The sequence below is a fragment of the Dermatophagoides farinae genome, chromosome 1 (assembly GCF_024713945.1).
Source record: "Dermatophagoides farinae isolate YC_2012a chromosome 1, ASM2471394v1, whole genome shotgun sequence".
Lineage (NCBI taxonomy): Eukaryota > Metazoa > Arthropoda > Arachnida > Sarcoptiformes > Pyroglyphidae > Dermatophagoides > Dermatophagoides farinae.
The window spans coordinates 2398562-2538075 of NC_134677.1; the positions used below are offsets into that span (position 1 = coordinate 2398562).

At 29.0% G+C, this 139514-nt stretch overlaps 31 protein-coding genes across 52 annotated transcripts in view; 16 read left to right on the forward strand and 15 right to left on the reverse strand.

Annotated features, from left to right (window-relative positions):
- The first annotated feature begins 5634 nt into the window (after positions 1-5634).
- LOC124491566 (uncharacterized) lies at positions 5635-16075 on the forward strand. 2 transcript variants are annotated; one of them, XM_047054235.2, is made up of 4 exons: positions 5635-8018; positions 14110-14432; positions 14513-14570; positions 14701-16075. In XM_047054235.2, the coding sequence occupies exons 1-4, from the start codon at positions 7201-7203 to the stop codon at positions 15224-15226; spliced, it is 1725 nt and encodes a 574-aa protein (XP_046910191.2). In that variant the 5' UTR covers positions 5635-7200; the 3' UTR covers positions 15227-16075. The 2 variants fall into 2 exon arrangements, with proteins under 2 accessions (XP_046910191.2, XP_046910192.2); XM_047054236.2 differs by having other exon boundaries at positions 5636-8018; positions 14704-16075.
- Positions 16076-31653: 15578 nt separating this feature from the next.
- Positions 31654-33576, reverse strand: LOC124491719 (uncharacterized). Its single transcript, XM_047054414.2, has 4 exons — positions 33504-33576; positions 33321-33404; positions 31831-33238; positions 31654-31753 (listed from the first exon to the last, which is right to left on the reverse strand). Exons 1-4 carry the CDS (start codon positions 33522-33524, stop codon positions 31713-31715), a joined length of 1554 nt encoding a protein of 517 aa, XP_046910370.2. The 5' UTR covers positions 33525-33576; the 3' UTR covers positions 31654-31712.
- Positions 33577-37520: 3944 nt separating this feature from the next.
- Positions 37521-40337, forward strand: LOC124491720 (uncharacterized). Of its 2 annotated transcripts, XM_075735146.1 has the most exons (3): positions 37521-37992; positions 38107-39011; positions 39182-40337. In XM_075735146.1, exons 1-3 carry the CDS (start codon positions 37838-37840, stop codon positions 39556-39558), a joined length of 1437 nt encoding a protein of 478 aa, XP_075591261.1. In that variant the 5' UTR covers positions 37521-37837; the 3' UTR covers positions 39559-40337. The 2 variants fall into 2 exon arrangements, with proteins under 2 accessions (XP_075591261.1, XP_075591260.1); XM_075735145.1 differs by having other exon boundaries at positions 37521-39011.
- A 3057-nt stretch (positions 40338-43394) lies between these two features.
- LOC124491554 (uncharacterized) lies at positions 43395-44470 on the forward strand. The gene is made up of 2 exons (XM_047054216.2): positions 43395-43611; positions 43700-44470. The coding sequence occupies exons 1-2, from the start codon at positions 43593-43595 to the stop codon at positions 44242-44244; spliced, it is 564 nt and encodes a 187-aa protein (XP_046910172.1). The 5' UTR covers positions 43395-43592; the 3' UTR covers positions 44245-44470.
- Positions 44471-44493: 23 nt separating this feature from the next.
- On the reverse strand, positions 44494-45927 carry LOC124491553 (uncharacterized). The gene has a single exon (XM_047054215.2). The coding sequence runs from the start codon at positions 45836-45838 to the stop codon at positions 44528-44530; it is 1311 nt and encodes a 436-aa protein (XP_046910171.2). The 5' UTR covers positions 45839-45927; the 3' UTR covers positions 44494-44527.
- Positions 45928-46033: 106 nt separating this feature from the next.
- LOC124491552 (cysteine-rich motor neuron 1 protein-like) lies at positions 46034-53616 on the reverse strand. Of its 8 annotated transcripts, XM_075735148.1 has the most exons (8): positions 53396-53616; positions 52595-53335; positions 48315-49069; positions 47372-47958; positions 47174-47292; positions 46901-47101; positions 46523-46843; positions 46034-46454 (listed from the first exon to the last, which is right to left on the reverse strand). In XM_075735148.1, the coding sequence occupies exons 4-8, from the start codon at positions 47860-47862 to the stop codon at positions 46204-46206; spliced, it is 1383 nt and encodes a 460-aa protein (XP_075591263.1). In that variant the 5' UTR covers positions 47863-47958; positions 48315-49069; positions 52595-53335; positions 53396-53616; the 3' UTR covers positions 46034-46203. The 8 variants fall into 8 exon arrangements, with proteins under 8 accessions (XP_075591263.1, XP_075591264.1, XP_046910166.2 ...); XM_075735149.1 differs by lacking the exons at positions 52595-53335; positions 53396-53616 and adding an exon at positions 48028-48271 and having other exon boundaries at positions 48652-50583; XM_047054210.2 differs by lacking the exons at positions 48315-49069; positions 52595-53335.
- A 1278-nt stretch (positions 53617-54894) lies between these two features.
- alph (protein phosphatase alphabet) lies at positions 54895-59486 on the reverse strand. Of its 2 annotated transcripts, XM_047056016.2 has the most exons (8): positions 58612-59200; positions 57998-58234; positions 56930-57224; positions 56189-56853; positions 55898-56119; positions 55717-55834; positions 55521-55629; positions 54895-55417 (listed from the first exon to the last, which is right to left on the reverse strand). In XM_047056016.2, the coding sequence occupies exons 3-8, from the start codon at positions 57096-57098 to the stop codon at positions 55345-55347; spliced, it is 1356 nt and encodes a 451-aa protein (XP_046911972.1). In that variant the 5' UTR covers positions 57099-57224; positions 57998-58234; positions 58612-59200; the 3' UTR covers positions 54895-55344. The 2 variants fall into 2 exon arrangements, with proteins under 2 accessions (XP_046911972.1, XP_046911973.1); XM_047056017.2 differs by lacking the exon at positions 57998-58234 and having other exon boundaries at positions 58612-59486.
- A 341-nt stretch (positions 59487-59827) lies between these two features.
- LOC124492936 (ADP-dependent glucokinase) lies at positions 59828-62005 on the reverse strand. The gene is made up of 4 exons (XM_047055965.2): positions 61330-62005; positions 60398-61271; positions 60094-60331; positions 59828-60009 (listed from the first exon to the last, which is right to left on the reverse strand). Exons 1-4 carry the CDS (start codon positions 61818-61820, stop codon positions 59984-59986), a joined length of 1629 nt encoding a protein of 542 aa, XP_046911921.2. The 5' UTR covers positions 61821-62005; the 3' UTR covers positions 59828-59983.
- A 93-nt stretch (positions 62006-62098) lies between these two features.
- Positions 62099-63388, forward strand: Rtc1 (RNA terminal phosphate cyclase 1). Its single transcript, XM_075735446.1, has 2 exons — positions 62099-62711; positions 62756-63388. Exons 1-2 carry the CDS (start codon positions 62099-62101, stop codon positions 63298-63300), a joined length of 1158 nt encoding a protein of 385 aa, XP_075591561.1. The 3' UTR covers positions 63301-63388.
- Positions 63389-63459: 71 nt separating this feature from the next.
- Positions 63460-68042, forward strand: g (adaptor-related protein complex 3, delta 1 subunit-like garnet). 2 transcript variants are annotated; one of them, XM_047054027.2, is made up of 8 exons: positions 63460-64126; positions 64184-64279; positions 64346-64885; positions 65323-65396; positions 65495-65941; positions 66002-66131; positions 66185-66279; positions 66356-68042. In XM_047054027.2, the coding sequence occupies exons 1-8, from the start codon at positions 64031-64033 to the stop codon at positions 67755-67757; spliced, it is 2880 nt and encodes a 959-aa protein (XP_046909983.2). In that variant the 5' UTR covers positions 63460-64030; the 3' UTR covers positions 67758-68042. The 2 variants fall into 2 exon arrangements, with proteins under 2 accessions (XP_046909983.2, XP_075591560.1); XM_075735445.1 differs by lacking the exon at positions 65323-65396 and adding an exon at positions 65030-65103 and having other exon boundaries at positions 63674-64126.
- On the reverse strand, positions 67771-73122 carry Nna1 (Nna1 carboxypeptidase). The gene is made up of 7 exons (XM_075735444.1): positions 72999-73122; positions 71574-72906; positions 71299-71511; positions 70973-71239; positions 68836-70903; positions 68059-68775; positions 67771-67982 (listed from the first exon to the last, which is right to left on the reverse strand). The coding sequence occupies exons 2-7, from the start codon at positions 72274-72276 to the stop codon at positions 67844-67846; spliced, it is 4107 nt and encodes a 1368-aa protein (XP_075591559.1). The 5' UTR covers positions 72277-72906; positions 72999-73122; the 3' UTR covers positions 67771-67843.
- A 213-nt stretch (positions 73123-73335) lies between these two features.
- Positions 73336-75223, forward strand: BckdhA (Branched chain keto acid dehydrogenase E1 subunit alpha). Its single transcript, XM_047054078.2, has 3 exons — positions 73336-74197; positions 74252-74558; positions 74614-75223. Exons 1-3 carry the CDS (start codon positions 73615-73617, stop codon positions 75161-75163), a joined length of 1440 nt encoding a protein of 479 aa, XP_046910034.1. The 5' UTR covers positions 73336-73614; the 3' UTR covers positions 75164-75223.
- Positions 75167-77129, reverse strand: Pgk (phosphoglycerate kinase). Its single transcript, XM_047054079.2, has 4 exons — positions 76875-77129; positions 76684-76783; positions 75674-76621; positions 75167-75606 (listed from the first exon to the last, which is right to left on the reverse strand). Exons 2-4 carry the CDS (start codon positions 76758-76760, stop codon positions 75363-75365), a joined length of 1269 nt encoding a protein of 422 aa, XP_046910035.1. The 5' UTR covers positions 76761-76783; positions 76875-77129; the 3' UTR covers positions 75167-75362.
- A 5150-nt stretch (positions 77130-82279) lies between these two features.
- Positions 82280-86734, forward strand: LOC124493093 (platelet glycoprotein 4). 2 transcript variants are annotated; one of them, XM_075735447.1, is made up of 9 exons: positions 82381-82582; positions 82761-83572; positions 83658-83802; positions 83896-84257; positions 84336-84455; positions 84703-85015; positions 85077-85205; positions 85292-85444; positions 85537-86734. In XM_075735447.1, the coding sequence occupies exons 2-9, from the start codon at positions 83109-83111 to the stop codon at positions 85756-85758; spliced, it is 1908 nt and encodes a 635-aa protein (XP_075591562.1). In that variant the 5' UTR covers positions 82381-82582; positions 82761-83108; the 3' UTR covers positions 85759-86734. The 2 variants fall into 2 exon arrangements, with proteins under 2 accessions (XP_046912112.2, XP_075591562.1); XM_047056156.2 differs by having other exon boundaries at positions 82280-83572.
- A 2212-nt stretch (positions 86735-88946) lies between these two features.
- Positions 88947-92842, forward strand: LOC124493071 (Golgi-associated plant pathogenesis-related protein 1). Its single transcript, XM_047056129.2, has 4 exons — positions 88947-89228; positions 89380-89531; positions 91058-91276; positions 91394-92842. Exons 1-4 carry the CDS (start codon positions 89171-89173, stop codon positions 91817-91819), a joined length of 855 nt encoding a protein of 284 aa, XP_046912085.1. The 5' UTR covers positions 88947-89170; the 3' UTR covers positions 91820-92842.
- A 4803-nt stretch (positions 92843-97645) lies between these two features.
- LOC124493039 (tumor protein D52) lies at positions 97646-100274 on the forward strand. Of its 4 annotated transcripts, none has more exons than XM_047056086.2 (6): positions 97646-97986; positions 98978-99057; positions 99130-99278; positions 99465-99500; positions 99727-99877; positions 99939-100274. In XM_047056086.2, exons 1-6 carry the CDS (start codon positions 97944-97946, stop codon positions 100059-100061), a joined length of 582 nt encoding a protein of 193 aa, XP_046912042.2. In that variant the 5' UTR covers positions 97646-97943; the 3' UTR covers positions 100062-100274. The 4 variants fall into 4 exon arrangements, with proteins under 4 accessions (XP_046912042.2, XP_046912043.2, XP_046912040.2 ...); XM_047056084.2 differs by lacking the exon at positions 97646-97986 and adding an exon at positions 98391-98894; XM_047056087.2 differs by lacking the exon at positions 99465-99500 and having other exon boundaries at positions 97649-97986.
- CRIF (growth arrest and DNA damage-inducible proteins-interacting protein CRIF) lies at positions 100246-101153 on the reverse strand. The gene is made up of 2 exons (XM_047056089.2): positions 100889-101153; positions 100246-100827 (listed from the first exon to the last, which is right to left on the reverse strand). The coding sequence occupies exons 1-2, from the start codon at positions 101067-101069 to the stop codon at positions 100310-100312; spliced, it is 699 nt and encodes a 232-aa protein (XP_046912045.1). The 5' UTR covers positions 101070-101153; the 3' UTR covers positions 100246-100309.
- Positions 101154-101167: 14 nt separating this feature from the next.
- RpL7 (ribosomal protein L7) lies at positions 101168-102252 on the forward strand. The gene is made up of 3 exons (XM_047056083.2): positions 101168-101271; positions 101340-101627; positions 101690-102252. The coding sequence occupies exons 1-3, from the start codon at positions 101261-101263 to the stop codon at positions 102144-102146; spliced, it is 756 nt and encodes a 251-aa protein (XP_046912039.1). The 5' UTR covers positions 101168-101260; the 3' UTR covers positions 102147-102252.
- Positions 102192-103649, reverse strand: mTerf3 (mitochondrial transcription termination factor 3). The gene is made up of 4 exons (XM_047056082.2): positions 103373-103649; positions 103014-103311; positions 102700-102933; positions 102192-102637 (listed from the first exon to the last, which is right to left on the reverse strand). The coding sequence occupies exons 1-4, from the start codon at positions 103627-103629 to the stop codon at positions 102257-102259; spliced, it is 1170 nt and encodes a 389-aa protein (XP_046912038.1). The 5' UTR covers positions 103630-103649; the 3' UTR covers positions 102192-102256.
- A 22-nt stretch (positions 103650-103671) lies between these two features.
- Pss (phosphatidylserine synthase 1 homolog l(3)77CDf) lies at positions 103672-105705 on the reverse strand. The gene is made up of 4 exons (XM_047056088.2): positions 104857-105705; positions 104487-104797; positions 104004-104424; positions 103672-103926 (listed from the first exon to the last, which is right to left on the reverse strand). The coding sequence occupies exons 1-4, from the start codon at positions 105313-105315 to the stop codon at positions 103756-103758; spliced, it is 1362 nt and encodes a 453-aa protein (XP_046912044.2). The 5' UTR covers positions 105316-105705; the 3' UTR covers positions 103672-103755.
- Positions 105706-105812: 107 nt separating this feature from the next.
- Positions 105813-106834, forward strand: LOC124491741 (uncharacterized). Of its 2 annotated transcripts, none has more exons than XM_075735449.1 (3): positions 105813-105912; positions 106155-106439; positions 106505-106834. In XM_075735449.1, the coding sequence occupies exons 2-3, from the start codon at positions 106386-106388 to the stop codon at positions 106781-106783; spliced, it is 333 nt and encodes a 110-aa protein (XP_075591564.1). In that variant the 5' UTR covers positions 105813-105912; positions 106155-106385; the 3' UTR covers positions 106784-106834. The 2 variants fall into 2 exon arrangements, with proteins under 2 accessions (XP_075591564.1, XP_046910394.1); XM_047054438.2 differs by having other exon boundaries at positions 105848-105912; positions 106152-106439.
- A 641-nt stretch (positions 106835-107475) lies between these two features.
- Positions 107476-109053, forward strand: LOC124491935 (band 7 protein AGAP004871). Its single transcript, XM_047054663.2, has 5 exons — positions 107476-107773; positions 107912-108060; positions 108127-108447; positions 108510-108565; positions 108624-109053. The coding sequence occupies exons 1-5, from the start codon at positions 107734-107736 to the stop codon at positions 108895-108897; spliced, it is 840 nt and encodes a 279-aa protein (XP_046910619.1). The 5' UTR covers positions 107476-107733; the 3' UTR covers positions 108898-109053.
- Positions 109054-109164: 111 nt separating this feature from the next.
- On the forward strand, positions 109165-110257 carry LOC124491934 (ribosomal RNA small subunit methyltransferase NEP1). The gene has a single exon (XM_047054662.2). It carries the CDS (start codon positions 109277-109279, stop codon positions 110141-110143), a length of 867 nt encoding a protein of 288 aa, XP_046910618.2. The 5' UTR covers positions 109165-109276; the 3' UTR covers positions 110144-110257.
- Positions 110258-112644: 2387 nt separating this feature from the next.
- On the forward strand, positions 112645-117717 carry lbk (leucine-rich repeats and immunoglobulin-like domains protein lambik). Its single transcript, XM_047054653.2, has 2 exons — positions 112645-116786; positions 116862-117717. The coding sequence occupies exons 1-2, from the start codon at positions 114033-114035 to the stop codon at positions 117264-117266; spliced, it is 3159 nt and encodes a 1052-aa protein (XP_046910609.2). The 5' UTR covers positions 112645-114032; the 3' UTR covers positions 117267-117717.
- Positions 117289-120130, reverse strand: LOC142598197 (uncharacterized). The gene is made up of 3 exons (XM_075735450.1): positions 119874-120130; positions 118999-119716; positions 117289-118930 (listed from the first exon to the last, which is right to left on the reverse strand). Exon 3 carries the CDS (start codon positions 118885-118887, stop codon positions 117709-117711), a length of 1179 nt encoding a protein of 392 aa, XP_075591565.1. The 5' UTR covers positions 118888-118930; positions 118999-119716; positions 119874-120130; the 3' UTR covers positions 117289-117708.
- A 297-nt stretch (positions 120131-120427) lies between these two features.
- Positions 120428-122161, reverse strand: LOC124491937 (protein obstructor-E). Its single transcript, XM_047054665.2, has 5 exons — positions 121822-122161; positions 121503-121748; positions 121253-121441; positions 121015-121177; positions 120428-120912 (listed from the first exon to the last, which is right to left on the reverse strand). Exons 1-5 carry the CDS (start codon positions 121868-121870, stop codon positions 120819-120821), a joined length of 741 nt encoding a protein of 246 aa, XP_046910621.1. The 5' UTR covers positions 121871-122161; the 3' UTR covers positions 120428-120818.
- A 504-nt stretch (positions 122162-122665) lies between these two features.
- LOC124491932 (DEAH-box helicase 16 lethal (2) 37Cb) lies at positions 122666-125909 on the forward strand. Its single transcript, XM_047054660.2, is given in 2 exon segments — positions 122666-124148; positions 124150-125909. Coding segments are annotated over 2 exon segments (2703 nt in total). The 5' UTR covers positions 122666-122999; the 3' UTR covers positions 125704-125909.
- Positions 125724-127865, reverse strand: TyrRS (Tyrosyl-tRNA synthetase). The gene is given in 6 exon segments (XM_047054661.2): positions 125724-125995; positions 125997-126418; positions 126483-126872; positions 126936-127068; positions 127136-127588; positions 127652-127865. Coding segments are annotated over 6 exon segments (1569 nt in total). The 5' UTR covers positions 127709-127865; the 3' UTR covers positions 125724-125881.
- An 87-nt stretch (positions 127866-127952) lies between these two features.
- LOC124491938 (uncharacterized) lies at positions 127953-128648 on the reverse strand. Its single transcript, XM_047054666.2, has one exon. The coding sequence runs from the start codon at positions 128646-128648 to the stop codon at positions 128142-128144; it is 507 nt and encodes a 168-aa protein (XP_046910622.1). The 3' UTR covers positions 127953-128141.
- On the reverse strand, positions 127953-137728 carry LOC124491931 (calpain-B). Of its 6 annotated transcripts, XM_047054654.2 has the most exons (15): positions 135580-137728; positions 135202-135504; positions 132389-132662; positions 132237-132320; positions 132018-132168; positions 131600-131959; positions 131380-131534; positions 131052-131322; positions 130873-130991; positions 130648-130814; positions 130121-130390; positions 129758-129905; positions 129622-129693; positions 129057-129547; positions 127953-128996 (listed from the first exon to the last, which is right to left on the reverse strand). In XM_047054654.2, exons 1-15 carry the CDS (start codon positions 135646-135648, stop codon positions 128970-128972), a joined length of 2961 nt encoding a protein of 986 aa, XP_046910610.1. In that variant the 5' UTR covers positions 135649-137728; the 3' UTR covers positions 127953-128969. The 6 variants fall into 6 exon arrangements, with proteins under 6 accessions (XP_046910610.1, XP_046910612.1, XP_046910614.1 ...); XM_047054656.2 differs by lacking the exon at positions 130121-130390; XM_047054658.2 differs by lacking the exons at positions 135202-135504; positions 135580-137728 and adding an exon at positions 133518-134993.
- Positions 137729-138587: 859 nt separating this feature from the next.
- Positions 138588-139514, forward strand: part of LOC124491551 (uncharacterized) — a 969-nt gene continuing 42 nt past the window's right edge. The window contains exon 1 of the mRNA XM_047054207.2: positions 138588-139514. This exon is cut by the window's right edge and continues 42 nt beyond it. Coding sequence (XP_046910163.2) covers positions 138781-139371 — 591 coding nt within the window. The 5' untranslated portion in view covers positions 138588-138780 and the 3' untranslated portion in view covers positions 139372-139514.

Below are 139514 nucleotides of genomic sequence, written 5' to 3' on the forward strand. Positions count from 1 at the left end.
ATTAAAGAAAGATCAAAGAAAAAGAAAAGAAAGAGCAAAGGATCATGATGATGATGATGATGACAAAAAAAAATTTTATTTACCATGACAAATTTCCAAAATATCGGTATGTAAATGAAGATTAGGTTACCATCATCATCATCATCATCGTTGACATCGTATTAATTATCAGAACGACATAATTTTTTTTCTTGGTTAAATAATGATGATGATGATAATAATGATGGTTAAGATATCTGTAAGTTGAATTTTTTTTCTCTATTTACTTTTTTTTTGAGTTTATTTGTTGACAAGTCACATAGAGAAAGAGATAGAAAATGATATCATTTTGGTTATAAGAAATGAATGGATAAAATTTTTTCCCCTTTTTTTCACTATTATATTTAGAAATGATTTTTTGTCGTCGTCGTTGTTGTTGTTGTTGTTTTAGTCGTCAACAACATAAAAATGTAATCGACAGTCGTATCGAATATCGAGTTTTTATTCATATGATGATGAAAGCGATACCGAAATCGGAGAATTAGAACAAAACATGACGCGAAAATCCATGAATACACTCAATGATGATGATGACAACAAATATTTCCTGGGTCATATTAGTTGGAAAATGATTAACCATTCGTACAACAACAACGACAACAACAACAAGTTGGATCAAATTTGTACTATTCCAAGGGTAATTGTATACGAGTACACACAAATTAATGATATGAACCAATTATCACTGGAGATTTATTTTATTTTTTTTTTCATCATCATCATCGTTCAAATCAAACTCATCATCATTATGTAAATCAATATGTGTATGTGTGTGTGTGTATCAAATTTGTAAAGTTATAGAGTTACCTGAGAAAAATCTACGCATAATAGAAAAAATGGAATATGAGAAGTATGTATATGTATTATATTTAGGGTTACAAGCTAACCAAACAATTGAACTATTAGAAGAAAAAAAAATTTGTCATTCATGCCATGTCAAAATCAATCATTAGTTTCTAATAATAGTTTAATGTCAAACAAACAAATTTCCAATGATGATGTTTCGTGATGATAAACCGATGATGACAAAATCCAAAAAAAAACATGCACACACACAGTAGACTTTATTCACTCATAAAAAAATATTCAACCATGAAAAACTGTCGACATTGTATTTCTTTTTATCCATTTTCAACGTAGTAAAATATAACTGTCAAATGTATATTTTTGTCACCAAAAAAAAAAAAAAATATATAAAGTGATGACAAAAAAAACCTAAAGAATTTAAAATGACAAATCAAAAAAAAAAAAAAAAAATTCGAAACCCAAAAGAACTTGATCATGATGATGATAATGATTTCTTTCTTTATATTCATATATTGTACACAACTCGACTATTGATTCAATCAAAAATGATGATTTTTTATTTCCATTGTTGTTGCCGTTTGAATGTGGCCAATATGTAACAAAAGATGTTGATCAATATGCATTGGTCTTAGAAATCTTGCGTACAGATCTTATAAAGATTGGATTTGAGAAATTGAAAAGAAACGTTTTTTTTTGTCAATAAAAAATATGTTTTTTTTCACAAAACAAAGATGATGGTGAAACAAAACAAAACAAAACGAGAAAAAAAAATGAAATCGAAAAAAAACAAACTGAAAAAAATGTTACAATTTTAAACTTTCTTTATTGATTGATCATATCGCAGTTAGATATTGGAACAAATCGGAACAATGAAAGATTGAAAATCGATTGTTCAAGAAGAGGGTATGGCCTGTGTGAATGGTAACAAACTAAATCGATCAATCTGTAAGAGTCAAAACACATACATAATAAGCTAATATTTTGTAAACGTCTTATAACTTCTCGGTTGTATTTTGTGAATGTCAACAAGCTAACGCATTGACCATAGAGAGCGTTGGTCATTTTTTTATGTCCCAAAGACATTTGTGACAGACATGTATGTGTGTGTGTGTGTGTGTACAAGAGTCAATCCATTATGGAAATGGTATTTGGATTCAGAGAAAGAGAGAAAAAAATGGACAACAAAATCTCTTAAGTGGTTAACAATCAGCAACAACAACAACAACAACAAAAACAGATTGTTTTTGTTAGTATAGATTTGAAATCAACTGAATAAAAACTATTGATTGTTCCAAATAAAGTAAAGCTTTATTCATTGTTGGAATACCATATGCAAACATTTCTATTATTATGGTATTTGATAATTCAACAACAACAACAACAACAACAACAATTGATGAAACATTTGTACAAAAAAAAAATTTTTATGTTATGTTTTCACATTGTCAATTCATATGCATACACAATCGATTGTATTATTGGTATTGGAAATGAAATCGTAAGGATGCCATCAACAATGATCATAAATTGTATGATGAATAAAAATTATGAATCAATTAAAATGGTCAAAAAAAAAAAAAAATTTCATCACTGGACATACACGCTGATTTTTTTTCACGCCTGATATAAGTCATGGAAGATCACAATTATCATTACATACACGCACAAAATGCTAAATACCAGTACCAGCAAAAAAAAAAAAAACAAGATGATGTGCCATGCAATGATAAATTAGTCATCCATCTTTTTTTTTGTTCTTCTTCGAGGAATACATCAAATTGAGCAATAATTTGATGCTCCAATTAGTTTTCAAACTCCTCACTTATCTATTTAGTCAGTCAGTCAGTTAGTTGTTACGCTCGAGCCTTCTAATTTGTTTCGGTTAGTTTTTTTTACACTAACAATGCGGAATAATATTTAAATATTTGGTTAATGAATTTTTTTTTTCGCCGTTGGTTTATATTCTTCAAAACATAGCACAAATTCTCACACAAAAACAAAGAGAATGAATTTTTATTTCTCACTAAACAAAATAAACTAACACAAGAAGTGTTTTTAATGGATAATAAGAAATAGATGTGTCGATGTGTGTGATCTTTTTTTTCAAAAATTTGTGAAAACAACAAACGAGAAAAGAAAAATTGAAATTGAAATTAATTGTTTATGAATAAAATGAGATCGGGTGTTTTTTTCTTCTTCATTTTGTTACTGGATTCTTCTTTTCGGTTTTTTTTCCACTCTCTTTCTCAGTGTCTGTGTGTGTGTGTGCGTTTGGATTCATTGGTACTCTTTATTCTCTTTACTTCAATTTTTTGTTATTTTAATCATACACACACACACACACATATTGTACAATATGAAGTTTTAAAAATAAACGGTATCATCTTATTGATTCTTAATTCACTAGAAATATAGGAAAGACCACCCAAATGTTGATCGTGTGTTTAGATTAACATAACATGTCTTTTTATTCAATTTGTCGATTTGATGTTGATGATGATTGTACCCAATTATATTTGATAATGATGATGATGATGATAGAACAAAGCGAATGAAATGAAAGGAAATGAAAATCTCATATGTCTTAAATACCACACACACACACACACACACACATATTAAACATACAGCATACATTATGCTTATTGTTATACGATCCAAGAAAAAAAAAAATGTGAGCATGATATCTAACAACCAAATCTAAAAATTGAAAATTCAAAATAAAACAAAACCGACCATACCGAATCGCTAGCATATATATATTGATGACCGTATCCCAAAAAAAAGAGATGAAAAATATTCCCAAGTTGTGTGACTAAAACAAACAAACAAAAAAAAAACAAGCCGACAAGTGTATTCATAATCATCGAAAGAAAAAAAAAATCCAACGGTTTACAACAACAACAACAGCTTTTAATCCATTAACTACAATGACCAGAAAAAAAACAAGCAAACAAACAAACAAACAAACAAAAAAAAAATCCAAAATATCAACCAAAACCAAATGGCCCATCTCTTTCGTTTGTTAATGTCCGGAAAAAAATTAAATGAATATAAAAGAAAGAAAGAAAAATGAAGAGGACACCAACACACACACTCACTCACACAAACATGACACATACAGTGCAACCAAAAAAAAAAAAAAAAAAATATTTGAATCTTTTTTTTCCCAATCTCAAACGGAAAAACCAAAAACTAATGTGTGCATGTGTGTTTGTGTTTGTTTACACAAGTGTTCATATTTCAAACCAATTCAACAATGATGATGATGATCATGACGAAGACGACGAATATCGGAAAACAAAAGATAACCCGTCAAGATGTAAAAATAACAACAAAAATATTTTTTTTTGTTTTGTTTTGAATTCTGGATTTGCCGACAATTGGATGGGTGGATGCGATATAAATTCTAACCAAGAATTCCGATTTGCTCTGTGGAATCATTATTATTTTCATAATTTTAAATAATAAATCAAATTGTTTTTTCTGTTTGTTTGTTTGTTTGTTTGTATGTTATAAACTTTTCCAAACATTTTTATTTTCTTTGAACCAATAAAAATTAAATATTTTGCATTGAAATGAAATTCATTGATGATAATTGAGATTTGAGCTTCAATTATCATCAATGATGTTGATGATGGTGATGGTGATATCAAATCAAGTTTCTGTTTTGTTCATTCCATTGCCATTTTTGTCGAATAAAAGAGCATAAATTTCATATTGATTAAACAACTGAGTATCGTTTTATTATTATTATTATAATCAATCAAAACGTTTTTTTTGATTAGATAAATTACCAATGAATGATAATCATTTGATTCGAGATTGTTCGATTTTTGGACAACGAAAGAAAAAAAAAATTTTTGTGAGAGAAAAACACAATCAAATGAATTTTTTTTTTTGACTACGAATCCAGTTGTTGTTGTTGCATAATAATATCAAAAATCAGTGATGTCCATTTTTTTTGGCCAGAAAAAAGTTCTTTTCGCACACAATACACCATATACATTGCTGATACATAATATTGAAAGATCCCGCCTCATTTATTGTAATATCCATTTGAGTTTTAGTTTTTTTTTTCATTCAAAAAAAAAAATATCTGTTTAGTGGCTAGTGAAATAGTTATGGTTAAATCAAATACAGCAGTATGTGTGTGTGTGAGTGTGTATCGAAACGAAATACGAAACAAGATCCATCCCACAATCATCATCAAACTGGTTAACGTAAAAAAAAATGTAACGTAAAATAGCAGCAGGCTTCATTATGACTATTGCTTCTGCTCCGATTTTTTTTTTGTTAATATTCAATCATCATTCTGAACAACAACAACAACAATAACATCATTTTCTGGTCGTCGTTGGAGATCATTTTGTTGTTGTAATTTTTTTTTTTGACGTTGTTATTTTTATTCCTAGAGCCGCCTAAAAAATGTGTATATGATATACTTGGTATATATCATATACTTCTATGCCAACTAATTTTTTCATGCTTTATATTATTCTGCTATATATGTGTGTGTATATCCAAGTGTAAAATGAAATATTGGATATAATAGAAAAAATTGAAGCGCGTGCGCGAAAAATGATCATCATCATCAACAGATTTATGCCGTAAATTTTTGAAATTGAAGCCAGTTTTTTTTTTTGCAAACTATTCATTACTTCCATTATTTCCACAAAATTCACCATTCATACACTACATATTCATTCATTCATTTTTATGAAAAAAAAGAAGAAAATTTGTTTGTAATCTGAATCTATTAAGTTGTGTGTGTGTGTGTATGTGATCATTGTCGTCGTTTTATATCGAATGATGATGATCATTATCATATAGACAGTGAATAGAGAGAGCAGAGAGAGAAATAGAAAGAAAGAGATAAAAAATATCAACAGCATCCATCGCATATTATCATCAACATCATATGGCTACATTCAAACAAAAAAAAAAATCTTCATCGGTGGCGGTGGCTTCTGTAATATGGTGATTGTGATAGCGGTGGTGGTGGTGATGGTGGTGGTGGTGGTAATAATATGAAATGTATCCTATGGTATATCTAAATAGCGCCACTTGATATATTGAATGTGTTAAAGAAAAAGGAGTGAATAAATTATTGAAAATAAGAAGAAGTAGAAGAAGAAAAGAAAATGTGAATATCATATCCGTTTCGATACATGTATAACCATCATTCACATCGAATAATATAATACATACACCCATACCTTAACTGAACGAAATGATCAGCTGTATTCTGGTGTTTGTGTATTGTGTAATATATAATGTTCATTTATCCATGGTTTTCAATTCTTTAAATGTTTTCCATCAAATTACAATTCACAATGTGTCAATTAGTGTTTTGATCATCATGTGTATGTGTTGATCTTCTAAATATTATAATTCTCAATAAAATCAAATTCATTATGATTGACATCTTCTAGCCATATTATTAGTGTTGACAAAAAATATTCGATACAATCATCAATCATCAATCAATGGTATATAAATCTATACCGATTGAATATCATCATATCCGATTTGTAATATATCCTTGTATGCGATTTGTTTTCTGGTGTATATATTAATTTAATCACCATCAACAACAAGTAACAATCATCAAATTACACAAATTTATTGATTTTGTTCGTTGTTGTTTAATGTCATCACACATATATATCACAATATAATAATAATCATCAACAGATACAACACGCATACATGATTCAATGATTTTTTTTGTTGTTGTTGTTGTTGTTCTGGGTTTAATTCCGTTTGATCTTTTGTTTCAATCAATCAATCAAGACGACTACAACAATAATTCGTCTTTCATTTCAGTTGTTGTTGATAAAATTTAAATTTCGAAAAAAGAGCATAACCAACAACTATAGAAATGTTTTCAATGTGAACATCTTTTTTTTTCTCCATTTTTATTAACGTGTTCAAATTTCAATTATCAATCATCAAATGATCAATATAATGATTATCATCATTTTCATCATTTTGAATCTGAAATGATAGTGTTGTTTCACTGTTTCAACTGTGGGATTTACCAAAACATATGCACACACACACACACACAAACACACTTGTGTAAGATTATATTTGTAAAACATGGATATATACAACATTTATACAAATAGCAAATGGATCTTGTTTTACATCGTCATTTACATTTTGTCAATATCATATTCGAATTGAATTGAATCATCATTTAATTTTCCAGTATATTCAATATTAGTGATTTTGATTCGTTCATCAAATAAAATTACTGGAAACAAAATTCTTCAGATTACGGATTGAATTAATTTATTTGGATTCTTTTTTCATTAAAGATAATAATAATAATATTATTTTTCTGTGATGATTGTTGGACATATGACGACGATTGCTGATGCTTCCTTACCATCAACAACAACAGCATTATCATCATCGATACAACAACAACAACAACAACAATTCACGGTCGGTTCATTATCATCAATGGCCGGTTTAGATCTAAGTGGTCATAATAATAATCATCATCATAATAATACAATACATCATGTTCATCATACACCATCTACATCGACTACAGCAGCAGCAGCAGCATCAACAACAACAACAACAACAACAATACATAATTTATCCTCATTATCACCATCATCATCTTCATCATCGAAATCATCATCACCATCATCATCAACATCATCAAAATCATTACCATCGACAATAATAACAGCAACAATAAAACAAAATACAATTTCACCAACATTAAAAACAACATTGACCAATAGTATCGGTTTAATTGGTGCAACAACATCATTTTCATCATTATCATCACCGCCATTATCAATAATAAACAATTCTACAGGAATAATTTCAGGATTAATCACCGGAAATAATCAAAATCATTTTGATCATCATCAACAACAATTACATCATTTAAATAATTCATTATCATTATCATCATCATCATCATCAGCAACAACAACAACAGCCATGCCTAGTTCATTATCACCAACAATATTATTACCAACATTAGGTTTTACACAGGAACAAGTTGCATGTGTTTGTGAAGTATTGCAACAATCAGGCAATATTGAACGTTTAGGACGATTCTTATGGTCATTACCTGCATGTGAACCATTACATAAGAATGAATCAGTTTTAAAAGCAAAAGCATTGGTTGCATTCCATAGGTAAGTGAACTTTTTTTTTTACCACTCCATACAAACAAACAAAACAGACAAATAAAAGAAAAAAAAACCCAACCAACCAAAAATCAAATAATAAAATATATATATCATTCATAAACATTTTTCTTACTATGCTATGGTCTATGTGTTTTAACACTTTGATCCTCGAATATATAAAAAAAACGAACGAAATGGAGAAAGAAACAAAAATTTATTGATTGAACTTTGTCCCCATTTTATTCGCATAAAAATAATATTTCCATTACTTTTACAATTAACAAATAACTGAGCAGCACTGAATTTCATTGAGTGTTTTTTTTTCTCGTTTTTCCAAGTCTCCAATTGTGTTGTTTGCATTCATTTAATATATGATGAATCTTGTGTGGATATTTACATTGCATCTTTGCTTACATTTTTTTTTCTCTCTCTCTCTCATTCGTTGTTATATATGAAGTGTCGGCGATCTTTTTATAATTCATCACAATATTTTGAAACCATGTTTTGTTTGAAAAATCATTTCATCTAACCGTTCAATTCATTCAATCCATTTTTTTTCTCTCATTTCTTGCATTAAGCCATGCGACCATTTTTTTCTGGCAAACTTCAAACCCTCTATGTCTATGTTTAATATTTCCAACAGCAACAACAACAACAACAACAAAAACCACATGAACAAACAAAATTTTTTTTTTGCTCTGACCAACATGGATCAACTTTTGACTTGAACTACATGATTCTGTACATTTATGGATTTAGAATTATTATTATTTGAGCGGCTGATGCTTTATAAATTTTTTTTTCTCTTGTTCAGTTTTGTTTGATTTAGTCGGTTGATTAGTTCAAATAAAGCGCGAATCTTAAAAGTTTACCAACCAATCAACCAAACAAAACAAAAAAAAAAATGAAAGAAAAATACGTACGCGTGTATACCACGTTTATTAGCTTAGATTCGTTATTTTATTCATTTTTGGTTTCGCCAGTGATCATCATACCAAATAAATTGTTTGATTTGTTTTTTTTCCAAAAAAACTAAAATTCATTCATTCCTTTCAATAAAATCAATACTGTCGATGGATTTGATCATTCATGTTGTTGTTGTTGTTGTTGATTATCATTATTGATGATAATCAATAATGATGTGATATGTATTTGAAACCGTTATCGATTTATATATCAAATTCAAATTTGTTTGGGTGTGTGTATATCAATCAAAATCATTACTATTTGATATGTTTGATAATATTTGGCCAAGATATGTTTTGGATCTGTTTTTTTTTGCCGGTTGTTGTTCTATTTGATCATGTTCATAATGACAACCACTACTATTTCCATCACACAATACAAAACAATTCAAAACACACATACACATTTGTCATTTGAGAATCATCATTATCATCATCAACATCAAAAAACCATCAAATCTGATCGTAGTTTTTTTGTTCATTCACAATTCTAACAGAAGAGAGAAAAATGCAATCAAATCTATTTGGATACACTGACCATGCTGTCTGTTGAAATGAGAACAACAAATTATCATTGATGATTTTGTTGATTATCATCATGATGATTATGATCAACAAATCATCAGACAATTTTTCGAAACAAAATTATCATGCCACAGAACATTTAATAGTCGGCATTTCGATATATCGGTAATCATTGTCGGTTTTTTTTCGATGAAATGAAATGTTTTCCATACACACAATTCTGTTTCATTTGATCATGTTTTTTCTATGATGTCTGAGTATTTTGTAAATGTTTTTTGTGTATATGTATGTGTGTGTGTGTGTGTGTAAATCTCTCGGATATCATCATCATCATCATCGGTATCTCGGTGATAAAAGTTTTGGTTTTTGATTTCTATTGCCATATCCAAATCAAATGAATATATCGAATATATTGCAATCAATTCATGGGAAATTGGACAAATTACATTATGTGTGTATTGTATATATGTGCTTTATTGTAAATATCAAAACAACCGATCAAAAACAACAACAACAACAACAACGAAAACAAAACGAATTATTAAATGATAAAGAAAGCGAAACAGAGAACAAAATTTAATATCCTAAACAACTAATTAGTATGTTTTTTTTATTGAATGACCTTTGTTGTTGTTGTTGTTGTTATTGTTGTTGTTTTTCGGTCTTTGGTTGCCATCAACAACAAAATTATTGGTTATTTCCGGTGTTTTAAATCCTTTCAGTTGTTTGTTGTCTATTATGAATGGCCACCTCATTGATGATGGAAAAAAAAGAAGAAGAAAAGAAAAATTGAGACATGATTTATTCGAACACAAATTCATTCATAATGATCAATGATTAATGATATGAATAGTGGTACCAAAAAGCAAAAAAAAAAAAATCATTGTAGATAAATGTTTAATGACAAATGATTCAAGAATCTCTTGGCTGATTTTTTTTCAAGATTTATTGATTCCAAATTCGTTCACATTCGAACACACACACACACACAACAGAAGCGTCAATGACTTTTTTTCAGTGTTGAACTATTTGTCACCGAACAAAAAAAAAACAAAAATCTCATTTAGCTCCAATTACAATCTGATCAGGTTTTCATCAGTATCCAAAGAAACCAAAAAAAAAAAAATTTTTTTCCTCGTTCTCATCACATATATTTGAGAAAAAAAATTGAATTTTGATTAATTATCACAAGTGTTAATATTTTTGTCCACATATTTCGTTCAGATTTGTAGATTTCAATTTCATCATGAATATCAATCTTTAAAATAATGAAAAAAGCAGAAAAAAATATACTGACTATGATAAGATAATGTCACATCAATTTTTTTTTCTTCAGTACAACAACAACAACAAAAAAAATGATGACAAATATCTTTAATAAATTTTTTTTCGCATTATTACTAGTATTCACATTGGTCTATGGCTTCAAGGGATATATGTATTCACATTCGTCATGACATGAATCTCTTATCAATTCAATTAGATTTATTTATTATGATTTTTTTTTCTCTCTCTCTCTCTCTTTCTCTATCGGCTAAACTTGTGATTATGATGATGATGATGATGAAATGAACATGGCAACATTCACGACTAAAATATAAATATTTTTTTTTTGATCTGTTTGTGAATGCATGTTCACCATATGTAATCATCATCATCATCGTTGAATACAACCCAACCAATCAAACGGTCTATATAGATTTTTTTTTATTTTTTTTTTTGTAAAAAAAATCCATTCAAATTCAGTAACATTTAGATTTTCCATCTGTTTTTTCTTGGGGAAGGGGGGGTTGTATTAGTATCCATGTTGTTGTTGTTCGAACTTGAAATGAAACTACCCCCCCCCCTCAAAAAAAATATGTGCGTGTGTGTGGTGTATTTGTATGAATCCTGAATAAGAATGATAGAGTGATTAATCAATGCTCATATCATAGTGGTGGTTATTGTGGTGGTATACGAGACCTTTGACCTTTTTGATTGCGATCATTCATTTTATTGCTGCATCTATACACAATCATGCTCACACTGTTATCCACCACCGTTAACCTTCGACCGACCAACCAACCAACCAACCAACCGATCGACCGATCAACAACATCATCATGCACTTAATAGCTTAGAAATAGCTCTCTTAAAAAAAAGAAAATCTCTTGATAGTCTAGTACCCTAGATTTTATCGGGTTGTTGTTGTTTTTAATGGCCAAAAAAAAAAATTCATTCATGTCGTTCTGGTTTTTTTTGCTCATAACTCATATTGACCAACAACGATTCAATAAATTTTAATAACATACGAGTTCAAAGTAAACAAAATATTCATTTTACCATTATTATCGATTTTTAATCGATATTATAAAATGTTAACTAATATTAGATGGTAACAACATCCATCTATATTAATAAATAAATGATCATTCATTGAATTTGATACTTTTTTATTGTTAAATGAGCAGAAAATTTTCAAAATTATTTTTACAATTATACTATCAAATCAATAATAATAATAATGATGATGATACCGAAATTGATTGATTGATTTTCAACATTTGGTGTTGTTGGTTCATTTTCGTATTTTTTATTTTATTTTGTTTTCATGATCATATCACAACAACAACAACCATAACAATAACAACGTGAAAAATGATTCGAATCGAATTGAAATGAAAAATTGTTTTTAATGAAATGAATGAGAATAAAAAAATGTAGAAGAAACGTGTTAAGTTCATAGATAGATGAATATCACGTTTTTTTTTGTTTTCAAATTCTCATTATTTTCATTCATTATCATCATCATTCATCAATCTAATAACGTAGAGTAGTAAAAAAAAACGACGAAAATTTCAATGTTTTTTGTTGTTGTAGTTGTTTTAAATTTGTTTTGCATTCGGCATTTTTTTTTTTTTTTTGAAAATGAAAACTGAAAAAATTTCCATGTCCAGTTTTTTTTACACTGTATCTTTTTTTGTTCTGTTGTTCATTTCATGTTTTACTAACAGACAAATTGCATTGAATATTAGTAGTGACCATGGCCAGTGAAATCAATCAGTTAATCGATGAATTACATGAATCTTATTCAGATTTATTTTGGTTTTTTAAATCTTTGATGCAAAAAGAAAAAAAAAATTTCTGGTCATGTGAAAATCAGCAATTGACCGTAAGAACAATTTTTCTTTTCTAAAAAAAAATGTAAACGTTTACGTTACTTATCATTAAACATTCTTTCATTGCAAATGCTTCAAATCAACAAAAACAACAGCAACAACAACAACAATGATGATGATGAGTTCCCGTTATTTTATTTTTGTGGTACAATTTTTTTTCTCTTTCTTTTGAAATTTAATACCCTTCTTTTTGTCTTTAGATGACGATGATGATGATGAACAAACAAACAAACATTTGGTTCACAATCAATGGCAAAAAAAAAAGAATTCTACAAGGTCTTTTTTTATAATGATAAAATATTCTTCCATCATCAACATTCTATATATATATAAATGATTCGTTTGTGTATGTGTGTGCATGTCAGTCGATCAATGTTGAATCTCAATCATTGAAGAATCCAATGTGTGTGTGTGTGTGTGTGGACATAGCCAAAGAACACAATGGATCATTTTTGTTCTCAACAGTTAAACTAATGGAAATTGTTGTTGTTGTTGTTGCTGATTGTTTTTTTTGTTGTTTTTGGTTGGGTAAAATATTTTCTCTCTGTCTCTTCTACTCTCTTTTTTCATCAATGTGAATCAAGAAAAAAAAAGTTTGTACTAGTCAGCAAAAAAACTCACACACACACACACAGACAGACACTAGCAATGAGAATATTTCAAAGAATGAAATGTATGATGTATATATTCTGTTCATCAATTCTACATATAAAATGATGATGATGATGACAACACATTGAAGAATTGAATGAGCAAAAGAAAAATATACAAAGAGAGCATATACAATATTCTAGATTAACAAAAACAAAATGAAAAGCAAACAATTATTAGCTAAAATGGAGAAAAAAAATAACAACGGTCCCGAGTGTTTGATGTATATGTGTGTGTGTTTTGGTCCTAGCTTCTTCTGTTGTTGTTGTCCATGTCTATCAACATCAATATTTTTTCTTCTTGTTGTTGGTTGAATTATATTGTATTTGTAGCAAATTAAGAAAAAGAACTGATTGTAAACACACACACACAAACACAAGCAGCCATCAACCATTACATACACACTTTTTCCAAATACAAATACAAATCATTTTTTGGTTTTGCCACAAAGTTTTTTTCCTTTTTGCTCTCTCTCTCTCTCTCTCTCTCTTGCTGATGTTCACATCATATACATTTTTATTTCAAAGAAAAAAAAATGTGAAGAATATATCAAATTTCACTAACTATACAAAAAAAACAAAATAAATAAATAAATAAAATTTTTGCATTTGGTCATGTATTTGTGGTTATTATCGTCATCATCATCATAATGACGATGATTACAATTGCCAGTCCATTTACAAGAATTGCGAAAAAAAATGTAGAATTTATTGTCTCATCTTGTCTATACAATGTTGAATCATTGTTTTTCATTTTTCATGCATTAATCTTTGTTTTTTTTTATTTTGTTTTTTTTAGAGGGAATTTTAAAGAATTGTATAAAATTCTTGAAAGTCATAATTATAGTCCTAATTCACATCCAAAATTGCAATCATTATGGTTAAAAGCTCATTATATTGAAGCTGAACGTGCACGTGGACGGCCATTAGGTGCTGTTGGTAAATATCGTATACGTAGAAAATTTCCATTACCAAGAACAATATGGGATGGTGAAGAAACATCATATTGTTTTAAGGAAAAATCACGTAATGTACTTAGAGAATGGTATTCACAAAATCCATATCCATCACCAAGAGAAAAAAGAGATTTATCTGATGCTACCGGTTTGACAACAACACAAGGTAAAATAGTGTTTTATATTTTCAAAATCATAATGTGTAAATATATAATGTTTAAAACTGTCTATATTTCGTCACAATAGTCAGCAATTGGTTCAAGAATCGTCGTCAACGTGATAGAGCAGCCGAAGCTAAAGATACGTAAGTTTACATTTTTTAAAATTTTTTTCTTTTGAAAAATTCCTTTATTTGTCAAATAAATTCTTTATCTAAAAAAAATTTCTTTTTTTCAATTTGATTTTTTATTATTGGAAAAAACCATCGCTCACAGTAGAGATTCAAATGATAAACATAATATTGGAAAAAATTCTGTAAAAGTTACGAATGATTCCTCACATTCAGGTGGTGATTCAACTGATGATGAATTTGAGGAAGGAAATTCTGAACGTACAAGCAGCAGCAATGAAATGAATTCGACGACAACAGCTACTGCCAATAATAATTTAACACCATCTACAACACTGTTAAACCTTAATGGAACAAATGGAACATCACCCGAATTATCTGCATTTTCTGCATTAGCTAATCATCTAAACAATACGGCAACAGTGAATATAGGAACTAATGGTCTTATTGATAGTGGTGGTGGTGGTGGTGGTGCTACTTTAATAACAGGAACAGGAGGAGGAGGAGTATCGAATAGTTTTAGTGCCAAATCTAGGAAGTCAATCAGCTCTTTCGGCAGTTACATCAATGTCATCTGCAATGGGCTATCCACATTCGGCATTCCGTTTTGGTTCCCATCATCATACACATCATCATCATCCACATCATCCAACAACTCAAAGTCATTTTAGCCATCATACATTACATCATGCAGCAGCAGCGGCAGCAGCAGCCGGATCTACTACTGGTCATCATCATCATTTAGCCGATGTTGCACCATCCGCTCTAGTCATGCATCATGCTGCAGCAGGTGCTGTAATCGAATGCGGAAACAATGTTTCAATTAAGTTCCGTATTATCATCATCAGCAGCTGCATCACTTGCGGCAAATCCATCAGCATTTGATAGTTATAGTAAATATGGTGCAAGTATGGCGGCTGCTGTTGCTGCATTTAGTGGTGCTGCTCGACCACAATTTTGATTCCTTGATTCTTATTCTGTTTTCCAACAATTAATAACACTATTTGAAAAATTTGGACTCATTCAATTGTCTACATTCGACATTTAATGTTATTTTCAATTTCATTAAGAAAAACATTCCACACACACACACACACACACAAACACTGAAGATTTGATTATGATATGAAAAAAAACCTGTACAAAATGAAAAAAAATGCCAACTTTTAACCTCAAATCAATTTATGAAACAAACAAACAAACAAACAAAAAACATTACATCCAAAACCACATGTATGTATGTAGAAACAAAAATCCAAACAAAACAAAACGAGAGTGATCCACAATACTACATCTCTCATCTCTCTAGCATTAAATATCAATTTTTTTTTCTCACAACTAGAAATTGCTCTTTGTTCTTACAACTTTATTGATTTGATTTTGATTTTACCTATTATTTTTTTTCTTCTCGTTTCCATCTATATAATCATCTATATTCTCAATTTCATTTGATCATATTGTATCATTCTGTTCGATCAAAACGAAAATTGTATGAATTCTGAAAAAAATAAAAATAAAAAGATTTCTGAATTTTTTTTTTTTTTTTGATGACCATAAAAATCAATTTTTTTTTCATTGAAAAAAAAATACCGAGAAACAGAAAAACTAATGGAATTCTAGTTTTAGGCTAATTAGACATTGGATACTAGTATAATAGAATAGTAAAATAAACTAACTATAAATACAAAACAAACAATACAAACAACAACAGTAACAAAAATTGACAAGTGCCAGCATCCAATCATCATGATCATCATTATCATTATCATTTATAGTTAATTATACAGTTGTCTATCATCATCATAACAACAACAAAAAATCAAGGATCACAATACAACTATGGATGTCTTGTTTTTACATTACACTCATTTAAATTTTACAACATTCATACAAACATCAGGAGAGAAAAAAAACTATGATTGATTTAATAGCCAATATATACAATTTATAATGGGGATCGGTTGCGGGATTTTTATGTAAAAAGAAAAAAAAAATGATTTTGATTGACATGCCATAGTCATACCAAAGAAAATGAACGTCATTTATATTTCATCATGTCATCAATTGTCGGTCAAATCTTGTTGTTGTTGATTGACTGTGCAAACATAAACAACAACAACAACAACGAAACGATTTGATGACAAGCAATTGTTATTATTATTGTTTTGTTGTTGTTGTTGATCATCATCGTCATTATCATCGATTTAAGGTTATATTTAAGGCGGTATTGAATATCCATTATTATTTCATTGATTATTATGAGACCATATTTGCCACACATACACACACACACACACACACCATATAAATAATATGATGATGATGATGAAAATAATAATGATGATGATGATGATGAGGGTAGAAAGATTATAGGTGTTGTATATGGCCAATGTTATGGAGTTTTTTTTTTCTTTCTCTCTCCAATTTCATGCTATAAACATACACACACACACATTGAAGGCCAATTATGTCAGTCAATATTTGACAAGAGGAAATCTGTTATTGTTATTTGTATTTTCATTTAAATGATGATGATGGTGGTGGTGGTGGTCAAGGTGAATTTATGTTGTTGCCGTTAAAAAAAAATTCCTATTGTGTATTCGTCTAATGTCTAGTGTGTCTATGATGTCGTCGACATGTAAAAAGAAAAAAAAAGACAAGTAGTTTACAATTACAGCCAGTAGCATTAAAATACAAAATCATTTCGAATGATTTCAGCACCCAATGGTATAGCCAGATTCAAAAAAAAAAAAAATTCATATGAAAATGATAATTTTTTCCTGATGAATTATAATTACTGCCATGCTGAATGAAAAATCCACAGCCAAAAAAAAAAAAAAATCAATTCATTGCTAAAGGGGAACCATGTTATGTGTAGTGACCATCATCAATGACATGTTTTGTGATTGAAAATTGAACAATGACTTAATGATAATAATAATGAAAACCAGCCAAAATGGATAGATGTATATAGTCTGACAACAAATAATTTGTGTTTCTTCAACAACAACAAAAAGAAAATTTTCAATCCAAAACAAATTCAAACAATTCAAATGTCTTGAAAATTGAATTTGTTTTGATTACGATTTTCGGGTTTTTTTTTATTGCTAAATACAAAAAAAAAACATAATTCAATCACATTTTTTTTCGGGAAATTCTAAACAAAAACAAAATCATAAATACACTAATAAATCATAACATTCAAATACATCGTTATATCATATAAAAAAAAAGATTTAATCGAGATAAACGATTTGTGTAAAAAAAATGGAAAAAAAACTCGGTAAATCCATATGACCATTATCATATACGTATAATGGCTATCATTCATATGTGAAAAAAAATAATAATTTTCATAACTTCCGAAGCTCGTCATTTTCGTACAAAATTTTGGAGTAATTCAAAAATTCAATTCAATTCTCATTCACTATGTCGGTCGATCGGTCGGTTTGTAATGATGATGATGTGGTAAAAATATGAATGAATAAGTGAATAATTTTTTTTTTCATTTTTTTGAATGACAGGTCTTCAGGCTTGTGCCGTAAAAACAACAACAGCAACAACAACAACATTTTACGTAAGAAAACACATATATGGAAAGAGGATTGAATCAAAAATCATTCGGAAAGAAAAGAAAAAAGGTAGTAATCCTCTCTCTCTCTCTCTCTCTATGAAGAATATGAGATTTTATTTTATTTTTCATTTTTTTTTCGTTTGCCACACGCAACGATCATCGAATACGACGTCGGCCAATCTGTTTTTATCATCATCATCATCATCATGATATTATCGTTATTTGGTGAAGTGAATGTGGATATTAAAAAAAAAAAAAAATGAAAAAAAACTAAGAATTTTTTTCCTCCACCATATTCAGAGGATAAAAAAAATCCATAGGAATCCAATTAGTTTGTTATAAGAGAATGAATGAGAAAGAAATTTTCGAAAAAGAAATGAAAAAAATTAAGAAAATTGTAGTACGTGTGTTTGTATATGAAGTATTATTATACCACACCTTGATCATATTTTTTGACGGATTCTTTTGGAATTTTTTTGTTTTGTTTTAATGCTTATTATGATTCATTTTTTTTGGTACATTTTTGTTGTTTCATTGTTTTCAAATCAAATTCCTGAATGATATTTTTAGCAACTTCGAGCAAAACACATACACACGGATAAATAAATAAATATATATTCATCGACAGAAAAATATGAACATGGAAAAAAATGTCAATCAAGTTCATAAATATTTTTTCAATATGAAAAAAAATAAATTGTCTCACTATAAGTGTGTTTTTTGTTCAATTTGAAAAATTTTTCAAGTTATTTTTAGTAGCAAAAAAAAGAAAGAAAATTTCAAGAGTAAAAAAAACTAACATCTCTTGTCAATTATCAGAATCTACAATCAAAGAATATAAATACCGGGAGAATCTGAATTGAAAAAAAGAAACAAATTCGTTACATCTGACTATGATGACAAAAAAAAATGAATAAATAAATTCCAGTGACGTAATAGAATAATATTTTTGGCCATGTCGTCGTCTTGCTATATATATATATGAATGATGATTGTCATTTTGGCTTATTTTTTATTTTCATTTTTGTTTTTGTTTTTATCAACAAACTTGATCATTATGGATTTATTTCTGCATATTTTGTTTTTCTCTTTTTAGGTCGAGTAAATTCAATTTATTCAACTTCAATTCATTATACGGAATTGGCGGAAAAATACATAAATTTTATGAATTTTTTTTTCATTGCTAACCATCTCCCATCATCATCCATTTGTCTATCGTTTATCGTATGATGAAAATCTCAACATGCAAAATAAAATGATGTGAAATTCCAATGAGAGAAAGAAAAAAAAAATGAATTTGTTTGAAATAAAATGGTTCGCAAAAAAATTTGCATGTTTGTGTGTGGTATATCCAAGAATGGATGAATTTTTTTTCCCATTCAAAGCGAATTGAATGTGATCGATGTGTTAACTAGATCTTGATCATCGATCATAATCAATCGAAAATGAAATTAGATTTTTTTTCTTTTTCTTTATTTTTAAAATCATCACTGTGTGATCATGATAAGTAGCATTATTGTTTGATCTTTTGCCGTGATAGAAATAGATTTTTCTATTGATCAAAATTTTTATTTTTAAAATATCAGAAAAAAATGTTAAATTTAATCGATTTTTTTTCTCGATAGAAATTCAAAATCGGATATTGTCTATCAATGTTTTTCTCCATCACTGATCCATTCATTCATTGCCAATACGAAAATTGATCATTTCAGATGATCAATTTCACACGAATATTTTTTTTTTTAATTTCAGAATTCCATTTCATAATTGTTGGTTGCCTCATCATACTGATTTGCTGTTTTTTTGGAAAAGTAAAAACTGATATCAATGTAATTTTTAATTAATTAATCTTTTACAAATGAACAAGATGGAATGGCAAAAATAAAAACAAATGTGAAAAACCAGCCAAACAAACGCACACACACATACAGACACAGGTCAAAAAAAAGTCAATTAACAACATTCGGCAATTCCTATGTGTGTTCATTTCGTTTATTTAGTTTTGTTTCATTACAGAAAAAAAAGTTTTGTTATCGTTATGTCAGACACATAGACACACACTCGGTTTTGGTCGGATATTGATGTTGTTGTTGATTTCATTTTTTTTACATGATAGATAAATTGTTCATTTCTAGTTTTCTCTTGCTCACAAACACACACACACACACAGACACAGAAAAAATTATTACAAATCTACCGACTTTTTTTCACCTGAAGAAAATGAAAATTTTCATTTTCAATCCATAGGAATGAATGAGAGAGTGAGAGAAAAAAAACAAGAAGCATGAGTAGCATTTCAAATGGAAATTGAATAGACCAATTTTTTTTGTTTTGGAATTTTTTTCAAATGCAAAAAAAAAACGCTGCTGCTGTTGTTTTTCATCATTGATGATGATGAGCTTCTGCCGCTCGTGTGAATACACACACTGGCCAGAAAAAGGTGGCTAAGTTAATTTATTTTTTTTTTTTGTTCACTGGATATTTATTTCAACTTGCTAGTTTTTTTTCTTGTCATTTTTTTTGCTCCATACGCTTTCTGAAATATCTAACTGAAATGAATGTGACAAGATGAATTATGATAGCACCATTGATGATGATTATTATTCCTTGCTGTTATTATAATGATTATTGTTGTCGGTGTTGTTATATCATTGTGATAAACATTTTCTTTCAATCTACATTCTGGTTGTTGTTGTTGTTGTTGCTGTTGGAATATGAACCTATGGAATGATTCTTTTTTGCATTCGAAATGTTTTCATATAACATCCAGAATAGAGAATAGTCTGGTCGTTTGTTCATGTGCGACAACGTGTCCATCGTGACGTTTTGGTTAATTAATTACTGTCTTGTCCAACATTGAATAAACTTAGGAATCAAATCAAAACTCTTTATACAGAAAAAAAAGAATTTGAATTGTTTTTTGTCGGTTTTTCTTTTCATTCATTAATTCATTTGTTTCAAGTTATAATTATAATTAGCTAGACACGCACACACACACACACACACATAATGAATGAATGAATGTGCAAATTATGTTTTGTAATGTAAATTTAGTATATTCATTCATTTGTCACTATTGTTATTTCAAATGAAATTGTCAAGTTCATTGTCACATACACTATTGCAGGCATTATTTATCATTATCATCATCATCATAATAATATAATTGTTAAATTGTAGGAAGGCTGAATACAATAAACATTTGCAAAAAAAAAAATCCACAGATCCTATATATCATTGAAATTGATGGCGATTTTTTTTTCGCTTTCAATTTCAATCCTGTTTCGATGATGTTAGTTAATGCTATGCGACTGTATTTCATTTTCATTGAAATCTAAATTTCAAAAATTGAGTAAGATGAGATACTTGAAGAAATTTGAAACATTGGATCTGATCATTTAATTCATCATTTAGTTGGCCTGCTATAATTTTTTTGGATACTTGTATGCATACACACACGCATAATAGTAAGATAATCGAATGTATGTGAAGTAAAATTCGTGTTGCTTTGCTTTTTGGCAGACAATTCATTCATTTTTTTTTATCTTATTCTCCAAATCAAATCATTATTGTATTGAAAATCAATGTAAAATGCATATGGAAAACATAAGAGAAAACGATGAACACGACAACAACAACAACAACAAATGGAAATACGAATAGCACGAAGAGAAAAAAATGATTAAAATAATCGAAAAATGATCACAAAAACAACAACATACGAAAAACAAAAAATGTGAAGAGGTGTGTGTGTAGATTTGCAGGTGTCGTAACTCTTGTTACTGTTGTTGTTGTAGTTATCATTACAAAAAACATACACACACACACTATCAATGGCTAAATTCAATTCAAATGAGCAAAAAAAAACAACAACAAATCGAAAAAACCTAAAAGCGGCTACAAAAATATTTATTTATTTATTATCATTATTATTTGCAGGTAAAAATAGTGTTGGTCACGAATGTGATTTATTAATCGCTTTAGGTTTCAAATATTCAGTTATGATTCAGTTCTTCAAACTGGAATCGCTATATCGACAACGCATACACACACACAAACACAAAAACAAATTTTGTATTTTTTTTTTCTTATTTCATATTGATGATGATTTTTTCTTTTGATAGAATCTAAATGAACGAATTTTTTGCTGTTGCTTTTCAATTCGATTAGTCGGTGTTTTTTTTTGTGTGTGTAAGTGTATGATATATATTCATTGAAAGATGATGATGATGATCGTTCATTCATTTTCGGCGTGATTTAATTGTGTTTCAAATAAATTGATCAGATCAATTTCGATTTTGTCCTAAGGAAGAACAAGGATTTTTTTTTTGCTCTGTTTCCTTCATCATTTTTTGTTTCTTCTTGACATATAACATAAATTGTTGATCAGAAAATGAAATAAATGAGAAAATGAAATAAATCTATGTGTGTTTCTGTTTCGTGAGTGAATACAGCAACAACAACAACAACAACACATCATTGTGATTGAGAAATTGAGAAATCGATCAGTGAAAGAAAAAAAAATGTTCAAATTACAAAAAAAATAATAGTAGTAATCTCCATCAGGTATAGGTTTTTTTTCTCGCACAGATTAATTAATGAGAAACAGATACGAATCTGCTTCTGCATCATTATTCATTTTTTTTTGTTTTGTTTCGAAATTGTCCAACAATCGAATTTCAGTTTTTTTTGTACCAATTTAATTCTTTGACAATTTTCTTGAATGCCAGAAAAATTTTTACCATTTTTTTGCATTAAATTAATTAGAACACTCCACACACACATGTGTGCAATGTTTTCGTTTTAATTTTGGTTTTTGGTTCGGTTCGGTTTGGTTCTTCTTCAATATTTTTTTTTTGTTTTTAGCCACCAAGTATCAAATTACCAATTTCGATATATGTAGTTGAAACAGTTGAAATGACTTAAGAATAAATGAAAAATGCTGTCCGTTTTTTTTTTTGCTATAATTTTCGGCTAAACACACTCACACACACAAATCAATGTAGTTCACTTTTTTTTTCTTTTTTTTCTCTAAACAACGTATGAAAGACAGCAACGAATAAATGTGCTAAAAAACCAAAGAAATGTGCTTGATTAGCTTGATTCTTTCTTGACACTTGGTAATTTTGTCATCTGACTTATGTGAGATCAGACAGACAATCAAAAAATAAAAATAAAAAAATCACATTTTCAGTTGTCCATTCATTCTCACATTGATGATGATTCGTTCATCATGTGTTTGTTTGTTGGCTTGTTTGTTTTTTTTCAAAAAGATTTTAAGCATTTTTTTTTTCGTTGTTGTTTCAACTGTTCAGCTCATGGGAACCATGTTAAAAATGTTGGCCAAAATTTATAGCCCATTGCCAAAAAAAAAAAAAAAAAAAAACGCTTCATTCGGTATTCATTTGTGAATTATCATCATCATCATCATCATCATTATTTTTTGTGACACTTGTAACATAAACATTTGATTGGTTTGGTCATTTTTTTGTTAGTCTTGATTGTTGTTCATTTCAAAATTCAAATGCACAATGATCCAAATTTAATTTTCATATTTTTCAAAACTATAAAAAAGATTACCAAAAAGATTTTTTTCTTCATCAATTTGAAGTCATAATATCAATATAACAATGGCAACAATAATGGAAACTATTAGAAAAAATTGAGAAGTTACATGTCGTGATGATAATAATCATCATCATAATCATTATGTATAACATGAAATTGATTGAAAATTGAATTGTGATTGAATCAAAACCATTACCACTACCGACAATGTGTAAAAACTTTTGTTGTTGTTGTTGATTGTCGCTAAACATTTTTTTTTGTTATATAACAGAAAAAATTACTGGAACGAAAATATATCTTGGCCATTTTAATGATCTCATTTGGGTGGAGCCAAAAACATAAAAAAAGAGAGAAAGAGAGAGAGAAACAATTTTCAAAAAAACGATTCGTTTCGATTCAATGATGATGATGATGATGATGATAATAGCGTGTGTGGCAATAATGCACTACAGAATATAGCATGGATTATAATCATTGTTATATTTTGTATAGAGTAATAGTGTATAGAAAAAAAACATCATCATCATCATCATCATCATTATGGTCAATCGTGTTGCAAAAGTGTTCTATATATATATATATTATATGAATAATCATCATTATTCAATATACGATAGTATATCTATATCTATATCAATCTACTATACATGAAATGATTATATTGTCGATCTATTGTTCATTATGAATATGAAATGTTCAAGAATTTATTCAAGATTGGTTTAGAATACATTTTTTTTCTATTGTATAGTAAAAACATCTACTATTTATGATTTGATGTTTTGATCAAAAATAAAATGTGTGTATACGATAACAATCAAGTATTTGATGGTTTGAAAAATGTGTTTAGTACCAGTGGTCTACAGAAGCAGATAAAGATGATGGTGATCATCATCATCATCATCATCATAATCATTTATTTTGCCATGAAATGCTCAATTTCATAGTTTGTCGATTAGATCAGCTTTTTATTATGCTCTATCTTTATCTTCTTTAGTTTCCTGATTGATATCTTATTGTTGTATAATAATATAAGTGGTGGCATTAAATAACTGAATAATGAATACACACATACACACACACACGATATTCAGTGAATTCATTTTTTTTAGTGAAAAGAATTATTGGCTGATATGGTCATCATTGGTGTGGATATTGGTATACAGAATACATTCACGAACAATGACCTCTTTCGGAAAATTGAATGCCAAATTTCATTTTTAATTTATGTGCAATTCTTACTAACAAGTAGTAGGAAGATGACAATAATATTTTTTCAAATGAAGAAAAAAGAATAACATCAAAAGGGTTGGTTTCTTGATTTTCGTCTTGGTCGTCGTCGTCATATTTCTAAACTCTATGATATAGTAAATAAGTAAAGGAAAAACAATTTTCAAGCGAAAAAATGATTTGCATAAAAAACGAGTCATAAGATTAACAGCTTTTGTTGTCTGACAGCTATCGTCGGTTATCTTGGAGAAAAAAAGTAAAATACAAAATACTATCACTCGGTAGTAATGATTACACACACACACACATTCAACTCTTTCATTCCACAAATAAGTTTTGTTGTTCATCAAAGTTTCGAATATTTTTCATTTCATATTATTTTAAATTCATTCAATTTTTTTTCTTAACCAATTCCGGTACATGAATTATCGGCATTTGTTACTTTGAAGATGTCGATATTATTGCTGAAATATCAAAGTTCAATCTGAATCCATAATGTGTATGGATATGAAACTCTAAACCACAATCGATCTTTTGATGATTTTTTCTTGAAAAAAATGGCAATAAAAAATCAATGTGGGATATTATGAATGAATGAAAAAACATTACTAACGATGATCATAGAATTTAAATTAGTTTAACATGATTTAAGTTTGTTTTTTTTTTTTGCTCAAAGATATTGATATCGATGATAATCGTAAAATATGTTGAATGGGATTTTTAGTATATTTTTTTTCGAATGATAGAGAATTGTTGGTGGCCATTGATAATGATTATTATTATTATGGCCATTGGTTGATCGCGCGTCTTGAGGATTATACCACCACCAGTGTGTATATGATTGGTCGTATATCAAATGCTTGTTCATTCATTCAATATTTTTGTTCTTCTATCATCGGCATTCTTCTTTGTAAAAATACATTTAAAAAAAAAATTTTGTTTCAAGAATCAATATTATTATTCAAATACCACGAATATGAAATGAAAAAAAAATTCAAAAGAAATATTCATAAAATAAAAATTTAAATTATGAATATAAAAAAAAAAATTCCAAAGAGTTTGATGATCATGATGATGATGATCTTTGACTTTAAATGATGATGATGTTGTTGTTGTTGTCGTTGTTGTTGTTTGTCGGTTAAATTATTCTTATGCTCACAGCAAGATATATCCACCAAAGAGTGTGTGTGTGTGTGTGTGTGTGTGTGGGTATATATCATCTACATCATAAGCTTAATCAATGGTCCATCCTTAACCTTATGTAATAAATGTTACAATAATAAATGCCTATGTGTGTGTGTGTGTGTGTGTGCGTCTATATGATCTGATCTGATACTAACTAGATTAGTTAGCGGTTAGTTTGATATATTCAATTGATGATGTTTTTACAAAAAAAAAATCTCTTTAGTATGTGTGTGTGTATATGAATAAAATATAAAATAAATTATCCAACCTCGTTAAATCGTATATAAAAGCAATATCACTATCTAAAAGCATAGCCTTTTTTTATTGATGATGATCATTATAATCAGATTGCGATTGAGATGATTATTATTATTATTATTGTGATGATGATGACATGATGGTTACTATCGGATATGATTATTCAACTACATTCAACATTGACCACCACCACCACCACCACCACCAACAACAACAACAACAACAAAACCGAAAAAACCAATGATAATTCATTGAAGATATTTTGTGGGGATTATATATAAGATCAACATGACATCTATACACACACACACAAACATACACAGAGAGAGTCAAGCCGACTTCTGAAAAATGAAATGAATTTGATTTAGATTCGAAATTAGATGAATGAATGAATGAATGAATGAAGATTGGATTAATGCTTTTTCTTTTTCGTAGAGATTCACGTACATTTATGGGGGGGAGAGGGAGAAAAAACTAACTAACTCCTCATTGATAATGAGATATCTTTTTCTTTTTTTTCGATTAGTATTATATCAAATACACGCGTAGTATATATATATATATTTAGTGAAACATTCATTCATTTTATTTTATTTGATAGAAATTTTCATCAAATAATGATGGACATTACAGTAGGGCGCCAATTTGTGTTTTTTTTTCTCCATGTCCAATGATTATATGGTATATAAATGTTGTCCGTGTGATCAATTTATCACACCATTGAGATAAGAGATATGAGATCATTTCTCATAACCATTGATGATGATGTGAAGAAATAATAGAGCCCAAATTTAAAATGAGATCCATTTCTTACTTGCTCTTGCTGTGTATTTGATTTGTTGGCTATTTGATTCGAATCTAATTAGACAGAAATTGATTATATTTTATTTGATGATGAATGTTTTCCGATATATGAATTGAATTGAAATCTGTCCAACAAAAAAAAAATTTTTTTCTTGTTCGTTCTGATTTTGGTTTTCTAGCCCATCTTCATTCATTTATTTTTTGTGCAAAAAAATCTTAGTGAAAAAAAAATTTAAAAACTTGATCAAATTTTTCACTCTGTTTTTCTTCTTCTTCTACCTGTGATTGGTTTTTTTTTCATCTCATTCATTTTGACTCATTGAAATGATCAAAAATCAAAAGTGATTTATCGATTTTATTGCCCATGTAGTGTGTTTGTGTGTGTGTGTGTGTGTGTGTGTCATCATCATGATTATTATTATTATTATTATCAAGTTCGTTGGCATCGATTTAATTCGTGTGAAAATTATAAAAATAAAATGGATTATTTTTTCTGTGATTCGAAAAAAAGGTGTGCATTGATTTGATTCGGGTAAAGAAAAGTAAAAGACACCATTACAAATGAGTTTTTTTCCACTGTTGTTAATTAGAATAATATAATAAATGCCGACAATTTGTTTGTGTGTGTGTGTGGCAAGGATGACATATATCGTTTATCGCAATTGATATTAATTGAAGATTGCTATGGTGAAAAAGAAAAATTCTTTCATCTTTGGTATGGTATTTAGAGAATTTTTTTTTCTCTCTTCAGAAACGATAAAATAATATGGTGGTATGGAACTTTATAATCAAATGAAATGATGATGATGAGCAAATTTCAGAACGAAAAAAAAAATCTTATTATTCCCATTCATTTTGATTCATCATCATTTGTCATGTCAAACACATACACACACACACACAGACACATTTGTTTCGATTCTCATCATCAACAAAATAAAGTGGATCAATTCTATGTGAATAAGTGTTTCCGATCTATCAAGTTTTTTTTTTAAAAATTTTGAAATTTTTCTTTTCATTCGCTATTCAGAAAGAAAAATTTTTTTTTATCATCAATAATCTCACATTTTCAAACATGATCAATATTACTCATATATTGATCATTCTGATGATAAATTGATTCTATTTTTGAAAACAAAAAATGAAAAAAAATTTTTTTTTTTTGACAGATTTCATCCATGTATAGTTTATGTTTTGTATCGAGTGATGATGTTAAATGATTTGTATTTTGAACAGGGAAAATATTTTGTTGTTACACAACAACAACAACAACAACATATATCATAACACAAAAAATCATATTTATAAGATGATGATTATGATGGCAAAGATCCAAATTGCCATTACAGTTGATATATATTAGTAACACCAAATGTGACACAACGAATATTGATTAATGTTTTTACAAGACGAAAAAAAAACTGTGTTCATAATGAATCGTCGATCAGAGTGAAAAAAATTACAATACAATGCTTCGATTATTGTGGTTCAAAAGAAAAAATGCACTAATCAATTGATGATTTAAAAATAGTTAACATTTTCTTTTTGGTTTGACTCGAGTTTTATTGATCGATATGTGTGTGTAGGCGTATTTGAAATGTTTTAAATCGTGGTCAAAAAAAAAAATAATGAAAATTTCCAACGGAAAACCAATGTAAAAATCATTCTAAACATCAGTGGTTATATCGTATTTGTATGGTGCGAAATTTGACTAATTTTCAAATCATTTCCGTAATATAATCTATATATGAGCAGTAGTAGTAGTTTGTGATAAACAAAAATTGATCTGAAGCAATACTTAACAAATGATCAAATTTTGATGTTTGAATCAAAATTAAAAAAAAAATATCATCGGATACAATCATTATGACAATTGTTAATAACCTAGAAATGCTCTGTTCATCTGTTTAGCATCATTGATTGTAATTGACACTTTACTTGAAGTTTTCAACAAAAAAAATGATGCGCATGTATTTTTTCCCTTTTTCTCATCATCATTTTCATGATGATGATGATGAAAAGACACTATATCCGGCATCATCATATTCTCCCCCGCGCACAGACAAGAAAAAAATAAAAAATTCTTCTTCAATTTGGTTGGCTGAATTTTTTTTTTCATGTGTTCGGCGTTATTAGTCAATGATAAATATGTGATGAGAAGTGACTCTATATATACCATCATCATCATCAAGGCGCGTTAGACAACAAAAACTTTAACTTCGACTTTGCCAATGTTAGCAGTGAGAAAAGATATTAATTTATTATAATAAATATATATACTTGAAGTATAATAATATGTACACTGAATTCCTACATGAAAAACATACAGCTTACAAATTACACACACACGCAAACTAAATGATGAGTGATTTTTTTTCCTTTCGCGAATGGGTTCTAATAATGATGATGATGATGATGATGATGGAGATGAGTTATATATGTGTTAAATGACCCGAAACGATTAGTAGTGAGAAACAAACAACACATTACACATATTATACAACAATTGGAAGAAAATAGTTCCAGAATCAAATTCTTGTTGGAAATATATAGGAAATCCGATTTGAATGAATGGTATTCGTTTTTGATTTTTTTTTAGGTTTTTTTTTCTGAGCACAACGACCATAATGAACAGGAAAAAAACGTTTGATCCATCTATGCTTGGAAGTTTATGCCAAATATGTCAGCAGTTCTATTCTCCATCGATTCATTCATATAAGAATCATACATTCACATTGCCATCCACTGGTGCTTGTGTTGTCATTTTTTTTTGTTCATCGTTTCTCATCCGTAACCAGTAAAAAAAATGGAAAGAAAAAAAATATTTTTTTCATCCAATTGTGAATAAATAAAGCTTTTTTAGATGTCAGAAAAAATTTTCATCTATCATAGTTGATGATGATGATGAAAATAAAAATAATGTAATGTAATGATGATCAAGATCCAAGAAAATTTAAACAATTTTTCAGTTTCCACAATAAGTCTGGAACCCAGATGATAATAATGATGATTGTCTGCATTTTTTGTTGTTGTTGTTGTTGTTAGGCTGGAATAAAAGCAACGCTTCGCCACATCTAACCAAATTGATTCTGGATCATTCTATTCAACAACAATTACCAGCCCAAATAATGATGATGATGATAATAATAATTGGCCACAACATGGATTGATCTTCATTTTAAAATACAACAACAACAGCAGAAAAAACAAATTCAAACGACAGCATGTACGATGCCACAGCAGGCATTCTAAATAAAATATCCTATCAATTGATCAAATTGAATTAACTGAATTGATCATAAATCATCATCATCATCAAGAAAACGTGTTCACACATAAAACATATATCAAATCAATATTATTGATCTGTGTGTTCCTTTTTTTTTTGTTCAAAATGAAAAACATTAAATTGCTTGTTCCACATTATTATCATCATGACAGAATTAATTCACATCAAATCAAAAATAATATAGATTGATTAGCTATTTTTTTTCATTTCATCTGAATTGCGTTTTTTTTTCTTGACAACTCAAACTCGAAAATCATTCACCCACACACATACAATTGTCATTGTGTGTGTACATACATACAGTCCAATTATCATTATTTACGATACCAATGACCACGGATATAATGATGATGATGATGATGATACTTTTGTTGGTGATAATCAATCATTTACCATGGTAAAATGGACCTATCATCAACCTGTGTGTGTGTGTGTGTGTGTGTGTTTGTGACGTTTATCACTATCATCATCACCAACAATTGTACCATCAAAGATAATTGAATGTCTAGTTAGATTTTTCTTTTTCTGAATGAAAAATACCAATATGATGATGATATCTTTGCGTGATTTTTTTTGTTGTTGTTGTTGTTGTTGTTGAACGAAATTGCTGAAGAATATTATGAAATTTTAAAATAATTTTATTTTTATCTCGTTATTTTTTTTTTGAAAATATCAATTTAAATTAGAAAGAAAATTATCATCAGATAATAATAGAAAATAATTAGATGTGTCAATTTATTATTATCATCAGAAAATATAATATTTTTACAAATAAAATTTTTTTTTAAAAAATACATGGTTCACTGCTGCCATCTATACGTAAGGAATAATAAATTAAAGAATAAAATGTTATGTGTGATATGAATGTCTCTCACAAAAAAAGCGATATTTTATTAATTAAAGGCAATTCTTCATTAACTTGCTGTCAATTTTTCAATACAATAAAAAATGATGAAAAAATATTGAAAAAAATTCTATCGCCCGAAAAAATATTGTTAAATATTGAAATTTATTCAGTATTTGTGGCCAATTTTTTTGAAAGTAACAACGAAAAAACAAAGATTACAATATTGTTGTATATTATACAAAAAATTAAACAGCAAATCATCAAGACTAAATTATTTCATCATTTCTATTTTAAAAAATAATTTTTTTTTATATATATCGAAAATACATTGAATAATTGTGAAAAATTTTAAAAAATTAAAATTATTTTTAAAAAAATGTTGAAATTCGTTGCAACAATATTTATTCATCCAATTCGATTGCGTCGATTTTTAAAAAATGTCGAAACTATTTATAATCATAAAGAAAAGTAATGAGACATTAAGCCAATCAATGGAAATTTTTTTTTGTTACAAATAACATACCTTGTTTAACCGTTAATCTAGTTTTTTCAGCCAATTTTTCTTTATCCAAAGGCGATGGATGTTTATTCACTTTATCATAATAATTGATTAACATCTTTTTAAATTTCAATGGTATACCATATTTAACTCGATCACCAATGGTAATTGTTTCTGGATACGGATTTCGTTGTTTCAAACGAAATCTTTGTACACAGGTCAATTTCAGGACACCTTTTCTCCGTATTTCCAATTGTTCACATGAATGGTCCCAAATTTGTTGTAATTTACGATGAAATTTTAATGGCATTTTTGTCATTCTACATAATTCAATAACATAATCATAATTTTGATCAAATTGAAATACAATGATGATAAAATAATACATAAGTCGTGGTGAATTTTGAATTAATTTCAATTTTAATTTGCTTAGACAGAATTTTATCTGTTTTAAACTTTCTCCACTGTTCATATCCAACAATTCTTGACAACGTTTTTCAAGTGGTGTCATCGTATTCAAATTCTCTATGTTTTCATTTTCATCATCATAATCATCGTAGTCATCAAAATCCAAATAATCATCATTTATTTCATTTTCTTCCTTTTTATAATAATTGTGATTTTCATCGATGATATATTCCATAAGTGATTCGGATTTTATTGATACGTTGCCATTGATTTGATTATTGTTTTCATCATGAACAAATTTGGTTTCAGTTTTTGTTTCCGAATCTTTTGGAATTTTGCAATTAGGAAGCACATTTTGAAATGAATTATCATCATTCTTCGTGGTGGAATTCATTTTATCAAATTCATTTGAAACTGATTTATAATCAGATATTTCCACTTGTTTACCAATCCAAATTTGTTCAGGTTTGATTTGCAATTGTTCATCATGATTGATGGATGATTGTTCATCGAAATTCTTTACAGGATCATGATTTTCAACGTCGAATATTGACATCATTTGTTCATCAGTTGATGGATTTGAATTCTTGGCAATAGTCGATAAATTAGTTCGGCAAATAGATTCATGCCATTTTGTGAGAAAATTCTTATTGTTTTCTTTAAATTTATCTTGAACACATTTTTCAACAACGAAAAATGGTTTCTTCACAATATCATTACGTTTTTGTTTATTTTCAATCGATTGCATCTTACGTAATAATTCATATTTTTCAAAACATTTTGCTTCTGATTTATCCACAAAAGCTTCTTCATTATTTTTACACAATGCATATTTATAAAGTTTGAGACGAAAATTAATAAACAATTGTTTACGATCATTGATTTGTTGTTGATTTTCAACAGATGACATTGGAGCTGAATTGGAAATGGTTGGATTTTTTTCCAAATTTTTTGTTGGACAAATTTTTTCATCATTTTGATCATCATCATCGTCATCACCATTATTAGAGCCAAAAATGTCCAACTTTGAAAAACAATTTGAAAAGTTTTATTCAGTTAGCAAAAGAAAAAACGAACAAACAAACAAAAGTCACAAAATTACTCACAAAATTATCGCTGAAATCATAGATTGATGCGTCATAAAGGTGTGGTAGGTAGTGATGGTTTGTTACGTCATCATCAAAATTTTCCTTTATTATTTATAAGATCAGAATCAAAAAAAAAAATTTTTATTTTTTGTGATTATATGATCGTAATTGAATCAGAATAGGCATAAAAATACTAATTACCAAAACTTGATTGGAATACATTTAGAGTGGCAAACGCTTATCTGATAACAGATCAATTGAAAATGGATTATCAATGGATAAAAACGGTAATCCTAAACAGATGAAACGATTAAAAAAAATTAATATTTCTCACTATTCACTGAAATCTGATCTTGATTTTAACAAACACTTTAAAATTCGATTAAATTCAAAGATGGTAATGATTATGATTATTCAATCAAATAAACGTCTAAACCGTATGACCAGGGAAAAACAAATGATCATCACAATCATTATGGATGTTGTTCATCGACCAAACACAAATACAACAACCCGATTTTAATTTTTAATTTTTATTTTTTTTTTTCGTTTGTTTTTTCTTTCTCTTTTTTTTCTCTGGTTTCATTATCATCATCATCATCTGGGATTTGAAATAATGATGATGATCATCATCATCATACTTGTTGCATTTTTTTATGGTGCACTTTTTTCAACCCAAAAAAAAAAAAAAAAAAAAAAAAAATACAACGATATCATCATCATCGTCGTCGTAACCATAGTAATGATTCGCGGTCGAAAAAAAAAATTAAATGGAAAAGAATATATATATGTATTGCATACACACACATTAGTGAATTTTTCAATTTTTTTTTCTTGTCCCCTCTCTCTCACCACTTATATGTTATCTAATTTGGTTAATGTTTTTTTTTTGTTTCAAACATCATATTTAATCGCACAATAAATGAAAGAGAAAATGTGTGAGTGAAGGAGAAAAATTGATTTTTTTTTGTCTATTTTGCTCATCTGGGCATAATACACCACATAATAATAATAATGATGCATATCATTGAACCATTCAACAGCGGAGAATCCGAATGGCCACGGATAACCTTGTTGAATATTACCAACAACAACAACAACAAAAATCATTTTACCACTTCTCAACATAAACATTAAATTTGATTTTTTTTTGTTTTACGAAACAACATTCATGGTGAAAAACTGTCATTGAAAGATTTATTTGCATGATTTAAACAACAACAACGAAAAAAAATCGCTACAGTATCAAATCCATTTAGCATCCATTTTTAGTTTCTGCCAATTATTCATCTCATCATTATTTTTTTGTGGAGTGAAACAAAAACCAATTTAAACGATATAGATTCAAATTTTTTTTTGTCCATTTCATTGTTTAATTATTATGCCCATTCTCAACTTTCCAATTTAGTTGATTTTTTTTTCCAAAACTAACAAAATAATTTGGCTAAAGTTCAGGACATTCACACAAGATGGACACACAAGCATCAAATCAATTATCACTTATGTAATTGGTGGTGGATGAATGAATAATTTCTCATTTCTTTTAACTCTATATATGTGTTTTGTGTTTTGTATTTGTCTCAAATTTCAAATCATCATGGCAAACAATTAATGGATTAGATTGAATGCAAAAATAAAAATCAGTATCGGATTTTAACACCTTTTCATTGAATATTACCGTTCAGCCGATAGATCAATCATTGTTTCGTTCGAAACGGTTGTTCATTTTGATGACAATAATAAGTAATTGGAGAAGTGAATTGAATACCGAATTCATAGCCAACATTGAATGTATGTAAAGGCAAGTATATTTTGTCTCTTTTTTTTCTGATCAATATATACAAAGTGTTGGCTATTCATTCATAAAATATTCGCGCGAGCATTAACACCGATTAAACACACACAAGCATACAAAGAGAGATTATAACACCGAATTTGATTTGAATAAAAACAAATGACGACCTTGTTTTTTTTTCATTGTCCTAGTATTCTTCTTTCTCATGATCAAAAGGGACAAGAACAACAACAACAACAAAAAGACCAACAGCAATCAGACGCCGTTATTGTCATTTTTTTTTCTAGTAGAAAAAAAATGTAATGAACAATGAAACAAATGAATGAATTTGTCCAAAAAATATTTCATGGTAAAAGGTGTCTGGACAATTCAACTCTGTGCATATAAGCCAGACAGCTAGATCCGACAGGAACAAAATAAAAGTGTCGCGACATTTTTGTTCCAGAAAAAAAAATAAAGAAGACCATTGGTTTCCAATTATCGTGTGGCCGCCGCTGTCGCCGAAAAAAACAACAACAAAATCTTACATCCCAAATTATTATCATTAATAATAATAATAATAGGAAACAATCGAACAAAAGAAAAAAAAATGGTCAAAACAAAAAAAAAACAATAGAAAAGGTGTTAAAAAGCACGCGGTAAATTTTTGAATAAATAACAATCGATTCTATGGCCATTTGTTGTTGTTGTTGTTGTTGATCTTCATTATATTTATTCATATTTATATAGCATATAAATTCAAGCGACAATGACAATATTTTTTATTGTTCATTTGATCATGTGTGTGTTGTCGTCGTATACGACAAAATAGTTAATGTTTCTATATGATTGCTCTACATTTAGTAAATCCATCTATTCATATTGTACAAACTATACAATGAAACACACACACACACACACAAATATATATGTAACGAGACTAGAGACAGACACAAATGCATGTTGTACACACCTCTTTTAACTGGGTTTCCTCCAATAAGAATTCTTGCAAGTCCTATCGATATTTTGTTTGTGTGTGTGTGTGTCTTTATGGTACCAAAAAAATTGTTTATCAAATGTTGGGATTTAAGAAAAAAAAACCATACCCATAACCAATTTTACCATATCATTATTTCAATTTGATTCAGCTCATTCACCTAAAATATGTAACCGTAGCCAAAAAAAAAAATTGACAAAATCAAAAAGCGAAAAAGATTCAATGATGATGATAACATTCATTTTTTTTTAGTTGTTTCATTTATCGAGTTTTTTATTTCGGGTTGAAATTGCAAACCAACAATTTTTTTTCTGTGTAAAGTTAGATCATAATCATCGACCGACCAAACCGAAACCAATATCATCAACATATGAAGAAGAAAAAAAAAATTGGAAGACAATACAATTGGATCAGATTTTTTTTCTCTTCATCATATCTGATCTTGTGATCAGAATCAACCAAAAAAAAGGATCGTATTTTACCGCCGCCGCCGCCACCACTGATTGTATGTGTTGTCCATGTGTGTGTGTAATGTGTGAATTTAATTAGCTTTCAAATACTGATCGAATAACCAAAAAAAATAAAAAATGATACAATTCTAATTTGATCCGTGGTCAATTTGATCGCTATCACTAATAAAATTTGATCTTTGATCATTGTGAATACAAGTTGACGACAACAACAACAACAATAATAATGGTAAACTAAGAAGAAAAAGAAAATCTTCAAGTTACTAATAGTTACCGAACACGAGCCAAATTTGAAAGATAACTCTTTTTTCATTGGATCATCATCATCATCATCTTTTGTTGTAATTCAATGCAACCATTGAAATGTTATCATGTACTTATTGAGATATTATTATTATTTCTTTCATTCTTATCATCAACATCATCATCATCATCATGAACAACAACATTCGAAATGAAACCAGAAAAATAATATTACATTCTACAGTTGCTTATTATTATTATTATTGTTGTTGTCGTTAATGTAATATTAGTACGGCTTCGATGAATAAATAGTAATTGAGAAGTGATAAGAAAACATAGACAAACACACGAAACGAAACCAAAGAACTTTTTTTTCAGATAATTCGATCCAACAGCAGATTTTTTTTTCGCAAACAAGAGTATCATGTTGTTGCTGATGTTATGTGTGTGTGTGTGTGTGTGTAATTTATTTAAATCAAATTTATAGATCATCAATTTACACAGGAAAGAAAAAAAAATTAATCATATTCTTTTTCCTGATTTTACTGTCTTAAATTATCAATTGATTGATAAAAAAAAACTATCATCATCCTACTATAAATGAAATATTAACAATAAATAAATAAATAAATAAACAATGAGAAGTGTTGTCGATAATTTGAGACCAATGTTGGGTGATCAATTTCATTCGCCTACATCATCCGCATCCGTATCACCAATAATGGCTAATATGTCGGTCCATCATCCTCATTCTCTTCATCATCATCATCACCCACATACACAAAGAATCACAAATCAACAACAACATCATACACATTCACATCCGCATCATTTGGATCATCATCATCATCATCAACAACAACAACAACAACAATCATATGGCCATAATTTTAATTCAATTAATGTACATCAATCACAGCAGCAGCAGCCAAATTCATTAGATCTTAGTTTGCGTAATACAACAGCAACAGCAGCAACAACAAATGATCTAATTATTTGTGGTCAATCATTATTATCATTGGATAATAATAATCGTTCAATAGCTAGATCTATGGCACCTATATCATCATCATCATCATCTTATAATAATCCTTTTATTTTGCATCAAGATGATGATAATAATAACATAACAAGATTTAATAATCATCAAAATAATCATGAAAATGAACATCAACAACGTGCAATACGATCCTATTATCAACCGTTACCACCATTATCATCATTAATGGAAACATATCATCAATCATTACAAATGATTAATATGGCACCAACAACAACAACTACAACAACAATACCATTAACAACAACATCAACAACAACATTATCATCATCACCATTATCAACACCATCAACATCACCATCGAATCCATATGAAAGTTTGAATCAAAAACGTGAAAGTGTTATCACATTTAGCCATACAAATTTAAGTCAAAATGATCAATCACAACTACTACTACAACCACAACAACAGCGATTAACATCAATTACAAAATTATATTCCAATGCAATTTTACATCATCAAAATAATGGTAATGATGATGATGTGGATTCAAATGAAGATCAACAAAACATTGTTGACGATGATGATGACAATAATAATCGAACAAAATCATCATCAAAATTCAATGGATTATTATTATCCAAGTTAGCCAGTATTGGTATGAGAGGTATAAACATCAGCAATAATAATAATAATAAATTGAATGATGAACAACAACAAGAACAAATTATACTTGTCAATAATATACCATTAACAATTGATCAAATAATCTGTATTTGTCAGGTATTACAAAAATGTGATCTACAAAAACTAGAAAAATTCATCTATGATCTTCCAAATGATTCTCTTTGTAATAAAAATGAATTAATTATACGTGCACGTGCTATTGCTGCATATCATTCAGGTAATTTTAAACAAGTTTATGATCTACTTGAAGCAAATTCATTTCCAGTTAAATATCATCAAGAATTACAATCATTATGGAATAATGCCCATTATAAAGAACATGAAATGAAACGTGGACATCCACCTGGTGCGGTGGAAAAATATCGTATACGGAAAAAATATCAATTTCCTCGTACAATCTGGGATGGTGAAGAATATGTTTATTGTTTTAAAGAGAAAAATCGCCGTATTTTAAAAGAATTTTACTTGAAATGTAATCTACCTACACAGGAAGATAAATTGAAACTTTCAAATGAAACACAGTTGACAGTTGTACAAAGTAAGTCGATAACGGTTTTTTTCTTTTTTTTTTGGACAGAAACATTTCCTACATATCAAATATTTTTGATCTGATCTTTTATTGATGATGGTGGGGGTATTTAACTTTGAATCAAAAAAAAAAAAAAATTAACTTGAATTTTTTTTCCAATCTTTTCATTTCTCACACAGTAAGCAACTGGTTTAAAAATCGACGTCAACGAGATCGACAGCCGCATCTTAATCATCATCATCACCACGATAATCACCACCACCACCACCATCATCAGCATCATCATCAACAACAACAACATCAACATCATAACATTCATGAGGATCAAGAATTACCATTACAGCATCATCATCAACAACAATGTCATGATGATGGTGATGATGATAATGATGACGATAGTGAACATGAAAAAAACGGTAGTAACCATCAACACCAACACCATCATCATCAACAACAACAACAACAACAAAATCAGCATTTAGTTCATGATAATAATAATGAGAAGTTAGTAGATGATACTTTATCTAATGAAATACCTAAATATTTTCTAAGATAGTTTGATAGATTCCAGTTATATATTAAATAGGATTAGCCTAAATTCTTAATGATTTTCATATAATCATCATATTAGCGTTTGCATAATAACACATTTGCCATTTAACTATAGTTAGCCGCACAAAAAAAATAATAATAAACAAATAGCATTATTATGTGACACAATTCTGAATTGACCTTAATACTTGTGACCTTGACAAGGTTACAAGTTATTATACGAACACTGTTTTTTTTTGTACATCTGTACCCATAAATTGAAAACAGGCTTGTTGGTTTGCGTGAATGTAAAATGTAGATTCACATTTACATTGATAATCGATTCGTAATACATATGAATTTCGATTTGGAAAAATAAACATTCGACAATATATATTCATTAGAAGGTTATGTCATAGGCAAAACAAAGAATAATTGTGAAAAACATAAACATTCGCACACATGTCCATCTGTTTTTGGTTCGATCATCAATCAATACTATTGGTTACAACAAAAAACAAAAAAAAAAAAAAACAAAAACCGAAACAAAAAATTGTCAATCCATACTGGACATTTATCCGATGGTCAAAACAATTTGACAAATGATGATTGTTTTTAGATTATAACGACAACAGCATCCTGGATCAAACAACATCGATTGCTATCGACTACCGCTGTGCTCACCAACACCATCATATTTTCTAATACATCAGCAACAACAACAATAATCATTATTATAATATCCAATCATGATCAATCATATTTGATTCTTTTGGTTTTTTTTATCTATCATCCTTATCCATTATTCTATCCCCTGTTTGTATAATAAACATTGTTTATCTAAAAAAAAAAAATAATAATAACAGCTATAAAATCTTATTATATTAATGATAATCAATTACTATGGTTGTTGATGCGAAGGCAACCAATAATTTTCTTTTTTTCACTTTGTCATTTATTCCGTTTTTTCTCTCTCTCTCTCTCATTCCCTTGATAATTATTGACATTATCCATGCACACACACACACACGATGTTTATAAAAACTGACTGCGCGTCAAAAGAGACTGTCATCATCATTGGTGGTTGCCTAGCGCCTATACGTAGAGATCCATTCTCTAATTCTATGAATTCAATTTTCAATCCATGAATCTAGGATACCCTCAGCCTGAACTTATTTGATGGTGATGAATATATGGTCGACATTATTATTCTGTTATATGTTTGTTTATAATTAGATCACACAGATTGACAGATGATATTGAATCCATCAATCATCACTATAATTGGCCCATCAACTATTATTATAACAATGATCTCGATTATTATCGTTGGTTGGTTAGTTGGTTGTTTGGTTGGTGAAGTGGTGAATCGAAAATAAGTGAAACAAAAACAAAACAAAAATCACAGCCTATTTGACTTTGGCCTGTTATTTTCCATTCCATTTTTGTTTGTTTTTCGAACATTCGTCGATCCAATTCATCATTTTTATTCTGTTACAGAAGCAAAAAAAAAAGAGCGAGAAAAAAAACCTAATTATTATTATTATCTTGATACTGTTAACAAATCTCTGTACACAAAAGCTATTTATTCTGGAGTTGATGATGGTGATTATGATGCAAAACTCATCATCGTCATCATCATCTTGGTTAGTATATGAAAAATTGATGGCAAAAACAACCAAGTAACGGACCTATCGACCATTGTTGCCATTTCGATTATTATGATTTGGACAAAATGCGAATCGTTTGTGGTGGAAAAAAAGTGGAATTTTTATCATTTTGACAAAATGGGATGCTGTTTTGTGATGATGAAATTTGATCATCCAAAATTTTTTCTTTTCTCAATTCATCCATATATTGTGAACAATAACAATAATAATAATGACAATAACAACAACAACAACAACAACAACAAATTCACAGTCTTGTTTTGTCATTTTGAAATCTACCATACTCTATAGATTCTTCTGTCTGTGTGAGTGTGTGTGTAGGACATATAATAATGATAATAATAAAAATTATAATTGAAAAAAATCGACGTTAAAGAGACAGACCAAGTAGATAGATAGATAGATAGATAGAGTAACCCAACACCATTCGAAAGACATTGGATCTCTTCTCTTTCTTTCTCTCTTTCTTTTTTTTTCTTTTATTCCTTTCTCCATCATCATTCAAAATGTTGTTCCGTTTTTTTTGTATGCATTTTTTTCATGGATATTTGAACAAACGGTAGCTGCTACAACAACAATAACAATAATAGTGGAAGGTACAATGAATAATAAATGATAAAAGAAGAAAGTGGATCTTCATTCACCAAATGGTGATAGTGTGTATGGATTGAATAGGAAAATTCTTCAAGTTTCATATTCTCTATTATTGTGTTTGTGTATGTATATGGGTGTGTGTGTGTGTGGAAATGGATGGATAAAATTAATGACTTTGTCATCACATCGTAATCATCATCATTTAAACATGAACATTATTATGGATTATGGACTGCGTCGAAGCCTGACGATAAATTTGGCACTATATATTAAATTCTAGAATGTTATAATTGAATTTTACTCTAAGTAAACTCTCATCTAACTGGCCGAATTCTTCAACAAAAAAAAACATCAACAACATTTTCAATCACATCACATTGACCTGTTTGTTCATTATCATTGAAATTCATTGGAAATTCAACCAGATAAAAATACCAATCGCAATATATTTGAATATGTATGAATTGTAAACTTGAATTTCATTTTGAATATTTGATATCACATTGATCTTTTCATTTAGGTAAAATGAGATGATGTTTGCAAGATGATCTTCATTTCAGGGGCGAGAAAAAATTTGATCTTGTACGATGAAGATGATATCGATCTGCATATATGTTAAAAAGTTGAAAATCAAACCCCGAAAATCTCAGTGACTAAATATTCAACGGCATGAATAACATTAACATTAAGTTTGAATTTTAATTATTACAATTTAAATGACCACTATCTTTACAAAATGGACAAAAAAATCTAATAAATTCTAGTTTATACTTTGATCAAAGTACAATTTCTTAATAAAAAAAATTCAATCCATTCAATCGTTGTTTGTTTTTTTTCAAAAAAACAAATTTTTTTTTGAATTTTTTTATATGCATATGCGTCACGGATGTATGAAATGAAAAAAAAAAGATTGAAAGAGTAAATGATAACTTCGGGAAGAAAAAACTCTATGAAGTTCGATGACCTAATCGGTTGATGATAAACCGAATAAGGGTGAACATGCTGATGATCGGATCGTCATCAAGGTTAGTGAGTTGAATAAGTTGAGTGATGGATGACATACCTACCCTTACTGGTAAGGTTTGTTATTAGCTGCTTTGCTGTTCAAATAAATATATTGAAAAAAATGATGGCAATTATACAGGAAAATGGTGATTATTTCTATCTTTCTTCGTTCCTGATCACAGGTATGATGTCTCTAACTAACCTAACTAAAAAAAGAAATAAAATGAGAAATTTGATCGAATAAAGCTAATCAGGCTGAACGTCTAATGTGTTGTTGTTCATCAATGTGAATGGCGATAATTATGATGTACTTCTTCTTCTTTGAATTTTCATATTTGATGATGATGTACATCGATTTGAACATGGCTAATCATTCAGGGTTGACCATCGACCGAATTCTTGTTCGACTGCTTAACGGTATTTAGGTTTGAAGAGAAACCGGCACTAAAATGGCGGCTATCTTTTGCAACTTTTTCAATGAAAAATAAACCTTAACCTTGAATGATTATAATCTGGATACCTGTTTGTTTGTTCGTTTCACTACTGCCTTAGTAAATAATTATTTTTGATCATATGGTTATAAAGTAAAAACTGGCAACCAGAATCATTTTGACTGTCTATCGACAAACAACATCAACGACGTTTTGTGTGTCAAAAAAAAAAAATTCAAAATCGGTTTGCAATCGATTTTTTTTTGCTGTATTTGTTCAATGATATACGCCATTATAATATAACTGTGTTCGTTGATCGTTTATTGTTCGTGTGTCTGCGTTATTTCGATGCATTAACCATGATGAAACCAGTACATTGTAAGTTTTTTTTTCAAACAAAAATTCTAATTGATTATAAATTCTATTTTCTTTTTTGTTTATGGAACCAAAAAAATTAAAATAAAAGTTATCCTGTTGGCGTCATTATTTTGTCCGCTAGTTACGGGAACTAAAACCGATGAACATCATCAACCATTATCATCACAAACACAACAGAATGATAATCAAAAACTTCGAGCACAAAGTAGAAATTCAGATTATGGAAAAAAATCCAATGATATGAAAGCGGTAGCAGATATGCATTCGGTTTATCAACAACATCTGGTTGGACCAAATGTAGCGTCAGCTATTGCACCACATGAATCGAATAAAAATGAAAAAAAAGATCTTTGGTCACGTTTCGGTGGTAAAGAAGCATCGAATTCAGCTACAAGTGAAAGCAGTAATGGTAAAAAAGGAAAATTACAAACAGTTGGATCGGTTATTGGTGATATAATCGGTGTATTAGTATCGGAAATTGCAAGATTTTTCGGCTCCATTGTCAGTGATGTTGCACGTGAAGTAACGGCACATGGTTTTGTTTCATTATTTAAACAGATTGCTGATATTACCGGGATTTCTCGAAATGGACATCAAGATCATGGAACAGCAATGGGCTCAACATTATCGTGAAACAGGAAAAAAAATCTTAAATCTCACAATCCAGCAAATTCCTTTCCTAATTTTTTTTCTTATTAATTGATAATCTCTCTTTTTTTCGCTATAAAAGACACGAATTTATTTTATTTATTTATTTATTTTTTATATTCGTAATACATTCATCAGTTTTTTTTTGTTATAAACATAAATAAATACACATACATTCTATTATAATCCGAATAAAGTAGAAAGAAATAAAGATGGTGCAAGTATTATCAAATTTTATTTACAAGAGAAAAAACCATTCAATAAATTTTCATTTTTTTCGACTAAATTTTCGTTTGGATTTTGATAAATCATTATTGCCATTATTGCAATCATCACTTTGACTTGTTGTTGAATCTTGCTCTTGTAGCTGTTCATTAATACTTAATGATTGTTGTAATGTTTGTATCATACGTAATAATTGAAGTAGATGATGTGCATTATTCAAATCGATCATTACTTTACCATCCTGCATAACTTGTGGTTGAAATTCTGGTGTTGATTGTTGTTGCTGCTGTTTTTGAATCATCATCTGTTGTGTTGACAGTTGTTGTTGTTGTTGTTGTGGCATGGACTGCTTTTTACCTTTTGAATAAATATGTTCATAATCATCAGGTGCAATGAGAGCTGTTGGTGCATCGGATGGAAATTCAAGAGCATTATTCTGTTGTTGTTGCTGTTGTGGCTGTTTGCGTGATAGAACTTTTTTCTGGAATAATGTTGTCTTTGATGGTTGATCTTTTTGTCGTTTATAAATGTGTTCATAATCTTCGGGTGCGATTAATGCTGTTGGAGCATCCGATGGAAATTCCAGAGCTTCCACTTTTTTCGGTTGTATTGTTGCTGCTTTTTTTGTTTGAATCTGTTGCCGTTTATAAATATGTTCATAATCTTCCGGTGCAATCAATACTGTCGGTGCGTTGGAATCGATTTGTAAATCTTTCACCACTTTTTTAGCAGCAGTATAAATATGTTCATAGTCTTCGGGTGCGATTAATGCTGTAGGTCCTGCCGATTCCAATAATGGCAATAGTGCTTTTGCCTGTACTTTTACCGATTGTTGTTGTTTCTTCATTAATTGTTCTTTTCTTTTAGAAAAAATATGTTCATAATCATCCGGAGCTATTAATGCGGTTGGCTCGTCTGAACGTATTTGTAATGGAGTTTTTGCTTTAGTCGTTATGATTTTCTTTTTATTTGAAAAAATATGTGCATAATCTTCAGGCGCTATCAATGCAGTCGGTTCGTCTGAACGTATTTTCAATGTTGTTTTATCTTCTTTAGCTTTTACTTTGTTTTTTGTTTGTGTTTTAGCTGAGTAAATATGTTCATAATCCTCTGGTGCAATAATAGCTGTCGGTGCATCCGATGGTATTCTTTGTGTTCGCTGTTCTTTGGGTCGTGTTCGATTTTGCTTAGACGTAAAAATATGTTCATAATCGTTTGGAGCAATCAATGCGGTTGGTGCATCCGACGGTATACGTGGCGAAATTGGTTTTCGTTTTTCTTTATCTTTTTCACTTCGACGGCCACCACCTCCTCCTCTACGAGCTTTCGATCTTCGTCGTTCACTATGAGCCATTTCAAACAAATCGATCCGAAATAATAATATTTATGGCATAATATTTATATTTTGAATGTAGTTAGTAACATATTGAATTTTTCATTATTTATTGTTAAAGTTTTAATTAATTTTAATTAATAACCAATAATTGAATTTCTTTCGGAAAAAAGAATCCCTTTTTTATACATTTGCCATTAATAATACTAGATGTCGTTAGTGTATCAGAAGAAAAAGTTTTATTCACAAAAAAGCGGTAAATTCAAATTTATAAATTTAATTGCTTATTTTACAAAAAAAAAATCAAATTTAAAGTGGTGTTAATGTTATAACATTGTTGTATGACTAGAGATGATTTCGGATAAACAAATAGTCAATAATCTTGTTTATGTTGTTTGGCCATTTGATTGTCCATTAATTTGGCTCAATTCATTATCAAGATCATTATCTTCATCGTCATGATTATTATTTGTAAATTTTTGATTAATATGTTCATAAATATGTGAATGATTTGTTTTCGATGTTTTTGAATGATTTTTTAGGTAAACACATGCCGTATAGGAACAAAATGAGCCGACAACAATCACGATAGCAAAGCCTAATAGAATCCATATTGAAGTTAGATTATTCTCATTGGCTAGTCGAGTAATTTGAAAAAAACAATTAATATTTCAATGAAAACATTAATCATAACTTTTTAAATACCTGGTCGTTGAGCACCATGATCAGATTCTATCAATTCAACTTTTGTTTTTGGAATTTCTTTACATTTACATAGCTGACTATGATTGTCAGTGGAATTGATTTGAAAACCAAATGGACATTTTAAATTACATTCACATTTATCACAGCATTTATCATTCTGCCATTCACGTCGTTCATTCTCTGTACATGGACGATCACAAAATTGTTGACCACCATATGGTGAATTACAGATGATTTTCTCATTTTTACATTCACAACGTCGACAATTATCGATCCATGCAGATGAATCATCATGTTTGATTCCTTTCTCATCGATACAAGCTAAGAAGAAAATTTTGTTTAAAAAAAATTACACCAAACTATTCGAACAAGCCATACCTTTGCAACGTGGACAACATTGTTCTGAATCAAGTTTTTCAGTGTGATTGACCGGTAAACATTTAAATGGACAATTTTTAATACTTTCACATTTTTGTACACCATCAATGCATTTACAACGATGACAATCATCTAATTTAAGCCATGAATCACCAGGATTATATTGTTCGCCATTTAAACCAATACATTTTTTCGGTATATCTATAAGGCCCAAAGAAATTTTTTAATAAATTTATTGAATTGAATAATTTTATTTAACATTTAAAAACTCACATGGATTACATTCAATTTGATCACAACATTTACTGGGAATTTTCATTGCTTTTTTCAACACTACCGGACGTGAACCGGGACATTTTTGTACAGTACATTTGGTTTCATCACAGTTACAACTGATGATCAATAATAAGTAAAGAAAAATGAACAGAATTAATCATGACCATTTCCTGATTGCAAAAATAAATAACTTACAAATGGAGACAACATTTTTTTCCATTAATTTCAATCATCTGTTGAACAATTTTACTATCAGTAGGACAAAAAATTTCATGATAATTTGTACAATTCATACTACAATCAACTTGAACACAAACACTAAATCGTTCATCATAATGTGGTAATGATCGACATTCAAAATTAGCAGGACAATTATATTCAGTCCCAAAAATACAACGATGAGTCAGATTCAATTGAATATCGAACATTGGATTATCATTATCGATCGTTATAATATCTTCATCGAGATTTGTTTGATTCGATTTTTTACGATTGAAAAATTGTGTTATATAACCTTCAGAATATTCACCTGGTTTCGGTATAGGAACCGGCAATGTTGATTTCCAATCACGTTTTGATCGATTCAATCGGTGACTATCGATAGTTGTTGAATGGATAATCACAAAACAGAATATAATAAAAGTGAATAATAAATTTTCGATCGATATATTGGACCACTTGATCATGATGATAATGATGATGATGATGATGATGATGATGATAGATGAATAATATAATGAAGTTTTCCTATACAATTAATGATGGTGTTTTATATCACAAAACTAAATGGAACAAGAAAAAAGAAAATTAATAAAAAAAAAATCAATCGTTAGAATTATTGTGAAAATTACAAAATATAATATATGAATGTGTTATGATTATGATGATGATGATGATGATGACGATGTGTAGAGTTAATGCAAAAAAAAAATTATTTTTTTTTTGATAGATCTTTGTTTGCGTAAGGATTGAATCGGATCTCTGATCTGATCTGATGATGACAAATGGTGAAATGAATTTGTTGTGTATATTTATATAGATTATCACTATGATGATGATAATGATATGATGTCTATACAAACAATATTTTCTTGTCTATAATATAAAAAAAGACCATATGAGAAAAAGGTGAAATTACCTAGGTCTTAGATTGTAGTTGTTGTTGTTGTTGATCTCATCTGAATCTCTCTATTCTCAAACTATATGATGTTATTATAAATTTTGGGAGATTAAAATTATAATAAAGTTTTGGATGTAAATAATAACAATTTTTTTCTGTGGAAAAGACGTTCGTTGACGAGAGAAAACAGAATTGAAATAAAAAACAGAGAAAGAGAAAGAAACACAAGAGAAGAAAAATATGTCAGTTTAACAGTGCATCACTCTTTTTCATTTTCTTGTCTTTTTTTCACTTGATGAAATGATTACTATAGTTTTTTTGGTGTTGACAAGATATGGCAAAAACAAATAATAACATTAATTCAAACGTTGTTAAATGGTACTGGTGATGGTGATCGATTATTGATAATGATTATGAAAGTTGCGAAGTTATTATTATTATTATTATTGATGTTTTAATTTAATGTGTCAATTGTGTTGGAATATAGATGAAAAAATCGATTACTAATCGATGATTAGAATCAATGATTGATTGATTCTAATTTATATATAAATTTGATCCAATAGTTTGTCGATGAACAACAACAGCAACAACAACAACAAACATACACATTAATCGGGTAGGTAAACATACTCGACGCAAAAAAAATGGAAAAAAATCTGTATGAAAAAAATTTCTTTTTTTTTGAAAGGATAAAAAGGGTGATGACGTTTGTTTTGCTGCTGAAACAATAATGATAATGTTGACAAATGGTATCCCAAACAACCGTTCGACTAAAAATCAAAATGAATGATCAAATCAATATTTATACATATAAATGTGTGTGTGTGTGTGTGTGGCATAAACATTCCCACCACCACCACCACCGTTTGAATCATATGAAAATTTTGTCATCATCATCATCATCTTTAATATAGAGACATAGTGTTTTAAGTATAAGAAAATAAAGGAAAAAAATGACTGATCATTGATCAATGATCATCGATCTATTTGTACAATTTGTCGCCAGAAACAAAATAAAACAAAAAAAAATTGAAGTGTTTATTTTGAATGAATCACTCACTCATTCGTACACATAAACACAGTTCAGGACCGGGGCGTCAATCAATCAATCAATCAATCATTTATCATTTAATTTGGTGATGAATCTAATATTAGAACATGTGCGTATTTGGTTGTATATGTTTTGGATGAATGTGATAATGTTTGATATCAAATTTCTAATCACAAACACACACACATACATGAATATGGTGAAAAAAAATTGTTGATGTTTTATCTATCGTAGTCGTTTTGAATGTCCAGTTTTGTCGTCATTGATCATCATCATGAATTTGTTGTTTTTTATCTTGTTGCGCAAATTCATTCATTCAATATTTAACATCATAACAAGAATTTTGTTGACATTGATACACATAAACCGGTTGATAAAGATGAGATATATAATCAAATCGGAACACACACACACACACACACATTCATCATAAATTTAGCATCATTCAATCAATATATGGTGTCAATGTTTTTCGTTTCAATCAACAAATATACATACATACACACACACACACACATATGGATCAATAACATTTACGGAATGGGGTAAAAGTTGATAATAATAATTTTGTTTGAAGGAAAAAAACGTTTGCTTTGCTCAAAATTTTTTTTTTGGCATCAATCGACATTTGTCGACTGTTTTTTACTCTTTTGATGATGATGATGATTATGATGAAATATTTCAATCAAATTAAAATCATAGGTTTTACACAAAAAAAAACACAATGAAGGAAAATTAGTTATTTTTTTTTAAATATCATGAATCGAATGATTTCTTTGTCTATTGAATTTCATCGTCTTCTACCAAATCTTGTCTCATCACAAAATATATAGGAATGTATTGTTGTTATGATAAAATGAAAATATTGCATTGGTGGCCACCACTACAATCAATGATAACTTGGAAGAAAAATATTTTTTTTTTTTGAAGTTTGAAGAGAGAAAGTGATATCATTGAAACACACAAACACACAGGATCAATATGGCTACCGTTGCTATGATGATCATCAACCTCAAGATAATGGTAATGGTGATGACGATTGATATATGATGATGGATTTAAATGTTTTCTATGGCAACACACACATACACACACACACATTAATCACAAACATCAAAATGTTATTTTTTTCAGGTCTATTCCATTTCAAATGTCGAAATTAATAATCATTTGATCCGATTTCGTTTAATATCAAAAGTTGTGTGTATGTGTGGTTTGTGTAATCGTAGAATCTGTATAACTCATTTATCGAATATTTATCATCACCACATTGTGTTTATTGTTGGATAATGGATTGGATTTTTTTTCTACAGGGAATTAAAAAAAACCAAATAAATAACCACCCACCTGTTAGTATTGTTTTCAATTTTGTTCTATTTGTTGTTGTAAGGTCATTTTTAATCATCAAAAATAACAACAATGAACGAACAAACATGGCAAGAATTAATGAGTGGCAAAGTCAGGAAAAAAAATTAGGTCAAAATTTAACATATTAAACAAGCTGAAAGAAAAATCATTAAAATATTTTTAGCCAAAGAAGAAAAAAAACGGAATAAATATTCAATTTGAAATGATGAAAAAAAAACAGCAGCAGCAGCAACAACAACAACAACAAATGGAAATTATGGAAATGAAGAGTTAAAGACACACATACACACGAACAGAGAACACAATAAAATGATAAATGGTGGATATGTACTAATAATAACCATATTCACGACTGATGGCTGATGGCATATTCAATAGAAAAAAAACAGGTAATTATTATGAACAGCTAATGGCAATATTTTTTTTTTGACGATATATTGTATTTAGTCTGAATCCCATGCATTCATGTTGAAACTCAAACAATTGTCATAATCACATAGACATTTGGCACAATAACAACAGAAAAAAATCCGATCATCATTGAAAACATTAATGTAGCCAAAATAATAATAATAATAAATTCTACAATCAACGGTAAATAAAAATAATAATAACGGGATAAATGATAATGTCTATGTCTAGTCTATTCATGTAGGCAATCAAGTGATGATGATGATGATGATTGTGAAATGCAATTGATGATTGACTTTTTTTTTTGGCGTTGCCAGTTTTTAAATATTATTTTAGACATAATGTTATCTATATTTCAAGATTGTTGTTGCTGTGTTTGTGTGTGTGTGTTTTTTTTAGATGCAAATGATTTAATTGGTTGGTTAGTTATCATTCAAGTTTTCAACAACAACAACAACAACAACTACAATAATAATACTTAATGACAAATAGGTAACTTTATAAAGTAAATATTTAATTTCAATTGTAATATATTGATGACGATTGATTGATTCTATTCGATACTGTATGTGTGCATGTGTGGTATAGACACAATACAATAGTGACTGATGATGATGATGATAATGATGATAAGTGGTGTATGAAACATTAACAGAATGATGATAATTCTTATGTGTTAAGTAATAAATACACACAATAGAAAGCTATAAAACAAAACAAAAAATAGAGTCACTACTAGCAGCAGCATAAGCTGTCAATTAGCATCTATCTATAGATTCTTCATATGAAGAATATGGCATTTTTTTTTTTGGTGAAACCAGATTTTTCACACAAGCAATATTTGTAAATGCAAATATTTGTCAACCCATGCACACACACACACACACACTATATTTTGATTTTGCCGTCGTTTGCGTATACGCATCTGGTACATGGTATAAAAAGTTTCAAACTATCAATATTTCATAGATAAATAGAATTTGAATAACAAATAAAAATTACAATTTTGGGACTTTTTTTTCAGTGTAGAAACAAAACAAAACAACAAAAAAAAAAACACTAAACATCGGAATAATGCGGAAGAAACAAGAGAAAAAAAACAATTTATATATTGACGATTTATATCTCGAATCATTTATATCAATTAAATTGCTGATGTTTTCAATGTGTGTGTTCCGGACAGAAAATGAACAAAATTTTTGTCTACGCTGCTGAATTGGATTCAAGTTATTATAACAACAGTCATCGGTTCTTGGCTTTTGATTTGAATTTCTATTTCTTCACTCATTCAATCAATTCATTTATTCTAATTGAAATTCACACTTCATAAGTGCAAGCATTTAAAAAAACAGAAACATTATTGAAACAGCATTCTTTATATTTGAGAAACAAAATCAATGAAAAAGAAAACAACATTCACATTTGGAGCTAAATAATTTTAAAGTTTTTGTGTGTGTGAGAGTACATTTTGTGTGTTGATGAAATCGAAAATCATTTTCTCGGCAAAATGCCATACTCAAAACAAAACAAAAAATCAATATAGAAAAACAAGGAGCAACTGATATTTGTGTGTAGGCGATTCATCAATGAATTTCGAAATCAATTGAATAATTTGATGAATCAAAAAAAAAATGACGATGTAGGAAAATCCAATACTTGTTGTTGTTGTTGTTGTGTTGTTAAATTTTCCAATTTCCATTTTATTGATTTGTTTGTTTGTTTGTTTACAATTTGCTGAGTGTATAATATTGTTCGATTGCACAAACGAAAATCTCAACAAAATCTTATTGTGAATCGGATGATGATGATGATGATGATGGATACAAATGACCGTTATTAATAATGATAAAACAAGTTGATGGTTGTTAACATGAACATATAACACTACCTATCCAATATAGCGGTACATTAAACAGTTTTTAAGACGTATCCAAGAAAAAAAAACAAGTTTCAAGAGATGAACAACACAGTCAGTTGTGGTTGAATATGTTAATGTTTGTTTCAAGAACATCAGTATCATTGACAGATTGAACATTCACATATTTTGACGTTTGAAAGTAAAAGACAAATGAAAAAGTTATTCAATTTAAAATCGTTTTGCCGTGGGCAAAAAAAACCACATTTCCGTCATTCAATGACAAAACTTTATTGTCTAATTGAAATTGATTGATGAAACTTTCATTAATGATTTGCGATATAAAAAACACTATATTTTTGATGATTGAAAAAAAATTATTCAATTTGATGATTTTTAATTAGAACTCACCTAATTTAGGATGACATTTGTTGAAAACATTATCGAAACAAATAAACGAATAACTTTTGATCAGAAACCACGCACAGATTCGAGTTGACATACTTATGGTCTGGAAACTTATGGAAATCAACAATGAAATTTGATTCGAAGAATTTTTTTGTCGTTTAATGCAGTATGAAATGTCAATTTTAAAATCTTTTTGAAAATTTTGTATAAATTTTTTAATTTTTTTTTCAAAATAAGATAAAAATAATAATGTAATAACATAACGATGACTGAAAATTGATGATCAATCGCAGATTCGAATAAATATGAACACACATATGTATTCAAAAATATTTTTTTTTTCATCATCAACGCCATCTAGTAAATTTAATTCGAATATATAACTTGAAATGATGGTAATATTTTCACAATGAATGAATGACAATGAATATAAGCAAAACAAAATGAGAAAAAAAAGAAGGAAATAAACAAGCAACAAATATACCAAAAATGAATGACAAAAATTTTTTTTTTGTTGATTGATTTGATTGACATATTGTGAATGTGAATTTCAATAATGAATTTGAATTGAAGAAAAAATTGTTCATTCATATCATATTCAATATACATCATACGTCATCTGTCAATTAATTTGTAACAATACAACAAAAATTCATTTTTAAACATTTTTTTTTGAACATGACATATTCTTGTTATTATTATAATTTCATATATCAGACTTTTTCAAATTATAAGATGTTTGAGTTTGTGTGCATGTGTGTGTGTGTGTGTGTTATACTTGTGTTTTTGATTCAAAATTCAATATCCAAAAAAGAACGAGAGAAAAAAAATTATTCACATTTTACAGAATTTTGAAAGGAAAAAAAATTCCAGTTTTTTTTTGCAAATATATTTTCATCATCATCATCATGATCATTAACACAGAATTAGACAGTGCACATCATCATCATTATTATTATTATAATAAAAAAAAGATTCTAAATTCACTTCTATACAATGTAATTCAAATTCTATATAACCAATCTCAATTCTCTCTCACACTGATTTTAGTTCTTTGAATTGTTTCTGGCAATAGTGTGTTTTAGGTTTTTTTTTAATATTAGAAAAAAAAAGAATAGAATATACATACAGTTCATAAGTAAATATAATGAATGAATGAATGAACGAATAATTTTAGTTTATGGATTTTCAACAACAACAACAGGAACAACAACAACAACAACAAAAAATGTGGCTGGAGTTTTTAATTTTTTTTTCAATCCAATTTCCAACACACACACACACACACGCATTCCACCCTTGTTTTTTAAAACTCTGATGATGATTGATTTTAAAGGAGAAAAAAAATCTTTTGTTTCTGAAAAAAATAACCTGAGCCTGGGTGTTGGTTGTGTGTTGTTTTTTTTTTGTAAAAAAAAAGAAATGAATCAATCATCGAAATTCATTTCATGTTTGTTACACAACTTTTTCAATCATCGAATTTATCAATCGAATAATAATAATTTCAGAATTGTTGTCGTTTCTTTTTTTTTCTGTTAAAATTATAATTATTAAGAACAAATGAAGCAATTATAATAATAAAAATTAATTTGAAATGTATATAGACACATCGACAATCGAAAGGGAAAGGGGCAGATAAAATTCAATTGAATTTTTTTTTGTGTCTGTGTTGTGTGATTCGTGTGTTTGTGTTTGATGTGTAATGTAACATTTTTTTTTTCTTTCTTTTTTTTCACTCTCAATTTTTTTTTCGTAGATTTATATATTTCATCGAAAATATAATTTTGTTTTTTTTTCTGAAGAAAAAATAATAAAAATTTGTTGGCATATTATATCCGTTATTATTATTATTGAATGTGTGTATGTATGTTTGTTGTATGTTGGGTGTGTGTGTGTGTTTAGTTTGCACATCGCTCAAAATCAATAAGGGGGCTGAAAAAAAATCGATTACGTCATTGGCCATTATTTACTCTGTTATTACGTTTTTCAACTTGTCGTCGTTGTATTTCTTCGATCAGTGTCCGTCTAAATTTTTTTTGTTTGTTGTTGTTATTAAAAAAAATATAGAAAAAATGTCAAAATTAAACGTCAATTAATCAAATAATATAATGTGTTTATCTTAGCTTACTTTGCATCTAAACCACCGCCAGGAGGTAGATTATCAAATTTAATATTTTTAAGCGATTGCATTAAAAGATATATTGAATTATACAATTCCATATTACGAAACAATTGACCTTATTCGATGGAAGGAAAAAGAAATTGATTTAGTTAGTTATATCTGTCGGTTGATAAAAAAAATGAAGAATTAACAACAAACATACAAACTACTTCATTTTTGATTTTTTCATTCAATTCTTCATCTTTACGTTTAGTTTCTTCACATATTGGTGGTGCTCCAGGAAATGTAACCAGAACTACACTCATATTATCTGTACTTCCCTATAATAATGATGATAAAAATCATTGATTATTTTGAATTGTTTTTTTGTTTTGTTTTCATACCTTATGAAGACATGTATCGACGATTGTGGAACAAACTTCACCAACATTTGAATGTATACGTATTTGATGACGAACAAAATCACAAAGATCATCATTGTTCATTACATCCCATATACCATCGCAAGCTAGAATTAAAAATTCATCGGCACTTGGATCACGTTCAACGATGGTTATTTCTGGTTCAGGTGAAACCAATTGTTCACATGGTCCACGACCAACAACCTGTAAAAAAAAACAAACATTCATTAACAATTTTTTTTCATAGAAATCCAAATAATAATAAAAACATACCTGTTTATATTGATAATCACCAAGTGCTCTGGACACGGCCAATGAACCATTGACACGTTGAATCATAACGCTACCACCAGCAGCTTGAATTCTTTCTCTTTCCTGTGGATTTACTGGCTTATGATCTTTTGTAGAGAATATAGCCTGGCCATTACGGGAAAGTACGGCACGTGAATCACCACAATTAGCAAAAAATAAGTGTGTTGGTGATATTAAACAGGCTACTGCCGTCGAACCAGATATATCTTCCCCGGATTCTACTTCTGGCAATGATTTCATTTTTTCATCAAGTTTCAAGAATGCTTCCCGTATGTTTGATTTGATACGTTCTAAATTATGATCACTGCCATCATCAGTGGCTTGTGAATTCATCATTGTTTCCAATTCATTTTCGGTTCGATCACATTCTTGATTTTGTTGTACTTGTTGATTGTTTTTGTTGCTATTTTCAATATTATTATCACCAACAATAGATGTTGTTGGTGTTGGCGATGATGATGATGATGTTGTTGTTTGTTGAACATCACCATTATTCGTATTGTTTTCTTTGGATAACTTTGATGCAGCAGCAGCATAATCAAGAAAACTATCCGTTTGTAATATTGTATTAAGAAGATTTTCAGCACAATGTGCCGATACATAGGCACCAGCGTGACCATCAAACACTTTTTATATAGTAAAGATAGAACAAAAAAATATAGATGAATTATAACCAAACATAAAAAAAATCTATCCACATACCGGCAAAAAAACTCCATTCAGGTAGACCAGGTAAACCAACTTTAGCACAATGAGCATCTTCCATTTCAACTCGCCATCCTTGCATTGAACATACACCATAACGTAGATCATTACCCGTACCGGTATCGGTCGTTTTCTCTGTGTGTGGTGTATCCAATATGGCTCCCATGTTTTTGTTTTTTATTATTATTATTTCGAGTCAATCAATTGTAGTTGGAAATATGAGAATAATAATAACAGCGATAAAAAAATGATAACCACGAAAATCAACGTTTTTTGGATGGAAAAATAGATTCTATATAAATGAAGAAAAATTGACATTAGAATTTTGTAGGAACAAACAAACAAACAAAACAGAAGAAAATTTAATTCATAACCAATAATTTAATTTTCTATTCCATACAAAAAAAAACAATTTTTTTTTGCCTCAACAATAATTGATTGAAAGCAAAGGCTCGTGATAATTTTCTAGTTTTCAGATATAATATAATATATATATTGAATTGAATATATTTCATCAATATCAAATATCGATGGTAATCGATTACTACACACATACACGCACACATACACACACATCATACAAAAAAATTACTATAACATAAAAACTTATGCAAAAAAAAAAGATAAGATTCCATTATCTAATATGGTGGCGCATTATAATTTTCTCATTATCAATCTTTTATATTGATGTTCAGTGATGATGAGATTAAATGAAATGGAATCAAATATGACACATCCATAACAAAAGACAATGATTGATGAATCGATATCTTTGGCGTCCTATCAACAACAACAACAACAACAAAACAAAAAATACCCAAGAATGACATCACAAACACTCATCACTAGCAGTCAAAACAAGGGACATATGAAGTGTTGTAGCTAATAATGATAATGATGATGCTTTTTGAAAAAAAATATGTTCAACAACAACAATGCCTAAATGCAATCTTTTTTCTCTGAATTCATTATCTATCGTAGAAAATATGAATATGAATCATCATCATTGGAACAAAAAAAAAACAACAAATAAAACATTGAATGTTAATTGTAGTAAAAATTTACCTAAATAATTTTGATGATGATGATGATGATGATGATGTTGATGATTTGTCAATGTAAATGTCTTCTTGGTGTTGTTGATGATAATGTTGTTAATATTAATGATATATAATGTAAAATTTATTAAGGCCACACAATTATGATGACGAATGATGATCAATGATTAAAATGATGATTTTTCACAGATGTTTGATATTGATTATTTTATATCCAATCCACAATGGAATTCTACGATAATCTCTATGATGTAAGAATGGTAAAATATTACTATAACCTTTCAATTGTTCTTAGTGATGATAATATCATCATCATTATTATTATGACTGGTTAAATTCAATGTCTTTAATGTTAGAAAACAAATGCTGCTAATACAATCATACACAAACACAAAGATTCTATTATAATCATTACAACTGTATACTTGTTATCATTCATCTTCATGTTCATTTGTTTGTTTTTTTAATAAATCAAAAATAATTATAGTTATGAAACATGAGTACTAATATAATGAGAGGGAAAATTGTATGATCGAATTCGTACATTCGAATTATTTTGTTCATCATCATCAAATAGGAATTAACAAAATATATAGAAACAAAAAAAAAAAAAAAACAAACCAGAATTCTTTGGTTGATATTCGAATCATTGAATGAAAATACCCAAATGAATGAATGATTATCATTCAAAAATAGTCGATGGTCGCGTATTGTCGTTGTTATTGTATATATTGATTTTATGTATGAAATGATAAACAGAAAAAAAGGAGATTCTCGATGATTATTGATGGTGGTATTATCTTGTTTTTAAGTTTTTCGTTTTTTATTGATCGTTGTCTTTTCACTTTATCTTTGCGTTCGTTGTCTTCGTAAAGAAACAAAAAAAAATTACGATGGATTTGGATGTTTTTTTCTCTTTCTCGTGTCTGTTTTTTGGTTTTTATGGATGATGTTGTTGTTATTGATGATGATGATGATGATGATGATGACGGTAATATTTGATGAATGTTGGATGGATGGCTCTTGTCGTCAATACTGCTGATGATGATGATCGTTGATTTGGTTGGTTGTATCGTTGTTTTTTTTTCTCGTTGGTGGTGGCAGGCTTTTTTACTTGATATTCAATGATTATGGTTTGTCTCTCTCTCTCTCTCTCTCTCTCTCTCACTGTGTGTGTGTATCTGTATGTATGTTATTGAGTTCTTCTTCGCAAATAGAAAAAAAAATTGAATGGCAAGAGCATTGCTTCTCCCCCATTTATTTTTGTGTCTTTCTTGTTCTTTTTTATTTTTATTTTTTTACCCAATTTATACGTTGCATGTATCTTCAACACATCTTGTTAATTTTTCAATCAAAAAAAAAAAAAAATTCTTAATGCACTTTTCTTAGGAAATTTTTTTTTTCACAAAAACAAATTCATCTCAAAAATAAAAAAAAAAATAATTGAATCAATGGAATATACCGGAATCTTTTCGTGGGCGATTCAGTGAAACAAAAAAAACATGATTTCTATTCTGTAAATTTTCCTAATTTATGGTTTTTTTTATAAAAAAAAATGATATCATAACATTACTTTTTTTTTAATTGAACACACTACACTAATTTTGATTCCATTACATATATAATTAAAAAATGACGTACAATGATGATGATGATGATGATAATGACATTAAAATTTTCATCAATGTTTGTAATATCAACGTTTTGCTTTCCAATTCCACCATTTTTTTCTTGCCATTGTATTTTACTTGATTGAATGGAAATGTAATTTTTTTTTATATATTCAATCTTTATAAAACATATGGTTAACCATATATATATTAGTTTTAAATGTGTATTGATTGATTGAGAATTTTTTTTTTATTTTTTGCACATCATAGAAACGAATAAAATTGAGCAAAAAAAAAAATTAATGAATGAATTTTTGTTTTTGTTTGGTCGATAAATATTATTGATTGATTGTGATTATCATCATTATTGGTCTTTAGTGTAATCATATTTGAAGCATCAATCCGGAAGCTATATTTATAAGAATAAAGTTGAAAAAAACATTGTTTTAATTGTATACAATAATGTTTTTAAATATCATCAAAAAAAACTTACCAGAAATATTATCACCAGCACCAACAGTTTGTACAACATCCGTACAAACCATACCGATTGCCAGACAAATTTGAACACGTGTTTTATTGAGAATTAATTCGGATTCAATATTTTCTTCCCAACATCTGATTGCTTGATCTAATTCAATTCTTTCAATATTTGTTTCATCCATAGTCATGGCAAATGAATCATCCAAAAGTATATTCACTCGTTTCAAATCAATTTCAGGCAAATTACACTTGAGAAAAATATTTGAAAAAAATGATTGAAATGTATGAAGAAAGAAAAAAGCCATTCAACTTACAGTGTAACGATAAGCTGTTAATGATGCTTTTGCCATGGCCGCTTTGTTTGATTTCCAAATCGATTGTTTGGATTTCGAATCAATTCTGGTCATCACTACTTGATAGGCTAATGTATGAACATGAATTCGACTTACACGTCCATTTCCAATCGATTCTAATAATGCAAACAATTCACGCATTTCATCCAGAACATGTGCAACACGTGGAAAAGGATTCGATGAATAGGAAATGTTACCGAATTTCATTAATGATAATAAATTAGCGGCCTCTTGTTCGTTCATGCCAAAGGAATCCATATGTGGAAATATCTGATTCACAACGGAATCTAATAATCGATTTTCAGTAAATGCTGCCATTTCAAAATGTGTACGGAATGCTTGATTATTTTCACGGAATCGTTCTAAATCTTTGGCAAGATTTTCAATAGCTTGTGTTCGTATATGAAAATCAATAGGGCTATTGTCCAACATATGTAAACCGGTAAGAACTAATATATCTGGTTTGAAATGTCTTAATTGTTCGAAAAATTTGGTCCTCGACAATAGCTTAACATTATTATCATCACTATGTACAATCAATCTATTCGCTCTTGGACTTTTGTATTGGTCCCATTTTTCATTTGTATTATATTCCAATATCACATGATAATCATCTTGATCGATTATTGGGCCACTGATTTGAATGTTATTTGGAAATTTTTTCGACAATTTATCAGTTATTTGAGCACCTAACAAAATATTTTCGAAACCTTCACGAGCGAAACGTATCGATATTAGCGGTGCATTGCTTCCGATTGCTTCATTCTTTTGAATTTTTTTCTCATCAATCAAACTGATCAATTTGTTGAACACTTCTTTGGATTCTATATATCGCCTAAGAATTTAAAAAGTATTTGAAATTAAATAAAATTACACCAAAATAAACACCTTACTCGGAAGCAACACCACGTTGAAAATAATAGGCAAATAGTTCAATAAATTTATTCCAGCTATCAATATGATCATGTGGTTTAGCATCGATAGGTGATTTAAATTGATCCAACACATCAAGTGCTCTGATAACCAAATCCGTACAAACACCTAGACCGATGGCAATACGAGATGATTTTGATATGGAAACATTATGTTCAGCTTCTAACAATTGTTCAAGGATCACATTTAAACGTGTTCGATCGTTGTTGTAAAATAATTTATTGTAAATCACATTTGTGCTAAATGACAGTGTATACCAAGTTTCGTAGAGAAATTCTTTTAATTTATCATTTAATGGTTTTAAACTTGTAGGCATTTCATGGTGATATTCTTTGATAATATAATAAATACCAATAGAAATGAGCAAGACAAGCAACGATAATTTCCAGAATCGATTAGCCACAGAATGAACGACTGATTGTTGTGATTGTGTTTGAATTTTTTTGGCCATCACGTTGTTTGATTTGTTCTCACATTCATGGCACAAACATTAACCGATATTTAATTGCTACGAAGAGATTAAAATTTTGAACCCATAAATGATAATTAAAAATTTTCTTAAAAAAGTGATTACTCAAGTGGTTAAACTCATCATAACTACATTCTGCTTATTTTGCAAGTCTTACAATTGAATTACGTACATTATGAGTAGCTATAACCACGTTTTTTTCGTTCAATACGAATTCTTGTGTTTCAACAAAAACAGAATTTATCGCTAAATTAATCGACATGGATTTTATCGAATTTCAAGGTAGTAATTGTCTCCGTCAAAGAATTATTCTTGCTACATTAACAAGAAGAAAAATAATCATCGATCAGATACGTGATAGAAATTCCTCCTCATATGGTGTGCAGAAATATGAAATAAGCTTGCTGAAATTATTGGAAAAAATTACCAATGGTTCGTCGATTCTGGTTGATAAAAATGGCACCCGAATCACATACAAACCTGGAATACTATACGGTGGCTCTGTGGAACATTGGTGTTCTCTTGAACGATCTATTGGGTATTATCTGGAAGTTCTTATACCTTTGGCACCGTATTGTAAAACTCCTATCGAAGCTCGATTACATGGAATAACAAATGATACCATTGATCCATCTGTCGATGCTCTTCGACATTCTTCAATCCCATTATTGAGACAATTTTTTGGCGTTTTCGATGAAGAACAACTTGAATTGAAAATAATTTCACGTGGCCTTAAACCGGGTGGTGGTGGAATTGTTTCGTTCAAATGTCCTGTTCGAAAAGTTTTAAAACCCGTTCAATTATTGATGCCTGGAAAAGTTAAACGAATTCGTGGCATTGCATTCGCAACAAGAGTATCACCACAGATAGCCAATCGAATGGTCGATACAGCTAAAGGAATGTTGTTGAAATTCATTACAGAATGGTCGATACAGCTAAAGGAATGTTGTTGAAATTCATTACAGACATTTATATTTATACGGATCATCTTAAAGGAAAAAATAGTGGTAAATCTCCCGGTTTCGGATTGTCTCTGGTTGCCGAAACAACTGAAGGAGTGTTCTATGTGGGTGAATCAATGTCCAAACCTGCTGAATCAAATAGTGGTGTATCGATTCCAGAAGATGTTGCTAAATTAGCCGTATCAAATCTTTTCAACGATATCTATCGTGGTGGTACAATCAATACGATCAACCAAGGAATGGCCGCTATATTCATGTCATTCACCGATCGTGATCTGTCTAAAGTAATATTTGGACCATTAAGTCCATATACTATACAATTGTTGAGACATTTACAAACATTTACATCATTAACATTTAAATTAGAATCGGAATCATTGAATAGAAATGATGAAGATAATCAAAACGAAACGAATATAATGATGAAAATTGGATCGAAAAAAATTATTGCCGCATGTATTGGTATTGGTTTTATGAATATAAACAAAACTGTTAAATAATTCTCACATATTTCTGTAAAAAAATTTTCATAATTCATTTTTTTCTTTTTTGAAAATAAAATCAATTCATCATTTAAATAAATTAAAATTCTTGTTACTGATTTTATGAATCGGATATATCATTAATAATAAATCCCGCCCACTCGATGAAACTCGTCCATTGGCATTCGAATATGTATGTGATTCATAGCATAGCTCCAGCTATTTTTTTAATATTTATATGCAGAGTAAATGCCAGGTTGTCGTTCTGTTCATATATATAAAAATGAACAACAATTGAAATTCATACACAATTATTACCGTTTTTGATGATGATGATGTTTTTTATCAATCAAAATCGAATAATAATAATTAATAAAATATCATTATTTTCATTCGTTTTGATTTATCAATAATTGTGATTTTTTTTCTCAGCTATTAATTTTTTCTTCTTGCACACTCACTCACCCACAATATACAAACAAACAACGAGCAAGAGCTTTAAAAAAAATTTATATATATTACAAATTGGAAAAATACTGATTTGATTATCGTTGTATATGATCGTTATTTATAGTGATAACAAATAAATAAACTTTATGCTTACATTTTCACTATCGACGACGAATTAATCAATCAACGCCTCAATGCTTCATCATTGTAATCGTTCAATCATCTAGTGAAATAGAACGGCATCAACAAAAAAAATTTTGACCATATATTGATATACTCGAATTATAACATTAACAAAATGAACATCCGTAAAGTGAAAGGAAATTTTGATCGAATTTTCGACAAAACATTAACCGATCTTGTCCGTGGTATTCGTAATAACAAAGAAAATGAGGTACATTATCCATGATTTTTGTTCATTATTCAATCCATTTCTTTTTTCTCTATACAGACAAAATACATTCAACAATGTATTGAAGAAATTAAAGAAGAATTACGACATGATAGTCTTTTTATTAAAGCTAATGCAATTTCCAAATTGACTTATGTAAGTAAAACGTTTCATTTGCATTTTTTTTGTTCATCTCTAATTTATCATTGAAATCATACATAGCTACAAATGTTAGGTTATGATATAAGCTGGTCGGCTTTCAACATCATCGAAGTGATGAGTTCGACAAAATTTTCACACAAAAGAATCGGTTACCTAGCTGCATCGCAATCATTTCATGAGAATACCGAAGTGATGATGTTGACGACAAACATGATCCGTAAGGATTTAAATTCACAAAACATGTACGATGCTGGATGTGCAATGAGTGGCCTAGCATGTTTTGTCACTGCCGACATAAGCCGAGATTTAGCCAATGATGTGATGACATTGTTGAGTTCAACAAAACCATATCTACGTAAAAAAGCAATATTGTTGATGTATAAAATTTTTCTCAAATTTCCTGAGGCACTTAAACCAGCATTCCCAAGATTGAAGGAAAAATTAGAGGATCCCGATCCAGGTGTTCAATCAGCAGCTGTCAATGTTATCTGTGAGCTTGCAAGAAAAAATCCAAAAAATTATCTTTCATTGGCACCTGTATTCTTCAAATTAATGACCAATTCAACAAACAACTGGATGCTTATCAAAATCATCAAATTGGTATTTTTCTATTGTCCATTTTCGAATTCTTTATTATTTGATATTTAATTGAATAGTGTAATACGTTTAAAAAATTAGACATTAGGGTTTATTATTATGCTCTATTAATTCAATTTTTGATCCATTTTTTTTGCTATCAAAAAGTTTGGAGTAATGACTAAATATGAGCCATTGCTTGGTATCAAGCTAAGCAATCCTCTCATATCGCTGATTCGAAGGTAAAAAAATTCATCTCACATTCGATAATTATTCAATGAAAATTGCATCTATTATTATACCCGTAGATTTGTTTTTTTTTAATTTCCTTGCACACTTGATTCAATTAAATATCAAATAATGATAGGTCATTGCATTCATTTTTTTTTAAATTTTTTTTGTTAATTTTTTTTTCTTTTGTTTTTCATTTATTTTCATTTCGTTCCATTTTTATCCATTAGTTCGGTGCACTTACACCACTTGAACCTAGACTAGGAAAAAAATTAATAGAACCTTTAACGAATTTGATACACAGGTAATCACATTTGTTTTTAGTTGATTTTTATTTTCATAATTTAAGCATGTGAAAAATTTTTGAATACAAATTCTAATCAATCAATGAAATTTAATTAGCACATCGGCCATGTCATTATTATATGAATGCATCAATACTGTGATTGCCGTTTTGATTTCAATCTCATCTGGTCTGCCCAATCACAATGCATCCATACAATTGTGTGTACAAAAATTGCGAATATTAATTGAAGATTCGGATCAAAATCTTAAATATCTTGGATTATTGGCTATGAATAAGATATTGAAAACTCATCCAAAAAGTGTACAAAGTCATAAAGATTTGGTACTCGCATGTTTGGATGATAAAGATGAATCGATTCGTCTTCGTGCACTCGATCTTCTTTACGGTATGGTTACCAAAAAGAATTTAATGGAAATCGTACAGAAATTGGTCAAAAATGTTACCGAAGGTCAGATTGGGAATAAATTTCGTGATGAATTAATCCTCAAATTGATTGAAATTTGTTCACAAAGCGATTATCAATTTATTGTCAATTTTGAATGGTTCGTATTTTTTTGTGCAAATCGTGATATGTATGATAATGACTGTTTTGAATCTATCAGGTATTTAAGTGTTTTGATTGATCTTGCACGTGTCGATGGTGGCACCATTCATGGTGTTTTGATTGCACAGCAAATATTAGATGTCTCTATTCGTGTAGATGCTATTCGGTCGTTTGCAACCGAACAAATGGTATAAATTAACAATTTTTATTATCATTTTCTAATCATTATAATTTTTTTCAGTTCATTTTATTGGAAAATTCTTCTCTATTCATGAATAATTCCTCAGTCTGTGAAGTGCTATATGCAGCTGCCTGGATATGTGGTGAATTTGCCGAGTAAGTTTTCAATATGAATTTTAATTGATTTTTTTAAGTTAATCTTACAAATATCAAATCTTTGTTTTTTCAACAGTTATTTGCCTGACAAAGAAAAAACAATTCGAAATTTGTTATCCATTGATAATTTTCAGCCACATATCATAGCAGTTTTTATTCAAAATGCATCTAAAATATTTTCCAAACTAGCAGCTGATCCGAATTGTAATTCGACCAAAACATACAATCTTTGTTCCGAAATTGAAGAACTAATTAAACCGTATTTAAAAAATCAAAATTTGGAAATACAAGAACGCGCAACAACATTATCCGAAATAATAGCTATCGTTAAATCAATGAAAAATGAAAATATCGGTAAACAGGCGAATTTATTGATGAATGATTCGAACGAACATTCAGAGGAAATGGCTAATGGTGAAACGAATGGCAATGAATCTAATGTGATGATTGATCTACAATCATTTTATTATGCTTATCCATTGAATCCGGTTGCTGCAAAAGCACAACGTAAAGTTCCAATACCAGTCGGTTTAGATTTGGATACACTATTCGATTTGCCTGAAAGTGAATATGAATCTGATGATTACAATGATGATTATGAAAAAGTTATTCATTTAGTTGATGATGAACAAGATGGTGTAGAATCGTCAGATGAATCGGATAAAAGACACCAGAAGAATAATGACAATGAACAATCGAGAAGATTTGAACAGGAAAATAATCCAAATTATTTAAGGACAACAAAATCGAAGCAAACAATTAAAAAATCTAAACGAAAATCAAATAAACACGATGAGAATTTGAATGAAAACGTCGAGGACGCAGAAGAAAATGAAACATACTTGCATGAATCATCTTCAGCCAAACAAAAAGCTCTCATTCCTGGATTAACCTCATCAGAAAAATATTTAATCAAAATGAAAAAGACGGATAATGTGAAAAAAGATGATGGTAAATCTAAAAAGAAAACACCAAAGAAAAAGAATACAAAAATAAATGTCATTGAAGATAATGAAGATGATGAAGAGATTGACAATAAAATTTCAATTCGAGCATTAGAAATGCCCGAAGGTGTCGATCTGAATGACAATGATGAAGAGGAAGAAGACTCCTTCAAATCAACATCTGATCCACATAAAGCTTTAGCCAAAGTGAATCTAGATGATGTGATTAATGATTTGAATAAAATGCGAAACAAAAAATCGGATTTGAAAATCATTGAATCGACGGAAAAAGCTAGTAAAAAGAAAAAATCAAGCAAAAAATCTGTCAAAACTTCTGTGGTTGATGATTTGATAACCGGAAAGAAAGTGGTTAAAGTAGCTAAAGCTAAAAAAACTAATAAAAAGAATGACGATTCGAGCAATAAAGTGAACGATAGCCCAGTCAAGATGAAGCCAAAAAAATCTAATAAAACAAAGAAAACAGAAGATTCGAAAAATCGTGATGAATACGAAGAAACGTTGGACAAAATTTAACAAAGATGAATTATTTCCAATAATGATATATTGAATTGTAAATATTAATCATCCATATTTTTTATTTATATTTATTGCTACTATTTTTATTCATTCACAAAATGTGAGTCCATTTCGATGAGATCTGGATATAAGTTTGTAATCATTTGTTTGATTTTTTGTTGTTTCGGCGTTGTCGATTTGTCCGGAGTTCTTGATCGTGCACATCTGTTCAAAATGGTATTGCTATGTATAGAAGGTTTGAAAGTAAAAAAAAAGTAATTAATAAATCAAAAATTCCAACTATTAATTCCAAACTCACCTGACAGAAATTTTCCCTTTGTTTACATTTTGTTGATAAATAGATTTTTGACAATCTGGTAATTGTATCAATGGAAAATGTTGTTGTGAACAATAAACGAATTGAATGAAATTGAATGATTTGGCCAGAAATTGTCCCATTTCTTCCATTTCTATTATCGATAAATTTTGTCCAGCATATGGACCTTTATCACAACCACTGGCCGAACATTCGATTGTATAAGTCAAAACAATTCCATATTGGCGACATGCTACTAATCGAGCAGTTTGTTCACGATCTCGTTGCATGGCAAATGAACAATAATCCAAATCAAATGCAGGCGATTGTTGATATTTTAGAATCAATGGAATTGTAAGATACGGCGGCACTGCTAAATGTACGCGATCATCCATATTGTTTTTAACGGATTCTAGTTGATTATTCAATTTACACGTTGTGCTATTCATACAAACACACATATGATTTTGTAGATGTTTTTTATAATAATTTTGTTGGTCAGATTTTTTCCATGATAACATTGGAAAACAACTATATGAAAATATATTATTTCGTCTTGAATGGCCATGCATGTCAAGAAATGCGACGGGATTTCGGCCACCCGAATAAGTGTGTAAACATTGTAGCAACATTTTTGAATGATATATGGTTGGATGTAAAATAGGTGATGGATCCCCCCAATGACGATTTAAATCTTCTGTTTGTAGATCGGTTCTAGTGCTTTATGAAAAATAAAAAAAAATTGAATTTAACGATTAGATTAGAATAATAATCACATACCAGCCATTGATAACGCCATCCGGATTCAACATTGGAATTATTTTGAAAATGTATTTATCTAATAAATTTTTCCTCGCCACATCGATTGATTGATCATCAGATGATTGTAATAGAAAATCAATGAAACCTTTTAGTATCCATGATGAATTTGATTCAGATGGATGAACTCTGGCAGTGATCATTATGTAATGTTTCATATTGAATTCAGCATTCGATGTTATCGTAATCACTGGAAGATCGTTGCCTTTTAATGTTGAACATAATGTTTGTGAAGCGAAAAAAATTTGATAACCAGAATTTTCTGATTGTCGTCGATTATGATTATCGGCCATATAAGACCAATAAGAGATACAGGTTTTTAGTTGACTAAAACTGAATGGAACATTGAAAGCAAAATAGCAATCATCATTTTCATATGGAAATTCGAATGTAAATTCCAATGTATAATATAATTTTCCTTTGAGCAAATTTTTAAATTCTTTATTTTTAACATAATGATTTCGGTAATAAGCCACCATATAACGATTGTTTTTCATTGGCTCATCATCATGAATTCTTTGCCAACTTTTTCCCGATTTTTCAAATTCTCGACACGAATAAAATAATGGTTGTTGTCCACTGTTGAATAGAATACTTTTCTTTTCACAATTTATTATTTTAAATCGATATTTTTGATTTTTTTGCATTTGTCCAACGTAAAAATAAAACCATTGGGTATGTGATGTACAATTAACATCAGAATTTAGGATTAAAATGTATTCTTTTTCATTATTATTATCATTATTTGCGATTGAGTGTATGAACGCTTTGCGAAGATTACCGCATTCAAAACGTGATTCGAATTTCAAATGATTTCTATCGATCATATCGTTCGGTTTTTCAATATCATAGACAATCTCATATTTTGAATTTTCATCGGAAAACAATCGTTGGCCAACATGATCCAATAATTTTATATGATGATAATTCTTGAGACGAATCGCTTTCCGTAGAAATGGATATGTCATTGGATGAAACAATGAATTATTTTGATGAAAATTCAATTCTGGTGCCGGAAAAACTTCTTTAGGTATGACAGTTTTAATTGAATCATAAATTGCTGTAAAAGTATCTTTCCAATTAAAATCCTCAATTTTATTGTGTTGGTTGACAGAATTTTTCGATAAACAAGCTTCATTATTATTTTTTGATTGTTGCATTTCGGTTTCGCTACGATCCTGATCACATGAACAACTTAGTTTAAGTTCATCGTTTGATCGATCATTCAAATGGAATTTAGTCTCGGGAAAAAAACATAAATAAGATTTTGCAAGTGAGCTATCAATTTCTTTAGATTTTTTATTTTCACTAGTACTAGTATCTTCAAGTTCACTTTCGGAAAATAATTCCGATTCTAAACATTCTTCATCACTACCACCTGGAAAGATTAACAAATCTTCCTCTACTTCATATTCTTGATCTTCGCTTATTTGTTTGACAATTGTTTGCGAATTCGGTGCATATTGAAATCGAAATGGATTACGAATATCTTCGATTGGTAATATTATAGACGGTAGTAAACGTTGTATGAACATACTGGACATGACGACTAGACGATTTCCATAGTGTATTACACGATCAAATTGCTTTCGATAGAAATTCGATATTTTATAGGCTTCAGATATTGTTTCAATGTTCATATTGTATCGATAATCATCATTTATATTGGGGTCATCATTTTCTGTTCCATTCAAAGAACATACAAAAGGATGCATAAATTTTTGAAATAATACTTCAGCCATTTTTAATGATCGAAAATATTCATTGGTGATTAATGATTCGGTAAACGTGAGCAATAACGATACAATTCCATAGATATCACGTAACACTGAAACATAAAACTTTAGCTGACTATCTTTTTCTATCAATTTTTCTCCAATTTCTAATTGAATGATATCTTCTTTTCTTAAATTTAATAATGATTTTTGTTCACATATTTCCATATGATATAGATTACAATGTCCCAACAATTCAATGAGTGTCGGTGACAAGATCAATGCAGTGGTGAAACGATCAGAATCATATCTTACTAATTTATGAATAAAATATAAAACGAGTGAATATTTTATAATTTAAAAATTTTTTTCCAACATCTTACATTTACGGCAAACATTAAACAACATTATTATTATACGAGATCTAAGTGTTGATTTTTCCATAAACCTGTTTATCGAACAAAATTTTTCAAGCACCAATTTACCGAATCGGACTAGATTGATTTGTGATGATAAATGTTCATGATTATGTTGTTTTAAATATTCACAAATAATATGACAATTTCCATCAAAATCGAATCGATTCTTGTCATTAACAACAAATTCCGGTATGATATTGTTGAAAATATTTTCTTTAAAACATGACAATTCTAAAATAGAGAAAAAAGTTTTAAAATTTTAGATAAAATTAACACAAGAATAATTGTACCTAATCGATTCAAAATAATCACATAATCCAAAATGATCACAATGGATCTATTGTTAATGATTGAATCTAATATTTCCTGTTGTTGTTTATTATTGCCCGAATTTTCATGATTCAATTTATTATCGATCAATTCAAAATATTGACACAAAATACCCGAAGTAATTGTTGAGGATTGCTGATGTAATATTCGTACTAATTGAACAAATTGTGATTCTAAACAATAAATGAATGAATATTAATCATTTTTTAATAGTAAAAACAAGGGAAATACTCACCATAAGAAAGTTTGATTATCAATGCATAATAACTTCGAAATAAACATTGTAGTTGAGATAATAACACATCTTGTGATAATGTACTACGTGTTGGAAATGTTTGTTGAATACATTTCAAATAATGGAAAATGATACATTCAAAATGTACTAATTGTAGGAACAAAAATCGATTGCTCATTATTTGATTAATATAACCATTATAAGTAGATTGGCAGGATGTGGAATCTTTTCGACTTTTCTTTCGTTCACTGCTTGATGCAGCTTTAAGAACTAGAAATTTTTTAATCTTGACTAGATCACATTGAATCAAATTAGATTTTGAAAAAAATGAATTAATTACTTCACAGTTGGTTGAATTTTTGTTCTCATTGAATTCCATTTGGATATTCCGAATATTGTTTGATAATGATGATATGATTCTATTGAATTCAACATCCGATTCGAAAGTTTCATTTGGTTCACATTCACCATTTAGGAATGTTTTTGATCGTAAATGTTTTTGTGAAAAATTTGTTGTTGTCGAATTTGAAACAGTTTTTGTGACAGAATCATGAATAGTGAATACATCATCGGATGAATTGTTGAGAAAATCACAGAATTTTTTCAATAAATTTTCATCATTATTATCTAAACAATGAAATAATTGTTTTACTTGTTCGATCGTATACAAAGATTCATCAAATTTATTCATGTTTGTATCCATTGTGTGCGTATTATATGTGTTTTATTATGTCGATATTGAAAAATTGATGAATGGTTTAACGCGACCGAAATATAATGTAATTATATTTGATTGAAATTGGAAAATTTTCCGTAGCCACAATTTACTTTCGATATGATGATGTGATAAAAATTAATGCTGTAATTTTGTTGATTTGCATTCTTTTATTTTGTTTATTTAAACATTCAAATCATTATGGTTGCCATAGTATTTGATGATGTGGAATAAAAAAAATTTTTTTTTTTGCTTTCGTATAAAAATTTTTCATAGAAAAAACATTGGCAACAAAAAAAACTGTTAAGTCATAGCTTTTTTTTGTCATCATTCCTCCAATATACACATTGAAGAGGTTCTATTTTTAAAAACCATATAGAAATTTATTCTTTCTCTTGAAAAAATTGTAATTAGAATTTTGTTTTTTGTACAAAAAAAAATCTCGAATTTTGTCAAAAAGATTTTACGATTTCGAAGAACTCGAATACATTTATCATTTTTAAACCATAATTTAGAATTATGTCACGGCATGATTATCGTGGATTTTCACAAAACAAAAAATCACAACCCAAAATCATCTTCACCAAATAAGAATATCATGGAAGAGTGAATTCCAACCTGAATTTTATGAAAAAAAAATAAAAACAAAAACATTCTGAAATCGCGTCATCAACAATGTAACATTCATAAATTCTGTAAATTAAATCTACCTGTGTAAGAATGACATTACTGGATTTAATTATTGAAATCAAAATTTTTTTTTTTGTATTGAGAACAACGAAAAAAAAAATTCAACAAGTAATATAATTAAAATTTTTGACTGACGAAAAACAACTAGCATTAGACATATGTGCAATGGGAAAAATTTTGATAAATAAAAGGAATTCAAACAAGTGGCATCTAATCCGGAACATATTGATTATCAAATGAATAAATAAAATTCACTCATAGTGGCAACAAATGAAATGAAAGATGATAGCCTTGAAAGTGTTTACTTGTTTTATCAGTTTGATGTTGATGAAAAATTGTGATGGGGAGATCCGTTATCATCAAGGCTTTATGATCGTAGATTTCTTCATACATACAGCAGCAAATGTAAATGAGAAACTATAGCAAAAATAAGATATATATTTGATCATTACAACATTCGAATCCTTTCAATAAACATATAAGAACAAGATTTCTTTTTTTTTTCTTTCCAATTTCTTTCTCCTGATGACATGACAATATTTTATACGATTCAGATTCGATTATTTAATATTGTCGAAAACCACATAGATTTTTTCCCATCATCATCATCATATTATTACTGTATGGGTGGTCAAAATGTTAAAACTTTATCGTTCTACTTCATTTGTCTGTAACATCTGTAAAAATGGATCAAAATTTTTATCACAACATTCTAGTTCATCATATTCCAATAAAATTCGAACAACATTCAATGTAAACAATATCAATTTGTTCATAAACCAAAGAACTTTTTGTGCTGAATCTCAACAACAACAACAACAACAACAAAGTCAACAAAGCATATTACAAGAATCGCACAATGTTTCGATTATTAATGATCAAAATGAAGCAGAATTTCCAGGTGCACGATCAAAATTCGTAACGAATCTTCAATTTTTTGATCCAGATCATTTTGAAAACATACCAGTTTATCGTGTTATGAATCGTGATGGCTTAGTATTGGATGAGAAACAAGATCCGAATCTAGATAAAGAATTTATGACCAAAATATATAAAGGAATGACTCTACTGAATTCAATGGATCGTGTTCTCTATGAATCACAACGACAAGGAAGAATATCATTTTATATGACCAACTATGGTGAAGAGGGAACACATTTTGGATCAGCTGCAGCAATTTCCAATAATGATCTTGTTTTTGGACAATATCGTGAAGCTGGTAGAAATTTTTTTTTGCATTCTAACCAAAAAATGTTAATTGTTTTTATTGTAGGTGTACTGATTTGGAGAGGATTCGAAATTGATAAACTAATGGCTCAATGTTATGGAAATAGTGAAGATTTACATAAAGGTCGATCAATGCCTGTTCATTATGGAACAAGAGATCTTTGTTTTGTATCAATATCATCACCATTATCTACACAGATGCCACAAGCGGTTGGTGCTGCATATGCATTCAAACGACAGAATCAACAACGTGTCGTCATTTGTTATTTTGGTGAAGGTGCTGCATCCGAAGGTGATTTTCATGCTGCATTGAATTTTGCCGCAACATTATCAGCACCTGTAATATTTTTTTGGTACGTACACGATTGTTTACATTTGATAAAAATTAATTCAATTTCATAAAATTAGTCGGAATAATGGCTATGCCATATCGACACCTACACATGAACAATATCGTGGTGATGGTATCGTTTGTCGTGGACCAGCATATGGTATACCATCAATTCGTGTAGATGGTAATGATGTTTTGGCAGTTTATAATGCAACATTAGCAGCGAAAAAAATTTGCCTAGAAGAATCACGACCAGTTTTAATCGAAGCAATGACATATCGAATTGGCCATCATTCAACATCTGATGATTCAAGTGCATATAGAAGTGTGGATGAAGTTAGAAGCTGGGATCAAAAAGATCATCCAATCACACGATTACGTAAATATCTTGAACAAAAAGGATGGTGGGATGAAGATCTTGAAAAATGTTGGAAAAATGAAGCAAAACGTTTAGTGATGACTGCATTCGTCAAAGCTGAAAAATTACCAAAACCAAATTATATGGAAATGTTTGAAGATGTTTATGATGTGATGCCAAAATCGTTGATGCAACAAGCTGAAGAGCTTAAAGAACATCTGAAAATTTATGGTGGCAATTATCCAATTTCAAATTTCAAACAAAATTAATGATTTTTCTATTTGTCTAGAATGTTTCTAATATTTTAATAATAATGTAAATTCGATTTTGCTGTTGTTGTCGTTGTTAAAATATGTGTTTCACAAAGCAAATGATAAAAGAAAAAAAAACAAAACAAATTTTCGAATAAAACTAGAGATAAATTGTACTAAGATTAAAAGTGAAATGTTCCAAATTCCAGATGATCATTTATTTTGTTTCAGAAAGGGCTGCAATACCTGGCAATAGTTTGCCTTCCAATAATTCCAAACTAGCTCCACCACCAGTACTAACATGACTGACTTTATCTTCGGTTCCCCATTTTGCACAACAAGTAGCCGTATCACCACCACCAATGATGGTTGTAGCACCACGTTGTGTAGCTTCCACAACAGCATCCATAACAGCTTTGGTTCCTTTGGCGAAATTATCAAATTCAAATACACCAACAGGGCTATATAATGTAAAATGTAAAATATCAATAATCTATAGATTTAAAGGAAAATTGAAAATGTATTTACCCGTTCCAGACAATAGTTTTGGCTCGTGATAGAGGTAATTTAAATAGCTCTACTGAAGCCTGACCACAATCTAATCCCATCCATCCATCGGGAATGCCTTGTTCTAAAGTGGCATGACCTACAGCAGCTGTTTCAGAAAACTTATCACCGGTAACAAAATCGATCGGAAAATGAAGTTGGACATCATTCTTTTTAGCTTTGTCCACCAATTTTTCAACAATTTCAGCTCCTTCATTGTCATACAATGAGCTACCAATGGACATTCCTTTCAATCTCTTCAAAAAAGTGAAAGCCATACCACCGACAATGATCATTTCATTCACTTTGTCCAATAAGTTTTCAATTAATTGAATTTTATCCTTGACTTTGGCACCTCCCAAAATAGCCAAAAGTGGTCGTTCCGGTTCGTAGAGAATTTTAGAAAAGTAATCCAATTCTTTTTTCATTAAAAATCCACAAGCTCGCTCTTCAAGAGCAATTCCAACGATCGATGAATGAGCTCGATGAGCTGTACCGAAAGCATCGTTGATATAAACATCTCCCATACGAGTTAATGATGCTCGAAAAGCTTCAATCTCTTCTGGTGTTGCTTTGACTTTTTCCTGTGTTTCTGGATTGACTCCTTTTCCTTCTTCTTCAAGATGGAATCGAAGATTTTCCAACAGGATTACCGAACCGGGTGTAGGATTGGCACAAGAATTTTCAATTTCAGGACCAACACAATCGTTCAGAAAGGTGACATTTTTGTTAAGCAATCGGCTAACTTCTTCGGCAACTGGTCGCAAAGAGTATTTCGAATTACGAAAACCATCCGGACGACCAAGATGGCTCATCAAAACTACAGCTTTGGCTCCATTATCAAGAGCATGTTTGATGGTTGGAATTGCAGCCACAATACGTTGATTATTTGTGATTTTTCCATCTTTCATTGGAACATTGAAGTCAACCCTATTATTAATTGATAGATTTTTTATTAATGAAAATTATCCACTAATTTAATCAAATACTACCTGGTAAGAACACGTTTGTCTTTCAAATTCAATTTGTCAATGGACAATTTTTTAGCAAGAACATTTGGTACAGACATTTTTCGGATATTCACAGAAAAACCTAATTAAAAATGAATATAATTAAAATAAATTGATTGAAATAAAAATTGAAGGTCACAATGACGAATAATATAAACAAAAAGTATATTTACAGTGATATTGTGTTTGAAAAAATGGAATCGGCAACGTTGAATATTGGACTAGAAATCTATGAAATATTATGACTAACGGAATAAAACGTTTTGGTAGAGATCAAAAAAAATTATCAGTCAGTAAAAATGTAAAAAATGACAAAGTTCAATGATGGAAAAGACAAATTCCCAATGGTTTATACATCAAAAAAAAAAAAAATTCGAGTGTAAAATCACAAACATAATTTCCGGAAATTTTTCCTTTCAATAATAGAATAAAATTCCTTGGAAATTATCCAAAATAAATATCAAAATTGAATCAAAGGAAAATATGATGATATTTGCACCTATATTTAATTATAATCATCTTTTACGATCATTTATTGTTTTTATTTGTTAACAAATTTAAAAGATTAAAATAATGTGTGTGGGATGATACAATATTGAAAGTAATGGACCAATCAAAAAAAAAAAAAGAAAAAACTCATCAATAAAAAACGTTTTTTAACGCGTAATTGACATTTTTTTTTTGATGAACCTATAAAATCTTTTTTTTTCCATACTAATATTTGTTTTCTCTCTCTCTCTTTTTTTTGTTTCTCACATTTTCACAAGATATCCGAAAGTTTAATTTGATTTTTTCCGTTCATCAAAATTATATTCACCATGTGTGTGGTCAAACGTATTCAAATTAGTCATGCAAAAATTGTTGAATATATATATGTTATATTCATATATCGTATATATGATTTTTTTACGTTTTTTGTTTTGTTTCTAAATGCATTTATAACATGATGATTAAAATAATAGCAATCCATTGTCTCTATATAGCCCAGTGTCATGACTTTCATCTAGGTCAAACGTCATGGAGAAAGAAAGAAATAAAACAAAAACAAAATATTAAAAAAAAAATATGAAAATATTTGGAACCAGTTTGTCGATTTGAGTGATGATTGGAAACAAACAAGTTGTTTGCGTTTTTTTTTTTGTTTTTCTTTTCCTTTCGTTTTAGAGATCAATTAAAATTAAAACAAGTTGTTGATGTTGATTTGCCCTATAGGTGCAACAAACATCTATCGATTTCATAGTCGATGAATTTCATTTGGAAAATTTTTTTACTTCTCAGATATAAAAAAAAAATTCTGTATAGCAAACTTTGTAGATGAATTTCATAATAATTGCAATGTGTATATAATTAATGATGTTTGTTGTGGGTTGTTTAATTTATTTGGGAAATTTTTTTAAAAAAAAATATCATCAGCTGAATTTATTTCTCCATATATCGAATGTTGTAGTATTTTGCATCGGTTGTCCCTTCAATTATCATCATAATAATAATAATAATAATAATAATCATTAATAATGTGATTAGATAAATTTACGTCACACCAATAATGTGATGAATAATGTTTATTCATGTTAAACAAGAAAAAAAAATCAAATGAACTCATCATCATCAGATCGATAAATTAATAAATTATCAAATAAAAATTTCGTCATTCATCGTCTGGTTTTTATTCGATGATAATTTTCCTTTCATATGATGATGATGATCATCATCATCATTATTATCAATCGAACAACCAAAGAACGTTCAATTTTAGGTTCATTTTTTCCCGTATTTATTCAACGAATATTTTCCTTTGAAAAACAATCAACAACAAAGCGCAAACTGCAATCATGCAAGACGTTTGTAGAGAAAAAAAAGATTCACAAAATTATAATTACAATGGGAAATATCAATCTGATCGATTTTTTTTCTCTTTTTCGTTCCAAACAATTATCATTGTTGTTGCTGTTAGTTTGTTATTGTTTTTGTCGTATGATGATGATGATGATTGTATTTTTCCTTTCTATAATAATTTCTTCTCTTTTCCATGATTCTCCCTCCCACATACTTATCCACCCTCTCGTATGATCAAAAACACGTTAGATTTTCAAACGTCATCAAAATCTGTCATTTGTTTATTTTATATTTGTTTTACTTTACATACAATTTATAAAAATTGCATCATTGAAATGAAAAATATTGGATTTTTTTTCCTGTTTTTTCTTTTCGGTTGTTGTTGACGATAATCATATTGGAAATCGTATGATTTTTTTTTCATGCCATTATCGAATGAAACGAACACAAACAAAAACGATCGATGGAAATGGAAATAAAAAATCAAATGAAGAACCCAAATGATGAAATGTTTGCAAACAATTACAAGAGAGTGAGCCACAGGACACATTCAACAGGATGGAAAAATTTCAAATTCTTTCTTTTTTAGTTAGTCAAATTCAAAATAATGACCACATTTTTAAATAAAATTCATTTTTTTCTACTTTTTTTGTCGAATAAAATTCGACGATTGCAACATAAAACGATTATGTATGTCCCTGTGTATATGTGCTTTTAGGTCGTTAAATTTTTTTTTAATATTAATTTTTTCCTGTTTTTGAACGATAACGACAATGGCCAACGCAAACAAAAAAAAATTTCATTTTTTTTCGCTCTTGACATCTAGCATCAATCGATAATCATTTTAGCATATGAAAGTATGACGTTTTTCTTGGGTCCAACATTGCATGCAATGTTTTTTTTTCAAAACATCATCATTGAAAGTGAATGACAGAAATGAAAGGACAAATTTTAATGGGCAAAAAAAAAAAAAAAAAATTCACCAATCATTCACTAATTATCAACGATTATTAGTACTTTATCTGGATAATAATCGAATGATTTGGCAGAACAAATTTGTTTGTAATCATTGATCATGATTCGTCACACGAACAAACATTGATCACACATGAATTGATCATATGAATCGAATTGAATTTTTTTATTTCTATTTTCTGGTTAACAAAATTCACAATGGATAATAATGTTTACTTTTGTGTAATATTATCCATAGGTATGAGATACGTGTTGATGATGATGATGATGATCAATCGATTGATTGATTGGAACAATGTCAAAATAAATGATTTGTTATTATTTATATTGTGTTCATCAATGTCATCATCATCAATACACACAGCAAACAACAAAAGGAATCAAATTTTCTGTTTTTACCGAAAAATAACAACAACAATCAAAACAAACAAACAAATATTAAAGGGGAAAAAAAAATTTCCTCTCGCTTTCTTTTGTTAATATTGACGATAAGATAAACGGGTTGTAAAAAAAACCTTGACGAATAAACCAATGATGATCACCTGATGTGTACGTGTGTTATTTAATGTTTTTTTTTTTGTTAAACAATTTGTCTTATTTGTCGTGATTGTTTTTATCGATTGGTTCAGTTGTTGTTATAAATGGTTATTTACCTAACGATTTTTTTCCCTATTTGATCGTTTCAGTTTGATCGGTTCATTTTTTTATCATCATTATTTGTAATCGAATATATTCGATATTTTTGTTCGAATACCAAACTTCATGATTGACGTGTATATTGTGTTTGTGTGTGTGTGTGTGTGTGTGTGTATGTTTGATTAACGTCATTTTTTTCTGAAGAACAAAAAAAGGAAATCCAATCATTGTTTTCGGTATTCAAGAATAGTTCATTGGAAACAAAATTCATCTTGTCTGATGATGATGATGATGTAATCGAAATTGTTGTACCTAGAATCTGTACTTAATATAATGAACTTGTCAAATATGATCATTTTAGATTCAGTTTAGTCAATGACAATGCAGAAAAAAATAATGATAAAGATGGCACATCTGAATTTCCGATTGTAAAGACGAAATGAAATTTAATCAATTGGAATTTATTTGTTCATGAATTGTCAACAATACAGAAGAAGAAAGCAGAGAATTTTCTTTTCTTTCATTTCGTAAGAAATTATCTTTATCTATTATTATGGATCTCTCATCGATATTGGGGAGAAAAAATCCAGTACAAGATGATCGATATTGCGCCAGCGTCAAACACTGCAACGTGGTCAGTGGGTTTTTTTTCTGCATGAACACAATTTTTTTTTTTGGATCATTCGTGAATAAAAAGAGAACATTGAACTTTGGAAATTCCAACAAAATTCTAATGTTATGGCTGTGGTCTCGCCATTTAATAAGACACACACACACATGATACTGGTGACTTTCTAAACTACTTATTATTATACAACACATTCGGGTATCCAACACAAATGTTATAGAAAATGGGAAATAAAAATAAAACAAAAGTCCGTCCATTGGTCGGTATCCAATGGACACCACTATTTTCAACCTAATTCTCATTTTGTTTTTATTTCATTGGAAAATATTAATTATATTAAGAGATGATGATGATTTGGACAGTTGTTAGTTGTTGTTTTTGTTCGAATGACCGGCTTTTTTTCCAATAATCCTAGTGACTATATATAGCGGACACGGAACTTGTTTTAGTTTTCATTTTCTAAAATAGCTAAATGTCTAAAACAACAACAACAACAACAACAACTACAAGTCAGTTTGTATCTATTTGATTTCGTATATACCAACAACAACAACAACTAACCAAGGTGATGATGATGATAATAACTTATGTGTCTGTGGTGTTTGTGCACAAAATTTTCTCTCATATCCGTTTCTCTATTAAGCTATATTTGTGTGAAATTTTTTCATTTCATTTTATTTCATGCAAAAATGAAGGAAAAATAAAACACTTGGTCTCTTTGTTGTTGTTCATTGGACACATATATGATTATTATTATCATTTCAAATAAAATTTGGACCTGAAAAAAAGCAGCATTCATATATTCATGTCTAAGACAAACGGTAATGTGTTATTCATTTGAATTGAATGATAATAATAATGAAACAAGATCAAAAAAAAAGAGTAAAATGTTGGTATGCACCATGTTATAATGATGATGATGACGATGACATCAAATGTGCAATTGCATCGAAAAAAAACAGGAGATTCTTTCTCTCTTTTTCCCACTTTGTTTTTCATTCCCTTATTTCTTTTTGTCTATTTGGTTTGTTGTTATTTATTGGCTCCACCTCATCATACGAGTTTTTTTAACCATTTCAAAAAAAAAAAAATCGTTGTATGTTGAAAACTCTTCTGAATATTTAGACATGTGTCTGTCTGTCTATGTGTGTGTGTGTGTTAAATACAAACTCAAATGTGTAATGATAATAAACTGATGACGATGATGATGATGATCATCATCATCATTGTACAACACCGTTTTTCTCTTTCTTTGTCCGCGCGATACATTTCATCGGATTTTTATGTTGTATGTTCTGTATTTATTGTTGCATGGTATGAACACAACAACATTCAATGGAAAATGTAGCTTGCTTAACATGATGGAAAAAAAATGGTTATAATTTTTTTTTTCAAGAGAAAAAGAAAAAGATACTACCACCACCACCACCACCACTACTAATCATGATAATAAGTGTGTATATGGTGTGTATTAGTCATTCATTCAATGTTTTTAACCATTTCAGTGATTGAGGGCGGTTATAGTTTGCAGTAGTATATTTTGGATGTATCGATGGTTGGATTGTATGTGTGTGTGTGTGTAACTTGGATGGATTCTGTGTTTTAGTTTAATGATGATGATAAATATAATCGGTTGAATTTTTTTTTATTTTTTCTTTTTCTTGTTTGATGATTTGTTGTTATCGTTACAAGTATATGATGTGTGTACACATTTTACCGGCATTTTCCAAAAATGTTCCTTGTGATTATTCAAGATAACAAATAAAACATTATCATCATAGAGATAACCAATTTGTTATTGATTAGGTATTGTAGATCGTTTATTTTTTTTTTATATTTAAAAGTCGAAAGCAAAACATTTATACTCAAATCTTCCGATTCATATCAATTATATCGCCCATTGCTACATCATCATTATAAACAACCTGGTTTTTTGGGTGCCGTTTTTTTATAAATTTATTTAAATTCAAATTCGAAATTACAGCTAGTCCTAAACATTCAATTGTTTTTCATCTACTCAATCAAAAAAAAAAATCATTGTTATTTATTTATTTATTATTGTCATCATCATCATCATCATGATCATCGTGTGTGTCTAATTCAGAAGATTTTTTTTTCTTCATTAAAATTTTGGTCATTTCAACAAAATGCTGTTGAGAACAAATTCATTTTGATTTTTCCATGTTGGAATCTCATTCAATCATCAACAAATAATCAAACAACGACAACAAGTTACCCGGTGCATTTTATTCTTTAGTTTGCTCAAAAAAAAAAAATCAAAAAATTATTGTGATAATATTCAACAGAAAAAAATAGTCATCCTTTGAAGACAATGAGACCACCAGTGAAAAATCAATCACTCGGTAACCTGAGCCGTGATAGCGGTGTCCTAGAAATGGACAATCGTTCTAGTGGACATTCTAGATCTGCATCGAATGCTACATCTTGTTATTCCAATGATACCGGATTCAATGATCAAGTTTACATTGATACAACTTTGCCAAGAATTGGTCAAAAAATTAATTGCCGTATTAATTCCAAATCATGGATCATTCTTATAGCATTCATAATATCATTATTATCATGTCTGTGTTATGCTTATCTACCTTTAATAGTGACCAAAATTTTACAAACATTCATTAATATCAAACCAAATGGAGAATTTTATAATTTTTGGCTACAATCAGTTGAACCAACTGAAGTTGGTATACATTTTTTTCATATTGAAAATCCATGGGAAGTTGAAAATGGTCTAGAAAAATTAAAAATCAAAGAAACTGGACGATATTATTTTAAGTAAGTTTTTGTTTTTGTGTTCATTTTATAAAAATTCTTCACATTATTTATAATAAAAACATTTTTATTTATTTTTCAATTTCAGACAACGTTTCATTCATGAAGTTCATGGTTTCAATGATGATAATTCTATTGTAAATTTTACCGAACGAAGATATTTTTATTTTGATGAAGAAAAAAATGATTTATCATTAGATGCCAATATCACTGTTGTCAATGTGCCATTTGCCGTATGTATTTGTTCATTCATTTCCTATAGAGAAAAAACAGACATGAAAATTAATTTTGATTTTGATTTGTTTTTCTTTCAAATTAAAAAAAAGGCTATGAGTACACTTGTGCCGAATTATTTGGAAAATTCTTTTGGTTTAAATCTTTTCTCACATTTTTCATATCGAGGAATCAATGAATTTTTCGTTTCACATAATCAAACATTATTCATTAATACAACGATTCGTGAATTACTTTATGGTTATCGATTAAATATTCTGGATACTGCCGAATCATATAATTCCATGTTCAATAAATTTGGTTTCGATATTATGCCTACGGAATTTTTTCCAAACAATTCATTTGGCATTATGAATGGCCGTAATGGAACACCGGATGGACCATATGAAATGTATACGGGTCTTGCTAATACTCAAAATAAATTTGGTTATATAAAAACATGGAAAAATAAAACGTAATTTGCTTCATACAATATATTTTTTTCAATTGCAATCGAATAATTTACATTTTTTTGCTTGTTTAAATTTTATAGAAAACTTGATATTTGGAAAAGCGATTCTTGTAACGCTATCAACGGAACGGATGGTACAATCTTTCCAGCCGGTGTTAGCATGAATGATAGGCTGGATTTTTTCATTCCCGACATTTGCAGGTAAGCAATGTTTGAATATGATGAATATTCCGAATAGTTAAACTAGTTATACGATGAGATTTTTCTTTATTGAATAAAACAAACTAAATGAACTTGACATTTTATGTCTGGGAAATGAAATATTTTTAGCTTTATGCATTGAATTCTGAATAATTCTTTATGATCACTTGTTTTTTCACTGCCAAATTAAGTTAACCTTCATGATGAATGTGCTTTTATTAAATTGTGTCTGTTATTTCTCCCATAGATCGTTGTTCATTACATTTCAGGAAAAGTCATCCTACAAAGGCATTCAAACATATTTATTCTCTGCGCCGAATGACGTACTAGCCGGTCGACATACTAATCCAGATAATGAATGTTTTTGCATCGAAGAAGATGAAGAACTGGCAGAGAAACGATGTGTAGACGGAATATTTGATCTAGCCGGCTGTCAAAATGGCATTCCATTAATAATATCATTGCCACATTTTTTGGGCGCTGATCATAGGGTCGTCGAACAAATCGAAGGTCTTAAGCCTGATCCGGTAAAACATCGTCCTGAATTACATATTGAACCGGTAAGTTATAAATAAACCAAATAATTCAATTGTTTAAATTATGATTTTTTTTATTTCACAGACAATGGGGTTAGTCATTCATGGTGATAGTAGACTTCAAATGTCTATCCGGGTTGTTCCAAATGAAAATATGAATGGTTTTAATAAACTACGTGATGAACTTTACATCCCAATTTTTTGGGGCTATAAAGTAGGTTATTAATAATTTGTTTTCAAATGAAATCGAGATTTTAATCGTGATGAAATCGAAATTATTTTTTTTTTGTTTGTTTTTAGAAATTAGGCATGTCTGATGAAACGGCTCAAAGCCTTAAAAGCAGACTTTTTACTCCAGTTAAAATAGTTAAATTTACTTTAATCTCATTAATAGTGGGTGGATTGATTTTAGCCATCTATGGATTTTTTCGATGGGTCATATTCAATAAAAAGGTAACATAATATACAAAATTATTATCAATTTTTTTTTGTTAAACGGCCTAATAACCTAGATATTTTTTTCCTATTTATTTTTGCATATATAGATTACCTATTTTAATAATGAATATGATACTGAAAATGCAGCCAAACAAATGGATGAAAAATATTTCAGTGAAACGGCAAAAATGATTCCACGTGTTGAAAGTGCAACAAGTGATTTTGTCGATAGTAAAAGTGTTACCGGTAATAATTCATTGGAAAATTCTCCACAATCTTCTGAACTGGAACTAAAAAGTCTGGTCAATTGTGTTGAGACCGATATATGATGGCCATTTTTCTTTTACACTCAAAGAAAAAAAATATGATTCCAAAAAAAAACAAAAATCAAACGAACAAAATTATCATCATCATCATCATCCATTCATATACATCAAACATAAAAAACATTGTTGAACAATGTTACAAATGAACATAATCTCGAATCATGTTATTTCATTTCATAATTATTTATTTATATATTCTCACTCAACCAAATACATCCGATGATCTCATAATTTTGAAAATGATGCATTTTCTTCGGATGTATATTTTATATATTCATGTATATGGAATACTTATTCATTCAAAAATGGGTTTTATGGGTTTTTTTTGGTGGTGATTACTATGAAACTACTAAATTATTACTCAATCGGTCCAATGTCATTCAATCGATGAACCAAACAAACATCAATATCAATTATTACAAAGATTAATCTGGAATTTTTCAATTGGCCATTTTTACTTATATTTTTTATAACTATTCATTCATTATATTTCATTCATTATTCAAGTCCGAATTGATTGCATCCATAGATGTTTGGATGATTTTTTACAGTCCAATTTTTTAAACTCTCTACTCGTCTGTAGTCATCTTCATTACATGAATTGCCTTTTGAATATATGCAAATGATCAATCGTCGTGATATCAAAAAAAAGAAGAAAATTTTTCTTCCTATACTCATCTCTGTCCCAAAATTTTGAAAAAAATGATTGTTGCCCATTGCAATGGACAATAGCAACCATCATCATCATCATCTGATTTGATATTATACTCGTATTGCTTGATCGAATATTTATCAAAATCATCAATTTTATTATATTTATAAATAGAAAATATATTTTTGTAAATACAAACACACACACATAAAAGAATCAATTGGATGATTATTACACCATGTCAATGATTTATATTTTTGTTATTATCATGAAAATGACAATAATGATAATGATAATAAAAAAAAAGATTTTTTTTTTAATTGAAAACATGAATATTATGATCAAAGACACAGAGTATCATAATGCAATCTTTGTTTAAAATTTTTTTTTCTTGCTTTGGTCAAGTAACCATATTCATTAATTGTTATGATGCAATAATATTTATATGGACATGATTTGCATTTTGAAAAATTGAATTTTGCACCTGAAATTTAAAATCATCATCAAAAAGTTGGATGATGAGAAAAGCCTTTGATTATATTACGATTGATTACCGGTAATGTTTGAAATTTATTTTTATTTTTCATTTTCAAATCTCCATTGTCAATATTATACAAACCGAATATACGATTGATTTGATTGCAACAACATTTGAATTCACGTGCCGTGATCATACGTGATGAACGTTTAAGTGTTTTGAATGTGTAAATTTTGAATTGGTCATAAATTCACCGATGATGATGTTATTGTTGATAAAATTAACATTTTTTATTATTATTATTATTGGTATACAAATAAAAAATTAAAATTCAAAATATCATGAAATCATTGCTTTTTATATCTAATCATCATCACATAATTATTACCTAACTTCTTGACTACTTGATAGAATTATTATGAAAATACAAAATAAAGCTTTTGAACAGCGTTTAGTTACATCGATAATAATAACCTGAAGGTTTGATTCCAAATCGATTTAGAATTTATTGTTCCATTAAATAAATTCAGAATATTATGCAATCAAATGGAAATAACAAACAGACAAACAAACAAATGAATGAATTGATTCATAGACCTATAGGTGAACATATAGCATGACATGTGAACATAAATACAGAGAAAAATGTTTGCAAAACAACAACAACAACAACAGCAGCAATATTATTTTTTTGACTTTCATCATAACATTTTTTTTTTGTCACCGATTAAAAAAAAGATTCATTAGTAACTGTCACGATAAAAATATTGGTTCAAAAAACAGAAAAAAAAGGAGAAAGAGGAAAAAAAAATATTGTGAAAACACACACACACATGCTTGGTATCGCACCGAAAAAAAAATTATTGTAATTGAATACTGTTTGTGCAATGAATGAATGAATTAATTAATTATAATTATAATTAACAACAAAAAAAAACAACTGAAAGAAAAATTGTCATTTGTCATCATAGTAAAAAGATTTATAGATTTTTTTTATTGACAAAAAAAAATCTTACAAAAAAAAGGTAAACATGTTTTTTTTCTCGGTCAAAAATTTTAATGACTTTTCAAATATTGATTCTTATCTATAGTTAATACGTTCATATTCTTGTCGATACACATACACACACACCATTTATCATTTGTTTTTCAATTTTCGATTAAAGATTTTTGTCAATTTTGAATTGTTTTTTTTTTCTTATTATTATCATTTTTATTACCTAACTCGATCAATCATCGAAAATATTTGAAAAAGTTTATAGGTAATCACAAGTATGCAATTGTGTGTGTGTGTGTGTGTGTGTGTGTGTGTGTGATTTTTTTCGATACGAAATAAAATAAAAAATAAAATTAAAAAAATTGTAAACCAAAACGAATTGCAAGAGGCGATAATCATACACACACATAATGAAAAACAGCCCAGAATAATAATAATAATAAAAAATCATCCTCTTGCATACACTTGAATTGCTTATTCAGGATTTCATATATATACGTTATCAACAGCAGAAAAAAATTGTCTCTTTTATCTTTGAATGATCTTTTGGACATCACAACACACACACTGATAGAAAGAGAGAGATCAACCATCATATCGTTATGGAATCAATCATTCTAGTATTGATTTTCATGAATAAAATAAAGTAACGAATAAAATGAAAAAAGATGAAAAGAAATAGAATTGTATTATGATTGGCTTGCAGGCAACGCACACACACACACACACACAAACATACATAAGATCGAGGGTTTCGTGAATATCCATGTGGATGTATAATAAATGTAGTATATACAGGAAAAAATAAATAAAAGGTTGATACAAGTGAATATGAAATTTTTTTTACTTCTTTTTTTTTACTATGCAATATAATGGAAAGAACAACAACAACAACAAAAAAATTGTAAAACAGACCATGATCCTAATGTAGAATGATGTGATTCTTAAAAAAAAGATGTTGAATGAAAGATATCGGCTATGGTGATGATGATGATGATGATATGTAGTTACTTTCATTGCATTTTGTCGTTCTTTTTTTTTTCTTTCGTTGTCAAGCCGTCTTAGTCGTCGTCATCGTCGTCGTTGTTGTAGTTTGTATTCGGTCGAGAATGGCTGAAATCGAAACCGATATATAAAAGAGAAACCAAATCATCGATTTGGGCATAATCAGGCAAAAAAAAAGATTGTTCTGTTTCGTTGTTTGTTCATATTTATTGATTATTCTTTTTAAAAGTGAATTTGAATTTTTTAACGTCAAAAAAAAATTAATCTAGAAAATTTATCCAAAATGATTGTTCCAATGATTTTATCTGGTTTATTGATTTTAGTTTTTTCCATACCAAACGGTTAGTATTTTGTTGTTTTTTTTTCATTCATCTGTCGCATCAGAATTAAAAATTGATCCAGTGATTTTTTTAGAATTCGATGACTATTTTTTTTTAAATATTTTTTTTCTCTTTCTTCCTTTTTCTCTTTAATTCAAATATATCACAATAGTTATTGGTGTAATATTCCATAAAGGAAATGAAAATCTTTATGATAATCAATTCATTGAAACGACAAACGCTCAATTGACACAAGAATGTCTTGAATGGCACAATTATTTCCGTCAATTACATGGTGCACCACCATTGACTTATAGTCATGAGGTAAGATTTTTTTTTTGTTTCCTTTGAGATTAGTATTTTCCCTCTCTCTCTCTCTCTATCTATGATAAGGATGATTTGCATAGAAGATGGCCTTAATCCATACAACATAGATAGCTCAATTTATCAACACTAATAAAATATATTTGTGATTATTACTAATAATGACTTTTTTTGTTGTTTGTTTAAAAAAAGTAATTAACAGTTAATTTTCAAGAAAAAAAAACTAACTGAAAATAAAATGTGCAACAAGTGATAATTATAAATTAGTTAAGATTTAAGAACTTGAAATGTGAATGAATAATAAAATTATATTCCGTTATATAGTAGAATGAGAAGCTACAATTGCAAAATTTGATGATTGTGATGGTTACCATTTTTGATAGATCATAAGCTTTTTCAGGAATGTCATGAACGGAATTCAATGTTTTTCCCAATAAGAAAAAATAACAAAATATTTGCATATTGCTTGAAATCCGTCAAATGACAATAATATTTGTTCATTTCAATCTGTTTGTTGTTGTTGTTGTTGTTGTTGTATTTTCGTTTGTTTGTATTCTTTTCATATTTCATTATTGTTTACCTTAGACAGGTGTTTGTGTCTGTGAATTTTTAATCTTTATTTTTTTGAAATTAATTAGATTGTTTTTCAACTTTGAAAAAAAAATTTATTGAACATAAATGAATAATTTGATTTCAAAATTTTGAGTTTAAAATTTTTTTTGAAAAAAAAGAAAACAAAATAAACGAATTTATACTATAAATATGTTGATGATGCTCACCATACGTTGAATTCAAGGTTCATGTAGCTTATAGTATGATCATCATCGGTGATTATAGTTGTTTAGATTGATAGATTGATAGATAGATAGATTACCATAAAGAGATAGCTAAAAAAAGGCATAAATTTCATTTAAATTATTTGATTATCGTTTGATTTTCAATTGATGAAACAACAACAACAACAACAACAAAATTGAAATCTTTCGATGATAAACTTTATCATTGCATGGACTTCTTGTTAAAATTTGTTTTTTGTTTGAAAAAAAATTCTAGTCTTGGTTTCTATCTATTTACAGAATAATTAGATATTAAAATGATTGGTTTCTTGCAATGAGAATATATTTCATGTTCGTCGAAACAGATAAAAAAGACATGGAAATAAATTCTTGATGATCCTTGAAACATTTTCCAACCTAATCACTTGTTGTTGCAATATTGCTCATCATCATCATCATCATCAAGAGAGACAAAGCGAGAAAAAAACTGTCATATTTAATGATATTCATATTTGAAAATTTGAATTCGTTAAAACACTAAACTCGCTCTCTCTCTCTCTCTTGCATTCATTCTCTAGATTGTTAATGATATTCAATTCAATGTGATTAATTAATAGGAAAATAATTACTTATAATTAATTATCGAGATAGAATACATATGATTCAAAAAAAAATGACAAAATAATCAACAATATATAATGCGAAATAAATATTCTAACCATATATCTGTGATTCCATTATTCTGAATAGCTTGAACAAATTGCACGATATCGAGCAATCGAATTGGCCAAAAAAGATGGTACAAATTTTTATCATCATGATAATATGGATGTTGGTGAAAATCTTGCCTGGAATTCACAGGAACCAATCGATTGTCGTATACCATTACAATTATGGTATGATGAATGGAAAACATATAATTTCCGTAATCCACATATCAATCCACGTAATGGTCATTTTTCACAAATGGTTAGTAAATTGAAATTTTTTTTTCAAGAATTCAGAATTATTTTATTGTTCATCATTCTTTCTTTTTTCATCAAAATTAAATTCTTTTTTTTTTGGCAAATTCAAACAATCAAAAAGGTCTGGAAAAATTCAAGACGAATCGGCTGTGGTCAAGCAATTAGTAAAGGTAGAAAAGGTGGAACATTTACCGTTTGTAATTACGATCCTCCAGGCAATTGGAAGGGCGAAGAATTACAAAATGTTAGTCCCCCATTGAATGGTATTGGTATTGAATGGAAACCATTGGGTAGTAATTCTCATGTTGAATTACCACCAGTATCCACAATCAATTATTCAACACGTAAAGCTAATAAATGGCTTGGTAAATCACAATTGAATAAATATTATTATCGTTCACCGAAAAAAGTCCAATCATCATGGAATAATAATAATAAATTTACTACATATAAATACAATTATGGTGGTTTGAATAAAATGAAAAAAACATATCGTCAAAGTCCATTTACCGGTTATGGTTATGGTAAATCACCATATTATTGGTGAAAAATATCAATTAATCAATCAAGCAAACAAATATTCGCCATAAATACTGACAAGTAATCAACCTCCGAGATCAAAAAAAAAAAAAAAAAAAACAAAAAAATCAAGATTCTTTTAATACTCATCTCATATTCATTCAAATATTACTACTATCACTACGTCATAGACACACACACACACACACTCACACAGACAGACACATTTGACAACACCGAAATTGAATTCAATCAAAAAAAAAATCATTTTATCAGATCTTTTATGAATCAAAACAACTTGTTCATCATCATGTTTCATCGTTTTTTTTTGTTGATTCTCCTTTTCCATTAATTTATGCGTTGTGAATTAAACTGATGACCAGTTTTTTTCTTGCTGTCAGTTCCTGAATTGAAAGTTTTTTTTAAAAAAATTTTCATTATCAACATCAAACAACATCATCATCATTATCATCATCAGCATCGATTTTTTAACCGGATTTCAGTCATTCAATAAATAATATTATATTATATATAAATCGAAGAAAAAGATGCCAGTTACCAAGATTACATAAATCTAAATGATTTGTGTTGATCGATAAAAATACTTAAATCACATATATACAACAAATTTGTTCGCAAAAAAAAATACGGTCATTCAAAAATTTTTATCATTTCGGTTGCCCCTCGGTATTGATGGATATTTGTCTCTCTCTCCCTCTGTGTGTTTGTGTGTGGCATTCAACTATTTAATGATTCGTTTTTTCAATGATTTTTTTTTTCTCGAAACATCCGAATTTTTTTTTCACCTTTTGTTTCACTATTTATATTATTACCGATTATTCGATAATTTAATTGATTTTTTTTAATATTTTCCATTAATATTTGTGAATTCTTATTGGTCACTTTTTTCTCTCGTTTTATTTTTATTTTTTGTTTTTTTTTCTGTTCTGTTGGTTTGTACCGAAAACATTAAATATATACTTAATTTATATTTTCAAACTATATTCATTCATTCATTCATTCATAATAATAAAGTCTATCTATACAAACTAAAGAGCTAGTGAGAAAATTGAATAGACAACCGTAACAGTATGATGAAAAATTAAATTATGATTACTATCGATGATGGTGTGGTCACATTTATTGAATGAGAATTTGTTTCGATTCGATTTTTTATTTTTTTTTTTTTTTGCAAAGCGTATCATTTATTCAATCACATTTGAAATAAATGTTGATGACGACAACGAATGAATCGGTTCGATCGACATAGAAATCACAAACATTCGTGGAAACATCATCATCATCATCATCATAATTCATATCACCAGAAGATACAAAGAACGAAAGACAGATAGAAAGAGAAAAAAGAGAGAATGAGAAATTGAAAAGAAAACCTGTATTTGACTGTATAATTTATGATGAATGAGATAACAATTTAATTAGAAGATTTGTTCTTTCTTGTTTGATTCATCACATTTATCAAGATTCAAAATGAAATTTGAAAGAAATACTTATACATGATATGTTAGCGAAATAACAACAAAAAAAATTGATGATCATTGTTGCCATGGATTGATATTCCGATATTGATCATCGATAGATATTTCAACATCATATATACATCAAGATTCAATCTTGTCTTTTATCATTTCAAAAAGCAATTTGTTACATAAGAATTTTTTTTCCTGCAAAACGAATTCATTCAATTTGATTCGATTGATTTGTAATTGTAGTTAATTGAATTTTTGAAAATTAAAATCTGTTACTTTTTCTTTTGAAATGATGATTTAATTTGGCCTCAAGCATTGTGTGTATGCATTTATTCTGTAGGTTGAAACAATGAATGATTCATTTGTTGGTGGTGGTCAATGTCGATGATATATACCATATTTAGGATTCATCAATTCAATTTTGAGAGGCGCTTGATCATTTTTTTTTTAGGACTATGAAACAACCACCAAAACAAAAACCTTTACGTTTTTCATAGATTTTTTTTTGTCATTTTTAATTAATAAAACAAAAAAAAAATGAAATGAAATCAATTCAATAGAACAATTTGACAATCAAATTCGAAGAAAATTAGCATCTCATACAAACAATTAAGTATTAAGTAAGAGAAAAGATGATGATAACGATGATTTGGTTTTTCTTTTGAAAAAAAATAAAATAAAATAAAATCCACCATATCCATCACCAACATGCATTTGATGCATGCATATAGAATATATTGAGGCATTCTGAATGATGATTTTCAAGAGTTTTTTTTTCCTCTTTAATCAGCTTACATCAAAATTTTAATTCATCATGTAATAACTCGTAATTTTTTCTTCTTTTAGAAAAAAAGTTTAAATTTTTTTTTCTAAAACAACGAAAAATGAGTGTTTGAAAAAAAAGGAAAATTTTCCATACACACACACACATTCATCGTTCCTGATCCTGAAATAATAATGGAATCAGCAATTTTTTTCCTGAATTTTTTCCGATAAACTTTTTTTTGATTTTGATTTTGATCATCTATCGATGATGATGATGACAGAGTATAGATTGCAAAAAAAAAACACAAATTGGGTACAAATTTCAATTTGATTTTTGTTTTCGAATGAAATTGAATAAAATGATTCGGTCATCGACAAATGAAAAAATAAAATTCGGTTCATGGCCAATCAAAATCATTCAATTCTACTACTAGATGATTGTTTTCGTTGTTGTTGTTATTATTATTATTGTTGTTGTTGTTGTTTGTACCTCTGAATGATTAATGTATGATGGAGATTTATTATTTTTCTTTCTTTTTTTTTTGTTCAACATAATAATTATATCGGTGAAAAAAAAACAAGTCGATTTTTTATCTGTAAAAAATATGAAAAATGAAATTATTATTATTATAGCCTTGGTCTTCTGGGCGATGTTGTTTTTTTTTTGTTTCCATCGGTCAAGGAATTTTTTGTTTTTTGTTTTGTTGTCCATATATTTAATTTTCGCATAGGAAAAAAAATGTAACACGTTTAATCGAAGCCATAAACAACATAGCGACACATTTTGCATCAAATTAAATTTGAAAATCGAAAAAAAAAATTTTTCATTTAATGGAGAGGTACTTTTTTTTATTGATCCTAATACACAATCGAATGATGATAATGATGATGATTAGAACATGAACAACGACAACAACAACAACAACAAAAACAACATAGTCATTATATAGCGAAATACCATAATAATCATCATCAACGTTCTCTCTCTCTCTCTCTATTCTGATTATTATCATTCATTCAATTATAAATCTTGTTCTCATAGTTGTTTGTTTATTTCATAAAATTTGAAATTTGAAACGAGAGAAAACGAATAAAATTGAAAGCAAAGCAAAAAAAAAAGAAAAGTGAAAATTTAAAATATTAGAATATAAAAGAAATTATTATGGATCGTAAAAAAAAAAATTTAAATCAAATCAGCAAACAATAATAATCATCATCATCATTTTGATCATCAAAAACACACACACACACACACAACTCCACAATCATAATTTTTGACAGGTACATCTGCTTGTGGCTGCTATACATTAAATTTATCATCATCATCATCATCATCATATGCCGAATCATCAATCGAATATGGCAGAATATCATATCATCAGCGTATTGAATACAAGATTTTTTACTTTGCTTTTCCTAGTCCATCTTTTTATTTCAATTTTTTTTTATTAAAAATTAAAATTCAAAATAAATTAATGATTTCAACAAATGATGGATACACATACCCACACATATGAAGATAAATAAAGAAGAAAAAAAAAACGAGAAATTGAAAGATACAGATCGATTGATTATGATGATGATTATATATGATACCATCACCATATTCGTGATGAATTTTGTTGTTACTGTCGTCGTCGTCGTTGTCGTTGTCGTCGTCATCGTCGTGGACGATAACCTTTAATTTCTTTTTTTGTTTTTTCTTTTACTAACAAGGCAAACATAAATATTATATCATCATCGACAATCAACAATTCGAATGAAATAATATTTGGTCGCTAAGGTTTTTGATTTTTTTTCTACTTCTTCTTCTTCTTCTTCTTCTTTTTTAGGATATCGATAAACAGTGAAAACAAAATTATAGTCAGAAAAAAAAGTACAAAATGTGAACGTATCTATCTATCTATTTCTATAGCGTATAACTCGGAAGGTAATAAAATTTTTTTTTGCTCTTCTGATTTAGATCAAAAAGATTGGATCAGAATAATTTTTGTTTCATTTTTTCTTCTATTCTCACATCATTTATGATATGGCTACTTGAGACTGCATAATGAAATTCAAATAAATCTTTAGGATTCGAAAAATGATCGAAAAAAAATATTTGATGAGAAATGATTAATCATTTATGAAATGAAATCAGACAATCATTATTGCTCTTGACTCCTTTTTTTATTTAATTTATCTATAGATAAACAAACTGATCATGTTTATTATTATGAGTAATGGATATTTGTTTGATGATAAACAATAAAAAAAAATATCGATAAATTGATTGAAAATTGATTTTTGGAATTTTAATCAAAAAAAAAAAAAAATTCTCAGGTTACTAGAAACAGTAATTTGTGTGAGAAAGTAAGAGAGAAAGAGAGAAAAAAAAATTATTCAACAATCACCAAAAAAAGATTGATTGAAAGTAACTCTTGATGACGGAACAATCTTTTTGATCAAAAGAAAAGATGTCAAGTGTTTTTTTTCTGATATATGATTCTCAGAATTTTCTCACCAAGGCGTGAACACGTACAACGCGCGTTATCATCATAGTAATCAATTTACAATACTTCAAAAGATTTTTTTTTTGAATTTTATTTTACCGTTGATACATGACGCCATCTGTTTTTAGAGAATTTCAACCAATAAAATATTCGATGGATTCGTTTTTTTGTTGTTGTTGAGAAAAAAAATTCGAATTATTTAAATTCATTTTTTTTTAATAGACCATGACCCGTCAAAATAATAATGCCAGTCAGATAATCATCATTATGACTAAACAAATTTTTTGGAAATTGGCCTGCATTTCATTGGCCATGATTAATCTAATTAGTTTGGTCATCTGGTTTTATTTGAAATTATCGGGCGAGACAAATAATTTCTGTTTTTATGATAGCAATCCATTTTTAATTTATTATTTGTTGTTTTTACTTTATTCATTTGCAATCATTGGCTATCCATCGATTACGGTAATATTTTTATTAAATTCTTTGATATAATCGTGATTCTGTACTTATTCCATGCCATATAAACAGCAAAACAATGCAAGCATATTTTATACAAGAAAATTTCTGGCAATTGGATTTACTTTATTCGAAGTTGAAGCGATCATAGAATTTATAAATAAATATTCACAAATTATGGAATATTTAATGGTTGGTGATGATGATTTGGTTATCGCCATTCTTCATAGCCTATTTGCTCTCGGATTAATAAGATTTTTATTGTTACAATTTGGTTTCTATATGGCAAATCAAAAATTGAACAATCAAATTCGAATTAAACGCTTGAATCCTATCCAATTTGGTTCCGGTTTTATTTTCTTTACTGATTGGTCAATTATTCAGCTTTATGTATTCACTAACTATTTATATGGATTTCAGATGCCAATGGTATTTTTTACATCGTATATTTTCTACATTTACTATAAATATATAAGGATAATGATGGAAAACGATGATTATAATGGAAATAAAATGTTATTTGTTTAAAAATTAAAAACAATAATAATAATACCGGTTAAATTAATTTAAAAATCCACATATACGTATTATGTGTACGGCTATATAATTTTTGTGCGTAGCAGCAGCATATCGCGATGATGATTCAGCCCTGTTGTTGTTGTTGCTGCTGTTGATGTTGCTACTGCTTGATTTTGATGGTGTTGGTATTAATAATTCGGGATTTTTTTTGTGATTTATTTTCATTAATTTTCATTAATTTCACAGTCATAATAGTTTTCTGTTTTATTATTTGTTTATTCTGTTTGTCATCATCATCCCTTTGATTGCTTATTTTTTTCATTTTACCATTCATTTTGTGTTGTTTTCACATTCCGTTCATTCGATTCAATCCATTGTTTTTATTTTTTTGGACAATTTGTTTTCAACAACAATACAAAGAAAAAAAATGATGGACAATAATGAAGATCATTTTTTGGACACTGAAACCGGTATGTTATGTATGATTGTTGACTAATACAATATTTTGAATTTCGTACTATGAATAATGATTATATTTTATTCGATTTTTACATTGATGATGTTTGTGTCATCATTATCATGTCATTGATATTCTCTTGAAATGTTTAGTTTTCTGTCTATAAAAAATTTTTAATCTTAATTCCTGATTAATGTTTGAATTTTCAAAAAAACCATCCGATACTTGGCTCAATTACATCATTTCGAAAATGATATAATTAATTGAACAAGGACAAGGATGATGATAAAATATAATCATCATGTTATATTGAACAACAAGTAAAAAATCGTTGTTCAAGTTCCTATTGCACCTTTTCGGTGGTTTTTTTTCCACTATACTGCAGGTATAATACACCTGTAAGTTGAGACAGGTTCTACAGTCTCTCTTGTGGTTTCTTTTATAATAATGTTTTGACAACAGACAAGAAGGCTTACCGTAATGATAGATTGAGGAGCCATTGTGTGTCCGTATATTTGTGTATGTGTGTGAGGAATTATTATTATGATGAGTGGAAGTTTATTACACATTTAACATCATACTACTAGTCATCGAATCGACACGGCGACAACCTAGTTTATGATACACTTATTCCTTGGTGGATCATCATCATCATCATTAATTATAACGTTTGTTTTTAAAATTTAACAAAAAAAAAACATATTGCTATGGCTAATAAAAAAAATTCCAATAAACGAAACATTAATCAACAGAATACTGATAATAATAAAGCATCATTATTATCCAATCATTTTGATGAAACAGATTCTACTGATTATGATGAAATTTCAACTACATTAAAAATGAATGATTCTTCGATTGATCATGAAAAATGTGAAGCATTCAGACGTATTGCTTCCGCTGAAGAGATCGAAGAAATGAGTATAAATTCACAATCATAATTAATCTAATCGAATTTCATTGAAATAAATTTGATTATCTCATTTTTTTTTGTTGCTTCACAGGCAATGAGCTTTTGGACCAGTATACAGATCCCGAACAACGAGCCAAAATCGAAGAAGAATTGCGAAAAGAATTGGCCAAGGTTTGTTAATCACACAATAATCACTAAATACAAATCAAATTAATACATTCATTTTTTTTATTCAAAACAAAGACCGAAGAGGAAATACAAACATTGCGTACAGTATTGACGGCTAAAATAAAACGTTCAAATGAATTGAAAAGAAAATTAGGAATCACCGTTTGGAAAGAATTTCGTGATGAAATGGAAAGCAGCATTAAAAATATTCAAGAAAGTACAGCGTATGTTTATTTTTGTTTGTTTTAAATGGCAAGAATTTTTCAATTCTTACATCTTCCGACTTTCGCGGACTTTTTGTTAATCCTAAATGTGAATTAATTTTTTTCTGCTTTTGCTCCTATATTTATATATATTTATTGATTTCATGCAAACAAACAAAACAAAACAAAAAACTATATGTTATACAGCTCAGGATTTATGGCCAAACTATCAACAGCTCCCTCGTATGTGATGAAATGTTCAAATATTTTTTCTTTGCTTCTCTCTCATTCATATAATAAAATAATCCATCATTGCATGCGTTCATTCTTAAAACAGAATAGTCATAAAGTTTTAGTTTCAAAAATAGAATTCTTTTTCATAATCAAATTGACCATTTAATTTCTCTGTATATATTATTTATTCTTTTTTGGAATTTATTTTTTTTTTCGTCCATCTCAATATTTATAGTTATCAGAAAACAAGTGAAGCAGTCAAAATGGGTCAAGCTTCAGTGATGGGAACACTTGGTTCCGTAGCTCGTAGATTAGGTGAAGTGAAAAATACGAATGCTTTTAAATCATTTGAAGAAAAAGTTGGCTATGCTGTTACTAATGTCAAGGTAAAATTTCATTAAATTAAAATTATTTTTCTTACTAGCTATTTTTTTTTAATTCCTATAGACCAAGATTGCATCTCGAAGTAACAGTACAACCAATTTTGATGATGCACTTAAGAATGCAGAACATTCGGCCACTACACCGGTTACATCGCCAATGATTCCTGAAGATAAATCACTTTCCTAATTGAGCCACATTTATCAACTATAGATTAATGTGAATGGCAGTACGAATATCAAACACTTTATTCGAACTATCACTTTTTTATTAATTGATCTTAAATGGTGATTGATTGATTGGATTTCCTAATTTTTTTTTTATAAATGCACCAATATCAACTTGACAATATTTATTTTTGCCAGCTTCATAATAAAGTTTCAATCATAATTATTTACTATATATTATGACAATAATTTTGATTACAAAAAATATCATTATTGACTAGGTTTTGAATCGGAATTGGAACTTTCATTATTTGTTTCTTCTGTTGGTTTTGTGGTGGATTTTTCTTTCTCCAATGCTTCCGAAACTAATGCTTGTAACATTTCCATATGTTGTTTTTGTTTCTCTAGTTTACGTGCAGCACGAATTGCTGCTTTAGCTTCTTCATCTTTTTTGACCAATGCCTCTTCAAAACGTGGATCATTTGGTTCGATATCATAACCCAGATATTCTCGTACTTCTTGGATCAATTTTTCTTTATTAGATTTCTCCTCTTCGATTTTTTCAAATAAATTGTGATAGTTTTTCCAAAATTCTTCTTTCATTTTCGGTAATTTTTTCAGATTAGCAACAATCTGTTTTTCTCGTTTGATTCGTTTTTCCTGTTCAGCTTTTTGAGTTTGCAATAAATTCTCACGCATTGATTCGATACTTTTCTCGAATTTAGCGTCAAATTGTTTCATGTACTGTAATTCCTCTTTACTTGGCCAACAAATACCCGGTTTTAAACCTAAAATAGATGGCAATTGATAAAAATTTTTGTCAAAGTTAATTTATCAATAATTACTTACCAGAACTTTTTCCAAATGTTGCGAATCTTTTTCGAATTATATTTTTCTTATATAGCCATACAAGTGTTGGCTTTTGTTCAACTGTCAACGTACCAGTAGCTCTATCTCGAACATATTTTGGAATATCTCTACTTGGTAATCTAGGATTATTAAGAATTTGTCGTAAAAATCTTGAAGACATTTTCGATGATCATCAGAAACATTAAATTATGAAAAACATTGTTTATGAACAGCATTTAAAATAATTGAGCATGCGTTATTTGAAGCATGCCACACTGCCAATCGTGCTTCGAATAAGGCATGCTCAATTATTTCTCACTTTCCTGCACTAGTTCTTTCTTCCGGACAACAACAACACGTTGAAGCCGAAACATGACCCAAACGTAAGCTTTTATTTATTTATTTTCAATTTTTATTAATTTGTTTTTTTTCAAAAAATTATGTCAAATAGTCAAGCAAAACCAACTTCAACAGGCAAATTGCCTACTGTTCCTGAGACTATTCTCAAAAAACGCAAACGACGTGAAGAACAGAAAGCTAAATCGATTTTAGAAACAATCAAATACCGGAAAGATCGCCAGGCTAAAAAAGCCCTTATTTTCAAACGTGCAGAAAAATATGTCAAAGAATATCGACAAAAAGAACGAGATATAATCCGAATGAAACGTCAAGCAAGAGAAAAGGGCAATTTCTATGTTCCTCCAGAAGCCAAATTGGCATTCGTCATGCGAATTCGAGGGTAATACATTTTCATAGTATTTACTGATTGTATTTTTTACTAATTTTTTTTTCTACAAATAGTATCAATGGTGTTCCACCAAAACCAAGAAAAGTTCTTCAACTTTTCCGATTGCGACAAATCAATAACGGTGTATTTGTCAAACTAAACAAAGCTACCATCAATATGCTTCGAATAGCCGAACCATATATCACTTGGGGTTATCCATCATTGAAAAACATTCGTGATTTAATCTATAAACGTGGTTTCGGTAAAGTTAATGGACAACGAATCCCATTGACCGACAATTCGGTCATTGAACAAAAATTGGGAAAACATGGTATCATTTGTATGGAAGATTTGATTCATGAAATCTACACGGTTGGACCAAACTTCAAGTATGCCAATAACTTTTTCTGGCATTTTAAGCTGAATAATCCACGTGGTGGTTGGCGTAAAAAGGTTACTCATTATGTTGAAGGTGGTGATTTTGGTAATCGTGAAGACAAGATTAATGTATTGCTTAAAAACATGATCTAATTCAATTGTGTTTGTGTCTATTTTTAAAATGAAATTAAAATCTAATTTTTTTGGTTTTGCAAAAAAAAAAATTTTCACTTTTATTAAAACAAATTCATTTACATTATCTTTTAAATTGTTTTTAAAAATCGATTGAAATCATCCACACAGGTTTTAGCATATTCAATACAGAATTGTGAATCATCTATTTGAAAAAAGGCACTTAGTGGAACATATAATGGTTTATTAGGATCATATTGATCACGATTCAATGATTGGAGATAAAGATGACGAACACGTATCAAACGTACACGACGTAATAATATCAATGGAAAATTTAACACTTGTTCATGACTTATTTGCATCGTTGTATTCACATATTCGAATGAAAGTAACATATCTTTCGATGCTTGTTTCATTTGTTTTGTCCAAAGAATCGGATTTTTTAAAAGCAATGATTTAATTTCATCCGATTTGAAACCCATTTGTTCAGCAAACACAAACGTACATTTCTGTTAACAAAAAAAAAAACCAACTATTAGCTAGAAAATTTGACAATTAAAATGATAAAAACCTTTAAGTGATGATTTTTCATCAACATGATTCGTGGATGTTGTCGTACAATATGTCTTATATTGACAGCAGTTAGTCGATATTCTTGACCCAAATCAGCAAGACGTTGATCAATGGTTTGTATTTTCAAATTAAATACAATAGGACATTTAAGGAAAAAAAAGGTGATATCTTGAGGACTAAATCTACGAAATTTAAAGTAGCTAATGAGAATGTTCAAATTTTCTAATGGAATCTATAATTTAAAAAAAATAATGATTTTTTTAAAAAAATCAATAGATATATGAATGATAATTATAAATTATGAAAATTTACCGTGAATAGATATGGATTCAAAGTCAATACATCACCCACTTGGCTGATATCCAGTCCATTATCCAATAAAAACATCAACAATGGTTGGATATCTTTCTCAAAATCACAACGAACAATGAATGAGGCAAGTTTATCATCTTTTTCAATTATCGATAAATCAACTTTTAATTTGACTAGTTGTTGTAAAGTATCGGAAACATTCACATAAGCAGCAAGATTGAATGATTTTTTCAACACAGGTCGAATTTCATTCAAGAATTGAACATTATCATCATTTATTGTATCTAGTGCATTTAATCTATCAATGGAAAAAATTCATCTATAAATGTTTATGAATTACAGTGAAAAATCTTTCTTACTTGGGAATCGAATCAAGTTCTTTTGATAATGAAATCAATTGATTATCATTATCATCATTATTTTTATTGTTGAAAACATTTTGATCATGAATTTTCCTGAACACATTTTGAAAATGACGATATTTCGTCAAAAATCCATAATGTGATAATTTTGAAGAAACTTTTAAAAGTGAAAAATTCATTGTTGTCACTCCAATATACAAATCACATGCCGAGAATGTATTCGAATGAAAAAAACATTCGATCGATTCATACATAACAAGTTATTCAACAATAACAATCTAATGATGAGCGCCAAATTTTCATCAATAAAAAAAAATTTTATCTAAAAATCATTCAATTCATATGAGTCTTAATAATTTGAAAAAATTCATATAAATTAATCAAGAGTATTTTTTCTTTTCATTATTATCGTAAATAATTTTTTGATCAAATTTTTGGAGAAAATTATCTTTTGATCGTATGAAATATTCTTCGACAATATTGTTGACATGATTCCAACGGTATTTGGCCCATACAACACAGATTGATACACATGATATACTCATTACGAACTATCATGATTAATGAAAGAAAAGGTAATAAATTGAAAAATCCATCTTAATTGATTAATTAATTCATTTGAATTTACCTGAATCAATAGCCATATGAAAATATTCCATAATTGAGCTTGAGCAAATATACTAAGACCAAACTTGATCGAAATCAATGTTTCAGTGATCACGATGGCAACAAATACCCAGCATTGTGTTCCAACACGTTTACAACGAGTATCCGTACTATAGGTATAATATTGACGAACCGATGGTGCAACGATCAATGTAATCAAACCAATACGGCCAACATTTAGTGGATGAGCTGGTGGCGTTTCAAAGATGTGTTTAAGAAAAAATGTATTAAGTTCAGTCAGTTGCCAAAATATGACTAGTTGTGTAACGGACAGAAATCGCATATATGTGCAATTTGGATCAAACCAATGAATTGGTGTCCATGATTCTGGTGTAAATTGTAATATAGCTCGACGTATCTTTTTTGATGCAGATTGTATATCTCTATGGTAATATAAAATTTATAGGGGTAATGACTATATGAGGTAATTGTTTATTTTACATACTTGATGCTTTCCCATTTGTATGTTCTCATTTCCAGCAAACGACATATAAACATGCCACAGAATATGCCCAATCCATTACAAATCAGTACATCAAGGATCCAGGAATCCCACCAACATTCGGCAAAATTTGGCAATAAATGAGCGAATGCAACTTCAGTAATTTCCCATGTAACCGAAATGGTCCAACATATACCATAATGACGAAGCAATAATGCTTTCAATACCCATCCCAAGAAATGTGCTAAAGCAAAAACGTCCATATGTTCCCAGAAACGTTCCAATGTTAAATCACTGCAATTGACAGCATATTGCTATAAATTCGATCATCATTATCCATCATCGGTATATATTCGATTCATTTTATTATTACCTTTTCAGAATCAATATGAAAATGTTTGAGATCCGGATAGAACCAGTACATGATTGATTTGACAGTCTCATAATTCTGGAATAATATGAAGATTAATGAAAGTAAATAGAGAACACTTATTCCAAACACTAAACGCCAAAATGCAGGATGAGGACGTGTAAATGGTCCATTCGGAAAGGTCAACAATGAAATGACCAAAAAGAACAAGACCAAACAAAGGATGCCGGACCAGATATTATTTTCCAATGAAGATTCATCACGAGTAAAAGCCGAATAAAATATGGTTATTATAGAAACAACTAATAATGTGATTGTATGTGGTTTATAAAAAAATTCTAATGATATGTCATCAACTGGTCTTTCGTTAATTGCATAAAAATTATGATGAATTTCCCGTGCTGATGTCGATGATGATGATGATATTTCGGAAGACAATGTTGTTGTTGCCATCACCATCATTGATCACTGATATAAATTATATAAATTATTATCTTTACTTATTCGTTTTTTTTCTGTGAATTCTTTTTTTTTTCGTTCGATTATTGATCATTTATAATTGATGTTCAATTCAATTAAACATTATTATTTTTATTATCTACAGAAAAATCCATTGATGATGGTGATATAAAAATGTGATGATAAATTCAATTTTTGCTTGTTTAAATAAGCCATGCCATCACATCAAATAAACATATAGAAAGAGATAAATATACAGTTAACTACATTTATTCACTCTACATGTGTATGTGTGTGTGTGTATAGTTCAGGAGATTTAATACACACCAAAAAAAAAAACAGACAACAATACAGATCAAATACAAAAAAAAAATCGAATCAAACACACAGATGCAATTATTATTATTATGAATTGGTGATGATGAATTGTGACATCTATTGGATATCATGCATGATCATCATCATCATTTCAAAATAATATTTGCTTCACCTTTACTTTGGAATTTTTTTTTCAATAATTGTAACCTTTAATATTATTTGTCCGATCATCATTAAATAAATAACAACTGTATATATTATTGTATTATTATTATAAATCATGTAAGGAAAATAAAATTCGAAACGAATTCATTATTTGTTGTTTGATGATAATAAGGAAAATTTTCAATTTTCTATGATGAAAAATTTCAGCCTCAAGGTTCAAGTATTACTCAATGTTTTTTTTCCTTTCATTTTTTTTATTTTATGATGCCAGGTTTATTGATTTTCATTTTTTCAATTTTCTTTTTTTCTCAAAAAATTTATGTACAAAATAACCCGGATAAATTAACTCTCGTTAGTAGTTTTTGATACATTTTCTTATGGAAAATGAGTTCCATTCAATCAATAGTGTTCCAAGATTGATTTTTTTTTACGAAATTGGGCAATCAAACTGAGTGAGAAAATTTAATTTTATCATCAAACATAATTCAATCTCGAATTTTGATGACAAAATTATTGGACAAATATTTTGTAACGTTCTTTACGAACAATTACTTTGATATATTTTTCATTTTTCAAACGAAAATATTTTCATGCTTTATTTTGAAAAAAATTGGAATACAATAATGTCGAAAGGAATGAATCAAGTAAGTTTACTTTTTTTTGTTTTTAAAATTTCATTACAACATCAATCGATTCTTTTCAAATATAGGAAATCGAAGAATTTATCGAATGTATGGAAAAAATGAAAAATCAAATGGAACGTCATGTTCCATTGACTGTGAGTGAAAAAAAATATAAAGAATCTTTGAAAAAAATTGGTAAAAATTTCGAAAATAAACGTGAACAATTACTTAATTCATGTCCTAAGCTGAATGAACATTTAAAACCTGGCGAACAAAAGAAAGAACATATCCATCTTTCCGAAGATTTATTAAATGATTTGGCTCAATTTTATGAATTTCAGAAATTGATCAAAAAGATTTACTAACATAAATTCTATTGTATTTGGATGAATAACATAATCTAATAAAAATTACGATCATTTGCTATAATAATGTGTTTTTTTTTCTAATCTAACATCAATTAAAAAAAGTTAATTAGTTTTCATATGACAAAATCGATATGAATATGAATGACATATGATTAAACTGGGTTCAAATAATGTTAAATATAGAGGAACCGTATATGCAATGTACTTTTGACAACTGAAAAAAAAACAAAACAAAACAACAAGACGTTTCCATAGTGTCAACAAAAAAAAAAATATCGAACAAGTGAATAATGAATGAATGAAAAATGTTGAATTTACTTTCAAAATGACAAAAGGTAAAAAATGACGGCCGGAATAAATTGTCAAATTATTACCACTACTCCTACTACTACTAATAATACTATTAAAGAATATGAAATTTTTATACCGAATTTATCGATTAATCAATCAATAAATAGTGTTGGCTATGTAACCATATATTACATATTATTCTTGCAATAGAATTGTTTATATCATGACAATTTTTTCTTATTTGAATTGCATAACTTTTTTTTCAAAGTCATAAGAATCGAAATAATGAATAAGGTAAGATGAGCAGGCAAAGTAAAAAATGTGATTATAAAGATACAAAGGAAAAAAATACGCATATACACTTTAGTTTGTTTTCAGTATTCCCTGATCCATAACAACGTCAATGCCAATATCAACATTGCTATTAAATATAATTTTTTTTATCATCACAAAAGAAAAATTAAGTTTAATATCTGCAGAATATTAATGTTTGTTTGTCAAACAGAATCAAACGGTGTTGTGTCAGAGTTGCAGTGCGTTACCAATAACAAAAAAAAAACATTTTCAAAACTCGATTGATATAAGTTTTATTCATGTGAATATATATTATTGTAATTTAAATTCAACAAAAAAAAATTATCATATGATTGAAGATTATGTCTCAGGATAGTAATCAGAAAATTAATTTTGCTGAAGGCAAGTGATCATATGTTTTGTTTTGTATGTGTTTGTGGATGTGTTTGGTTTGATTTGATTTGATTTGATTTGGATTTTTTTTTTAAACTAATCTCTATTTAATAAATAAATCATAACATGATGATTATTTATTTATAGCTGGTGAACAAAATGACAGTAGTCAAGGTGTTTGTGGAGCCATATTAACATTGTTTTCCATTGGTATTGCTGCCTGTACATTTCCATTATCATTATTCTTTTGCATCAAAGTAGTACAGGAATATGAACGAGCAGTCATCTTTAGATTGGTATGTATTATGATTATACATCATTGTTTTTTACGTTGACCTACAACTTAATTCAAATCATCATAGGGTCGATTATTACATGGTGGTGCTAAAGGACCAGGAATTTTCTTCATTTTACCTTGTATTGAACATTATACTAAAGTTGATCTACGAACATTGACATTTGATGTACCACCGCAAGAAGTATTGACCAAAGATTCTGTAACAGTTTCAGTCGATGCTGTCGTATATTATCGTGTCCATAATGCAACGGTTTCGGTTGCCAATGTTGAGAATGCTCATCATTCAACTCGTTTATTGGCTCAGACAACATTGAGAAATATGTTGGGTACACATAATCTTCATGAAATTCTTTCGGATCGTGAATCAATTTCAAATTCCATGCAGGTATTTCACTTCAATAAATGAGTTTGATATTTTTTTTCATTTCCATTTACGTGAATATATAGACTGTTTTGGATGAATGTACTGGTGCTTGGGGAATCAAAGTAGAACGTGTAGAAATGTAAGATATAATGAAATTATGATATAATAGGATGAAATTAATGTTTTTGTTTTAATAGAAAAGACGTTCGACTTCCTGTTCAATTACAAAGGGCAATGGCTGCTGAAGCTGAAGCTGCTCGTGAAGCTCGAGCTAAAGTTATTGCTGCTGAAGGTGAACAAAAATCGGCTAGAGCTTTGAAAGAAGCTGCCGAAGTAATTGCCCAAAGTCCAGCGGCATTACAATTACGATATCTACAAACGTTGAATACAATTTCGGCGGAAAAAAATTCAACTATAATCTTTCCATTACCGATCGATTTCATCAGTCATTTCATACGTTCAAATGTTTAACAAGCGTATATCTCATTATTTATGGATCAACTTTCATATAAATTATTATTTACTCATTGTTTTGAATTTAAAGTTATTCATGATTAGAATTCTATATATGTTCTGGAAAAATTTTGATGCAAAAATAATAGAATCAATAAAATAGTTTACCTTACCTGTATAATAATACTATACGTATGTTTTGTTGATGATTTTATATAGAAATCACAAATATTGTTGGCCGCGAAAATTGAAATTTAAATTTTCAACCTTATGTACGTCGTTTCTGAACGCGTTTGCTACCAACACACACGTGTTTTTTTATTATTTTGAAAATTGAATATTCTGCTTTTCATTTTTCACATTATTCTTGTATTCAAAATAATTTTGTGTGTAAAGAATGGACAAAAAGAAGATTAAAAAATTCAATAAATCAAAAAATTTCAAACGAAAATTTAATGATGATCACAACAATGATGATGCTCAACACGATTCTGGTGGACAAGATATTGAAACAGGCGAAAATGAACAACCAACAACAACGATTCAAAATTATGATCATGATAATCCTGATTCAATGAAAAATGTGACCGAATCAAAAGATAAAATATTCAATCCTAAACGTTTCAAGAATGTTACCAATCAATCAAAACGTTTGATTATAATTTTGGAACGTGCCAATTTAGAAGTGGTTAAAAATAAACAAAAATTTGAACTTTTGAACACTGATGATCATCAAAATTTAATTAAAAAGTTCAAAAAAGATCCAATGTTTTGCCGTCCTGATATTTTACATCAATGTTTATTAATGTTATTCGATAGTCCTTTGAATCGTGCTGGTCTACTTCAAGTATACGTTCACACTGAACAAAATGTATTGATTGAAATTAATCCACAAACAAGAGTTCCTCGAACATTTAAACGTTTTGCATTCTTAATGGTACAATTGCTACATAAACTTAGTGTTAGAGCAACAAATACATCTGATAAATTAATGAGAGTGATAAAGAATCCAATCACTTCTCATTTACCCGTTGGATGTCGTAGAATTGGCACTTCATTCAAATGTTCGAATTTGATCAAACCAAAAGATTTAGTACCCAAAGATGATCAACCATTGGTCATTGTAATTGGTGCAATGGCTCATGGTAATGTTCAGGTGGATTATACCGAATACGATGTATCCATTTCACAATATCCATTATCAGCTGCACTTGCATGTACAAAAATTTGTTCAGCATTCGAAGAAGTTTGGGAAATTTTCTAATTTAATTATTTTTTTTAAATTATAATATGTAATATAAAAGAAAAAAATTGAACAATTTTTTTTTGTCATATTTTTTATTTAAAAATAAAAATAAAATGAATTCTATTCCCAAAACGAATGATTTGTCCACGTCAATGTTGAATGTCAATGTCGATCCAAATGACATTATACGTTCACGTATAATGAAAACGATTGATTTGGATTATCGTTTTGAAAATCTGAATCATTTAAAATTCAATTCATATTCAAAACCTATTAATGATCATATCCGTACTGTTATTCAACAACGGCCATCAATTTAGGATATAGAACAAATATTGGATAAAAATCTTTTTTTTTGTTCATTCTTATAAATTTTTTTTTCTTGTGTGTACATATGAAAATTCTTTCCACTGGCTATCTAAATAAATGATTTTTCCACATGATGACCATTCTAATTGTATGTGCGTGTTTTTTTTTAGAAAGAAAGATGAACATATGTGTCAACAAGAATGAGAGGAAAAAAATCTTGTTCAAAGATTGTGATCGGCGTGAAATGAAATGAGAAAAAAAAACTTTTACTTATGTTGTTGCCCAATAATAATATAACAACAAGAAAAAAGTGTGAACCTCGAAACACAACTGAAATAATTGAGAGTTTTCATATTCTTAATACCCCTGCTGTGTGTGTTTGTGTGTTTGTATACGAAGTGGTGTTATTGCATGATGGTTGGAAAGCAAAAAAAAACACACACACACTTGCAAATATATAATATATTGCAGGTGTTAATCATCCTGAACACCTGAAAATAAATATATTGATGCTCTATGAACACACACACATACACCATAAATATTGGCTTGACCAACAATCGACATTCGAATTTGTAATCGTATTATCTAATATCAAGATTTTTCGTTACATATCATCATCAATCTATCTGAATCTATCAAATCAAATCTTTAAATATTTTTCTCTTTGCGATGTTTGTAACCATTGAATAATAATCTTGGATTTACCCCAAAGAGAGTGAGAAATATAATAAATATACGTGATTTTCGCTTTTTTCTCATCCGGCAAAAAAAAAACGAAAAACTTATTTTTTTCTGCAAATAAAATCATTCAAATCGACCGATTGACTTTAAAATTAAAAGAAAATTTTTCTTTTGGACAAATAGATCCATGAAATACGAGTTTATGTGTATGGTCATCATCATCATCATCATTCGTATTGAATGGCCGTCATACAATCCATACAAAATTTAATTTAAAGCAGAAGGGGTCAAATCTGTTTCTAAATGTGGCTTCACTTATGACAACATGTGTGAGCGAATGTGTGTTTGTTGATTCAAATTTGCGAAAATGTGTGAATCAAATTATCATCGGTCCACCTGAATGAAATTTTTTTTTTTTGCTATATATTCACAATAGCTACCTAATATTTTTTTTCTCGTTACCTAAACACAGTGGAAAGAATTGCAAAAAAAAAGAAACGGGGTACACACAACAAACAATGGGTGAACAAATATAATCAAATATGACCTGACCCCTTGAATGTCATTGAATTGAATTGGAGAGAAAAAAATAAAGAATAATTTTGGTAGCTTGAAGATAAATATGTATAATGCTAAAGGCTAATAATAACAAAAACATTAACCAAATTGATTTGGCGGCTCGAATGTAGAACGAATGTGTTTGTGTACGTGTGTGTGAGAGAGAGATAACCGCCCCACACACCTTTTTTCAAAAAAAACCCGATTTTCAAAAGAAAAGAAATTTGATTTTTTTATTCTTATTTTTCATTTCTCCAAAAAAAAAAATTTCATTGTTCATGGCAAACATTTGTCAAATATCAGGCATTCAATTCTAAAATCATTCATTCATTCATTCAAATGATCCAGAAAAAAACGAACAAAAATTTAATCGTTAACAAAAGAATGAGATATCACCATCGTTGGAACATGTTTCAATATCAATAATGTATATAGGTGTTGTATTTATATTTGGTACGTGGATAAAAGAAAAAAAAATACAGACAGACATATTGACAATAACAACAACAACAACAACCATAGAAAAAAAAATGAAATGAAATTGTTTATTACATTTGATTGTGGTGGTCGCTAATTATATCTCTTTTTTTTGCCTAATTGGTCCGAAGGTGTCAACACTATCACTTCTCATTAGTTTTTTTCATCACTACAACATCGTGATCATTGGTCGACACATTTATTAATTTCAAATTTTTTTTTCTACAAATCCATTTTTTAATAATCATTTTGAAAATGCAAAAAAAAAAATTTAAACATATATCACATGAGATTAATATTCGAATTGATATGACAATTTATATCTCGCATATATAAAATACGAAATGGATGATGATCACGAGCAATATATTGTTCCAATCTATATAATAAATACACCGAGATAAGATCAGACAATTGATGATGATTCTAGTGAATCCAATAGAGGTTCATCGTCATGATCATCATCATCATTGAATCATGGACACACCTGAGTTTTTATTTTCTTTTCTTTTTTTTTATTATTTCAGTTTCAATCAGCAACCATAGCAAAAAAAAAAAATAATAATCTTATCTATAATCGTACAATTTTCTTAAGATTTTTATTTTTTATTTATCACATACTCAAGTGTCAAACTAGATAGATAGATAGATAGATAGACAGCAAAAAAAAGATGAAAATGAAATTAATTCTATTTGATTTATGATGATGATGATGATTATGATTATGATGTGGGATTTATATTTACTTATATATCGATGTTTTCATGTTATATTTGATTGTTGCAAGAGAATTATATTATTAGTTTATTGTTATCATAAGAAAATATTTTTTTTATCGATAAATAGAAGCTTATTTATTTGATGATCAGATTCTCTACCTCTCTCTCTATCGTTTGCTACTTTCTTGGATCCCTCTTTATCAATGGATCATCAATTGTCACTAATATTTTTCTCGATAAACGAATCTTGTGGTTATGATGTTGTTGTTGTTGTTGTTGTTGTGGTTTTTTATCTATTTACAATCATTACCTAACCGGTGACGAAAAACATTTATTCGTTAACTGTTTTAACGATGTATATTTTTTTTCTCATTCTTTCAATCGAAGATTGTGTCATGCATAAAAAAAAGAGAAAAAAACCACGAAATTTGTTGACCTTAGATTGAATATAATGATGAAGGAAATTTATATCGTCAAAACAGTTAACGAATGAATGTTCTTCTACGACACCATCATCATCATCATCAACTGGCAAATCAAATATCATTGACCATGGAAAGCTAAAGCAAAAGTAAAACAACTTGCTTTATTGGAAACTTGTTAGTTTTTTACCCACGCCATTTTTATATTCATCTCCGATACACAACACATTCTTCTGTTCTTTGGCAAACGAAAAAAAATTTGTATGGACCTTTTGAAGACCATTCATTCATTCATTCGTTCGTTCATTCATCACCACCACCAACTGACGCTTTTTTCTCCTGATATGGCTGAGGCCAAGTTGGTGCCAATGATTTTTTTTACTAACAAAAAAAAACTTGCGCTACTCGTCCGAAGTGTGCTCATACTAATGTTCAGTTCACACACACACACACACACACATATGCAAACTCACCGCGCTCGTTTCATTCTCGAACTACCAATCCAAGAATCAACACCGATCTTCAGCAGCATAAGAAAAAAGATTCGAGCACAAGTTTACCATTGACCATTGTTTGTATATAATATGTGGTGTGTGTGTGAATGAATGTATGATCTGATTTGTTTTTTGTTTTGTTTTGATACTTTGAAATTTGAAACTTTAATTCTTGAATTTGGACCATCTTGAAAAAAAAGACAATAATTTCATAATTTTCAACACTAATGTATTGTAAATAAAAATGATTCGAATGAAAAAATATGACCAGATTTTCATTCTGGTCATATCCATATTATTCATCATTTTCATCGATAATAAATGTTCATCGGACAAAATTGGTTGTCCAAAACGTTGCAATTGTTTCTCAACCGTTGTTAATTGTGCTAATAAAGAATATCGAATTATACCCGATTTGCCCACATGGACCGAATCATTATATATGAATGATAATCCATTGGAAACATTTTCATCACATGCTTCACCATTGATAATATCACCAAATAATTTAACATTCATCGATTTGACACGTACTCGTTTAAGATTTGTTGATTCGGATGTTCTAACAACTGTTTTCAATGATGTTCATTATATACAGAAAAGTTTAACAAATATTCATTTCAATGAAAATGAACTTACACAATTTCCATTGATTAATTATGCAAATAATTTACGTTCATTAAGCTTGGCGAGCAACAACTTGAATTATGATTCTATTCAACGAATCGACATTTCATTCATATATCCTCATCTTGAATATCTTGATCTATCGGATAATTTAATCAAAATCATACCGAAACATTTCCTTTCCTCATCTATAATGTCCAATCTTACTCATCTAATATTGAACAACAATGACATTGAAACCATCGAAGAAGATGCTTTTGAATTGTTTCCAAATTTAAAAGTATTAAAAATTTCCAAAAATAACATCCAAATAATTTCAAAATCATGGCTCGGTAGACTTATTCATCTAAGAGAACTTGATTTAAATTATAATCAAATCGATAAAATCGATATTCTTGCTTTTGAAGCTTTGGAATCATTGATATCGTTGAAAATGCGTCGAAACAAATTGAACAATCTTGATGATGGATCATTTTGGGGCCTATCTAATTTACAGAAAATTAATCTAGATCACAACAATATCAGTGAAATTAAGGAAGGTTGGATTTATGGCCTAGAATCATTGAAAGAATTCAGTATCAAACATAATTCGATTATAAAAATTGGTGACAATGTATGGAATTCTCTTCGTAGTTTGATCGAAATAAATCTCAACTTTAATCGTTTACAACATATTCGATTGAAAACATTCGATAAATTAAGCTCATTACAAACATTGAAATTATCCAACAACAACATCTCTTACGTTGATGATAATTCTTTTCGATCGTTGAAGAATCTAGAAACATTGGATATGTCTTACAACAAATTATCATGGACATTAGAAGGATCCAGTGGATTTTTTAACGGCCTTGGACATTTAAAAGAATTACGATTGAATAATAATCAAATACGTTTAATCTATAAACATACGTTCAATGGATTATCAAGTCTTTCTATGCTCAATCTTACCGCTAATCCATTATCATCAATTCAAAAAGATTCATTTCAATGGTTCAATAATTTAAACAGAATTCATCTAGAACAAGTGGATTTACTTTGTGATTGTACGATGAAATGGCTTAATGAATGGTTACAAGCTAATCAAATACGGCGACAATTTGCCCGAAAAATTCATTGCAAACATCCACATGATCTTGCCATTCGAACAATTAATTCATTTTTAGACATTAAACCAGAAGAATTTAAATGTCAAGATTTTCTCAAACCATATTTGATCGAAGATTTCAAGAATTTAACGAAACCAATAGCAGCAATTAAGAATCAAGAAATACGATTCAATTGTAAAGTAGCAACCAGTAGTAATGATAAAATTATATTCAAATGGTTCAAAGATAGTCAATTGATTGAACATGACCGTGCCATAATGGAAAACGTTGCACAACCATATTCCGAAAATGTTACTCACTATACCAGTATATTACATTTGGTCAATATACAAGATGAAGATCAAGGCAAATATCATTGTATGGCATCAAATAGCTACGGAAGTGTATATTCTCATAAATTCTCAGTCAATGTCTATGTTGCTCCTTATTTCATTAAACGGCCACATAATGTAACAGTAAGAGTTGGACATACAGCTAAATTAGAATGTGCTGCCAAAGGTCAACCGGGTCCAATTGTTTCATGGCAAAAAGATGGTGGTGACAATTTTCCGGCTGCTATGGAACGTCGAATGCATGTCATGCCTGCCGATGATGTATTCTTTATTGTTGAAGTTAAAAAAAGTGATATGGGATCATACAGTTGTCATGCAACCAATGATGCTGGTTCAATCGTTTCAACGGCCTATCTGAATGTAATCGAAATTCCATCATTTGTACGAAAAATGGTGGATAAAAAAAGTCAAATTGGATCGACTGTTTCATTGGAATGTATGGCTGCTGGTATTCCGATTCCACAAATTGTCTGGTTCAAAGATGGCCATATGTTACAACCAACTGATCGACATTTTTTCACCGCTGAAGGACAAATATTAATTATTGTTAAATCTAAACCATCTGATCAAGGCCTTTATTCATGCAATATTTCAAACACTTATGGAACGACTAGTGATTCATCATATTTAGAAATCATAACAATTTCGGAAAGAAATTCAGATGATTTTATCGCTTCATATGTTTATATGATACGTAAACATTCATTAATTGTTATTGCTGTTTTAATCTGTGTTGTTATCACATCATTGGCTTGGATCGCTGTCATTTGTTACATTCGTAAAAAACACAACTCGGATTTGATGAAAACATATGAAAACAATCCAAAATCCGGAAATCTTTGTTACATGGAATCGTCAACGAATTTTGATCCAATATCTAAATCTACTGAATATGAATCGGATTTTTATTCCGATTCATCTTCTGCATTGGTATGTTCATGAATGATTTTTTTTATAACGATGAAAATTTGCTTATATTTTTTTTGTTTGTCTATTTGGTTCCAGGATACTGGTATTGAAGGAAGCTGTCAATCGAATGAAGAGGGAATCTTCAGAGAATATAATTCATTACCAAGAAAAAATTATCCAATTCCAATCAATTCTGCACTCATACCGATTCGAAACACAAATTCATTACCACGTAATAATTATAAACATTTTGTTAGTTGTCAACAAATTCATTCACCACCCGTTCTATCATCAAAAGCTGAAAGAATTCGTATTAAAAAATTAAAACAGGAAATTCTAAACAAACATCGAAACAATTTACCACCAGATATGTCCAATGATGATAATGATGATGATAATTTTTATCTAGGAAATATTCAGATGGCCGAAAGACAGCCATCATTATATCATTATCAGTCAAAAATATCGCGAACATTTTCAAATAGAGACATTGTTCGATAAAACAATAACAACAACAACAACATAAATCATCAATGTCGAATTCACCATACGATCATTCATTATTATTACTATTAGTTAGTATTCCATCAAAAACAAAAACAAAAAGAAATTTCGTATTCAACAAATACAGTTATAATAATCAGTTTACATTGGAAAAATATGTAAATCAAAACAAATCTAGTGTTCTACTATATAGTAATGCTATGATATCGTTAATTGGTTGTCGTTGTTGTTGTTGTTGTTGTTGTTGTTATCGTTAATGTTTCTCAACATTTTTAATCTGTGATCTCAATTTTTTTTTTGTTACAAATTTCTTCTTTTTTTTCGCCCTGTATCATATAATATTATGTATAACATTTTTTTTGTATTGTAATAATAATGTAAAAAACAATTTGTTTTCACCACCCAATGATCAAGTTAATAAAAATCTCTTGTATTTTTTTCAGAATAATATATGTGAATCTTCATTCTTGGCTTCACGTATGGCTACATGTACGATTTCTTTTAATTCAAATTTTAGTCGATCAATTTTTCGGGATCGTTTCTTCGATAATGCTGGCGATGATGATGATGATGATGATACATTTACATGATGATCATTTTTTCTTCTTTTTATTGCACGTGATGATGATGATGAAATATCGTCCTTGTTTTGAATGAATTTCCTTTTCAAACAGAAATTATTATTATTATTTGTTGTATCGAATTTCATTTGATATGGTGATCGTTTGTAACAATTGGAATGATCATTGTTGATTTGTTTTTGTTTGTTATTTATAGCAGCAATAAGTTTTGTTCTTGAATGAGAAAATCTTGTTGTTGAGTGATCATTATTATTTTTCTTTTCGATTTTACTTTCCGTACAATAATTGTGATTGAGCATTGCATCAAAAGAGTTATCATATGGAAGTTGTTCATATGGATTTTCAATCGATTTCTTTAGACGAACATTAGATTCACTCTGTTTGAATGGTTTTGTTTTGATGATTGATGATAGTTTTTGTTGCTGGACGTTTGGTGATTTGTGGATTGGTCGATCAAAAGTTGATAAATTTTTTCCAGATATTGGCGATGATAATGATTGAACATCCTGGGTATCTTCCCAATCGATATATTCATAATGATGAATATCATCAGATTGTTTGATGTTCAGACCGGAACGAGAATTATACCATGGATTTGTTCGTATTCGATTACGTGAATGGTAATAATCATGTTCATGATTGACTAATGATGGTTGACCAACAACATCATATATGTGATTCTTATCAAACATTTCTTTGCATCCATACAAAGAATGTTGATTATCACTATGATTGCTGGCTGGTTTTGCTTGAGGTAGATTTCTCAGATTCTCTGAACGAATTGGTTCACAACGATTTCGTATTTTAATATCGACTAATTTGTATGAAGAATCCGGAACGGACATTGTGCTTACCAAACAATTATTAAATCGAATATAACCACTGAATTCCGTTTCTGATACTTTAATGGATGATGATTCTACATTTTCTTTATCATTTTTATTGAATGATTTAGAAAAATTTGTAGTGGATGAATCGGATATCAATTGTTTACGACGAAAACTTAATTTTCGTTCCAATTTCTGTATCAATCGCATAGCTGGATCATCATACGAACACACGTTTAACTAAGAGAAAAAACTTAAGAAAAATAAAAACAAATATTATATCATCATCATCAAAGCCATATCACTATATATATTCAATACCATTTACATCAATCATCATGATTGATGGACATGAATGAAATTGAAAAAAAAATCTTTGAATACAAATATGGATGGGTATGCAGCACAACTTTGTTTCACTGGCTGTTTATAAATTAAAAATCAAGCATGTTTTTCAAGATACGATACGTTTTGTGTAAACTAAGATGTTATTATCATTCAATGTCCACTTGTTGTTGTATAGTATACAATGATAGCAAAAAAAAATACAACTTGTTTAATAGTAGTTATAATGATACAAGGAGAAAAGGCGATGATCATCAACATCGTGTGATAATGATGATCAACACAACAAACACACCATTATGATCAATATAATATTTTTATTATGATAATGATGATGATCGAACCACTCTTTTAACAAATCACATTAGATAGATGATAATTACCAGGTGTTCATACAAACATACATATTGCATATGCACACACACGTAGTATACGTTGTCATTGATTTTTTTTTGTTTGTTTGTTACCACTTGATTTTTGATGCGTTGTTCAATTCTTCTAATAATTATTATATGAAAATGAAACGAAAAAAAAAGAATAAAATTCACAATTAAAGATGAACGTAGTAAAACAATGTCCAATATATTTTGGAATATGCCTTGGCAACAAGTTGAAACGAACGAAACGTTCACTTGAACAATTGATTGTCTTGAATGTTTTGTTGTTGTTGTTTTTCTTGATTCAATATACTTTTCTGAATTATTTTAAAATGAATACATGGGAGAAAAAATAGATATTTCCCATGGTTTATACCATGGTTTATAGAGCAAAATTTTAATGAAAAAAAAGAGAATTCAAATAAGAGAAAATGAGAGAAACAAAACAAAACAAAACAAATGCAAAGGATTTACGGTTGCAAATCTCTGTTGTGGTTGAGGCTGTTGTTGTTGTTGTTGTTGTTCGAAAGTCGAATGACGAGTTTTGGTTGGTTTTTTTTTGTTAAGCTTTTAAGAATGGCCGACGATCATCCTATGATGAATGAAATGGATTTTCTTTCTTATAAGTTCCACTGGTTATCATCATCTAAGCTATAGTTATGATGGGAAAAATAAAATTAGTTACAATGGCTTAACACTTTCTTTCAATGATGAGTGATCATCATCATCATCATTATTATTATGATCATCGATATGTGGTCGAGACGCTTTTTTATAACTAAATAATCATCATAACAAAAGGGAAAGAATACATTGATCGAATCCTTTTGTGTGTGTAATAATGGTAAACCATAGAAAAAATTTGATGATGATGATGATGAAAATTATAAACTTGAAACGGTAATTTTCCTTTGACTTTTGATTTGATATATTCATTCAAAATTTGATTCTTTCTTTATTTAAAATTCACGCACACACACACATATACGACATAAAAAAATGGGGAAAAAAAGATTCACAAAAAAAAATTATAATGATTATTATATAAATAATCGACCAACGTTGTTGATTATCATATATGATACATTTATATTATATATAAAAAATTGTATTATTTATAATAAACATAATGCATTAAAACATAATCAACATTGATATTAACATCATAGATTTCAATGATGATTAATGTATAACAGTATGTATTCCATTTTGATGATGTTTGTGTGTGTGTGTGTTTTATCATGAATCAGCATTGTTGTAGAGATTTTTTTTTGTAGCCATTATGTGAGTAGATATTTGTAATTGTAATGATATTTTAATCTTTTTTTTTATATTTTAGGTCAAATCAGGTAGCAAGTGGTAAAGGTGTGCGTGTGTGTGTGTGTGTGTATGAGTGTAATATGTATGAGACGGTTGAATTCACAATGAGCCACGCGAATCACGATCAGCATCGTTGGTTCCATTATTATTGTATGCGACATCATTGCTATCAACAGATGGTTGTACAGGTTCACTATAATTTTTTTTTATTATTGTTGAGAGAGAGAGAAAAAAAAAGTATTCATTCATCATCATAATTATAAGCTATATATCATTATTATTGTAATATACAAACCATCCAGGAACAGTATAATCGAGTTCACATTTTGATAATTCAATGCTAAATGCTAAACCAGCTGGACAACGTTGTAAACGTGGATAGCCACCAACACAAAGCCAATATCTATCGCAACTATTTTCAATGGCTACAGCACCATTAGGTTTTTCATTACAAATTGCTATAAATGTTAACAATAAATAAATAAAAAAATTTAATTATGAATAATGATAAACAAGAGAAAGGGGTAACTTACGATGTTTTTGACAATCAGGTACATTTTGTGGCCAATCACAAGAATGAATTTGTTCATTAAAAAGTAATGAATATGGACATTGTTGTAATGTACCGGTACCATTCCAACATTGCCAATATCTTGTACATGATGTTTCATGTGCAAATGTTCCATAACTCCATGGACAATTGACCAAATTTAATGGTGATTCTAACAATAAAAAAATAATTTTTATTATTTAATCCATCAATCAATGAAAATGATAACTTACGACCCATAATTTTGACACCATCTGGACAGCCAACAATGTATGGATAACCACAATGATCAATCATACCACGGCGATAACCAGCAAATACCAAGCCATTTGGACATTTTTGTTCAATAATATGGCCATCTTCACAACGATAATAATAATCGCAATATGTTTCATGCTCTATTAGTCGAAATTTTCCATCTCTACAAAGTTCATTTTGATTGATTTGGGTAGTTTGTATTGATAAAATTGTACCAAAAACTGTGAGAAAAAAAGACAAGAAAAAAAATTCAAAATCAATACAATGAATATTTTATTGCTTACAAATGCTTACCTAAACAGAAACAAAACCAGAACAGACTATTTGAAATAGATGCAATCATTGTTTCAACAACAAAAAATAATTCAGAATGATTTGAAGAACAAAAAACAAAATAAAAAACAGAAAAAAATATTGTTAACTTTCACATACAAACACACACACACACACGCAGTCCAATGAATTATGGATCAAGTTTACAAAAAAGCTCTGTGCAAACATTTGCAACGAACAAACTTCATATTCGTAAATTCAATGTTCACATTTTTGTAAAAAAAAATAAGTGTTTGTAAACAACTTCCATCGTCTTCTGTCTTAAATCTTTGAAGATGCCAAATATATAAAATGAATATATATGAATATAAAGCATAAAAGGCCACATTTCAAGATAACATATTAACTCCAAGGCTTACTAAATTAGTGACTCACAAAAATAAATTTTTTTTCAAAAATAAAGTTGTCAAACATTTTTTATTTTCGTTGTTTTTTGTGTGTAAGAAAAAAAAGACATTAAAATTCATCATCATCATCATCATCATCATCATTAATAATAGGAAAAAGAGAAAAACCAAGAGATTTCAATATAACTGTGAGTGTCTCAACATGTGATGATGATTATGTCGCGGTCACTATCATCACCATTATCGTTAACAAGTACAAAATAAATTTTTTTTTTTACTGCTGAAAAAAAAATTAACATTGCGATCACATTATCTTATAGATTTTTAAAGATTATATATGTATCTGCTTTCCATGAAACAAATTTAAAAATTTTGTTTTTTTTTATTTGTCAATCGATTAATTATTTTTGGAAAATTCCGAATTGATATTGTGAATTTGTGATTTAAATTAAAAAAAAACAAAAAACAAAAACAAAATAAGCGCGATAAAATTTAAATTTCAAATAGTGCCATCTTTTATCGGACATTTGGATTTTTTTTGTTTGTCATCACCCATTAATTATTCTTCCACTCAACTCGCGTGTGTTCGATGTTGTTGTTTTATTTACGTTTGTGATGATTTGGTAACATCATTGATGATGAACCTCAGCTCGAGTTGTGTAAAAATATATTTATTGTTAAAGAAAAGAATAAAAAATTTTACACCTACAAAACATATGAAGAAAAAATTGACTAAAATCCATCATATATTATTTGTTATTTGATGATAATAATCAACATTTCAGCTAAATCATGTCATCGACAAAACGTTCGTATGTGCCTACTGATTCGGATTCTGAACATGAAGAACGTATGAAAGATCTCAAAGCTCGTGATGAATTTGCACAGCGGTTACAAGAAAAAGATAAAGAAAAAACGCGAAATATAGCTGTCAAAAGTGATAAAAAAGGTCTACAAGAAGCATCGAAACGATTGAAATTAGAAACCGAAGATCAAACATTGGTTATACCGCAATTGCGTAAAGAATCTCGTCGACAATATTTAGCCAAACGTAAAGATGATCAACTGACGCTTTTAGAGGCAGCTATCGCAGATGAAGAATATCTATTTGGAAAAGAAAAACTAACCGAAAGTGAACAGAAGCGTCAGGATTATAATAGAAAAATATTAGAACTAGCACGACAACATGATCAAGTTTCCGAATTCGCCAATATACAACGATATCATATTCCAAGTGAAGATCAAACAGAAGAATATAAAGAAGTTAATGAAGGTGAAAATGTTCCAAATTCGGAACAAAGAAAATGGGAAGAAGAACGATTAGGAAGTGCTATGCTTCATTTTGGTGCTAAAGATGCTAAACAAAAAAATCAGACGAAAGAATATGATCTTATTGTAGATGGTATCGAAATTGATTTTGTCAAAGCTCTAACACTCGCCGGTGATGATGACATCATCCAAGATGACAATGAAAATAAACAAATGACAGAAAAAGAAATTAAAAAACTATCCATCGAAGAAACTCGTCGATCATTACCAGTATTTCCATTTAAAGATGATTTAATTGCCGCAATCAATGATCATCAAGTGTTGATTATCGAAGGTGAAACTGGTTCAGGAAAAACTACTCAAATTCCTCAATATTTAATTGATGCTGGTTACACTAAAGATGGTAAAAAAATTGGTTGTACACAACCACGTCGAGTGGCTGCCATGAGTGTGGCTGCACGTGTTGCCGAAGAGATGAACACAAAACTGGGTTCACTTGTGGGCTATTCAATTCGTTTCGAAGATTGTACAAGTGAAAAAACCATACTTAAATATATGACTGATGGTATGTTATTACGAGAATTCCTTGGCGAACCAGATCTAGCATCGTATTCTGTGATAATCATCGATGAAGCACACGAACGAACATTACATACTGATATACTATTTGGTCTTGGTCAAAGATATTGGACGTTTTCGACCAGATATTAAATTATTGATTTCATCGGCCACCTTGGATGCGGAAAAATTCAGTGATTTTTTTGATGGTGCACCAGTATTTCGTATACCTGGTCGACGTTTTCCTGTTGATATTTATTATACTAAAGCACCGGAAGCCGATTATATTGATGCTTGTGTTGTGACCATATTACAGATTCATATCACACAAAAATTGGGAGATATTCTCGTATTTCTTCCTGGACAAGAAGAAATTGAACAATGTCAGGAATTATTACAAGAACGAGTTCGTAGATTAGGCACTCGTGTAAAAGAATTACTAATAAGACCTATCTACGCTAATCTACCTTCTGATATTCAAGCTCAAGTATTTGAACCAACACTACCAAATGCAAGAAAAGTGGTACTCGCAACAAACATAGCCGAAACATCAATCACAATTGATAATATCATATATGTTATTGATCCTGGTTATTGTAAACAAAATAGTTTTAATCCAAGAACAGGAATGGCAGCTTTAGTGGTAGTACCAATTTCAAAAGCAAGTGCTAATCAACGTGCTGGCCGTTCTGGTCGTGTTGCACCAGGAAAATGTTTCCGATTATTCACAGCATGGGCATTCCAAAATGAGCTTGAAGATTCTACTATACCGGAAATACAACGAGTACATCTTGGAAATGTTGTTCTAATGCTTAAAAGTCTCGGAATCAATGATATCGTACATTTTGATTATTTAGATCCACCATCAGCGGAAGCTTTGATCATTGCATTAGAACAACTATATGCTCTTGGAGCTTTGAATCATCTTGGCGAATTAACTCGTTTAGGTAGAAGGATGGCTGAATTTCCATTGGATCCTATGATGTCACGGGCATTGTTAGCTTCAGAAAAATATAAATGTGCTGAAGAGATGCTTACCATTTGTTCAATGTTAAGTGTAAATTCATCAGTATTTTATCGTCCAAAAGATAAGGCAGTTTTTGCCGATACAGCACGTAAACGATTTTTCATGGAAGGTGGTGATCATCTAACCTTATTAAATGTATACAAACAATGGATGGATTCCGGATATTCAAAACAATGGTGTATGGAAAATTTCATCCAATATCGATCGATGTGTCGAGCAAGAGATGTTCGAGATCAATTGGAAAAATTAATGGAACGTGTAGAAGTTGAAGTCAAATCATGTGATAATGATAATGTAGCCATTCGTAAAGCAATTACATCTGGCTATTTTTACCATACAGCAAAACTAAGTAAAGGTGGAAATTATCGTACAATCAAAGGAAACAATACAGTTTTAATACATCCGAATTCAACATTATTCGATGAAATGCCTCGATGTGTGCTTTATCATGAATTAGTATTGACCACTAAAGAATATATGAGACAAGTGATCGAAATCAATCCATTATGGTTACTTGAAGTGGCACCACATTATTATAAACCTAAAGATATTGATGAAAGTGGAACGCTTGGTAAAAAGATGCCCAAACAAGTAGGAAAATCATTGGCAGATCTAACTAGAACTTATCCAAGCAATGAATGAATCAATCAATCAATCAATTCATTTCCATAATGTAATATTATCATATAATTTTTTCATTTTGTAATAAAAATAATTAAACTTGAAAACAAAAAGAGAAATAAAGATAATTTGTAAATTAACCCTCCCACTTATAAGTAATGAAATGAATTAAATTATTAAATATCATTAAAAGTTTCAATTATTTGATCGGTGTATCTTTCAAGCTGTTACAACTAATTGGCCCTTTGTCCGTTTTTAAAATACTATATTTCCATTGAGCTATACGATCTGATGATGTAGTTAGATTGACCTTGAAGTTTTTCCCAAACTTTTTTCTTGGGATCAATTATCTGAAATGTTGTTGGGGTATTTTCTTTGTTATCCGTGAATGATTCGAACAATATCAAATCTCCAGGCTGACTATCAGCCGGTGGATCTAATGGTTCCACTTTTCTAGGTTCGGATACAGATGCACAAAGTATCATTCCAGATGAAACAACACCACGAATTTTCGCTGGTTTTAAATTGCATAAAACAACGACCAAACGGTTGAGCAGCTCTTCGGCTGGTATCAATTGTGCAAGTCCACAGACAATATTTCGAGGTCCGGATGGATCACCAACATCAGTTTTGGTCAAATAAAGGCTATCAGCTTCAGGATGTTTTTCAATTTCACAGATTCGACCAACGCGAATCTCAAGAATTTCTGGTCCAGGTTCCTGTGCTGCACCACCCTCTTTAATAGAAAATATACAAATTATTAATATTTATCAAGTAAAACATCAGCTGGTTATTATTACTTTTTGAAACTTTAGGATATGCTAGTTCAGTCAATTTTTTGAATTCAGGATCTTTAAATTTCTCACGGATTGGCTCAAGAAGCTTATTCAAATATTTTTCCGTACATTGTTTCAAATCACCGGGATGTAATGTTTGGGTTTGAAAATCTTTTTCCATATCCATATAATTTGTATAGGTGATATTACCATCAAATTTTCGTTCAACAACAATTTCATTGAACAATGAAAACAATACGTGTTTAAAAAATGATAATATTCCATTGTCTTCAATGTTGCCAGGCTCACAAAAGGCTCGTTTGATTTTTCTTTTAACATCTTCGGCTGAATCAAGCAAATCAATTTTTGAATCCTCTTCTGATGAGCTCATCTTACCACCAGTCAAACCAGGAACTGTTTGAATAGATTTGATATAATGTATCGCATTGAAATTATCTGAAATTTATCAACAATTACCCATTGGGTTCATCAAATGAATCCGTTTTGTATATCCCATCATTGGCAAATACTTTTCAGCAAATGTAAATATTTTTCTTTGGTCTATACCTCCGAATTGTGCATCAACTTTAAGATATTCTTCATCTAATGCCTACAAGAATTCAACAATTATGCGTTGGTTATCATTTTTACAAAAGCAAAGAAAAACTTCAAAATACCTGAAGTCCAGGATAAAGAAGCGAACTGATCATTGGATGTTGAACTTGTTTGACTACTTCAGCACCAGCTTTTTTAGCATCGTGTTCAGTCAAAATCGATGATAAACGATATACATCTAATGTAAATTCTTTACTTAATTGATATTCGGTACCACGAACAAATTTTAATTTGTCCAATGGGACATTGATTGATTCCAGAACAGTTTTGATTAAACATTCATAATATTCAGTTCTATGTTTGAGTAGTTCCCATGGTGCTTTCATGTTATCCAAATAGGCATGAAGATCAGCGAAAAGAATGGTAACTTGACATCCGGCTTTTAAGAAATCAGACATTTTACACAATGGAACAAAATAAGCAATATGTGGCTTTCCAGTAGTAGCCGTTCCCCAATAGATTTTTAAATCTCTTTGTTTAAGTATTTCTTTCATTCGATCTTCACCGAGTATTTCCTAAAATGATAAAAAATTATACTGTAGCCATAATGGATTTTTTTCATTTCAAACATCTCTTACCTGAACATTTCTGGAAATTAGTTGAAATTTTTCTTCACTAGACGATTCTTGAGACATTTTTTTTTGAATTTTTTTTTTAATTCATTACCCAATTTAAGATTAAATTAAAAAATGATTTATTAACAATGACTGTTGATCTAGAATAGAGTTGCTATTGAAATCAGAGTATAAATGGGAAAAGCCGATGCGTTGGCAATGGCAATCAAAAGCTTAGAATCGATAATTGCATCAGCCACATGTGTATGATGTGGCTGATAAACATAGCCAGACAATGTCAGTACAAATAGCTGCAAGCGAATAATTTTAGATTTGAATTTTATTTATTCATTCAAATATAAATCATTTATAATAGGAAATAAAAATTTATCAAGGTTGTATATATAATGAATGGATTTTTGATGATTGTGAATAAGAAAAATGTAGGTATGTGTAATAAATTGGATACAAAATGTAACAATAAATGAAAAAAAAACAGTTACAATGGCACATATTAATTGGGCAAATCTAATTTAAAATCACAAGTCGATTCTTGGAATATTTTGCAATTTTTTCTTAATTTATCATGTTTCCGTAAGAAAATATAATTGAGCTCATTTTGTGGATCATTTGATGATAATGACGACTTTACAATTTTGGACATATTTCGTACATTTACTATAAAAGTTTGACAAACTATTCGGGCAATCTCATCGTTCATATGTTTACGATAATCACCACAAAATTGATTCATTACTTGCCGTTTTCGAATGATTGATATCTTTTCATTGTTCAGGATATTATAAGCTTTCCATAGGGATTCTTTTCGACGTTCATTTTTAGCTTTATCGAATTCATTTTTTATGTGATCTCGACACCATGCCAATTCTGCTTTGAATTGAATTGATTTTAAATTTGAATCCTCATTCAAATGTGAATCTTCTTTATTTTTGTCATTGTTATTCTCATTCAATCGAATATTTTTGATACCTTTATTTAGTTTTCTGATTCCAGCTGGCATCTTGCAATTGAAACAAAATAAATCACCTGCTGATTCGCAAAATGCGAGATCTTTTTTAATTTAAGCAAATGAGTCATTCAAAGAATATATGACCAAGTTTTTTTTAACAAACTTAATGAAACGATACTTTTTTATTTAACTATAGATTGGATGATGATTAAAATCTTAAGAATCAAAAGAACTGATTAGGCTAATTGAAATGCAAGAATTTAAAAATGCTTTTAGCCATATAGAGTAGCCATATAGAATATAGTGATGAAAAAATAGTTTTTTTGGGACCACAGAAAACCAGATAAAAATAAGGAAATTTCGATTATATGATTATGAATATAGCACTTCTCGAATGAACTAAAATCAAAGTAAGAAATATTTAATTAATAATAATTCATCAATAAATTTTTATCTTACCTCATCAAGTGTAAAGGATGATTCATTGCTTGTTCTTGGTTTTTCCCGAATACGATTAAACATTGAATGATTACCAAATGCACCTGCGAAAGTTGAAAATGCATTGCCGAAACCTCGTGGTGCACCCATTGCACCAAAAGCACCGGGTAAGAGATTGCCGATATCGCCAAATCCAGGTCCTGAAGGTGATGAACGAATTTTTTTACTGTTCCAAATTTCTATGCACCGTTTCATTTTCAATGCACAGCAAATAAAATCATTGAAATAGACTTCATCTTCGATTCGGTTGGCTTCTTTGGGCCGATGTCCATAACGATTGACTAGAAGCCGTAAAACAACTCTATTCACATTAATTCCAACTTCACGGAAGGCAGCTTTTAATTGACCCGAATTGATTGCCATATTATTTTCTGTGTCAAATTTTTTAAATATCTCCGACCAATTACGCAAATGTCGCCATAAAATTACGAATTCGTCAAATCCAAGTTTGCCTAATCATTTTTCAAACGAAAAAAAAACAAAAATGTAAATCTAAAACAAATAAATCTTTTTTCGATTAATTTACCCGAAGCATCAGTATCCATTAAAGCTATCATAGAACGACATGATTCGACTGAGAATCCTTCGAATTTAAGCTCTATGATCAAAATGAATCAAAAGTTATTTTCTTATAAACATGTTAACTGATATCAGTCTCAAACCTTTTTTAAAGACATGATTGATAACTTTTTGTAATTCCATTGCATCAACTTCCATATCGTCACCGGAAATTTTACTAAAGAATTTGTATGCAGATTTTTCTTCCGGACGTTGATCATACGGATCTCCAATGTCATTCACACCATCTCTCTGTATTAAAAATGAATATTATAAATGAGTATAATAAGCAAATAATGCTTTTGTCTATTGTGTTAATGGAAACAAAGCAAAAGCAATCAATTAATGTGTATCATATCAAAAAAAATGAATAAAACATGCAAACAAAAAACGAATAAAATGATTTGTGTAATTTCATGTAAAAAAAGAATGTCCATGTTCCAGTTGAATAATAAACAAATACAAACCAAATCTGTAGCCCGTTTAGCTCGTTTTTGATGACCCATGCCGATTGAATTCAATGCAGTATTGAAAAAATCAGCAGTATTCACATCTCTTCCACGATAACATTCATTAACCATGCTAATAAGCGGTATACACATGTTAATTATTCGCATTAAATCAAAATTGAACATTGAAGCATTTCCTCTATCGTCACAAGGAATTGGATCCGGATCTGGTTTGAAATCATGTACAATCGTTTCATCGATTGGAGTACCATCATGGATTGGAGTATTCTGAATATATTAAAGAATATACAATTTAATAGTTGAAACAAATCAATGACCAATGAATCGAGAAATGGGTCAAATCCAGAATAGAAACGGGTAATAGATGAAATAGTCAATAAAGTCAGAATAGAATGAAAGATCAAAGTGTCGAATGAAGAAATTGAGAATTTGAAAGCGACGCACGAGAAACATGGAAATAATGAAAAGAAAAAAAGAAAGGCAACCGGAGTTTGCCAAAAATGATATCGGATTATAATACATACATCTTCAGGTTCTGGAGTTTCTGGTGAAACTGGCTCTTCTTTGTGGGCGATACCAATTTCTTCATCATTTTCCATTACATGTTGTGCTGGTTTTTCGGTGAAAAATCGGATTATAAAATCGCCTTTAGAATTAGGCTCAAATGTTGATGGTATTATGCAATAGCGGCCTTTAAAAAAAAATCAATTTTAAAGCAATTCATAGATTGATGAAACAAATATACCAACCTGGTTTCAATCTATATCGGCCATTAACTTCACGAAGATTAATAAAGGCAGGAGATCGTGCACATGAGGCGTTATATTTGAAAAAATTTGTCGTCAACATTACTTGATCATTCGATTGTCTACAATTGAAAAGTATCGATATTAATGATCATGTGCGAATTAATTTAAAATAATCAAACCTCAATACACCATAACTATTTTCATTTACTTCGTAGATAACAAATCCAATGGTCAAATTATCGAGACCCATTTTGCGTTTAATACGATGATTTTTTTGCATTAAGGCAACAACACATGTACAAAGTTCATCATCATCATCCTGATCGGTTAATGTGATCATGTATTGAGGATTTAGATAGAAAGTATTCAAATGATTTCGGCAACCGCCGGCACTAACACCAGGAATCCATTGTCCTTCGAAATAATTTACTTGCCAGGCTTTTTTGCTTTCTAAAGTAATTGAATCGCCTCAATCATTATCAAGATTGTTATTACAACCAAACTTACCATCATCGAGTGAATCAGGAGTCAAGTTAGTAATTTCAATATTAGTAAAATTTTTCTGAAAATCAGCAAAAGACATCCAAAATTCACCATCAGCATCGAATGTCAAACCAATTCTTTGCTTTTCTTCCGGCGAAACTATAGTCCATTCTCGTGATCTATTTGATAAAAGAGATATAATGATTTGAATGTATGGAGAAATATTATGGACAAAATTAAATACTTGTCACTCCAGGCACCGGTCCATTCAGCTTCATTACCCCAAGGATTACGAATACGTACTAGTGGTAATTTTCCCTGAACTCTTACATGATCAACATGTACATATTTAACCGATGTTATCGAATAAGCATGACCTTTGATCAGTCCATTATGCATGACAGCTTCCATTTGTGATGCATCTTCAACACTAATACTGCAACCCATAAATGAACCACGTTGATGAGCTTTATGCATGATGGTAAACAAATTCGGAGGACATTCATCTGTTTGTATTTCATAATGTTCAGTAAGTCCACCAGTGAAATCTTCCATAGCTTCACTGGTTGTTCCACCTTTTAATGATTCATATGATCCATGAAGCCTATTAAATGTTATTAAATTATGAATCAAAGTATAATTTTCATTCATTATTCACATACTTTGCATAAGCTTTTTCCAATAGAGCACCCCAGAATTCATTCACCTCTTCAGAGTGCATCATGACTAATTTACCGTTAATTGTTGGTAATCGATCATCAACAACAACATCGATCCATTTGCCATATTGCCAAAAACGAAAATGAAATATACCTGTACAATCGAAGAAAAAAAGATGTAATAATATGAATCAATTACATACATATTAACGTCCTACTTACCAGCATAATCATTCTTGTCAAATGATTGATCCGGTGGAACCACTCGATCAAAATATTTTTCATTCATAGTCAAGTTGGCGACAGCTAATTACAAATTGATTTTAATTTATACATCAACTTATATAATTTGAGAAATGATTATTTTTCGTTACCTGCCAAAAACCAACAGTTACCAAGTTCACCTTGTTTAACATCAAAACGAGCTGCACCATGGCTAATAAATTTAGGATGATTAACGATCTGATGTGGACGTAACCATTTGAATTTTCGTGGACCACGTCCATGAAGATAATATGATTGGTCGATAGCTGGAAATGCTGGATCATCAAATAGCTGTCCTTCAAGTAGACATCGTTCTTTTAATTTGGCAAAATCTTGTGGTGGACCAGAATAATTTGATGTTAAACCAGATCTTCGTTCACCAAGCTATATTGTAAAAATTAAATGCAAAGAAAAAAGATTAGTAAATCAAAATATAAACAAAAAAAAATCATTATTACAAAGAAAACGTCTCGTGGATAGATACGAGAATTGGGCATAAAAGTATTGAAAAATTGTTGAAACATTTGAACACCTGTCAAACTGTTTATTAGAATAATCATAAAAAAATGTTGTATCACACAAACATGTTGTTAAAATTATCTCAGCTAGATAATTATGTGGTTAATTAAAACTAAAACAATATACACATGTTGTTGTTGTTGTTGGCGCTCAGAATAGTTGCAACCCTTACTGTTTTGACATACGACTCAAAACATCGTCAAATGAATGAATGAATGAATGTTTTCAGAATCCTGCCCATCAGTTGGTTGTTATAAACAAAAATATTGGCCAACCAAAAAAAAAACACACACACACACACCAACCAGGTATTTTGAGCAGTGGTAAGGAATTGAAAAGAATGAATGGAACACATACTCTACAATAGGTCGGTATCCTCATCATCATCATGGAATATTAATCAAAAATACAAAATTATTCAGCTATAGTTAGCGCCATAATCATAATGGTGATTATTATTAGTGGTAAACGTTTATATTCAAACAATTTTGCCCACGCATACACATTTTCACAAAAAAAAAATTACTTTCCATTCAATTTTTGACCGCTAAATTGATCATTGAAATTTGTTCGTGACAGTTAATCATTAATTTGTCTATTTAATTTGATCCGAAATTAGTGTGTTATTAAACAAATCTTCACTCCTTTCCTCTCAACGAAAAATAAAAGATCAAAAAAGAAAAAAAAATTTAAATAAATCATTATTTGATCAATAATTACATTATAAATCCGTAAATCTTCCATTTTTTTGGTTAATATTCGCTATATGATTCTCATGTAATAAGTTTTTTTCCGAACATGGAATGTTTCAAATTAATATGTGTGATAGAAATTAAATTTTCCAACGATCAATGATGATTCTTTGTGATCAATATTTATCATTTCATTATCATTATTATTATTATTGACAAAAAGGTGATGAATTTTGAATGTCAACAATGATGAAACAAAATTGGCAATGTTGTTATTGTTGTTGTTGTTGTTTGGAATGTTTGAATGGTCCAGTCTTTGCTCTCGCGCAATCAACAAATTCTTCATCAGTATATATAAGTGAATTGTATATTGGAATTGGGTGTAAATGGAACTATCCACTCAAATATCGTTTACAGGCAATGTAAACACAAGTATTTTTATTTTTACTACAGAACATAATAATAACACTTGACACTGGCACTGTTTGTTGATCGATTGGTGATTGTTAATATTGGCCACAACACAACAAATTAATGATCCAAAATGAAATGTTGATGACACTGTTTTTTTTTCATTATATCATATTTAGGTAAAAAATATTATATGTTCAACACTTGCTCATCAATGTTGATAGTGTTGTTAATGGATATATTGCAAAAATCGGGAAGGACACTACAGTTTGTAGCCATTAGTTTATATGATTTATTTTGTTTTCTGTATGTGTGTGTGTGTGTGTTTACGTATACTATTGATAATTTATCAATGTTTATAAATTTCAAGAATTGATGATGATTTCATACTTTTTTTTTCTTTCTACAACTACCGATTGGATGTTTATGGATGGATGGATGGATGAATGAATGAAATGGATTGGTGTGTGTGTGTGTGTAAATGTGTTTATAATGATGATGATGATGAAGATGATGATTGTCAAACAAACAAAAAAAAAATAACAAAGCACAGTAGCGGTATCCTTGTAATAATAATAATCTTTGGTAAAATTGGTTACGGTTTTTATTTTATTTTCGTTGTTATTCAATTAAAAATAAGCAAAAAAAAAGGGTAGTTGAAAATGTGAATGACAATGGATTTAATGTTTTTTTTTTCTTTGATGAATTTTCAATTCAAATATATTATTTCATACATTTTCCGATGCGAAAGAGGTTCATTTTTTTTCATTACATTTGAAGGTAGTTACTAATTTGACAAATATAAAGGTAGATGAATTGAATTTGCACTGATTGTCATCACACACACACACACACACACACACACATGCATACACATTTCCTATCTAATGGAATTTTTAATCAGTAGAAAATATATGTGGAACATTTTTTTCATCAAAATTATCAATTATCATCACTATATTGTTGACGTCGGAATTTTTTTCTTTTTTTGTTGTTGTTTCTTATGTTTTGGTTTCGCGAAAAAAAAAGAATTGGTCATTTTCGCACACACACACACACACACCAACATACCTCTAGAAATATTACGATAAACTAACAGCATTCCATAAAAAAAAGGAAAAAATTCAAAGAAAAAACTTGTTTACCTTGACTTTTTTTTCATTCATTCATTCGATTTGATGATGAGCGTATCATCACTTTTGAAATTGATAAGAAAATCTATCTGACCATAAGTGTTGTATTCAAATAATATTCAAAAAAAAACATTGCAATGAAATAAAAAAAAAATTCTTTTTGTATACCTTATAGAATGAATCTTGTGGTTTAAGCGATGTAACCGATTCACGCCAATCGGATTTAATTAGATTCGATTTCTGTTGATATTTCCATTGTGCATTCTTTAATTCATTCAATATTTTTTCATCCATTTTTTCCACTTTTTCAACAACATGACCAATTTTTAATTCTTTTCCAATTTCATTAGCAACATTACGGATAATATTCATAGCTGGTCCACGAAATTGGCTTAACATGCCCATTATATTGCCTAAATTTGGACCAGGATCTTTGTTGTTGCCATCATTTGTATTTTTTCGGCCCGGTGGCTACATATGTTGATAATAAATGATTGACAAATGAACAACAATAACAACAACAACAACATCATGAATGACACATACCCGAAATACAATTTTTCCATTTTCAAAATGAAAACAATTGATTATGTCGCTGACAATTGTAGCGGCCATTATTATTTTTGATGAAAAAATTTATTGTCGATGACAACGATGATGACGACAAAAAAAAACAGAGCAAATTCTCGCATGTAGATTCTAATCAAATTGATTAGTCATTGAATTAAGAATCAGCAAAAAAAAAAAAATTCACACGCACAACAACATATGGATTGGCAAAAAAAATGATGATGATGATTGTGTCACATTTAGATCATACTCGAATAGAAAAAAATAGAATAAACATTGACTGTTGCATATTATATTAAAGTGATGATGATGCATTACACATTTATCCTTGTAAATATACAATTCAAGGATCCACGAATCAACATCATCCACAATTACCGCATACATACAGTGTATATAAACACAGAGACAAATTAAGCAGACGTATGCTTCATAGTAGTGAAAACAAAATTGATGAATATTCTTGTTTTTTTATTTTTATTTTCCACACAGCAGACGCCCAAATAACAAAAATTCCAAACAAAAATAAAAGAGGCGACTATAAATCCTAAAAATATTTTTTAAGTACCACTAAATAAATACAGAATTTAATAGCTTAAAATTTTTTTAGTTCTAAATCCCAAACGATTATTTTGATTATTATTATTAGTGAAGTTATCACCAGTCTTGTTGTCAGCTTGTGTTTCGTTCAGATTGATGAAAAAAAAAAATATTTAGTCCTTCGAATGAAGAAACGGTATTTTTTTTTGTTCTAATCATTTTTTTATACATCAACATTATTTAATATCATCGAATGTGTTTGTGTGTGTATGTGTACGTGCATGTCATTCAAAGGATTTATTATCATTGATTTGATTTGATATTTCGATCGAAAAAATGATTGATTGAATGAATGTGGCATCGTATAACGATCATCATCAAGATGATTATGATTTGAAAATTTTTGCTTGATTTATTATTAGACATTTATTATTTGTTCACAATGTTTCAATTTGTGATCATAGATTTTCATATTCAATTCTAGCAAAGATGTAAACATTTGAGATTTAAATTAATTTCCTTTAAGATTAAGATTTTGAAAAGTGAATGTATTTTATATCAGGCCAAACTGATTTAATCCAAATTGATTAATAATCATTCAAATTTATCATCATCACCAATATTTTAAATAGATCGGAAAAAACTAAGTAATCATTAGATGTCAATCAAATGATGATGATGATGATGTTGATGATATTGCATTCACAAATAAATGCACGTGTTTGAGCCATATAAATTAGGTAATAAGAAAATTCCCCAGAAATAAATGTAAAGCCAATCTTATTGAAATCAAATTCATTTATTGAACATTGAAATAAATGACGTCGATGTAGATGGGAAAGATGATGATGATGATGATGATAATGTTGGTGCAACAACCGCATTTATTTCTCATAAAAATGATAATGATGATGTGTTGAATTGATTATGATTTGACACATTCCATTCATAATGATTCATTGAACATATTGTTTCAAAATTCATTGAAAAAAAAAGAAAATTGTTGCATATTTTGTTTACGATCGAATGTAATAAATAATACAACAATTGGAAAAAATTTTTGCAACACATCAACATATTGCTTCCAAACATAGGAATATAACACGTTTGATGACCATGTCGTTTATATGAATTTATTTTTTGCATCAACCACAAAAATAAATTACTTTTTTTTACAAACACACACTTCATTAATAATGATGACAATTTGGAAAAAAAATTAATTACATTTTTTTTATGCGGATCTTATGGTGCCAAAAATAGGGGTCTTGTATATGGTCATATCTGGCCTTAATGATGATATGTGGGGGAGGATATATAATCATTCATTTTCGTTGACTTTAATTTTAGATTTAACAGAAAAAACCACCGTTGCATAACATTTAGATTTAGACATCATTATTCACAGACATTAGGCCAGACACATGTTGATGATTGATGAATTGGATTAAACATATGCATAGACTTATATATAAAACAACAACGAAAATATTTTAAAAATTCATTTTACTTCATCTCTTGTTCCTTAATCGATAAAATTTTCTAATTCAAACCAGACAGTGTGTGATCATTTTCATTATTATATGGAATTAAAATCCGATTATTATCATAGAACTTAATCGTTTCATTTAAGATAATTAGCCAAATAAAATGTTTATAATCTGATAAATCTGTTTTCAAATCAGTTATGATGATGTTTTCATTTCTGATCCCGGATCATACATGGATTAGGGCGTTTTTTTTGTAATATCCATGTGTAGCCATACTAATGATGTCTAAATTGTTTTGTAAAGTTTGGTACAAAAAAAAATTTTAAAAAATAATAATTGTTATTAATTAACAAATTATGTGTGTGTGTGTAATAGTAAAAATTCGCTTTTTCACTCTTTTCTTCTTTTCCGCCGATGAAGAAAATGATGATGATGATAATGATATTCTGCTGCCATACAACTACTGAAAATTCATATTCGTTTGTACCATCTAGTACATCTACTCTAAATATAAAAGTTAGTTTTCAAAAAAAAAAAAAAAGATTTTAAGATAGTGGACACGATATTAGCTATGAGAGAAAATATAAAAAAAAAACGTGCACGATATGGATTGATAGTATCAGCCGCCTGTCTGTGTGTGTGTGAGGCATACATCCGATTTTACTTGATTTTATGATTGCATAGATGTTGCATTGGATATTTCATTCGTTTTGCGTACATTTTTTATTTTTTAATTCAACAAGAAAGAGAGAGAGAGGAAGAGTCAATGAATCGGTGTCATTGTTATCAGTTTTCTTTCCTTTTTCTTCATTTCTCTTCATACTTTGATATTTGAAAATGAGAACCGCCTGCCATTCCCTATAATGAAAAAAATGGGAAAAAACAAATTCAGGATCATACACACTGTGATGAATCCATATAAAAAGACTTTACACAGGTAAATCGTTTCTCGGTTTATTATCATCATACAATTTTAGTCTATCACATCGATCGTTCCAAATACAGATGCTTCAAATGGCATGAAATTATCTGAAACTAATCATTTGTAATTTTGTGTATGTGTTCTTAAAATCTTAATGAAAAAAAAACACAATTGTGATATCATTATTGCCTTTGTATTGTTGAGCTTATATTTCGTTGTTGTTGAATGTTGAATAAAAAAAAATTCACAAATAACCCAATAAAAATGATCGCATTCAATTATCATCATCATCATCATTGTGATTTATTATTCTTGTTTAAAAGTTTTAAATTATATTATGCAATTAGTTTATTAGTAATGATTTCCTGTAATATCTTTCTATCTGTATCAAGTAATGATGTTTCAAATAAAAGATCAATGATTACTGAAGATTATGCTAAAGCATTTGATCATGGTGCACGTGTACGAAATGAAGGTGCATGTCATCAACCAAAACCAATGATTATTTATGTGAATAAAACTGATCCATCCAAAGTTCATCTACCACGTGGAACAGTTTTACATCGATGTAGTGATCAGACTGGATGTTGTTCGAATCCAAGCGAAAACTGTGTACCAATCGAAATGCAAACAGTAGAATTATATTTTATTACAATTACATTACAGGTACAATCACCATATAAAAATCGTCGTGTAAGGCAAAGTCCAAAAATTGAAAAATTATTATTCACAAATCATACGTTATGTGGTTGTCGTGAAAGAAATTCATCCAATGACAACGATAATAGTGATTATAAGGATAATGAAGTGGAATAAATGTTTTTTTTTTCAATTTCATTTCATTTCAACGAATTAATGTGCCATGCCAAACAAACACCAAAGAATAACGAATCTAGCCGTTTACGAATTATTAATTAATTTCTTCTTATTTTTTGTCTCAAAATCATTATTTGTAAATA

Coding starts and splice junctions, on each gene's coding strand:
- LOC124491566 (XM_047054235.2), top strand. CDS start 7,201: ATGATTGTTGGACATATGACGACGATTGCTGATGCTTCCTTACCATCA. Junction 14,433..14,512: donor CGGTTTGACAACAACACAAG/GTAAAATAGTGT, acceptor TCGTCACAATAG/TCAGCAATTGGTTCAAGAAT. Junction 14,571..14,700: donor GCAGCCGAAGCTAAAGATAC/GTAAGTTTACAT, acceptor CATCGCTCACAG/TAGAGATTCAAATGATAAAC.
- LOC124491719 (XM_047054414.2), bottom strand. CDS start 33,524: ATGTATTCCAATCAAGTTTTG. Junction 33,239..33,320: donor ATGATTTCAGCGATAATTTT/GTGAGTAATTTT, acceptor TGTTTTTCAAAG/TTGGACATTTTTGGCTCTAA. Junction 31,754..31,830: donor TAGATTAACGGTTAAACAAG/GTATGTTATTTG, acceptor GATTATAAATAG/TTTCGACATTTTTTAAAAAT.
- LOC124491720 (XM_075735145.1), top strand. CDS start 37,838: ATGGCACCTATATCATCATCATCATCATCTTATAATAATCCTTTTATT. Junction 39,012..39,181: donor ACAGTTGACAGTTGTACAAA/GTAAGTCGATAA, acceptor TTTCTCACACAG/TAAGCAACTGGTTTAAAAAT.
- LOC124491553 (XM_047054215.2), bottom strand. CDS start 45,838: ATGGCTCATAGTGAACGACGAAGATCGAAAGCTCGTAGAGGAGGAGGT.
- LOC124491552 (XM_047054210.2), bottom strand. CDS start 47,862: ATGATCAAGTGGTCCAATATATCGATCGAAAATTTATTATTCACTTTT. Junction 47,102..47,173: donor TCAAATTGAATGTAATCCAT/GTGAGTTTTTAA, acceptor TGGGCCTTATAG/ATATACCGAAAAAATGTATT. Junction 46,455..46,522: donor TCATGGTGCTCAACGACCAG/GTATTTAAAAAG, acceptor TTACTCGACTAG/CCAATGAGAATAATCTAACT.
- alph (XM_047056017.2), bottom strand. CDS start 57,098: ATGGGAGCCATATTGGATACACCACACACAGAGAAAACGACCGATACC. Junction 56,120..56,188: donor GTGATTATCAATATAAACAG/GTATGTTTTTAT, acceptor TTTTTTTTACAG/GTTGTTGGTCGTGGACCATG. Junction 55,418..55,520: donor GGCGGTGGTTTAGATGCAAA/GTAAGCTAAGAT, acceptor AAAAAAATTTAG/ACGGACACTGATCGAAGAAA.
- LOC124492936 (XM_047055965.2), bottom strand. CDS start 61,820: ATGGCCAAAAAAATTCAAACACAATCACAACAATCAGTCGTTCATTCT. Junction 61,272..61,329: donor CAACGTGGTGTTGCTTCCGA/GTAAGGTGTTTA, acceptor TTAAATTCTTAG/GCGATATATAGAATCCAAAG. Junction 60,332..60,397: donor TAACAGCTTATCGTTACACT/GTAAGTTGAATG, acceptor ATTTTTCTCAAG/TGTAATTTGCCTGAAATTGA.
- Rtc1 (XM_075735446.1), top strand. CDS start 62,099: ATGGATTTTATCGAATTTCAAGGTAGTAATTGTCTCCGTCAAAGAATT. Junction 62,712..62,755: donor AGTATCACCACAGATAGCCA/ATCGAATGGTCG, acceptor TTGAAATTCATT/ACAGAATGGTCGATACAGCT.
- g (XM_047054027.2), top strand. CDS start 64,031: ATGAACATCCGTAAAGTGAAAGGAAATTTTGATCGAATTTTCGACAAA. Junction 65,397..65,494: donor TTAACGAATTTGATACACAG/GTAATCACATTT, acceptor AAATTTAATTAG/CACATCGGCCATGTCATTAT. Junction 65,942..66,001: donor TTTATTGTCAATTTTGAATG/GTTCGTATTTTT, acceptor TGAATCTATCAG/GTATTTAAGTGTTTTGATTG.
- Nna1 (XM_075735444.1), bottom strand. CDS start 72,276: ATGGATACAAACATGAATAAATTTGATGAATCTTTGTATACGATCGAA. Junction 70,904..70,972: donor GTTTAATGTTTGCCGTAAAT/GTAAGATGTTGG, acceptor TTCATAAATTAG/TAAGATATGATTCTGATCGT. Junction 67,983..68,058: donor AAAGGGAAAATTTCTGTCAG/GTGAGTTTGGAA, acceptor TTCTATACATAG/CAATACCATTTTGAACAGAT.
- BckdhA (XM_047054078.2), top strand. CDS start 73,615: ATGTTAAAACTTTATCGTTCTACTTCATTTGTCTGTAACATCTGTAAA. Junction 74,198..74,251: donor TGGACAATATCGTGAAGCTG/GTAGAAATTTTT, acceptor TTTTTATTGTAG/GTGTACTGATTTGGAGAGGA. Junction 74,559..74,613: donor GCACCTGTAATATTTTTTTG/GTACGTACACGA, acceptor TCATAAAATTAG/TCGGAATAATGGCTATGCCA.
- Pgk (XM_047054079.2), bottom strand. CDS start 76,760: ATGTCTGTACCAAATGTTCTTGCTAAAAAATTGTCCATTGACAAATTG. Junction 76,622..76,683: donor GACAAACGTGTTCTTACCAG/GTAGTATTTGAT, acceptor AATTAATAATAG/GGTTGACTTCAATGTTCCAA. Junction 75,607..75,673: donor AAAACTATTGTCTGGAACGG/GTAAATACATTT, acceptor TACATTATATAG/CCCTGTTGGTGTATTTGAAT.
- LOC124493093 (XM_047056156.2), top strand. CDS start 83,109: ATGAGACCACCAGTGAAAAATCAATCACTCGGTAACCTGAGCCGTGAT. Junction 84,258..84,335: donor AAAACATGGAAAAATAAAAC/GTAATTTGCTTC, acceptor TAAATTTTATAG/AAAACTTGATATTTGGAAAA. Junction 84,456..84,702: donor TTCATTCCCGACATTTGCAG/GTAAGCAATGTT, acceptor TTTCTCCCATAG/ATCGTTGTTCATTACATTTC.
- LOC124493071 (XM_047056129.2), top strand. CDS start 89,171: ATGATTGTTCCAATGATTTTATCTGGTTTATTGATTTTAGTTTTTTCC. Junction 89,229..89,379: donor AGTTTTTTCCATACCAAACG/GTTAGTATTTTG, acceptor ATATCACAATAG/TTATTGGTGTAATATTCCAT. Junction 89,532..91,057: donor CATTGACTTATAGTCATGAG/GTAAGATTTTTT, acceptor TATTCTGAATAG/CTTGAACAAATTGCACGATA.
- LOC124493039 (XM_047056084.2), top strand. CDS start 98,681: ATGGCTAATAAAAAAAATTCCAATAAACGAAACATTAATCAACAGAAT. Junction 99,058..99,129: donor TGCGAAAAGAATTGGCCAAG/GTTTGTTAATCA, acceptor TTCAAAACAAAG/ACCGAAGAGGAAATACAAAC. Junction 99,279..99,464: donor AATATTCAAGAAAGTACAGC/GTATGTTTATTT, acceptor TATGTTATACAG/CTCAGGATTTATGGCCAAAC.
- CRIF (XM_047056089.2), bottom strand. CDS start 101,069: ATGTCTTCAAGATTTTTACGACAAATTCTTAATAATCCTAGATTACCA. Junction 100,828..100,888: donor AACATTTGGAAAAAGTTCTG/GTAAGTAATTAT, acceptor CATCTATTTTAG/GTTTAAAACCGGGTATTTGT.
- RpL7 (XM_047056083.2), top strand. Junction 101,628..101,689: donor TTCGTCATGCGAATTCGAGG/GTAATACATTTT, acceptor TTCTACAAATAG/TATCAATGGTGTTCCACCAA.
- mTerf3 (XM_047056082.2), bottom strand. CDS start 103,629: ATGTATGAATCGATCGAATGTTTTTTTCATTCGAATACATTCTCGGCA. Junction 103,312..103,372: donor GAACTTGATTCGATTCCCAA/GTAAGAAAGATT, acceptor TTCCATTGATAG/ATTAAATGCACTAGATACAA. Junction 102,638..102,699: donor TGAAAAATCATCACTTAAAG/GTTTTTATCATT, acceptor TTTTGTTAACAG/AAATGTACGTTTGTGTTTGC.
- Pss (XM_047056088.2), bottom strand. CDS start 105,315: ATGATGGTGATGGCAACAACAACATTGTCTTCCGAAATATCATCATCA. Junction 104,798..104,856: donor TTCATATTGATTCTGAAAAG/GTAATAATAAAA, acceptor TCGAATTTATAG/CAATATGCTGTCAATTGCAG. Junction 104,425..104,486: donor TACAAATGGGAAAGCATCAA/GTATGTAAAATA, acceptor ATATTACCATAG/AGATATACAATCTGCATCAA.
- LOC124491741 (XM_075735449.1), top strand. CDS start 106,386: ATGCTTTATTTTGAAAAAAATTGGAATACAATAATGTCGAAAGGAATG. Junction 106,440..106,504: donor TGTCGAAAGGAATGAATCAA/GTAAGTTTACTT, acceptor TTTCAAATATAG/GAAATCGAAGAATTTATCGA.
- LOC124491935 (XM_047054663.2), top strand. CDS start 107,734: ATGTCTCAGGATAGTAATCAGAAAATTAATTTTGCTGAAG. Junction 107,774..107,911: donor GAAAATTAATTTTGCTGAAG/GCAAGTGATCAT, acceptor ATTTATTTATAG/CTGGTGAACAAAATGACAGT. Junction 108,566..108,623: donor AAAGTAGAACGTGTAGAAAT/GTAAGATATAAT, acceptor TTGTTTTAATAG/AAAAGACGTTCGACTTCCTG.
- LOC124491934 (XM_047054662.2), top strand. CDS start 109,277: ATGGACAAAAAGAAGATTAAAAAATTCAATAAATCAAAAAATTTCAAA.
- lbk (XM_047054653.2), top strand. CDS start 114,033: ATGATTCGAATGAAAAAATATGACCAGATTTTCATTCTGGTCATATCC. Junction 116,787..116,861: donor CCGATTCATCTTCTGCATTG/GTATGTTCATGA, acceptor ATTTGGTTCCAG/GATACTGGTATTGAAGGAAG.
- LOC142598197 (XM_075735450.1), bottom strand. CDS start 118,887: ATGCGATTGATACAGAAATTGGAACGAAAATTAAGTTTTCGTCGTAAA.
- LOC124491937 (XM_047054665.2), bottom strand. CDS start 121,870: ATGATTGCATCTATTTCAAATAGTCTGTTCTGGTTTTGTTTCTGTTTA. Junction 121,749..121,821: donor CTGGTTTTGTTTCTGTTTAG/GTAAGCATTTGT, acceptor TTTTTCTCACAG/TTTTTGGTACAATTTTATCA. Junction 121,178..121,252: donor ACCTGATTGTCAAAAACATC/GTAAGTTACCCC, acceptor TAACATTTATAG/CAATTTGTAATGAAAAACCT.
- LOC124491938 (XM_047054666.2), bottom strand. CDS start 128,648: ATGCCAGCTGGAATCAGAAAACTAAATAAAGGTATCAAAAATATTCGA.
- LOC124491931 (XM_047054654.2), bottom strand. CDS start 135,648: ATGGCCGCTACAATTGTCAGCGACATAATCAATTGTTTTCATTTTGAA. Junction 132,169..132,236: donor TGACAAGAATGATTATGCTG/GTAAGTAGGACG, acceptor TCGATTGTACAG/GTATATTTCATTTTCGTTTT. Junction 131,535..131,599: donor ACCGGTGCCTGGAGTGACAA/GTATTTAATTTT, acceptor TTTATCAAATAG/ATCACGAGAATGGACTATAG.